A 144,179-nucleotide genomic window follows, 5' to 3' on the forward strand; every position below is an offset into this window, starting at 1 on the left:
GGAGAGGACCAAGTATTCACATGTAACATTGTAGATTTCGAACTATGGGCAATAAATATTGATTCACACTAATGGTTTGGATACTCATATGATGGTTGATTCTAATAGAGTTGTACTTATCGAAATGATAAAACTTATAGAGAATACTTTCCTAGCCATATATTGCCCGAACCACCACTTAGAAATAGCTTTGTGTGATGCCTCTTATGTGCAATAATCTGCGTGATTTTAGGCTTATAACTGACCTTATGTGATTGCATGCCTAGTAGATCAAATAATCATCTATACTTTATAATTTAAATTGAGGTACGTTAAAACAAATAAACAACCATATGAAAAATTTGTGACTTTTCTAGGGACTTGCACTATGGGGTTGTCTGTGATGTTGGTGAGAAAATTCTTCATTCCAAGAAAAAGAACCAAGTGTGATGTAAGGTTTGCTTAATTTTTCTATGCTGTTTTATTTGTATTTCTTACCAATTAGATGTGGTTGTTTGAATTCTTTATTTACTTACAGTTACTTCTTAGTATTGGTAGTTTTATTTAATGGAGTAATTTACTACTTAGCATTGGTAGTTTTATTTAGTGGAGTAATTGTAACATGCACACAAATTCACATGGGTTTTCCCATGTTGATGGTAACCTAAATTAATGTACAATTTTCAAATTAACAAGTTCAGAGATCATCATATGATGATTTACAGAACTGCAATAACATGGTATGTCTAGCAGTTGAGACATAATTTTCTTCTTGTTGCTATAATACTCTCCATCATGACTCAAGATCTCGAGGATGTGGAGGAATTGTTAGGTAAGTTGTACAAGGTGTGTGACCCATTCATTTATTCTTGCAATTTGGGGGTTTGGATCATCGATACACTAGAATAACTTAGGATTCAGAGCATACCCGTGTCAAAATTCAAGCAAACCTCCCACAGATCCTGAGAAAATCTACAGTTGAGATACTGATCGCCAAAATAAGGAAAACCCACCATAGGAACTCCCATTCTTATGCTTTCCAAAGTTGAATTCCATCCGGCGTGAGTGAGGAATAATCCAACGGATGTGTGGGCGAGGAATTTAACTTGAAGTGCCCACCTTACAAGCAGTGCACAATCTTTGGTTCGTTCTTCAAATCCATCCGGTAGAACTGCAAACTTCCCATCTTCAATATCCAACCAGAGAACCCACAAGAAAGGTTTCCCGCTACCCTCGAGCCCTAGCGCTAACTGTTGCAAATTGTCTCGAGATTTGACAGACATGCTGGCAAACGAAAAATATACAATCGATGATGGTTGTTGCATATCCAACCATGTGAGGCACCTATCATCCTCCTCCAAAATATTTCTAGTGGAATCACATTCTTGTAAAAGATTAGGAATAAATAGAGGTCCTATTGCAAGGGTGTGACATCCATTCAAAGAGAGGGTTGTTACAACGTTGCTCCCTTCGAGCTCTTCAAATGTGTGCACCAGTACATAGTCTCATTTAAACCCAATCTTTGACTCATGTAGGAAAGAATTTGAAAGAAGGTTTGTCGAATATTGAGTGTGATAAGAAAACAACAAATCAATTTTCCTCAAGGTGGGAGATTACCTAGAAGACAAGTGATCACTTTCCCTACATTGTTTTCTTCGCATATTGCACTTACAAAAAATCCCAACTATGACCAATGATATTAGTTATTGTAGATCACGAAACCAAAGCCACAGCCAAAACCAAAATTAAAATAGTCAAAAGGAAGAAAAAATGAAAATAATGTGGTAATAACTAAGTTAGGGGGGGATGGAGTGTTGTGCCAAAAATTAAAATAATCAATAGGCAGAAAAAATGAAAACAGTGTGGTAATAACCAACTTAGGGGGAGATGGAGTGTTGTGCTTACTTTTTACAGGAATATGTCCCTGAGACCTAAGGAAGTTAGTGTGGAACTGACAAATGGAGGTGGCAACACAAAAGGGCTAAACGATAACCCTCAACACTTTCATATCATATTGATGACAACTTGCTCCATGCATGACATGAACGAATCTGTCACGATGCATGCGATGGGTGGAAATGAATATTTTCCATCATCACTTGCAGTGTTGCTGCTGTGAAGGAGTTGAGTTGCTCCAATGCGGAGCTCAAATTTTTAGTGTTGCAAATTTACATGTTGGATTGTCATTGAAGGATACATAAAATGTTATTATGTACCAAGCATGAGAATTATGTTGTTTTTTCCAAGACCATTTTTTTGGGGAGAGAATGATATAAGCTTGGATTAATAAGCTTGTGTGTCTATAAATTACAAAATTGAAAAAATAACATGTATTAATGCTATCAATTAAATTCATTTGTTATTTTGGGTGAATGCAATGTCAAGTGATAGATAGTAATTGATGATGTATTAGTGAGTAGTGGAGAGATCTTATGGTCACAGATCTTTCAATTGACCAACATTCAATTGAACGATGCCCAAGAGTGTAGAGTAGCAGCCTAAGGGAGTTCTTCCCAAAAAAACACATTACTTCCTAATTATCTATTGACATTGAAACTATTTTTTATAAATGTGACATATTAAGTTATTAAATATTAAGAAAATACACATCCTAAAAAAATATAAAAAATATATATATAAATTAAAAAATATTTTCAATTACTTTTTATATAAATAATATAAAAATATTTTATTTAGAATTTCATGTGCAAAAGATATTAAACATTACACACCTTTGTATAATATGTTATATCTAAATTACCTCCCGAAATAAACATTAATGACAACATTCTACAATCCCCACATTGAGAATAGAAAAGGTGAACAATAATATCGAGATTCTACCCAAAACGCAAGCCTCGTTTAATTTATATACAATGATAGCCCATATGATGAAAGTAAAGAAACCGTCGTTGTCCTCTTAATTATAACAATTATGATTGAGGCTAAAAATATGGAATGTGCATGTGGGCACATGATATGTAGTAAGTTGCAACATTATTTTAATGTCAAAGGCCAGGCCAGGCAAGCTTACGAAGATGGACTGAACTGAAAGAAATGTCCTCTTGGGTAAATTGATTGGTAGGAGGAGGAAATTTGAAAATGATTTACAATTTTTGTAAAGGTCGTGATTGAGCATTCATTAATGCTTAATGAGATTTCAGAGGACAATAGTGTACTGTATGTTAATTAACATACCCAAGTTGAGACTTATAAGACTTATAATTTATCAGCTATTTGTAAGCAGCCATTGAGAGTTGAGACCGGTCAAAGTTTTTTTCTGTTTGATTAATGCTTTGCTATGATTGCAGAAGTTTAGAAGAATGTGTTTGTTTTAAAGTTTAATCGATTGCAGAACCAAAAGAAATGTGCGCTGCCCAAAATTAAATCGGATAAAAGGCGTTCGCATTCTAAATCGTTTTCTAAAATTATTGCACCCCAGTTATTTCCGTTATAATTGTGTTTATGAATTTCCGTTATAATTCTGTTTATAAAAATAGTTTGTAGGTCAAAGTTTATGTTAAAAGAATAAATAAAATAGAAAAAATAATTAATTAATTTTTTATTATTAAAAATAAATTAAATTTCTTGAAAAGAAAAATGAGAAGAAAGCATAAGCAGTTGACATGAATTTGTTCATTATCAATATTGGACAAAAGTTGAGGAAGATGAACAGTGCTGGTGGATTACAAAACCAAAATAAATACCAACAGCCAAAATGTAGATAAAAGGCGTTCACAATATAAACAATTTTAAGAAATAATTATGTTTGCTAATTTAATTTGTTTGAGGTTTTGAGCGACACTTCGCTCATTATAAAAAAAACATAAAAAGAGAAAAACATGAAAACTTTGAAATGATGTTGTTAAGATAATAGTTAAAATAAGAAAATAATTAATTATTCAAAAAAAACAAAATAAGAAGAAAAAATAAGTAAAGAAATATTATTGAAAAATATTTATTAGAAGTTAAGATAATATGTCCATCATCAATATTGTATGGAAGTTGTGATATATGAGAAGTATCGGTGAATTACAATAATTAATTTGGAAAGGAAAAAAAAGGGTTTACATTGAACTGCACAAAAGCTGGACAATTTGTCTCATTGCAAGTAGAAACACAAAAACTCATTGAAAACAGAGGCATTTTTTTTAAAGAAATATAAAAACATTATTTTTCCTATACGTCATGCAAGTAATCTCTAAGGTTTTGGCATAAGCCAAGCTTGTGACAAAGAAACCATGACATATTATATATATATATATATATATACTCTGAAAGAATATATATGTATATATACACTAATCGCATTGTAAGTCAGTTTAATGACTGTGTCCTTCAAAATATTAAATATTTGAAATAAATAGATGAAAGGGATGACATCACTGAGGAGTTGGTGAAGTGAATTGATTCAAATTGCAAAGAGTGTAACTTATTGAGATAGGACAAGAGAGAACATGCCATTCGTCCTTTATCAGCCAATTTAAAACAAACTGAACTGAATAGGAATTTTAAAATGATTAAATGTGTAATAAATCATGATATGATCTGATACTATGTGGTCATTTAATTTGTAAAGAGGCTTTTCACACTAGAATTTTGACTGAATAAACCAGTGAGACCCTTACCTTCGTCCTTTGTTGCATCCCCACTATTGTCACTCACTGCGTCATCAATCTTAAATTGCTTAAAATGTCAAATAGCAGTGATGTTTGCTGCTAATTTTTTGGCGACAGAAGCTATCAAAGCTTAATTGGTCTGTCTCCATTGCCTAGTCCTTAGAAAGAGCTTTCCAAAAGTATATGGAAGTCCAAAAATGGACTCCTGCAGCAGAAGTTAAAGCATTTTTAAGATTACCTTGGAAAGCTCAGAAAATCCAAAAATGCTTAAGTATGAGGGAAAATTCGCAATTGGGATCCGGGAGGCTCATCACATATCGCATATCGGCATTCAGGCGAGTAAGGCGCATTGATGGAGTGAAGAAAAATGATTCACTGATCGCCAATATCGCATATCGGCAGTCGGCGGGTTTGGGTATAACATATCGGCCATCGGGAGCCCCAGGTTCAGAGTGATTGGCATACAGAGGGATTCATGGGCTGACACTCCAAAGGCTTGCAGGGGGCTAATTTGTAACGCCGGTGTTAACATCTCGGGGGGCCGAGAAAACCAAATACAAAGAAAATGGCCGACAAAAAAAGGGTCGGGCCTCCCCTTTCTCTCTCCTCCACGTGGCATTGGTGATCGGTGATCAACGGGGGTCGTAACTCCGAAACAATGGAAACCGATGATTCTTTGATTTGATGCAAAATCGTCGGGGACACCAAAAATTCATTAACAAACACATTCATGAAAAAATCAAGGCCCGGCAAGCCACTTTCTCTCTTCTCCCAAAGGCCACATGGAGGCATGTGATTGGTCTTCAGAGCTGACAGGTTAGCTGATGTCAGTAGTGACGTGGAAGCATGGTTGATGATGTGGCAAGACAACATGTGTCACCTAGTTTCAGCGATTTTAGGGGTGACATGGAGCCATTTCCGGGTGCCATGTGTCACCACTCATTATTGTGACACGTGGCAGTGATGACATCACCCTGCGGACCGGCAATCGCAACTGTAAAGGGGAAAAAGCTAAAGAAATTGGTGCAATATGAATGCAATATGCAGGACTCCCCCCAGATGCGATAAATTATTATAGCATGGTCTATAAATATCTCGTGTCCGGAGTGTCTACCCACTCCAAAGAAAAAGGTAAAGATTCCCCCCTCTCTGTGGTTGTGATTGCGATTTCTTTGGGTGGGCCCGACCAGGCGAATCAACGATCATGAGGACAGAGGGAAGCGCCACAAGCGAAACACAGTAGAGCGTTGATATGCAATATTTGGTGTAACAAAGGGAAAGAATCCCTCAAATAGGAATCTGAAGGCCTTAGCGCCCCAGGGATAAGCCCTTGGTCCCATCCCTCGATCATATGCGGAGAACCATAAAAGGGGCCGTAATAAGGGGGCTAAGGGGGGAAATCAAAAGTTCTTCATGTTTTATCTATTTTAAATTATTAAAAGACCCGTGGTTGTGGTCTGCCAAGAGCGTTGTTACGGAGATTTTAATGGGTAGATGGGTCAACAGCTCGAGTGTTCAATGAAGGTATGGGCACATTTATGGAAAGGCTCGGCCTGCAACATGCCTCCATAAGTCAGCACTGAAAGCAGTCAAAGGAGAATTGACAGAAGTCGACTGAGTAGTAATGAACCGCCTCAGCAATAGAGAGAAGCATGATGACAGTAAGGACGTGGCTCAATCCAAGACCAACATTGAAACAACAAGGGGACACCTCCTCCTTCCTCTCTCAATCTTCTTTCTCTGTGCATTTATTTTTGTATTTTTCCAAGAAAGGGATTCAATCCCTTTAAGTAGGTGGTAGCAGAGCCTTACAGAGTCTAGACTGCTAGTCTAGCATGACAGTTGGGGACTTGGCTCAGATATTTTGATAGTAACTCAAAGTTCTCCCCCTCTTCTTATAAATATGGGGATGAAATCTATAACAAGGGTTCTAGAATTTCTCGCCCACAAGGGCTGAACTATGTGATACCATTTTTGGCTCATAACTTTGTAAGTGAATGACTATTACCTGAGATTGTACAACTTTACTAATGCAGATCCATCAGACTATCATAGAAATGGTGGAGATTCCTCCTTCTTAGCATTACAATATCTTTGTCCTCATGTTAACTCCATTATGTTTATATTATTTTCTGAATTCATGTGATTAATGCTATTAGAAATATCTCAAGACCTCTTCACAGACTCGCTGGTATCAATATGTTATGCATGTGCATGTAGTTCCTCACAGATCCATTTGTATCGACAATGTTAATGCTAGTGCCTATCTAGATTGTTGAAATCATATCTGTAAAATCTGTTCTTCATGAATCATAACACCCAACCTCTCTTCTTCCCATTATATCTTCTTCTGGCTTAGATAAGTATTGGAATTCTTAGAGTTGCAAACTTTGTGTTATGCATAGGGCTCTTGATGATGTAAGCTCCCTACAATGAGTTATTCTTCCTCATAATCCTTTATCATTTACCCGACAAATCCTATTAAGCTATAATCTCCTTTGAAGTAATCGGCCTCCGTTGTTCTATGTGATACTTCTGGAAACTGTGTGTGTGAGGGAATACCTGAAGTACATAACTCATACCTCTGGAGAAATGAACCAAGCCCCCTCATGCCTTTTTACGTGACAATTGGAGTGTTGCAACCCCCTCACATATAACCTTACAAGCACTCCTCTATTTAAGATGTCCTATGCACTGGTCTACAATCAACCCATAAGTTGTCACTAGGGAGCTTTCCTTGCCTCCTGCTGCACTTGTGCTGTAGGTGAAAGATTTAGCTACAACACCCACGTTGGAACTTCCACCCTTTTTGGAGTATGTGTTTAATTCAAAGCACCTCGGGGACCTCCAACCTATTTTCCACTGGTCTCTTATTTGAGAGAACTTTTCACATAAAAAACCTCGAGTTCATGCAACAAAAATAAAAGCACACTACTGATACCATAAGTAATAAATGCATTATATTAAATACAACTACAAGTTGTATAAGCAGAGAGTGGTCATTGAAAAATTGTGTGTGAACAATTTTGATAACATTTCTCATAATAGAAACCTACGGATTCGGTTGACAGTTATGCAGGAGTACTTTGGGATTGAGCGCATCAGACGTAGTTGGTTGACAGTTAAGTAGGCGCTGGTGGAAAGATATTACGTTCAAAGATATTTTAATCGTCTAATATTCAATCCAGTGATGTTCAATAATGTAGAGTGGCAATCTAGGGGAGTTCTTCCCAGAGGGAAATGCCTTATGGCGTAATTAAAGAATTTAATCAAAAGGACAATAAGGGAATAAATACTTTGAAGATAAATCTCATCTTTTGATTTTTGTATATTACCAATAATATTCTAAAATATTCTATGAAGGTTAAATCCCTACCATCCACATTATAACTATCCCAACCATATAAAATGGCCAGTAAATTTCTATAGACAGCAGTCCATAGTAAGCATAAAAACACTTACTTCATCATACATCTCAAGTTGTTAGATTTAAAAAAATCATAAAGATTAACTAAGTTATAATTTTATTTAAAATAATTATCATTGTTATTAATGATAAAAAAAATTGATATATAAGTTAAACATATATACGTTTTAAAAAAACATGCAACAAGATTTTTAAAATAGAGATTCACCCCACTTTATCATAGAGATTCTTAATCCATAAATAGGCTTTGTTACAATACCATGGCCAAATACCATCACCTATCAATATCGCATGCCCAAAAAATCATAACTCATTTCATATGACACATGTTCATATGGCATTTTTTTAATTAATGAATTTAATTAAAAGGAATAAAAGACATAACTGCTTTGAAAATAAATATTAGCTCTTGATTTTTGTATAGTATTAAAAATATTCTACAATATTTTATGGAGGTTAAATCCCTACAATCCACCTAATAATTATTGACTCCACCATAACCACATCTACCAACGTAAATTTATTTTTATTTTAAAAACATATTATCTTTACTAGTTATTTTTCTTTGTAAAACAAGTTATTATTATTATTATTTGATTGAACCATGATCATAACAATGAGAGGGGATGTTTTAGTTCCTCTTCTATCATTTGAAACAAGCACACCTCCTTTGAAGATATCTCTATTTTCCTTTTTATTAATTTTTTTTTAATATATATATATATGTGTGTGTGTGTGTGTGTGTTTTTCAAAAAAATTCATAGTTTCCCTCGATCTGGGTGCGAGTCGGCGAATCACCTCATTAAGGAAATGTTAATGGAATGTATTGCAAGGTACAAAACCACTGCCCCCCACATGTTCAAGGCAATGGGTGCAGTGGCCCTTTGCATGATGATGGACAATGCATTAAGGAAAGATGATAGCAAGAAGAGGGGAAGAGTTTTAGTCTGTAATCACCCTGGAAAGAAGCGTAGTGAGCACCAAAACCACTGAGTGCAAGGGGACTAGAGCGACGGGGCTAGTGTAGTGGCTCCCTGAGCAATAGAGAACCCATTGTCTGCAAGCGAAGGAAATCAAGTATGTTATTGGTAACCTCTCTCATCTCATTATACAACCCTAATTTTGGTTTCGTTTACGGGAGATTGAAAGAAAATTGGGGAAGGAGTGTAAGGATGATAGGGGTTGGGGGCGTAGGCTGGTAGTGATAGTCTACTTCTGCCTCTGTAATCCTTCGGGAATCCTAACCATCTCTCTCAGTTTCAAGATTCTCCTATCACGTATGGGAATTATGTTGGTTTTGGGTAGGGAACATAATGTAGGAGCATGCAGTCGTGACGATGGAAAATCTGGGGGTTTGAGCTATGGGGATATTATATGCTTGTACACCTGAATTATGGGAGGAAACCTCTATCTTTTTGCCATGCACAATCAGAGTGGGGATTGCACAGACCTGTGAATTGGGGAGAAGGAGGAGAAACGTCACGGACATGAAACCTAGCAGGGAATTGAGATTGACTGTGGTAGAATGGGAAGGAGGGTAGATGATAGTTGTGTTATAGGGCTCGGGGATGGTTGGCCACCCATGTTAGGCTCCCATTTTTCTTGTTAGGCTAGCAGCAAATGGAAATTTAAACGGGTTGGGTCGATGGCTGGAAGATAGTTGGGCCTCTGTAACTGGGACTCGAGGGATAATGCATGCATGAGTGATTCTCATGGTAGGCTTCAATTCGGCCTTGGACCCACATGTGTAAGGCATGGGCAGGGCCTCTCTCTGTATCTCACCTACAACCATGAGGGCATGCAACTGCAAGTGTCAGGGGGGGTGTGAAGTTGGGGGTATCGAGCGACACAATCTTACTACCCGTATACATGAATTTTACATTAAAAGAATGAAGATTAATTAGTTAATTGAAGGTTTTGTATGCAAATAAGGTTCGTTGTGTGGTAAACCCACCCCAACACAAGGAACTTCCAGAACCAACCAGGTTACAATTCATAAATTGGCTTATCCGCCTCACATTACAAAGGGCTGAGTCGCTGAGAACATGGCTCGACCAGCAAATACCCGAGGCCGAGGTAAGAGGCCACGGGAGGCAAAGCACGACACAGAACATGGCTCTTCAGGTGGTTGACGAGTTTAGAAGTATTTTGAGTGTTTAATCAGTGAAGCGACAACCACCTACCAGGAGGGAACCAATGAAGAAATTAGAAAATTGTTATGTTAGGTCCCTATACTACTAGTGTAACCCCTTATTGTATTATTGTTCCCATATAGTCCCCATGTTTTTATTATTATGCTGCATAGAAGCCCATTATTGTTATTGTTGTGCCCTTACAGTATTATTGTTATGTAGGCTCGAATTGTATGGGGACCCCTTAGACTCCTATGTATAAAAAGGATGTCTTATCATTTGTATTGTCCAATAATTGTTAATTTGTGTAATGTAAAGGAGTTTACCCCTCAAAGAGGTTGATTTTGAAGTCGTTGATCTATATTTTCTTCTATTTTGTGAGCTAGTTGCATAACATTTGGTATCAAAGCTTTGGATTCTAGGGTTTCGCTTCTCCAAACAGGCCGTCGCGGAATTCTCACTATAAATTTTTCTCTATGGCATTTAAGAAGCTAAAACAAAACCCCATTTGATTTGAAATCATTCTAAACCTTGGGTCCGAATTTCAGATCTTGTCTCGCTATATTTTTGGAGATATGATCTGAGGAATTTAGGGGTTTTGCAAGCTCTAGAATTCCATCGCAAACAGGTCATCATGGAATTTTCTCTATAATAATTCATTTATGAAGGTTCAGACTCTAAAATTAAAACCAATTTGAGTCGAATTCTTGATGAAGCTCGATCCTGAATTTTAGATCTTGTTTTTCTATATTTTCCAAGATATGATACAAGGAAGTTAGGATTTGTGCAGGCTCCTGAATTACATCCCAAACAGGTGACCTTGGTAAAATCATCATATATTTCTCTCTGAACATCAGATCGAAATTTAGTAAGAATTTGCATAAAGATGATGGACTGTAGTGTTTTTGGCATCGATTTCAAGTCCAAAGGTTGAATTAGTTACACGTGGAAGGTCATACAAGTTTGCTCTACTGACCTAGTCTATAATCAGGTCATCGTAGGAGATTTGGCATAACTCTTTATTGAAGAATCCAATATTGATCAAACTGGTGGGATTAGAAAGAGGACTTAGAAAGATACCATAGGCAGAAATTGTAGAACTTGAAGATATGAAATTACATAGTTATAGTTGTTTAAATATCAAGCTCCTAAAAGCAAGAAAAATAATGACTCGAATCAAGAAAATAGAAACACCTAGTAAGCATAACTGGATGGATGATTTGAAGAATGTGATCAAAGCTAAGATAAATAGTTTTATATGTGCCATGGAAGATAATATTGATGGTATGGAAGCATATTTGAAGATATTCAAGGAAGGTTTGAAGAAATACATGGAAGGTTTGAAGAAAGGTGGGACAACGTTGCTACAAGAAAGGCCTCCTAATGAAGAAATGGTAGTAGAGGAAACTCATGATGAGAAAAAAATAAATGTTAATCATGATTTCATAGAATATAAAATTGGATTGAAGACCCACCATATTCCAAATATCGATATGAGGAAGTTTGATGGTAAGGATCCCATAACATGGATACTACAAATGGAGAAATGTTTTGATCTACATGATGTGAAACTGTTACAAAAGGTATGTATTACATCTTTATGTTTATAACTGAATCAATTTTTATGGTATAAAGGGCTTTATTTTCGTAAACCACTTGTCACCTGGTCAATTTTCATGGAGGAAATGATATCACATTATGAGGATACTGTTAAACTCACATGGACAGCAAGACAGATATAAAGGATAAAACATGAAATACCTTTTTTTATTAACATGAGATATACATTTATAGTACAATACGTGACTCTTGGGTTTCAGATCCCAAGGTCTCTTGGACTGCTTTTGTCCATTCAACTTCCACACTAACCCATTTAGGTGTCCAACATTCCCCCCCTTAATCCGAAGGGTTATGTATGAGTCCAAGAAGAGAGCTGTAATACAAAATGTGCAAAAAACGCATGGCAGCACTAGGCTGAATGTGCTCTATGAAATGTTGGTAAAAAGGGCGGTGGTTTAAGGATGACCACCAACACTGGAACGCTTAGTGCAGTTCCCGGAACTCTTCCAATACTGGCAAGAAACTAAAGTTTTCTGCTAGAGGAAGTGATCCTATTGTTTTAAAGAGGGAAACCTTCAACCATAAAAGGGAGGTCTCACGCCGCATAAAAGGTAAAACTTCAACCTGAAAAGGGAAGTCTCAACCTGTGATGGTTTAAGGATAACCAACAACTCTGGAATGCTTAATGCAATTCCTGGAACTCTTCCAAAACTGGCAAGAAGCTGGAGTCTTCTGCTAGAGGAAGTGTTCTCAATTGTGTTCCTGGAACTCTTCCAAAACTGGCAAGAAGCTGAAGTCTTCTGCTAGAGGAAGTGTCCCAGATTGCGAACTAAAGGCATGTTCAGGCATCTTTGTCTCTGGCTACAATTCTGAAATTGGTGTGACAGGTTGTGGCTCAGGCTCGCTTGATGTGACTTTGAAGCTTGTAGATGACCATCATTTCCCCCCCTGTCAGATACAAGGTGAGAAGATGGAGAAAACTCAACTGCAAGACTGTTCAATATTCTGGAACAAGTTCTGACATGTGTTTGGAATATCTTCTTGGCTATTGATGCCCATTGCCAAGAAGCGATCCATCCAAGATGAATCTTTGTTCTTGCAGGACGTTTGTTTCTGAAGCATCTTTGTGAAGAATGACTGGTTTTGTGATAGTGCTTACATGGATGAAGATCAAAACAGTGATCTTTCAAATGGCCAACTCGATCACAGTGTTGGCATTTCACGATCTGTTGTTTTTGTTTTTGTTGTTGTTGTTGTTGTTGCTGTAGAAGAGGGACGGAATCTGGAATAGCTGGAGGTGAACTGTCATGAGGAGTAGCTGAACTATCATGAATGAATCTAGCACTCTGAAACTGTATGGGCTTGGCATAGTCTGGAATATGAAAGGACAAGTCCTTGTCATATCCAAGACCAGTTCTGTGCTTGTTGTGGACAAGTTGTTCCCAAGGTCTGATGATGGGCTTGGGAAGTGCAGAATTAGTTTCTGCATCTGCATGTACAACTGCTGCTTTATTTGAATGAACTGTAACATTATTGTCTTGCTGTTTATGGGAGTCTGTTTCAATCTTCTGAACAGAAACAGGTTCAGAATGATGACTCCACTTGTGTAATTCTTCTTGCTGTAGTTTTGTCTCAAGCTGCAAAAACTCTATCTTTTCTTGTGCATTTTGTATACATTTCTGAATTTCTGAGAGAGATCCTTTGCTGATTTGTAATGTGTCATCAACAGTAGATAATATCAGAGTTTTAAGGAACTGTAATACTTCACTGGTTCTGGCCATTTTTTCTTCAATGTCTGATTTACACCTTAAAAAATTGATCACAACTACTACTCAATGCAGAAAAGTAATATCTACTCACAGTACACAGCAATATCCTTTATAAATGTCAGCAAATGATCAGTGTTCAATATAAAAGATTACAATCAGCTCACCAAAATCTTTATGCAGCAGTGGAATCAAGGAACCAATGCACTATAATGAGTTTTAAATACAATTCCACAACTGGAGCAGCAGCAACTGCAAACTTGCTTGGATCCTTCAAATACTCCTTCACTCTTTAACGTATATCAACACTTCAGTATCAGCTAATAAGAAGAATATACAGCCACACAAATAGTCTCTAAATGGCATCCAAATTGTGACAAACTCATTCTGGTATGGTAGAAATTGTTTTTTTTTTTTTTTTTGAAATCAACAAGCCAGAATGATTGTAATGCATTCAAAATCCATTTCATATACATAACAGTTCACTCATGACCAGCATCGAACTCATGACCAGCATATAGAATGCAACATGTTATGACAATACAAACGACTAAACTTTCCTCCACAAAAGGCTACTTTTAATTGCCAAAACAATCACTGCCTTCATACAACCCACCAAAGTCTTATGCAGTAGTCGAACTAGCAAGGAATCAATGCATTACAACCAATGCACCATTACCAATCAAACATCATATATATACATTCCCAATGCCACAAAATTTCGTTGATATATGCATGCTTGCTCGAGGTCGTCAGAAGCTGTGTGGGCTTTACTTGAACCTGAAGCCGCCAGGTCAACACGCTGTTGTTCAATATTCTCATAGGCACATGAAGGTTCTCGTACGCACCATTGAAAGAAACAGAGCAATGTTTAACAAACATTCAAAACATATCAGCCTTCAAACACAACATAGGACACAACAAAGCTTTTTAATGAGTATGCCCATACCAGTGTCCTTGCTCACATATGTTGTTATGCCACACGGTTCACTGTATAGTCAATCCAATGACTAGGACCATATGCGTCACATACAATTTGCAAGAGCGACCAATTCAACTTAGCATCGTTCAGTTTAAGTGCTTTAGATGTGCCGTATGAAAAGTAGGTTTATGTAATTGGTCCAAGACAACGAACAGGGTGCTGCTTCCTTCAATGGTGCACCAACCATGGATTCATTTCAAATTTCCAATTACATCGGCCTTCAGAAACTATTCGAGAAATGAAAATACAAGAACGATTCCAAGCTACGAGCAGGTATCCTTGTGAAGATCTGCAATTCCACTGCAAATGGGCTACTTCGAACACATAAGGGAACCTGGCGAGGCACTCAACACCCAACACAGTCCATGGATGGATCTCATTTCCCGCACTACGTGTGGAAATCCTGATTCGAATTCAATGATTCTTGAGAAGCCGCAAGTGACTCACAACTTCAACATAATTTGAAGCAACTGATACCATGTTCACCCCTAAAAAGGACTTCGCCAGTTGCATACAACACATCTCTTTTGGGTCAAGCCATTATTGTTGGGAACCAAAATAACTCGAACAATGACAGACGTAATAAAGTAACCATCGATATGCTAGCACACAAGAATTCCAATTGATTCTGCAAGTGCTTCAGAGCTTGGATTAACTGCTACTGATGACCCTAAAGTACAGTAATAATCTACTCGGTAGACGATGAATCAATGGAAAGCTTCTTGGTAGGTGGAACATGCACGTTCAAAACACATTCAAAGTTCAAAATGATAATATCACTGCGCATTCAACATTCAAGTGTTAATACGACTGCGCATTCAAACGTTGTGACCTTGCCGTTAGCCCGGAGCGCCCAGATATGGATCTTTGATGTAACACACAGCAAGTGTAACCAGAATCTCGTCCCCTCAGTCAACATGAAACTCCACTGATCTATTAGCCCAGTTCTTCAATGCTTCCTTTTATAAATGCAGCCTTTATACACCAGCAATATCACCCATACTTGGTCTTGAAATGGCACATTGTCTAGAGTAAGTTTACAGCAACTTGAATATGCCCAGGGAGGATGTAACTGTCATGTAACAACTTCTTAACCAGTCCCGTAAAGGGAGCCGACCGGACGCAAGAAGAAATGCTTAACCAGTCCACCTGAATGCTTTGACCAGCATATTAGTATCATTCAACCAACGCATATGAACTAAGGAGTTGTTGCGGGAATTTGTATATGTCAATCATGGGTTGGCTGATAGACTGTTTCAAAGGTGTGAATTGTTATCTGATAGGACAGAGCAGCGCATGCATAGGGATAGCATACTAAAAATAAAGTTCTGAGGGGTGCCAAGGTTTTCAGATAGAATTCAAAGCATTAGAGTAGGTGCACATTGCAAGGAATCAAAGACATGTTTTCGGTCAAGGCAGAGAGCAGTTACAAGGAGCGTTGGGAGGCGAAGAAATCAACAGAGGCATTATAACATAGTAGTGCAGTAGCGTTGAAACGCTTCTGACACAGATCAGAAATTTCAGAACTAATTATTTATGACATAATGCATGCCGGCCCAAATAAAGCAATACAACCCCTTCAAGTTTCAGTTTTTAATGCACAGGAAACATGCACTGTATACGGTTCCACTCTCAACACAATACGTGACTTAATTATTTTTATATACCATAAAAACTTCCAAACATATACGAGTTCAACGACTTCCAACTAATTTGCAGAGATGGACCATAAAAAACTCATTAAGACATAGAAGCGTTGGTTTACACAGGCCACAAAAAACAAGTGGCTTACACAATATTGAGAAGGTTATGAACATACCAGCTCTGATACCATGTTAAACTCACATGGACAGCAAGACAGATATAAAGGATAAAACATGCAATACCTTTTTTTATTAACATGAGATATACATTTATAGTACAATACGTGACTCTTGGGTTTCAGATCCTAAGGTCTCTTGGACTGCTTTTGTCCATTCAACTTCCACACTAACCCATTTAGGATTAGGTGTCCAACAGATACAAAGAGCAACACCTTCTTTAGCCAATTAATAAATCTCAAACAAAAGGGTTCACTGGCAGAGCACATTGAGGAATTCCAAAAATTGAATATAAGGGTAAATGATATTCTAGAGAAGCAAAGGATTGATGTCTTCATAGGGACTTTAAAGGATAACATTCAACATGAGGTTCTTCAAGTTGGCAATAAAAACAAAAAGCAAAATTATGGCAACAAGGAAGCCTACCACTCACAACGATAAAGATGGAAGTGTTGTTGTTCCTAGCCTTTCACCACCTACAAGGTTCACACAACAAAAATTGGAAGAAAATAGAGCAAAAGGGATTTGTTACAATTGTGATAGAAAATACCCTAAAAGTTCATAAGTGTGCTGAGAATAAATTAATTTACATAGATAGGGAAGAGGAGCAAGAAAAGGAACAAGAAACGTCAAAAGAAGAGGATATACACCAGGAACCAATCTTAGAGAAAGAAGAAATGAATCTAACCATATCTTGTAATGCATTGACAAGAATTACCACTCCTCAAACTCTCAAGTTAGAAGGGCATATCAAGAAGAAAAAGGTAATAGTGTTGATTGATTCGGGTAGTACCCATAATTTTATTCATTGTAAGATAGGCAAGGAATTGAATTTCTTCTTATATCCAACACCAGAGTGTCAAGTGATGGTTGCAAATGGAGGAACCATAAAATTCTCTAGAAAGTTCCATAATATCAAGCTATCCATGGAAGAATATGTCTTGAATAGTCCAATGCTTTCCATTCCAATGGGTGGTGCAGATGTTGTACTAGGAGTCCAATGGCTACAATATTTGCATACGATAGCTTTTGATTTTCAAGAACTTTTCTTGAAATTTTTTGGGAAGGAAATGAAGTTGAATTAAGGGGTGTCACAGGGAAACCGAGAAAGATAATCAACTCTAAAAACATGACAAAGCTTCTAAAGAAAGAACAACAGGGCGTAATTACACAATTATGTTCACTAGAGGTTCCCACATCGAAATCATCTATTTCTCTAGATCTACAAAACATTTTGGACAATTATTCTAAGGTATTTGAGACTCCTAAAGGCTTCCCACCTATACGTGATGATGATCATGCTATTCATTTGATTCCAGGAAGTGTTGCCCCAAACATTAGGCCTTATAGATATCCATATGCTCAAAAGAGTGAAATTTAACACATGGTTGTAGAAATGCTAGAGGTTGGTCTAATTCAACCTAGTCAAAGTTATTTCTCTCCTCTAGTGGTATTGGTACACAAGAAGGATGGATTATGGCACGTGTCTGGATTATAGAGAGCCCAACAAGCTTACTATTAAAGATAAATTTCCCATTCCTATCGTTGATGAATTATTGGATGAATTACATGGAGCAATTTACTTCACCAAGTTGGATCTTCATTAGGATATCATCAAAGAAGAATGAAGACTAAAGACATTCCAAAAGCAACATTTAGAACTCATGAGGGTCATTATGAATTTTTGGTCATGCCTTTTGGCCTTACCAATGCACCTTCTACATTTCAAGGTTTAATGAATTCCATTTTCAAACCCTTCCTTAGAAAATTTGTGTTAGTATTTTTTGATGATATACTAATCTATAGTAAGTCTTGGAAGGATCATGTTGAACATGTTGACAGGGTGCTCAAACTATTGGAGGAGAAACAATTATATGAAAAAAGCTCCAAATGTTTCTTTGGAGTACAAGAGGTGGAATATTTGGGTACTCAGTTAGCTCATAGCTCATCTTATCATCCTCAATCTGATGGGAAAACTAAGATAGTGAAAAAATGTTTGGAAGTATATCTTCATTGCTTTGTATATGATAAACATACACAATGGGTCAAGAGATCGCCTTTGGTTGAATGGTGGTATAACACTTCCTTCCATATTGCAACAAAAATGAACCCATTTATGGAACTTTATGGATATCATCCACCGCCCATCACATCATATTTAAAAGAAAATTAGAAGTTTCAAGAAGTGGAATATCACATCAAACATCAATAAAAAGTTCTCAAACTCTTAAAGGATAACCTCACTTTGGCGCAGAATAGAATGAAACAACATGTGGATAAACATTACAATGAAAGAAGTTTTGATGTAGGTGTGTTGGCTTGATGGGGGCCTAACTTAGGTTCATAGTTAATTAGCCAAACAAATCCCTACACTACTGGCCCTTTCAACAACAGCCTGCAGAGTGCGGACTGAGGTTTCACCCGAAGCAGTATGGGGGGATGTTGGAACCAAGTTTCCGCACCCTCGAGATGTCTGAGGGGTTAATTTAGTCCCACTATGAATACCTTTGCGCAGGTTACTTGGCGCACTACCCTGGCCCGTGAGGCCTTCACGATCTGTTAGAATCGCCTTCGCGCAGCCCTAACCAAGGGCTAAGGTTCTTTTGCGCTACTAAGGCAGTGATCTGCGCTATTTCCCTAAGTTACCCCACAGATCTGACCTATCTCCTTATAACTGTTAGTTAACTTTTCATAAACTGATATATTATCTTATATTCTCTTAATCAACATAATGATATAAGTTCATGCATCATATAAACAACAGAAATGTAATTTATACACAATACATTCAATGCGCAAAATAGTAAATAAATATACAGGAATGGTATAAAACTTCTCTTTATTAATGCTTCAATCGATTATAGACTCAACCTTCCCTGTGCACTCAGCTGTAGGGGTCTTGTTGGGTATACGACCAAAGTCCCACATTGACTATAAGTGGGGAGGATGATGGGTATATAAGGATGGACAAATATATCCATTGGTATGAGGCCTTTTGGGGTAAAGCCCAGAAACAAATCCATGAGGGCTTTGGCCCAAAGTGGACAATATCATACCATTGTGGAGATATGTGGTGTCTGGAGTCCTTACAAGTGTTGTTAAGAAATTTACTGCATAACATAAATAATTACTGAGAGGAATAAATATAAAAAAATAACCAGCAACAACCATAAACACATAAACACAAATGTTTATTTAGGAAAAACCCAACCTAATAAGATCTTATTAGCATTGGCCAAAACTATGGCCAATCCAACCAAGTGAGCCTTCACCGCTCACCTCCAAGTCTTACATTACAATGAAGTCTTTCTAGCCTTTTATTACATATAATACCACGGGCAGAATACTATGGGTGCACAATACCATGTGCCCCAAAACCATCACTGTTTAACCTGGTCAACCTTGACTCTATCCCGAGTCAAGTTTACCTAACAATTCCCCCCTTAAACTTGACTTGGGGTTCCTTGACTAACTCTAGCCAAACTTTCTAACTGAGACATTCCCGCTCACTCTAGTTCTTACCCCCCTCAAAGTTTTTACCCGGGGTATTGTTAACCCAACATCCCCCCTATCACCTAGGTCTAACCCAGACTTTATCGGTAATCACCGAGACATACACATGCCTTACCAGGTCTTACAGTAGTATGCCCATTTACATGCAATAATTTTGACTTCATTAATTTTTTTTTTTGTTTATTGTCACTACGATTCTGATCCATCCTCTCTGAATTTGATTTGTTCAAAAGCTTCTATCAAACCACTCCAACTACGAGCCTGAAGAAAACCTTGTAGATTCCAGCACCGATGGCCTCACGTAGCAGAAAACGAACAATTTTTGAAGACGCATGAACAATTTTCTTCTACTCACCTTCTTTAAATAGCTGCATGAATCCCGAACAATTCGTCAGCATGTTCCAAACCGGTAAATATCGCAAATGCACTGTGATCCCTGGCAGTTACGGCACTATCTTCTGCACATTCTCTTCGAGATTTTTCCGCGTACGATTGTTCCACCATTATTTTCCAGACCCAAATCTGTAAAAAGGCTACATTGATCTCATCAGGCACTATAAAGCCCTAGCATCAAAAAATCTCTTTGAGGCCAATCTTTGGCTCTGATACCAGTTGTTAAGAAATTTACTGCATAACATAAATAATTACTGAGAGGAATAAATATAAAAAAATAACCAGCAACAACCATAAACACATAAACACAAATGTTTATCCGGGAAAAACCCAACCTAATAAGATCTTATTAGCATTGGCCAAAACTATGGCCAATCCAACCAAGTGAGCCTTCACCTCTCACCTCCAAGTCTTACATTACAATGAAGTCTTTCTAGCCTTTTATTACATATAATACCACGGGCAGAATACTATGGGTGCACAATACCATGTGCCTTAAAACCATCACTGTTTAACCTGGTCAAATTTGACTCTATCCCAAGTCAAGTTTACCTAACAGGTCTGTGCACTCAGCTACGAACTACTAGGTCTTTGCACACTTAGCTGCAGAGCCTCCTCCTACTCTACGACGCAAGACTCGACTCTACACTTAGATAAGACTCAATTCTTCATCCTTCATTCATCAATTGATTCCTTCCTTTACAACTTAGAGCCTCACTCTATTTATAAAATCTCGTGGTCCACGAACCATGGGTAGATATCTAAAGCCAACATTACATTTACAAAAATGAGGGCAAACAACCTTATGACTCATTTACAAGTTCGTGTTCCACACGCACAGAACGCAGAGTCTGTACATCGAATTTAGTCATAATCTAGGCTTTAAGCCCCAAAACTTCCCTTGGGGGATCTTGCACCCAACATGCCCCCATCACAAACATCGTGACTCACCCTCAAGTCACTCTATCAGTGTGGAGATCTTCACGTGGAGACCTCCCAACTTTGCCCAAATTGCTGCAAGATCGGCAGGGCACTAAATAGCTACCTATTGTACCTCCTGCATGCGTTGTTCAGAGACCGCAGTATCTAAATTGGTTCCTTGTATCTTCTCCTACGTTCCTTGCATTTGCGCAAGCTTGGCTTTGATCAAGGCTGTAATGATGAAGGCCTCATCGATCCATGGTTGAACATGCGCCTTCAACACCACTTTCTTATGTCACATCGCATCTACCTGCTCTTTGAGCACTTTTTCCTTTTGCATCCACGTGAGCCCCTGTGTAAGGGCCACCATCTACGCGGTCCCTTTTATATCATTATATCTTTGTTGCAACTCACACACCTATGTTTCTAAGCGCTGTATGTTTAGGTCCTCCTAAAGATTGGTCAAGACCTTGAACGACTCTTACAAAAGTTTGGTGCAGTCCTTCACTACACTACTGATCTCCTCTGTTACCGTTGTGATGGCACTGGCATGCTTCTCCCTCACCTCTAGTGGATTTGAAGGTTGCGCCTTCAATAGCAGCTCAACTCTCTAAAGGTTCGGCTCCACCTGAACCTTAGCCATTTCTTCTCGCGCCTCGTGCATCCCTACTGCTAACCTTCAGATGCGTGCCTCTGTTGGGATGGCCAACTTAGGGACCATCTGGCAGGCCTCTTCAACCACTTGCACTAGCTTCCTATTCTGTGTTATGACCTCGTTGCGCTACAGGCTTAGTTGTTCCATTTTAATTCTTTTTTCACTCAACACATGTAGCATGCAGCCATCCCTAGCCCATAGTTTCGCAGTTACTCCGTCTTGCAGAACATAGAGTGTCTCCTAAGGGAGCGTAGCCATGTTGATCCCCACTCCTTTTAGTGCACTGACCATAGGCCTGTCAGCCTCATTTTCTATAACTAGTGCCCCCTTCGACAACACTCTAGTATTGTTCATGCGAGTGCACAGCATTTCCTCAGTTACGGTCGTTCCTACTGCGAGGCTGGTCGATAAAGAACCAACCTGAGGAGTGTGCACCTGCAACTCCTGTATTTGTGCCCGAAGGGCCCCCAATGCCATCTAATCTTCCTCCGTGAACTACTGGAGGGCCTCCTTGGTGACGTCACGCACCGTCTCCCCTATGTCATACAGATCCCCCTCAGTGAGGTTGATTGGATCGAAAGAAGTATTGGAGGTTTTTAACTTCTTCCACGGCCCCACCTTCTCTCTCGAATGTTGGTGCTTCAAATATGTAGACGTTGTCTATGGGTCCATGCCACCTTCCTCTATCTAGGGCTCTTGCTCAGGCGACGACAACTTATGGCGCTCGCGCTCTTTCTCTACTTCCTGTTGCTGTTCTGTGGCTGCCTTCTGTTGTTTTGCTACTGCCTTCATAGAATCCCATGCCTCCTATGCCTTTTCTGTTGCTGCCTCTTTTCTTATATTTTCTACTAATTGCACCATCCGCAGTTTTGCCTCATCCTTGTTTCTTTGTGCAGCTAACTTCTCCGTTTCTAGTGCGGAGATGGATCGAGCGCACCACTCCAGCGTCCATGACTCAAGTACGGTGAATATGACATCGTCCATGGCCAGGTACAGGAGCTCATTCCACTTCTTCGCAGGGTCCTTGCACGCCTTGATATACACGTGATGGAAGTTCACCTTGAACTCTGCAAAGCTTTGTAGACTATTATAGATAGTGGGTGATAACTGCGGCTTGTGGTTAATCCCCATTCTGATGTTCATCTCCATGAACACCTAGAATATCTTACTGTCTCGAATCCTCTGCACATCTTTAGTGGCCCACAACGAAGCATACTTCGCTGCCTCCAAAAAATCCTACACAATTATGAGGAACTGGTTGTCCTCAGGAAATTCCCAAGCCACCAACACTATGGACAGCAGAAGCCATGCATAGTGGAAAGTCTTCCCCTATTCCTATGCCTCGCAGAAATTCTCCAGGAACTCCTTGCACAAGTACTCTCACCAATTAAACTAGACCCCCTCCGCGCACTGCACCGCAAGTGGTATGACCGGTGCGGGCACCTCATTCGCGTGACACTTCCGCATAACCTTGCTAGCCAGTATTTGGGTGGCAACTCTGACTACCTTACTGTTGATACTAGAGATCGTGTACCCTCTCTTCTTCTTCTCCATCTTGAATTTTTCCTTCATGGCCTTCGTGATGGCTAGGTCATTGCTCTTACCCTCCGAAATATCTAGTGGGTCCTCCCCCTGACAAGGGAGTTGGGTAGTTATATGAAATAGGTGATCCATGACGGGGATGGGCTCCTCCAACCACAAGCACCCATCATGCACTAGGCAGAGCAGTTTCCTGATGACAAAGATAGTTAATGGGGTGTGATGGTAATGTGGCACCTAGAGCATGTTTAACAACCCTACTTTCTCTACTCCCTGCAACCACTTGTGCAACTCCAACTCTATGACTACCACCAGAGTGTTTTGCTTCGACCTCATGAGCTGCACGGTTGCAAAGTGTGGGAATTTCTTGTGGTCTGCAAGATCTCAATTTTCGAACTTGAGATCCGGAACCCGTCCCAAGTGCACTCCTTCAAAAACGATATCATCGAGTAGCAGCGGAGTTTGTAGAGAGCTCTTGCTCTCATCTAGGTCCTTAGGCACCTTTGCCTTCCCCTTCCGTGGAGGAACATACGCAGGCATCTTGGTTAGAGGGTCCATGCCATCGGTTTCCACCTCCATGTCTTTATCTTCCTCCTCTTATATCAGGATGTCCACAAGGTCTTCCTCCTCCTCATCAGTTTCCAGATTAACTGCTTTCCCCTTTTCTTCCATGGTCAGTTTAGTTCGTAGCAGGTTTGTAGGGGACACACCACCAGAACCATGGGCTGCTTATCTTTCTTGGGTCTTGGTGTCCATGGTGATTTAGGGATTTCTGCAACTATGTCGATGCTTTCTAGGGCATCTCCTATCGTCATGGCCTGCGCGGCCTCTTCAGCGTTCATCTCACCAATATCCATTGCTTCCTCTGGCATGGTCATGGTACTGTTCCACAAATCTCTCAATGGTTCAGGTAGGTGCTCAAATAATTCCTTTGAGTTCAAAGAATCGAATAGATCAAAGTTAATGCATCTCAGGACGCACAATAGCTCAATTCTCAAATGGCCAAGTGTTGTTTGTTGGGTAGTCCTTTGTAATTTATAGTGCCTTTTGAATTCAATTTCGATCATTCCCCCCAAATCCGTTCCATTAATGCTCTCCTAGTGGTAGATTTTCCCAAATCTAGCCCATAAAGCCTGTCTCCCACTCCATTTGGTCTCAAACCAAGCATCACATCGTGAATAGTGACTATAACGGTCACTTTCCAGTCAACTTGTGCAGCAAAGTAGCTACCCTTGCATTGTCACGGATCTTGTGACACTTCACTCCTACTCGCAGTCCCGTCGCATAGTATTTTATAGTCCCACGCCTCCTTTCAACCGCCTGGTGCACTGAGACTGTGCTCCCTGCGGCTAGTCATATGGGAAGAGTTTGTCATTTAACTTTGCTACTGGTTTCTTTTCCTCGGAAGAGTTCGCCATTTGACTTCACCACCCACATCACACATTTTACCAACTACATTGCGCCACCATCTGCGATCCCCTTAGTAAGATATGGTCCAATCCAAGGCATCAAATTAATCAACTCACGACGGTAGTCCCCAAATTCATCAACGTAATCGTGCGCATCCTATTTTACCACCACGGTTTTTTCAATAAATTCCTTCTATATTCCTTCCTCATGCTTCTTGACTTATGCTTCTGCCATGGTGCTTTTCTCCCTCAACCGAACTCTTTCATTCATGAGTTCTTGGAGCCTAATATTACCCTGTTAGATCTCTTCATCAGGTCCCAAGCATTCTTCGAGTTCTTACAACTACGTGATCCCTTCTTCCAAGGCTTCACGATCTGTTATATCCATGGGTGCTACTATGTGCGGACTATGCATGATATACTCCATCGGCATTACAGCATTTTCTCCATAGCTCAGCCTAGAAGGCATTTGTTCTGTTAGTTTCTTGTATGTTGTCCTATAAGCCCATAAAACCGTTGGTACGTGCAGGTCCCAATCATTTCGTTGCGCACTACAAACCTTGATCAGTGCTTCACACACTTCGTTAAATGCTTCCATTTGGATAACCTTTCATGCGATTGTTCTCTCCACACTTTATCGTTGCAACTCGAGGATATGTTTACGTATTCCCCCCCCCCCCCCCAAACACATGCTTATTGTCCGTATTTCCCAACGCAAATTTCATGTGCATCCATGCAGGTTTTTTTTCACCTTCCTGTACCCACCTGGATAGATGCGAGTGCGGACCATCCCGTCCATTGTATTTATAGGCCAATCACACCGTAGGCTTTCCAAACCATGTGTGCATAATCCTCCTACATGTGCTCCAGTCTTCAAAGCTTCCTGTTGGGTGTGGAATCGCCCCAAGGCATGTTTTGGGGCTTAAAGCCCAAGTTTTGACTAATTCCATTGTAAAGAGTTCGCGAATTGTGGCACGGAGCGCGAAGTCATAATAGAGTCTTAGGGTTGTCTGCCCTTGTTTTGGTAATGTAATGTCAGCTTGAAAGATTTTCCCATGGTTCGTGGACCATGGGATTGTATAAATACAGTGAGGCTCTAAGTAAAAAGATAGAATATATTAATATGATGGATTGATGAAGAAGGAATAGAAGCATTGAGTCGAAGTCTAAGTCGTGTCTTTGGGTCGTAGAGTAGGAGAAGGCTCTGCAGCTGAGTGCGTAGAGGCCTAAAGTCCGCAACTGAGTGCACAAGGTAGGTTGATTCTGTAACCACTGGGAGAATTAATAAAAGATAAGTTTTACCATATTTCTGTGTACCTTTTCCTGTTTTATGTATTATTGGGTATGAATTGCAATTTTATTGTTTATTTACTACGTGAACTCATATGAATGGGCTAAATGAGTAAATATAATATAAGGAATCTGTTATGCGAAGATAACTAACTGTTATAAGAAGATAAATAAGATCTCGGGTGTGACTTAGGGAAATAGTACAAACTGCTGCTCCAACAACATGAAAGCCCCACAGCCCCTGGTTAGGGCTGTGCAAAGGAAAATATATCAAGGCACGAAGGGCAAGGAAGTGTGCGAAGTAACCTACAAGAAGGGATTCACATCTAGACCAAATCAACACTTTAGACATCTCAAGGGTGCGAAACCTAGATCCAACACCCCCCATACTACTTCGGGTGAGACCTCAGTCCGCACTCCGCAAACAGTTGCCGAAAGGGCCAGTAGTACATGGATTTGTTTGGCTAATTAACTCCGAACCTGGGTCAGGCCCCACCAATCCAACACTTCCTATGTACGTACCCCACCACCTTGCAGGCGTAGCACGCAATACCCAATTCAAGGCCTGGAAACGTTGCTTTTCCGGCACCTCCTTTTCAAATTTGTCCAAGAAAGCATCTACCTCGCCTAATCAATCATAAGTAGGAAAATATCTCACTTTTGTCGATACGGATCAAAGTGACCTTGTCATCATATTGCAATTAAGCATGGTTACCTCATGTAACCAGTTCTACCATCACTCTATCTCCTCATCAGAATCCGATGAACAGGAGATTTCGAGCTCCCATGAGATCTATCCGTCTGCATTGGGATTTACCCAATCTTTCTCTTGCATGTTTATTTTGTAGATGCAGTCCAAATCGTCGTCACTTTCATAGTCACACATCAACTCTATGTAGTGTAATCCCTTAGTAGGGTCTAAGGGTATAACTACACACAGAGACTTCTTCTCAAAAATCATCTTTCACTTCTTCAAATTAATCACCCCGTTCGTGTTAGTCGACCAATCAATTCCTAAGAGCACGGGGTAGGGATTGCTGTCATCAACAATATCTATCACCTCAAAGTCCGCTAGCATGCTTGCTCCCTCAATATCCACTATGATTCCCTGTAATCACTCAAAGTGTATTATCTTCTGTTGGTTCACCATTCTCAGCTGCATAGGAGACCATTATAACGTAGGCCTCCTCATGTGCTCCCTTGTCTGCTTTGGGAGAACGTTCGCATCTGATCCTGAGTCCAGAATTACTTGGTCCATCTCATATTCTCCAATCTGTACAATTAGCCTCATTTCTCTCCCTGCCATAGTCTTGTGTTTTCCAATCTTCCGGACTACGCACGGTTCTCCTAGCATGGTCCCAGCACAACTATTAATGAGTTCCTACAATCCATTTACAACCTTAATGTCATGCAATAGCTTCATGCATGTTTCCAGGAATGTCATAAGCATAGATGGGTCCATTTCCAGCTCTGGTCTATCTTTGCTTCCTGAAGTGGAGGCACCAATGAAGCTTTTCTTAGCTTCCATGAAGGTTTCCTTAGCGTGCTCCAAATCAAACTCTACTTCTTTCGTCAGAGCCTTGCAAACCCAAGTACTATCTTCGAGTTGTTTGCCTTTATCGTCTCCCATCGTGATTCCACTTCGGAGCACAATGTTCACACTTTGATCTTCCTCGTGCGGCTTAGGCCTCATCATCTATAGGTTCTAAGGTGGGGAAGGCAGTAGCGCTCCCTTGTCGTGTATCCTAGCTATCAACGTAGGACAATCCTCCGTCTCATGATCAAACAAGGTACAATATAGACATGATGGACGTGTTGGATTTGTACAATCACAGGCATAATGTCCTGGCCCTCTGCAATTGTAGCATATCAACTGTCCGTGACCTCTTCCAGGTCCTCCTCCACCTCGGCCTCGTCTGCACCCCTGAAATCTAGTTTGCGCCACTCCTACATTTAAGTGTAGGGGCTACAATTCCGCCTAAACTCTATAGGTGGGAGTTCTATCGATCATTAACTCATAGCTTCTACAAGTGTGCTCATCGTGTCCCACTGATCTACAAAATTTATAGAACAATTGCTGTGAATTTTGATTATACTTCTGTAACAAATGGCAGTTGTCTGTAGCGTGTTTCACTCCTATTTGAAAAATTGTGCACCACAAAGCAGGTTCCATGCTAGGTCATCCTTGTGCCTCCAGTCTTAACAGCATCGGTCCTCCTCCCGCGAGGTAATTTGCGAACACCAGGCAATGGTCCTTATCATGACCTTGACCCTTGCATTTTACGCACCACACCTCTTCATGCACTTCTGGTCGAGCTGTCCTATCTTGTTTTAGACTCTACGCCTCAAGGCATAAGTTTTTCAACTGTGCATGGATCTATTGAACTCCCAAGTTAGGATCCTGCATTGGGGTCTCATGCAGTCTCATCATGATCTCCAAGGCTTCTTCCTGAGTGTTTAACCTCTCCTGCGATAGCGCGTTCCTCAAATGTGGCATTAGCGACACCACAAACCATTTGTGGTGCTTGTTGGGTCTTGGAATTGTCATTCACTTCCATTACATTTTTAAGTGAATTTAAGGTTATAAATTAGAAAATAATTTGCATATGCTTATACCTAACAAGCGGTATAAGATTTTTGACATGTGTAGGTCAAAAGGAAGCTTCTAAAAGGCCCTCATGTGGCCTCCCAAAACCAAATTCGAATTTGAGTGGAGAAGATCATGGGATCATGAGGATATGTATCTTATCATTCCCTATTTCTATTGAAACTCTAAGAAGACATGTGTCTTATCATTTCTTATTTTTATTTGAACTCTATAGATAGAGGGAGAGATTCATGGACTCTCATTAATGAAATAGCTTATCATCTTTTTGTATAAATAGGGGAAGTTTTCTCCTATCATTTTAGGTGTGAAAAGTTGAGGAAATGCTCTTGTTTTGAATATAGAATTTGGATTTGGCACCATTCTCATGAGTGATGTTCACTTTGATTTGGTTATGCTTGTATTTGGACCCTCTCAAATTTCCATCCCTCATGCTTTTGGATTGGCAATCTATAATGTGTGAGATTTATTGTTTTTCATAGATTAATATTTACTGCTTTCATAGATTAAGATTTATTTCTTTCATATCTTTTCATGTGTGAGAGGTTAAGAGTGATTTTTTTTATTTGCTTTCATAGATTAAGATTTATTTATTTCATATCTTTTCCTCTGTGAGAGGTTAAGAGTGATTGTTTTTATTTGCTTTCATATCTAGAGGTTAAGAATTATTGTTTTTGCTTTCATTTCATATCATGCGGTTCTGATTATTCATTTCATAGGATCCTGATTTGATAATGCACACATGATCCCTTAGAGTAGATTTCATTTCTTGCAATTTCATTTTTGAAAGAGTGGTGTGCTTTTCAATTCCCGCAAATGTGGTAGATTAAGACTTCAATTCCTGCAAGTGTGGTAGATTAAGATTTCAATTCCTACAAGTGTGATAAATTAAGGTTTCAATTCCAAACACTGTACTATAATTTCCTTTGAATTGATTGTTGAATTAGAATAGGTGAATTTGGTTTATCATTATTTGGTTTAGTAGTTAGATTGATCTAAATTGAAAGTTAATTTCTAGCATATATGGTGCATGCATGCTTCGCAAGTTTTACAAAACCCCTGGGTTGACAATTAAATGATAGATAATTAATTTGCCTCAACATTTTAGCGTCGTTGTCGAGGAAGTGTGCATAGGAACTTGATTTCAGTTTAGAGTGTATTTTATTTGTTTTTGTTTTTACTAACCATTTATGGACAAAGGGTCTAGAATGCAGCCCAAAGCCTACATTGAGGAATGGTATCAAAAAGTGGTTATGCCACAATATTCATTAATTCTTCAAGAGATCCGTGTGGCAAATCAAAAGGTCAAGTCGATTTTGCATATCCTTACAAAAAATTAGGTACATTTTTCAAGTTTGGATATGAGCATTTCAAAAATTCTAATCCGTAAATGGCTTCATTGGAAGCATGAATATACCTTAAAAAAATAGTTTTTAGATAGATAGGAAAAATAAAAAGGAAATGATTGATAAAATCTTGACTATGCTAACAAAAAAAAAAAATCTCAAGTATCTTCTCCTTCTGCACTTCGTGTGACCTGGAGGATCAGAAAAAAGAAATTGTTTTGTTAGTATATCATAAAGTTTATTTAGCTACAGAATGCAATTCTACAGCTAATTTCTGTTTTCATGATTTGATTTAAATTAATTTGATTTTTCAATAAACTTAAAATAATAATAATAATAATTCCAAATGCATTTTCTTAATTAATAAATTATTTGTTTAAATGAAATATATATGTATATATTTTTAATTTAAAAAAAACATATATAATTTAAAAAAAAAATAAAACACATAAAATAATTAAAAACAAAATACAAAAAGACAAAACATATAAAAAAAATACAAAATCTAAAAACAAAACAATACCAACAAAAACATATAAGATAAAACAACACATACAATAAAAGGAAAAAAGGGTGTGCATTACACAATAAAATCCAATGTTATTATTGAACTGCGTAAAAACGAAGGTCAAAATTTATAAACCATTTGTCGTATGATTATTCGCTAGTTAATAAAACCCTTGGTTTATGTAGCACATTGCGGTGTCGAATTTGATGTGTTCTTAGCTCCTCAGGTTTATCCTGCAAAAAAAAATGAAAAATAAAAACCATATATCCTACACAAAACTGTTAGCGTTTGTTCAATGATAAAATGCTGGATTATATAATGAAAGGCTCGGTGGGCAGTTGTTATTTATTCGTACCTAAATTATTTTTGTTTCATATCACATTCAACACATCGATGGCAATTTTGTTTTCATCGTGCGACATTGTAATTCGGCAAACCGTTGCAGGTTTCGGGCAAATAGGATGAGGTTGAATTTAAATAAAAGACTTTGTGTGCCTTATAAAATGTAACGTATGTGTTTCAATGGTTGGGTCATGCGATTTATTAGGCGGAAATCATGGATTGAATCTTGAAGGCAAAGTTCTGGCAGAGAGGCATTTTTCTGTGCACCAAATTACTACTATCGGTGTGCTAATGTGCTCGCCTATCCATATATGTGGCAAGATGTATGATTCAATGCTACCCAATCTAATTCTAAGCTCCCTTAATGCAATCTTCAGTGCTACCGTGTTATACATGATGTTACACATATTGTCTCCACTTGTTAGCATTGCAGAACTCGATTGATGTGTTTTATGTCGCCTCTCAAGAGCACAGGAACACAAGCACACTCAAATAGTGTGGTTAATGTTCTTATTATTGCACTGAGATCACCATTGCCAAAAATCACACCAATTTAGACACACGTTTTTAAAACGAATTTTCTGAGCAAACTAGGATGAATCAGAAAAAATTGGGACATGGATGTTTTTCCAGAATGGCATGAACTTAATAACCCAGAAATCGTTTCCTTGGATTCCTAACCATTCGGGAGAAAATCATGGTTCTATAGGACCCTGTTTGGTGACTGCGTGAAGGAAAAATGGATTGCAAAGACAAAAACAAGATTTACTAGCCATGAAGGAGATCTCTACACTATCGGTACAAATGGAACAACTATCAATGCTTCAAATGCATAACGTTGCAACCGTTTTGATGTTTGAACAGGTTCTGCGTAGCAAATCAAGGAATGGGCCAAACGAATGATTGAGGAATGATTTAAAAATAAAAATCCTCCTATCCAGTTTTTTGACTTCCGCAGGAAGGCTCTTTATGGTCTTGCCAGTTCACGACTCGGTCAATAGAAATCAATATATGGCTGGCGATGATATGAGCGGAAGAGGAATAATTCAAAGGAAGATTTTACATTTAGAGGAATCATTCAAAACAATTCAATTTGACAGATTGAATAATGGCTTGTAAAATAATTGGAAGATTATTTAGATGATTTCTGAACATTTGGCATTAAAAAAATTTATTATATTGTTCCTGTATATTTTTATATGAAGTTTTAACTTGCAGGACATAGAGAATCTTTGTGATGCCAATTGTTTTACTGAGCATGGTGCATGAAGTCATCCGACAACAGGGAGTTAATTTATTTTTTCATGGTTATTTCTTAAAAATGGATTGTTATGGATATCATGAATTGTATTGAATATAACACTTTTGATTTTCCTTAGTCTGTTCATTTGACATTTTGTGTAAGAATCAGAAAGAAATTGATCATTTATTTTTTAACACACTTATGTTCTTTATGTCAAGTTTTTTTGCAAGTTTGGGATGATCGAATGATCATTGAAGAAAACTAATTGTGCGCACAATTGCTCTTCAAAGGACCGATTCCATGAGAAACATAAGAACAATTCCATGTCCATATCCATCAAAACCATTACCTTTCCTCCCTTTTGAATTATAAATCCAACCAAGTAATTCAAAGCAAGCCATAGTCATTTTTCCCAGCAAGAGTCAGCTGTTCATTTTCCTTTATTCACGTACACTTTCCGCTTGACCCACAAACAAAAGTAAGAAGCTCATTTACATGCTTATTGCCCATTGTCATTATTATTTTCCATTGTCATCTTCCATTTTCAATTTTCCTTTCGTATCCTTTTTCATTTCACAAATAAACCATGCTTCAATGCAAATTAATGAGTCCATAGCCCTTTGAGTCTAAAATCCTTGCAAAAACACCTTGAGGCTTGCATGCCTTAATGGCAAGTCCTCATGCCAATGAACAATGGGAATACATCAATGTCCCTTGTTCATCGGACCTTTTAGGTACTTGACAACAACAAAATTATTCATACTTAGCAAAATGTGTTTGGGCATCTTGACTCTCATTTTCATCAATGACGATAGTTCTTGTGTTCACTAGTGGCATCCATTAATGGCCACTAAGGCAACAATTTCCTTCCATGTTTGAAATCAGAACATTTATTCACATAGCAGGAATTGTGCCAATGAGTTTTGAAGACATGAAGACTATCATTTTCAGTATTTTGGAGAAAATGTAGAAGATATGCAGCTATAGGACTAGATGGTAGCTGCAGAATCAGATGACAGCTATAGAATCAAATGACAACAACAGACTCAACAAGTTTTCATAAAAGCAAATAAAAAGTAATCTTCACTCTTTTCTCCATGATTTGTCCAGCCACTTGAAGAAGATTATAATAGAATTTTGCAACCACCACACATGCAGCTCATCCATTTCTAAAGGGTAAGTTAAGGTATGTCATTTTCTAAATTTTTACCATAAAATTCCTTAAAAAGGTAGAATGATAATTTTTGGAAAAAAAACATTTATCTTCCTCATCTCATAAAATTTCCAATATCATTAGTTGGGGGGGAATACATTCATATTCATATTTTTCCATATTCATATCACATTCGAAATCCCACACACTTTCAAAATATATTAACTATTACATTATTGTTATTAGCATAGAAAGGCTTATCAAAAGTACTGAAAAGATAACTGGATACAAACACAATCATGGTTGTCACACAAGAACCAACTATGATGCAATCCAATAAAGATATACTTTGCAACAATAATCAAAATTATCATTATGCAAAGTTCATAGATCAAAAATGAATGCAACAACAAAATATGGTTGTAACACAAGAACCAACCATGTTGCAATTCAACTAAAAGATTTCGCAGAAGTATGAAGTTATCAAATGATATCATGCAAAGTTAAGCCAAAGCTCAAGGATAAAAAAGAATCAATGTAATAGATTGCACTAGGACATGCAATAGCTTCAGTTGGGGGGTATGTTGGGCCTTGAAATTTTCATTCACTTCCATTAGATTTTCACTTATATTTCCATATTGTCACCTTCACTCCACCTCTATTTCATTACATTTGCCTCCATTTCATTACATTTACCTTACCATTATCATTATTGGGTCGCATTTATGTTTTTCCAAACTTTATTAATTCTTATCATTTTTTTAGTGAATTTATGGTTAAAATTAGAAAATAATGTGCATATGCTTATACCTAACAAGTGGGATGAGATTGTTGACATGTGTAGGTCAAAAGGAAGCTTTTAACTGACCCTTATGTGGCTTCCCAAAACCAAATTCGAATTTGAATGGAGAAGATCATGGGATCATGAGGATATGTGTCTTATCATTTCCTATTTGTATTGAAACTCTAAGAATACACGTGTCTTACCATTTCCTATTTTGATTGTAACTCTATAAATAGAGGGAGAGATTCATGGACTCTCATTAATGATATAGCTTCTCATCTTTTTGTATAAATAGTGGAAGTTTTCTCCTATCATTTTAGGTGTGAAAAGTTGGGGAAATGCTCTTGTTTTGAATATAGAATTTGGATTTGGCACCATGCTCATGAGTGATGTTCATTTTGATTTGGTTATGGTTATATTTGGAGCCTCTCAACTTTCCATCCCTCATGCTTTTGGATTGGCCATCTATAATGTGTGAGATTTATTGTTTTTCATAGATTAAGGTTTATTATTTTCATAGATTAAGATTTATTTACTTCATATCTTTTCTTGTATGAGAGGTTAAAAGTGATTGTTTTTATTCGCTTTCATATCTAGAGGTTAAGAATTATTTTTTTTGCTTTAATTTCATATCATGTGGTTTTGATTATTCATTTCATAGGATCTTGATTTGATAATGCACACATGATCCCTTAGAGTAGATTTCATTTCATGCAATTTCATTTTTGAAAGAGTGGTGTGCTTTTCAATTCCCTCAAGTGTGGTAGATTAAGACTTCAATTCCTACAAGTGTGGTAGATTAGGATTTCAATTTCTACAAGTGTGATAGATTAAGGTTTCAATTCCAAACACTATACTATAATTTCCTTTGAATTTATTGTTGAATTAGAATAGGTGAATTTGGTTTATCTTTACTTGGTTTAATAGTTAGATTGATCTAAATTGGAAGTTAATTTCTAGCATATAGAGTGCACGCATGCTTCACAAGTTTTACGAAACCCCCAGGTTAAAAATTAAATGATAGGCAATTAATTTGCCTCAACAGTGTTGTCTATCTGTCAAAGTCATATTAGCTTCACGAATTGTACACTTCATCCTCTGATCGAGCTCCCATGAAGTCCTGCCTGGTAGCATTGTGATCTCTTTGAACCCAATGATCGACTGTGCTTCTGACTTTGGTTTGCAAAATTTCTTATTTAGCGCAGCTTGGATATCCGCGATTCCCGCATTCGGATTATCACTTGAGTCCTTAATGTACCAGGTCAGTGCGCGATCCTGTAGGGTGCTAACCAGTGTTGTTTTTGTGATATTATCATCGGTAACTCCCTGCGCTTCCCATACTGCTCTTATCACGAACCAAAACTGGTTTGGATCCTTATTTCTTACTCCCTTGAACACAGGCAACTTTATTGTGCTTGCCATATTGACTCGTGGTGGTGGCGGAGGTGGTACGGATGAAGATGGAGGTGAAGGCGGTGGAGCTGGTGGCGGTCTGGGTGGGGGTGGTATGCGCGGAACCCTTTGCCTTATCATATGGATCACACTTTGCAGAGATACCTTCGCAAGCTCTTCCTTGCCCCCTCGTGGAGGTGAAATCAAAGGGATATTCTTTGGTCCCTTACTTCCTTCGTTTTTGTAGGTTTTTCCACTTCATGTAGCTCCGAACATCAAGATAATTGCATAACCCTCTTTTCACACAATAACATTTTAATCCAAGTATTTAGAGACTTTACGTACTTACCTCGTGGTCCTTTGAGAAAGCATCGCTCTGCCTCGCTATAGCTGACTGAAGTGTCTATCGCGAATTCAATGATGAATCCTCCTATAATCCAATCGAGCCAGTGATCAACAGTGAATGTGATATTATCCTCTGATGCTTCCAATCTATGCACCAACTCTAGGGTCCACACAATAGGATTGTCGAGTTTCCACCTTCCTTGGCTATCTGCTAGCTTCGCGATCCACTCGTACAGCTTAGTAGGGAAAGATGTGAAGAAGATTTCATGGATCTCTGTGTACAGGTAGCAGTCTAACCAGTCTTCTTTTGCCAGTTTCAGATCCCTGTTCTCCCGCGAACTCGTGAATTCTCATGTCCAACCAACCTTCAATTTCCTTCTTAGTTGGATTCCAATGATATGACATTAGACATCTCTACATAGATTCCTGTCTCGGCAATGGAACCATTTGTTGCCTTGATGGGGGCATGACCCAGGTTCAGAGTTAATTAGCCAAATAAATCCCTACACTATTGGCCCTTTCGGAAATAACCCGCGGAGTGTGGATTGAGGTTCACCGGAAGCAGTATGGGGGGATGTTGGAACCAAGTTTCTGAACCCTCTAGATGTTTGAGGGGTCAATTTAGTCCCACTGTGAATACCTTCGTGCAGGTTACTTCGTGGACTGCCCTAACCTGTGAGGCCTTCACGATATATTATAATCGCCTTCACGTAGCCCTAACCAGGGGCTGAGGTGCTTTCGCGCTGCTAAGGTAGCGATCTGTGCTATTTCCCCAAGTTACCCCATGGATTTGACTTGTCTCCTTATAATTGTTAGCCAACTTCGCGTAAACAGATACATTATCTTATATTCTCTTAATCAACGTAATCATATAAGTAAATAACAGAAATGTAATTTATACCCAATAGATTCAATGCATAAAACAGTAAATAAATACATAGGAATGGTATAAAACTTTTCTTTATTAATGTTTCAATCGGTTACAGACTCAACCTGCCCTGCGCACTCAGTTACAGGGGTCCGCACACTCAGCTGTGGACTACTAGGCTTTTGTGCACTCGGCTGCAAAGCCTTCTCCTACTTTATGACTCAAGACTCAAATCTACACTTAAATAAGACTCAATTCTTCATCCTTCATTCATCAATTGATTCCTTCCTTTACAACTTAGAGCCTCGCTCTATTTATACAATCCTATCATCCGTGGACCATGGTTAGATCTCTAAAGCTGACATTACATTTACAAAAATGAGGGTGGACAACCCTATGACTCATTTACAAGTTCGCTCTTCGTGCCCACAAAATGCGAAGTCTTTACATCGTATTTAGTCAAAATCTAAGGTTTAAGCACCAAAACTTCCCTTGGGGGATCCCGTGCCCAACAAGGTGACTGGGTATTTCTACAACTACAACCATACAAAAAAATGTCCCTCAAGCAAGCTAAGAAGGGTAATAAATTATCACCAAAGTATTATGGTTTGTACAAGGTGTTACAAAAGAATGGTACTATGGCATACAAATTGGAGCTTCCTGCATCTTCCCGATTACACCCATTTTTGCATGTTGCATGCTTAAAGAGGAAGGAAAAATCATATTGGAACTGATAGCAGTCAAAAAAACAAGAAATCGATCAATTTTAGAGTATCTCATCAAGTGGAAGAACTTACCCATTGAAGATTCCACATGGGAAGATGAGAATTTTATATAGAAGCATCCAAAACTACTCAAGCATTGAGGACAACACTTTTTGAAGGAGAGGGGCATGTTAGGTCCCTATACTACTAGTGTAACCCCATGTTGTTATTAGTGCAACCCACTTATTGTATTATTGTGCCCATATAGTCTCCATGTTGTTATTATTATGCCCCATAGAAGCCCACCATTGTTATTGTTGTTCCCTTATAATATTATTGTTATGTAGGCTCAGATTGTATTAGGACCCCTTAGACTCCTATATATATAAAGGAGGTCTTGTCATATGTATCATCCAATAATTGTTCATTTGTGTAATGTAAAGGAGGTTTCCTCCTCGAAGAGGCTGATTTTGAATTTGTTGATCTATATTTTCTTCTATTTTGTGAGTTGGTTGCATTACATGTTAGAAGAATGGGAGGCAGAAGTGAAGCAAGAGAGTAAGATGGATATGGAGTTGGAGGACTGGAGAGTCCTCATCTTGGATCCTGGGAACACAAGAGGGAGAATCACCCAGTTCAAACAGACCCTCTACTTCTATTGGTTGTTGAAAACCCTATTGGGAAAGGCGATGGAGAAGATCTCAGTGGGCATGGCAATTATGGTTAAGGGAATGCCAAACTACAAGAAGGAATTTCAGAAGGTGCAATTTCAACTGCAAAAACGAGTCATACACCTTGGTCAAATTGAGTAGCACCTACCACGCATTTTGGTTCAGATAGAGCTGCCCAGATCGAATTCCAAAGATCGAACACTGGTTGAATCAATGTTAGCGGAACAACATGATTAGCATGCCTACTTATTGATAATTTTGTTTATATATGCAGCTATATTTTAAATTTTTCTTTACATTTACATATGTATGTATAACTCTAGAGTATGGAAGTGGACAGGAAACTGAAACTTATATTTCTTGGATAGAGAGACTTAAGATTTTTCGCTACTGGATGGCTATAATGTGGATAGGTGGCCAACAGACTTGGTTTCCTACTGGGAAATTTGAGACCACCTAGCTAGTTCGATGTGGTGTTAATTTTCTTTATATTAATGGAAAAGGAGGATCTACCAAGCTTAACAAAAAAGAAAAAATTATTAAAAATATAAATAATAATAATAAAATATTTCATTTGAAGATTTTATAAATATGATAATTTAGCAATAAATTGATTTCTTAAAATTAGTTTAGTATGGCAACTTCATTGTTAGAGATGATCATTGATTCCCAACCAATTTTCAATGTTCTTTATTTATTACGATCAAATAGACTCACTCTTCACCTTTCAATTCATTACCTTGATTTAAAGTGGTTACATATTTTTAAAATAAATATATAATTTTTTAATATTTAATCAAATTAAATCTTTCTTCACTGTGGATCTACCAAGTGCCAAGAGTGATCAAATATCTTTTCCCTTTGAAAGTGAAAGAGGTTTGCTCCCCAAAAGATTTGATCCCTCTCGATGCTTGATAGATACAATGTTAAGGTGGAATTAAGTTGGTTTAATTATTAATAATAAATAATTATAAATTTTATTTTATTTTTATTTTTATGTAATTTGATCGAGCCAAAATATTTTAATTAATAATAATTACTAATTTTTTTATTTTTTATTTTTTTAATTGTGTTGTTCCTTGAAGACAGTTCTAGGCTGAGGAAAAATGCCAAAGCATCTAAAGTAAGATTTTGATTTTAAATGGATGACCAATGCTTTAAATTTTAAAACATATGTAAATCATAAGTAATTATGAAAAAATAGAAGGATTGATTCTTCATTCCTAACATAATTAATCTTTAAAATGATTTGGAAATCATAATTTAAGAAGATATATAATTCCTTAAACATTTTGTAACAACCATCGAGAAAATTCCATGTAATAAAAGTTAAAAACAATCACCACAATCAATGGGACACTTATTCGACAATGATTGTTGGGGAAGACATCCTGGGGGGTGTTCATTTGGTTGTTTATGACTAAGGAAATTGGCAAAGGAAATGGCTAAGGCTTTGGAAAGACAAAATGGCATTTTTTGCACATTTAGTTATGAAAATAATGGAAATTAGGAGAAAAAGGAGGTGAAAGGTCACAGGTTGCATGTGAGGAGGAAAATGAAGAAAAATAATGGAAAATGAAGAAAATATAGGCCTCATTCATAAAAAGGCTTATGATGATTAGTTAGTAACCTTTTGTTAATTCAGTGTTGGACCTCTTTCTCATTATTCTCTCTCTCTCTCTAATACTCTTGGATTCTTAGATTTTTCTTGGAGAACTCTTGGAGGGTGTGGAATACTTAGATTATTTGAGAAGGAAGAGTAGGAAAGTGCAATAGGGCATCGAGATCAGCAGCTACAACAAATTTTCTTGCAGGTACAGAGTTGCATGTATGATTTCTTCACTAGTTTTTGCATGCATGGCATATGCATTTGGTTTCTTGGTTGTGATTTGTCATTGGCATGGAGGATTGCCTGGATCAACAGCGGATTGCCTAGCCTTTCCATTTCCTAGATAGCCATGGTGATTGTGGGTTTACTTTCATTTTCTGTTATTGTTTGGTTCTCACATTTCCTTAGCTTGGGTTGAGTTATTAGTTCCTGGAAGCCTTGGTTGGAAAAATGCTCTGGAAGCCCTGTAACAACTTGGGTTGAGTTACTAGTCATAGAAGCCTTGGTTGGAAAAACACTCTAGAAGCCCTTGGTGGGTTGAGTTACTAGTCCTAGAATCCTTGGTTGGACAAACGCTCTAGAACCCCGACAACAGCTATGGGTTGAGTTACTAGTCCCCTTTATTTCCGCACTAGCATAGCGTTGATGCAAATTTGTGAGATCATAAATGTTAGTAGTTTCTTCATTCTCTCGCTTGTACCCTTCAGTAGCCATACACTGAGTGGTCCAAGCTCCTTCATCATACCTGTTTAACTAATAACAAGGATGGTAGTTATCAAGTGGAAGCCAAATCAAAGGAAATTTGAACTTAAGCCATATCCAAAAAATCCCCCATTGATTTAACAATCTATGCATACTCGGTAACTCGTGAAATAGCTATCACAAAGTTGTGAAAGCCAAAGGGATCCCTCATTTGTAAGGTTTCACTATTGGCCTTCGATCATGTTAAGCTCCTCACTAATGCTCAGCTCTTCAACTTAAGAAAAAGCCTAATGATCCTTCTCTTATACTAGGCTAATTGCTCTACCCTGTTAGGAGCACTAAGGAATCTTCTGAATTCTCGCCTCAGGATCAGAGTCGTACATGGCTCTGACCTTATTTTCAACATTGTTATTTCTTCATTCCTGTCGAATAACATCTTGGAAAGATTCCAATCAATTTGGTTCCTCATAAAGTATATGAAAGACCACGGTTGTAAGTCTCCAACATAAGAGAAAAAGTTAACAAACATTTGTAAACTAGCATGTTCATCAAAATATTGTGCAAAAAGAATTCGCACAACAACTATGGTCATCAAAATCACAAGAACGGAATGCATCTAAAAGAGTTCTAGTAGAAACACCCTTATAGGGTCTATTATCGCAAATGACCTTCAATTGGAAAGATAAAACTTTTCCCACAGAAAAACCACATACGATGGAGATGGTGTTCTACAGCTTAAGAGATTCAGGGCTAAATCACATATCTCTCTTTTATCTTCACTTGGGTTCATAATTTCTTATTGCAGCCATTGACTTTGTTCTTCCCTTTTCTTCTCAGTTTCATTTGTCTCCCATCATATGAGTTCATATGTCAGCAACTCCTCAACCCGTTGATCCTTAAGGGAGTGGATAACCTTTCGATGTTCTTCTAAATAAATTACTCCCTCTTCAGGGATAGTGCCAACTATTTCCAATTCTGTAATTCAGAAACCAATAAAAAATTTTCTAAGTTCCAATCTGCCTTAGGGTCTATTGCAATGGGGAAGGTAAAAACATGTTGAAATTGGAGTTTCTCTGCCTCGACTGTTGGTTCTTGTGTAACAACAGTGTCTTCAGCAGGTTCTTGTGAGTTGATGCTCCTTTTTTCTTCCTGAAAGTGATGTGAAATGATCATATATGAAATTGAAGTAGAATTTATTAATGCCATCAGTGAACTGAATGTTAAATTATGGTGCTTTAACTATTAGAATTGAATGAAGGAATGAATTTAAGACGGAATCGAAACATAAGAAATATGCAAATAGAAGTGAAAAGCAGCAAAAACACAGCGATTCCAGATAGAAAGATTCTTTACAGAGTTTGTCCCTAATGGACTACGTCTCTAGGTCTGCTTTCAAGATGGACATCTACTTTATTAGGGTTGAATCCAAGGAGGTCGATTACACAGAAAATTGACTGACTGATCATGCATGCAGGTACTTCTGGTCACTGTCATGGGAAATCTCTCTTAACCATCTTTCCAACGCCTATCATGGTTCCCAATTCTGATTATGGATGCTCCCGTAGCACTGAAAACAAAACTGCCTATGTCCTCTAGAATCTGTATACAAAACTCTGAAACCACTCTATTTTCTCTTCAATGAGAAAAAATTTCTTTATAACCCTTCAGATGCATTTGAACTCCTTATTATGAGTTTAGGAATGCACAAGCTAACTTTTAGGGTTAATTTAGGGTTTTAGTTAATGAATTAATGCCATTAGGTCTTAGGTGTAATTAATTAACAACATTTGAACCAAAATAACATACAAAACCCACTTTGAAACCTTATTATAGCCTGAGGATTGTTAGTGGTTAGCTAACTGGGGGGAGGCACTGAAAGCACATGTGAATAGGTTGATAACTCGTTCTTATGACTCCAACGGTTCTACTGATTGCCCCGCTAACTGCATGGTCAGTTGTACTGTGTTCACATGCCAAGGTTCTGATGACTGTTTCGACGATGCATTTATCCCAGCGGTTCCGATGTCCACGTCACTGCTGCCCCGCCTGCTTACATGAACAAGGTTTCCCTGATGGTTTATGCCTATCTGCTCGCATGGCCTGCTGCAGTTACCCTTCCGCTCATGTGAACATAACTACAGTTTTGACATGGTTAGGATGTTGCAGTTAGGGACTATGAAATACATTGTAATGTTTTTTTTATATGTGTTATGTGTAATTTTATGTATTTTCATGGCCCGAGAGGGTTTGTAGCATGGTTTTAATGTATTTAGATACATGGTGTAGTTTATAGGTTAGATTTTTAGGTATTAGGGCTAGGACTTAGGTTATGCATTAGGGTTTTAATATGATGTATTTAGAGTTTAACCTTTTGGATTTTGTCAAATGAACAAAAGAACACCTTTTACAACAATTGTCACAATGTGACATAAAAACCCCACAAGACGTCATGTTCCATCCCTGACAACCAAACCCCAGTGGAATTGTCACAACCATATGTCTATAACCAGGTATATATCCTTCGAACACCATGAAAACCATTGACTTCACTGGACAACCTGAACCATAAGCATCATTGCCAAATCTGAAGATACTAGACACTGGATGTTGATGATGAATACTGGCGAAGTTGATAAAGTTCAAGACCTCATCAACAATGATCATTTGAAGATCACTTCATCTTTGAACCACTAAAGACTCCACTTATGCTAGACTGACAAGATCCTCCTAGATCAATCCTCTCCACTTGAAAGCTTTTGGACCACAAAAGTTTGACTAGACAGATAGTAGATGAGGGTAGAGCTCCCTCACTCTCCACCTTACCTTGATGATGTACCAATACATTCGATCAACAATATGAAAGTGATGACCCTGATGATGCTAATAATGGTGCATTTTGAATTTGTGAACTGTTCCATCCATCTGCAGTATGTAAAACTTTCGAATATGGTTAAACAACATGTTATGAACATGGCAATTGAATTATTTCCACGAAGTACCATGAACTAGTGATTCATAAACATATTTGAAAACAGTCTCTACATAATATTGTTCAATACTATTGACATTTACTAACAATCTATTTTGCGGAATAACAGAAACATTCAAAGGCATTCTTGACATCATATCAGCTACTTGACCTGATGTACTTTCTCGATTCCTAATTACTAAGTGAACTTGCTGCAATAAACCCATCAAACTGAAACGTGAAGACTACTACAACTTAGTTTGATTTTGAAAGTATTGAAATGGTTGTTGATTTGTTTGAATCACTATTTCCTCACCCATTAAATTATATCTACATTGATTATCACTTTCCATTAATGCATAAGTTTCCATTTTATGTATTGGATACTTTGATGCTGCTTTAGAAAAGGATTTTACATGAAAACAAATGGGCTTCCTGTCCACTTGAAAAGAGGCTTCAAAATTGTTTGAAACATGAAATGGTGATACAATACAAGAGAAATGTAATACTAAATTTCCCCAATACTGACCTGCATTCTTGTAACTTATAACTTCCAAACTTGGACTAAAATGATACATTCTAACATTAGGAAGAGGAGCTTTGGACATCAATTGTCACTCATGTTGTATTCCCTGTTTATGAGTAAGATTTTTGGGTTCTTTAAATAGAACTGGAAAATTTTCTACCTTCTTGACCAAACTATCTTTAAACTGAGACTCACAACCTGAACAAGTATCCTTTAGATCCTTATGTTGTTCTTTTACACACATGAGTAAAAATCTCTTACTTGAATTTATTAATCGCTTCATCTGATTAGCAACAACTAAATTCAAGTGAGTTTTACTTTTATGTGCCTTGACAATAAATTCAACCCCATATTTCTTAAGGTGATATTTATGCTCTCTCCTATAAAACACTGCATCACGATCATAAAGATAAGGACTTCATAAGACAACTCCACATATGTCTACTGGAACCACATCTAATTCCACTTCATCAATGTAATTAGTTGTAATGGAAAATTTTAATCGACACTGCTTTGTGACATTTATCTGGGTTGACTTATTCAACCAACCTAATGGGTGTGGTCTTGGATGATTCCATGTCTCCAAACCCAATTTTTAAACTAAATATTCAGATAATAAATTTGCTTGTGATCCACTGTCAAACATTGTATCTATCTTTGTGTTTTTAGAAGTTATCCTTATGTGAAATAGTTCAAATCTTTTATCCTCATTTGAAGGATTTATGTTTGATGAAGATGCAGTAGTATTAGAACTTGAACCAACGTCGTAAGTTTTACCTGTAAAAACTATGGAAGTTGTCCTCCTTTCATCACCTGAATCAGAGCCTAGTTCTTGTTGGATTGCTACATTTGCTTTCTTTTCATCCTTCTCCTTCAAGAACTTCTTTGGCTTAATTTCAAGATGAAGTTTCCAACACCTATATTCATCATATGATCGATTCTCTGGCAATGAGAACAAGTAGGTCTTTCCTTCTGAGTTGTCGCTGATTTATTTCCCTTCGAATTGTTCTTCCTCTTGCCATCATTGGAAACCTTGATTTCCAACTCTTTGGATGATTGTGGTGAAAACTTGAATGGTCTGCAACCTGATTCAATATGTATGGCTTGAAAACACACTTCATCAAAGTCATCAAGATTAAACATCAATAATGTATGTTGCAAATATGAATGTAAATTGCCGATGTATTTTAATAAAGTTTCACGCGTATCCAATGAAATACCAAACGCCAATGCTTTCTTTCTGAACTCCTGAGTAAACTCTTACACACTCTGCCCTTTACCTTGCCTCAAGTGTTGCTAATCAATAACATCTTGTTGCATGTACCCTAAAGGATAGAATTGTTTCCTAAGAGCTTTTAAAAACTTAGACCATGAAGAGACGGCTTTACCTTTTTGCTTTACATCTATTTGAGTTTTACTTTCCCACCAGATTAAATTTGTTCCCTCGATTCTAAGTGTAGCTAACTGAATTTTCGCTTTATCATCATAAATGTTCTGAATACGAAAATACACTTCTAATTGCTTAATCGAGTTATCTAACTTTTCAGGATTCATTTCGCCATCATAAATAAGCAGCTCAAATTTTACATCAAGTTTCAAGAGAGATGTTTTCTTAGGTTTATTTTATGTTTCAGGATTTGAACTAGAAAAAGAAGAGGAATAAGATGATGATAGAGATGATGGAGGTGTACAAGGTTTATCATCCTTGCCTTTAACATTGTCCTTCTTCGATGTCTTTGAAGAATAATCTGCATCTCCTGCCTTCTTACCTTCGTAGAGTTCTCACAACATTTGCTGCATACTCAAGAATGCCTGCTGAAATTGTTCCTCGCTCATCTTAGTGTCAGGGGTTTCACCTGTATCAGATCCTGTCATGGTCGACTTATGAGCAACTCTTCGCTTTCCAATCTCTGGATCAATCTCCTCAAGGATTCCTTCTCCACATTGCGACTTCAACCTGGTTAACATTCATTGAAAAAATTATACAAATGTAATCATCTCTGATACCAAATTATATGATCTGAAATGATCATATATTAAACTGAAGTAGAATTGATTAATGCCACCAGTGAACTGAATGTTAAATTAAGGTGCTTTAACCGTGAGAACTTAACGAAGGAATGAATTTAAAATGGAATTGAAACATAAGAAATATGAAAATAGAAGTGAAAAGAAGAAAAAACACAACGATACTAGACAACAAGATTGATTACGGAGTTCGTCCCTGATGGACTACATCTCTAGGTCTGCTTTCAAGATGGGCATCCACTTTATTAGGATTGAATCTTAGGAGGTTGATTACAAAAAAAATTGACCAAATTGATCATGCACCCAGACACTTTTGGTCACTATCACAAGAAATCTCTCTGAACCAGCTTTCCAATGCCTATCATAGTTCCCAATTCTGACTCTGGATGCTCCTGTAGCACTGAAAACAAATATGTCTATGTCCTCCAGAATCTGCATACAAAACTATAAAACCACTCTCTTTTCTCTTCAACGAGCAAAGCTATCTTTATAACCCCCCATATGCATTCGAACTCCTTATTTTGAGTTTAGGAATGCACAAGCTAACTTTTAGGGTTAATTTAGGGTTTTAGTTAATGAATTACTGCCATTAGGTCTTAGGTGTAACTAATTAATAACATTCGAACCAAAATAATATACAAAACCCACTTTGTAACATTATTATAGCCTGAGGACTATTAGCAGTTAGCTAACCAGGCAGAGGAGCTGACAATGAATGTGAATCAGTTAATAACCTGCGGTTATGGCTCCGTCGGTTCTGCTGACTGCGTGGTCAGTTGTACTGCATTCACATGCCAAGGTTCCAATGACTATTTCAGCATTGCATTTATCTCGGCAGTTCTGATACCCATGTCATTGCTACCCCTCCTGCTCACATGAACACAGTTTCCCTAACGGTTTATCCCTGTCCACTCATATGACCCGCTACGGTTACCCTTCCGCTCATGTGAACATAGCTACAGTTCCAACGTGGTTAAGACGCTACGATTTGGGACTATGAAATACATTGTAATGTTTCTTTTATATGTGTTATGTGTAATGCTATGTATTTTCATGGATCGAGAGGGTTTGTAGCATAGTTTTAATGTATTTAGATACATGGCGTAGTTTATAGGTTAGGTTTTTAGGTGTTAGGGCTAGGAATTAGGTTATGAATTAGGGTTTTAATATGATTTCTTTAGAGTTTAGCCTTTTGGATTTTGTCAAATGAACAAAAGAACTCCTTTTACAACAATTGTCACAATGTGACATAAAAACCCTGCAAGACGACCTGTTCCATCCCTGACAACCAAACCCCGGCGGAACTGATTGTTGAAAATGCAACAAGATGATGGAGCTTAGTGAAAAGAAGTCACCTTCACTAAGTGGTCCCACAGGCTATTTTTGGCGCAAAGTCTATTTTTAGACATATGCATCATGGTCTATGAGTTGCAGGATGCTATTTGTGGATGATTGGTCATGTTGGTAAAAATAGATGGGCCTCTATTTTTAGACATATGGGCGGAGTCTATTTTTAGACTGCCAGTCTAAAAATAGAACAATCGAATATTATTAGCTCTTAATAATATTTGGACTATAAACATTATATTATCCTCTTGGAGCACTTCAATTCGAGCTACGGATGTGGCACATGCAACTGCCAGAAGGAAATACGCTTTTCTTATGGGTTAGTTGAGCTATTGCATGAAGGACTTCAGTTAGAACTCAAGTGATTGAGTTTGGTGGAGTTGAATGAGAAGTTGATGGAGTTATGTTCAGTTTGACTTAGTTGAACTAGTTGTATTTAGTCTAACTAAGAAATACACTAGTGATGAGTGGTGTGAATTAGTTATTAATTAATTCACTAATTATTAACTCATAAATCAACTAAGGAATACATCAATTAATTCAGTGCATGGACAGTTCTGTGGAGACAAGTGTTAGAGGTAAGTGAAAGGGCAAGACAGTTTTCAGTTGTGACAATAGTTGTGCATGAGATTTGCACATGCATGGATTGAGATTGCCAATGAGGATTTCGTAGTGCTACGCAAGGTAAATACGAGTTTGGTTCAGCCATTCTCATCTATTCTCATGCAGGATTGAGCAGTGGAGGCAGGCAAGGAGCGGAGGAGATTTGAGCCAGTGATTGATTCAAATCTGAGCTAGTTTCTGTGTAACAGGTGGAGATAGTATTGAGTACTTGCGAGGAGTATTGTACTATGTATTGTTACATGTTCTCAATCAATATAATATTCAAATAGTTGGGGGTTTTAGCTTTATGCTTTCCCCAGGTACATATTGTGTTGATATGTGTGATTGATGCTTCTATGTGCGCATGCGATTGTTTCTGATTCCGCAAAATTGATGATTAATAGTAGAGGAGGTTATTTATTATGCATGCATTCCACAATAGTGTATAATCAGGATAATATCTGTGAATAAGTGTTATATTATTCATGAAATTTCTTCACGCTATCGAAGCAAGCTGATTTGTAGAAGAGATTTCTACATGATATCAGTGCGAAGTTGATCATCGGATCTATTATTCAGAAAGTGTTTACATTTTATTTCTTCAGGCAAAGTCTGTAATCAGGCCAGGTAGCCTCTGGATTCACCCTTCTTTTGGAAGGCGAGATATCCGGTGAATTCCCATACAATCGATCTCTGTACAAGAAATACTTTGTTCTCACGAATTTTAGATCAGAAGCGGTTGAGTTTTGAGCTGGTGGAATTCGAATTTGCAACAGTGTTTTCTTGGTGTCGAAGTTGAAATGTCTTTCAACGGATTGCGATTGGAGTATGCCCTTGAGGGCATCTCGAATTATATTGCATGGAAAGACAGGATGGAGGCGGTGTTAGATGACAATGGGTTGAAGGAGTTCATAGATATTGATGTCCCAAAACCTACTGATGTTGCTGAAGTTGCGGCTTGGCAAAAGAAGACAGCAAAGTGTCGAAGGATTCTGTTGGAGGGTGTGAAGGATCACATTGTTTCCAGCCTCCATGGAAAGGCTTCTCCATACTTGATGTGGAAAGCGTTGATAGATCTATTCCAAAGCAAGAGTGGCCAGAGGAAGTTGGCGCTCAAGCATAAACTTAGAAACATCAAGTGTGAGAATGGAGATAGTATGCCCAAGTATCTTAGGAAGTTCACCCAATGTCGAGACGATATGGGAAGTGTGGGGGTGACTGTCGATGATGAGGACTTGGTGAGCTTGGCTCTCCTTGGTCTTCCGAAGAGTTGCCATTCCTATCAGGACTCTGTCAATGGTTAGGAGAAATTGCCAGGATGGGAGAGACTTTGGTCAGATCTTGTGCAAGAGGAGATCAGGCGGAATACTAGGGACGGATCTTCATCAAAGGTATCTGATGAAGAAGATTGCGCTTTGGATGCCAAAGCAAAGAAGGGAAAGGTTTCTCTTTCTGAATCCATTTCTTCCAATGATGAGAAGAAGGTTGACAAATCGAAAATGCGATGCTTTCATTGTCATGAGGTGGGCCATTATGCCTCAAATTGCCCACAGAGGAAATCCAAGAAGGGATCCGGGGAAGGATCTAAAGGTGAGGCACTTGCTTCACAGTTTGAGTTGGATTTCACACTCTTCACATGCATGGTTTCATCCATGGTGGGGAGTGGTTGGTTTTTTGATAGTGGAGCTTCTTTCCACATGTCGGCTACAAGAGTTTGTTTAGTAGTTTGGAGGAGAAAGATCTCCAGATACTCATAGTGTTGGGTAATGATGAGAAGTATAGTGTCTCAAGTGTAGGCACAATTATTTTTCAGAGGGAGCATGGATCTCGCCTTACCTTGACCGATGTCAAGTATGTACCAGGACTTAAGAGAAACTTGGTGTCGATCGCGATGATGGAAGACAGAGGCTATGATGTAGTCTTCAGTAAGGGAAAGGTTTTCCTTAGACACATGATCACTAGACAGGTGAAGCAAATTGGTTCACGGGTCAAGAACCTGTATGCTCTTGAGGTTCAAGATGCATGCAAAGCCTTGAGTAGCAAGGCAACTGATGGAGACTTGGTGGTTGATAGGGAGGGTATATTACCTCTCAACATACAGAGCCAGAAGAAGTCTCAGATAATTGTGGAGGAGCCACGATTGGTGCAGCAGCATCAGGAGGTTGTGGAGCAGCCACAACAGGGGGAGCTGAGTGGGGATTGAGTAGAGACATCCACTCATGCAGAGACCTCTAATAGGGGGAAACTTCGATCCAGGTGGGCTGAGGGATCACATGCAGCAATACCTTGATCTAGGTGGATCTTGGTGGCCACCTGCCAAGTCCACCTGGACCCCCACCATTGTTTTTCTCAGCATTTGCAGTTTCCTTAATTGTAGCACAACTTACTATTTTTAGCAGTTTTTCGGGTCCTGAACTTCTGGAGCCGTTTTGAGGCCCTAAATGACGTTTTTTGGGGAATCTAGGGGCAACATGGGTCCATTCCAAAGTGGTAGTGCTCGGATAGATCTTTCTAACGAGCTATTGTATGCGTCAAACGGAGATCGTATGCCAAAGTTACGACCCCGGGAAGTTGATGTACCAATTTACCCCAAACGGGGCCCATAGTTTGGCGTTTCATCTTCTAGGGTTAGGTTTTGGAGCGTTAAGGGTTTTCCACTATTTCTCAACAATAAATAGGCCTTCGAGCCTCATTTTAAGACAGTTCAGAGGCATGTAGCCACCACATCTCTTCTCAGAGATAAGCTACCATCGCCCTAGCTAGTTTATTTTCCACTACTGTTTGTAAGCATATTTCAGTATTTTACATTAATGAAGTGAAGTATTATTTCCACTGCATATCTATGTTTATGGTTATCTCTGCGTTTTATTGCGTTCCTATTTAAATCCGGATCAGTGGTATCAGAGCGGTCTGCTTTTTCTCTGTTTTTCTTTGCATGTCCCCAACGAGGTCGGGATATAAGGAGTTAGGGCTTGAACTGGTTGAACCTTTGCAAGACCAGCCTCGCAAATCCCGACGGCCTCCTATGGCGGATGAGAAGAAAGACGAGGGGGTAGGAGATCCTATCAAAATCTTGCTCGAAGAAGCCCTCGAGCGACAACGGAACGCGATGATGGACAGTTTTGCCCAAATCCTTCAGCGACTACCCAGAAGCGACGCATCGGCTTCCAGCAGTTACTCTGGAAACACCACGCCCTTTAAGGTACAATTTAATTTTGATATCCCCATATTTGAGGGTCAAATAGACGCAGATGCCGTAGATAAATGGTTAAATCTACTGGAGGGTTATTTTTCTGTTCATGAATTGTCAAGTCGGGAAAAGATTTTTTTTGCTCTTCTCAAAGCAGCCCCCCACGTCAAGGACTGGTGGGAAACCTACTGCGAGCAGAAGGATGAAAATATCGGCTCACTATTTTCAGCCGCACCCACCTGGAATTCATTCCGTGATGCCATCAAGGAGCAGTACTACCCTGTCGGAAGCTATGAGGATGAATACATAAAATGGACCACGCTGCGGCAGGGAAGGGACCAAGACGTGCCGGAGTTCACCAATCTTTTCCATACCCTTCGCACAAAGTTGGGTATCAAGGATACGGAGCAGCATTTGATACTCAAATACCGCGGCTACCTGCACAAGTACATCCAGGAAGAAATACAATTCCTGAACATCTCCTCGCTCAGCACAGCATACCAATATGCCATCAAGGTCGAGCAGAAGTTTAAACAAAAGAAGCGAGACTTTGGATCTGCGAATCTGAAGCAAGGGAAAGGTGCCCCTAAAACACAGAACAAAGGACAAAGCCAAGGCGGGGCAGCCCAAGACAACCCGCCAAAGCTGCAGGCAAAGAACAGCGCCGCGAAGATGAAAAAGGACACGGGAAAATGGTGTGAGTTCCATAAGAGCTCCACTCACAACACCAGTGAGTGTCGGGCCAAGCAGTCACTGGTGGCCGAGCTAAAGGTTCTAGAATCAGATGCGTGTTCTGACTCTGAGTCAAAACCCAACAAGGGGAATGAAAAAGGGAAGCAGATCATTGATGCGGATCCAGAAAAATGAACCCGAAGATCCAGAGGAGGAGGAGCGTCTCTTCCACTCCTAGATGTGGGTAAAGGGCTCCCCGCTACAGTTCATTGTCGATAGCGGGAGCCAAAAGAACCTCATCTCGACAGAGGTCGTGAAGCAGTTGGGCTTACCGACCACAGCACATCCACAACCATACACCATCAGGTGGCTTCACCAAGGACGGGATCTTCGCGTGAGCCAGCAATGTTGCCTTCCGTACAACATCAAGCCCTTCACGGATGAGGTATTGTGTGACATTTCTCCCCTTGAAGTTTGTGATGTATTATTAGGACAACCATACTTGTGGAAGCGACATGCTGTGTATGAATCAAGGCCCCGAGCTGTTATTGTTACATTGGGGAATAAGTTGTAAAGGATACCAGAGGTAGCACCGCCTACTGCCATCTCTTTGATTACTGCATTTCAATGTAGTAAGCTCATTTCCAAGACTGGGGAATTTGTTTTCCTAATGATACGCCCTCAAGGAAAGAAGAAAATGGTGGCCACGACCTCCAGACAGGACCCCTCCGCACGACAACTACAGATGGATAAGGTCGTGAAGGAGTACGAGGACATCTTCACCTCCCCTGCAGGGGTTCCTTTGCACTGTCAGGTCAAGCACTCCATCGATCTAACCCCAGGCGCGCCACTACCCAATGGACCAATTTATCGGCTTTATGTTCTAGAGAACGATGAAATCAAGAGGCAGATTCAGGAGCTGCTGCAGAAAGGTCACATTCGTCCGAGTTCATCGCCTTGTGGAAGCTCGATCGTGTTGGTACAGAAGAAGGATGGGACTTGGAGACTCTGTATTGACTATCGGGCGCTGAACAAGATCACTGTCCGTAATAGGTACCCAATCCCATGGATTGATGACCTCTTGGACCAACTAAAGGGGGAAAATTATTTCAGCAAGATCGATCTGAAATCAGGATATCACCAGGTACCAATCGAACCCTCTGATGTGTGGAAGACTACCTTCAAAGCCAAGGAGGGCCTCTTTGAATGGTTGGTCATGCCTTTCGGATTGATGAATGCTCCTGCAACATTCATGAGGCTAATGGATGACATCTTGTGGCCATTCACCAACTCATTTGTAGTGGTATACTTGGATGACATTCTGATCTTCAGCCAGAGTTGGGAAGAGCACCTCCACCACATCCGACAGGTTCTTCGAACACTGCGGCAACACAAGCTGTGTGCCAATTTGGAGAAATGCACTTTTGGCATGACCCAGGTTCAGTATCTGGGATACATTATTGATGAACAAGGGGTGCATGTGGATCTGGCCAAGATCCAAGTCATTCGGGATTGGCCATCTCCGACCACTCTGACAGAGCTCCGCAGCTTTCTAGGCCTTGCCAACTTCTATCGCAGGTTCGTGTTGGGGTTTTCTCATATCACTTGGCCCTTGAGTCAAGTCACCAAGGGAGGAGCGAAAGCGAAATTCTTTTGGTCTGAATCTCAACAGAAGGCATTCATAGAGTTGAAATATCGCCTCTGCATGGCACCAGTGCTCGCGTTACCAGATTTACAACAACCATTTGAGGTCGAGACAGATGCCTCTGACTATGCTATTGGGGCAGTCCTTACTCAACACGAGAATCCAGTGGCATATCACAGTGAAACACTTTCAGACACAGTCCGGAAGTATCCCACTTATGATAAAGAGATGTATTCCATTGTGCAGGCCTACCGACAATGGAAGCATTACATTTTGGGGAAGGAAACAGTCATCCACATAGACCACCGACCCCTGCAGTTCATACAGACCCAAGCGAAATTGCAGAATGATCGCCATCAGAAGTGGTCTACATATCTGCAACAGCTCCATCTGAATATCAAGTATAAGAAGGGTAGCACCACTAATGTTGCAGATTGCCTCAGTCGACCACAAATCATGGCATTAACCACTGTACTCAACTCTTGTGGGCACGAGACTTCTAATTGGCCACTTCTCTACAAAAGTGACCTAGAATTTGGCCACACATACCAGACACTCTTGGGGGGCCAGCATGTTCCAGATTTTCACCTCCAAGGTGTACTATTATGCCACCTAGGTCACCTTTGTGTTCCTTCAAGCGAGCGTGCCAAGATGATTTGGGAAGCACACTACAGTCGGGCTGCTGGGCATTTCAGGGTTGAGAAAACAGTGGCAGTACTACAAAATTATTTCTATTGGCCAAATCTTCGACAGGACATCGGGAAGTACATCAGATCATGTACTGCCTGTGTCATTGCCAAACCAACCATCAAGAAGCAAGGCCTCTATACCCCGTTGCCTACCCCTAGTCGACCTTGGGAATCCATCTCCATGGATTACATGTCAGGGCTTCCTTCCACTAAGCATGGAAATGATTGTGTTTTTGTGGTCGTCGATAGGTTCTCGAAGATGGCCATTATGGCGTTCTACAAGAAGAATATCACAGCAGGAGCCACTGCTAAACTCTTCTTTGAACGAGTGTGGGTGCACTTTGGGATCCCACAGTCTATCATCTCAGATCGAGACAGTCGGTTCCTCAGTACATTTTGGTCCAGTCTCTGGTCAATGCTGGACACCAAACTCACTAAGTCCACAGCCTTCCATCCTCAAACTGATGGCCAGACCGAGGTTGTCAATCGGATGATTGTACACATTCTGCGCATGTACAACTCAAAGCATCCACGCACATGGGATGAGAACCTCCCCTATGTTCAGCAGAGCTACAACCGAGCTCTTCACAGCTCGACTGGCCACAGCCCTTTTCTGGTGGGCTTGGGATTCCAGCCACTACGCCCCATTGATGTGGCCCTGCCACTTGCCGCAACTCACACAACTTCAGCTCATGTCCAGTCCGAAACAGATAAGGCAACCAGCTTCATTGAGCACATCCAACATATTCGCCAGTAGGTCCATGAAATTCTAGAGAAATCAAATGCCAAGTACAAGCAGCGACATGATCAACATCGGGTGCCACACAAGTTTCAGGTGGGCGACAAAGTCTGGTTGCATCTGCAAAAGGAACGCCTTACTAGAGCCTATCGGAAACTGAGACCACTCCCATATGGTCCTTACACCATTACTAAGGCTGTGGGGGACAATTCATTTGAGGTCAGCATTCCCCCATTCCTTGGCCTACACCCAGTGTTCAATGTGGACTGCCTTCGGCCATACTTTCCACCATTGCTAGACACATCCGACATTGCAGAACAGCTCACACCCACAGAATTAAACCCAGACTGCATGGAACAGGCTGCAACTGATCGAATCATGGACACACAGATCAAGAACACTCGCCAACAGAATATTCAACTATATCGAGTTGTCAAAGCAGGCCAATTCCTTCACCAGGGCAAGTGGCTCACCAGGGACCAAGTTCAGCAAAAGTTTCTTCATCTCATGAAGGAACTCAACGCAATGGGGACCATTGCTTCCTAAGGGGGGAGGAATGATCCAGGTGGATCTTGGTGGCCACCTACCAAGTCCACCTGGACCCCCACCATTGTTTTTCTCAACATTTGCAGTTTCCTTAATTGTAGCACAACTTACTATTTTTAGCAGTTTTTCGGGTCCTGAACTTCTAGAGCCGTTTTGAGGCCCTAAACGACGTTTTTTGGGGAATCTGGGGGCAACATGGGGCCATGGAATGGAACGATGTTGCTCGTCTCAAAAGTGGTAGTGCTCGGATAGATCTTTCTAACGAGCTATTGTATGCATCAAACGAAGATCGTATGCCAAAGTTACGACCCCGGGAAGTTGATGTACCAATTTACCCCAAACGGGGCCCATAGTTTGGCGTTTCATCTTCTAGGGTTAGGTTTTGGAATGTTAAGGGTTTTCCACTATTTCTCAACAATAAATAGGCCTTCGAGCCTCATTGTAAGACAGTTCAGAGGCATGTAGCTACCACATCTCTTCTCAGAGATAAGCTACCATCACCCTAGCTGGTTTATTTTCCACTACTGTTTGTAAGCATATTTCAGTATTTTACATTAATGAAGTGAAGTATTATTTCCACTGCATATCTATGTTTATGGTTATCTCTGCGTTTTATTGCGTTCCTGTTTAAATCCGAATCATACCTCCAAGTAGGAGGTGGGGTGATGTAGAGTGATTGTCCCAAGGAGGAGAGGCAGGATCCTTGAGGTACCCAACCTCTTGGATGAGACCTTTCTACGGGAGCCCCAATGTGGAGTAGCAGGAACTGACTGATTGGGTAGAGACAGATGCGGATGGAGCGACAAAGAGAGCTACAGTGCAGGGAATCCCAGGACAGCGCATAGCTAGCAGGCTGCAGCAATGCAAGAAGCACAAGTGTTTTGCACAGTGCTAGGTGGCACAGAGAGGTGTGCAATGGTTCAAGATGCATGGAGATGTTACAGTAGCATAGATGTCATAGAGGGAGAACTTTTCAGAAGCAGATAGAGCTTCAGCATCAGAGTATGTTCCTAGCCCAATAGAGTGGTCAGTTGGGAGTGTTTTTGTTCCAAGTGTTGTTGGACTAAGTGGACCAGGTAGATGTGTTGCATGCAGAACATTCTAGAGTTACAGGATAGGGGTTGTAGATAATCCATATCTTGTTGAGAGGGAGTGTTGAAAATGCAACAAGATGATGGAGCTTAGTGAAAAGAAGTCGCCTTCACTAAGTGGTCCCGCAAGCTATTTTTGGCGCAAAGTCTATTTTTAGAGTATGTCTATTTTTAGACATATGGATCATGGTCTATGAGTTGCAGGATGCTATTTGTGGATGATTGGTCATGTTGGTAAAAATAGATGAGCCTCTATTTTTATACATATGGGCGGAGTCTATTCTACCAGTGTAAAAATAGAACAATCGAATATTATTAGCTCTTAATAATATTTGGACTATAAACATTATATTATCCTCTTGGAGCACTTCAATTCGAGCTACGGATGTGGCACATGCAACTGCCAGAAGGAAATACGCTTTTCTTATGGTTTAGTTGAGTTATTGCACGAAGGACTTCAGTTAGAACTCAAGTGATTGAGTTTGGTGGAGTTGAATGAGGAGTTGATGGAGTTCAGTTTGACTTAGTTGAACTAGTTGTATTTAGTCTAACTAACAAATACACTAGTGATGAGTGGTGTGAATTAGTTATTAATTAATTCACTAATTATTAACTCATAAATCAACTGAGGAATACATCAGTTAACTCAGTGCATGGACAGTTTAGTGGAGACAAGTGTTAGAGGTAAGTGAAAGGGCAAGACAGCTGTCAGTTGTGACTTTAGTTGTGCATGAGATTTGCACATGCATGGATTGAGATTTCCAATGAGGATTGCGTAGTGCTACACAAGGTAAATACGAGTTCGGTTCAGCCATTCTCATCTATTCTCATGCAAGATTTTGCAGTGGAGGCAGGCAAGCAACAGAGGAGATTTGAGCTAGTGATTGATTCAGATCTAAGCTAGTTTGTGTGTAACAGGTGGAGATAGTACTGAGTACTTGCGAGGAGTATTGTACTATGTATTGTTACATGTTCTCAATTAATATAATATACAAATAGTTGGGCGTTTTCAGCTTTATGCTTTCCCCGAGCACATACTGTGTTGATATGTGTGATTGATGCTTCTATGTGCACATGCGATTGTTTTTTATTCCACAAAATTGATGATCAATAGTAGAGTAGGTTATGTATTATGCATGCATTCTGCAATAGTGTATAATTAGGATAATCTATGTGAATAAGTGTTACACTATTCATGAAATTTCTACACTGACAACAACCATATGTCGACAACCAGGTACATATCCTTTGAACACCATGAAAAATATTGACATCACAGGACAACCTGAACCATAAACATCACTGTCGAACCTGAAGATATAGACACTGGATGTTGATGACAAATATTGGCGAAGTTGATAAATTTCAAGACCTCATCGACCATGATCATTTGAAGATCACTTTGTCTTTGAACCACTAAAGACTTCGCTTATGCTGGACTGACAATATCCTCTTAGATCTGCAAGACTTTTGCCTCGACTGCTGGTTCTTGTGTAACAACAGTGTCATCGGCATGTTCTTTTGTTTCAGTTTCTAGGTAAAATTCCATAGGGTTCTCCATTTCGGTTGTTAGTTCTTATGTAACAGAAACGTCATCAACGGGTTCTTGTGTAGCAACTCCCCATGGCTCAGTTTGAGTTTCTTTCAATATGGTGTCTACATCATAAATTTTATGCCCTGTTGTTGTCAGTTCTTTAGCACATGTTGCACAGACAGGCCCCTATGTAGTTTTCACTCCCAATTTACCAGAAGCCTCTGCCAATTTGTCAAGACTCGGAACCCTTGTTTCACCTTCGCTATCCTCTAATTGCTACTTTAATTGTTTTTTTTCTACTTCCAACTCTTTAATTTTGAGCGACAAGGCTTGGGTTTCGTTCTTACTTAGCGAGGGAGTATCCTGCGGCTTTGCTTGTTCTTCTTTCTTTTGTTCCTCCGCGCCTTCAATCTTGTTGAGCTTCTTTGTAGTTGATGATGAGGGTTCTGGTTGAATGCTAACCTTGACCCTTTTCTTTGGTGTTCTGCCACTGAGAGGTCTTTCTAGTGATTCCTTCCCAATTCTAATTCTGGAGGACTGCTCCCACTTCTCAGCTGCATCAGTTTTTCGTGGAGGTTTTGTGGAGGTTCCAACTTGTTTTCTTTGTGAATTTCTTAGTCTTTTTCTCATGAAATCCTTCCAATTTCACCCTTACTTATCCAAGGCCTCCAATATGATCAGCTTGATCAGTCCATGATTAGTGATACAACTTTCGGGGTGTGAGGCGACCTTCATCGCAGCTGTCATATGCTTCAAATTACCCATCAAGAAATAATGAAGGTTGATAAATTTCTTGTGCCGAAGATGATTCAGCAACGGGAAATGATAATTGAAAACTATCGTTGCATGCCCTTCACATGTAATGTACTTTATAATAAACAAAGCGACATCATCCCATATGGAAGGGAAAGGCGATCAGTTCCCCTATTAGATGATCCAAAATACAAAATTCATAGTTCACAAAGTTAGGATAGAATATTTATTTATTTAGAATATTTAATTAAATATTGGAGACACTTAGAAATAGAATATTGTTGTAAAAGATATGACATCTAGAATAATGTCATATCTTAGGCTCCAATTTAGGAATAGAGTTAGTAGATTGGTTAGAATTGCATTTATTGTAAATGGACACTTGTTAATTTAATAAATAGTCCATAACTAGAATAGGTTAGGAAATCAAGCTTATATATAGTTCATTCTCCTTATTGCAAGAGTGTTGGTGTCTGTGTGTAAACTCTTGCAAAATTATTATGTAATTTCTTTTCTAATTAATAAAATTGTGTGTCTAAGGACACTTCTGCCATTATTGTGGCATCAGAGCTTCAATAATGCAGCTGATGTGAGGAGGAGATTCTAGCTCTACAAGTTTTTGGAAAACTCCATTGAATTGATCAGCAAATGATTGGTATGAAAATTGTCCAATTTTTTTTCAAAAGGAAAAGAAATTTTATTATTTTATTGATTTTAGATTTTTAAATTTGAAAATCAATTTTTTATTATTATCAAAAAAAAATTTGTGTCTTGAATTTATGTTATCTGCTCCGCTTCAACACGCTACTTGCTGATACGAGAAAAATAATCTTCTCACTGCGGCCTCAATGGCCTAGAAAGACTGCAACACATGAATGACCATTGAAGGCACACAAGGGAATTCAGTGGCACCACCAGTAGTCTCCAACGCTGCTGAAGAGGATCTATGGGAATGGAATAGACTCATAACCACTTCTTGAAGACGTGGCCTGCCCTTCGGATTGGCTTCCACCCGGACAACTCTTGGCACCAAGTTGCTCAGGTTCTTGAACGCCCTTGTCAAGTCCCTCAGCATCCTAGAGTGGAGGCAATAGGCCCCTGTCGAGCTATCCATAGCCAGTTGTTGCTTCAACTGCAGGAAATCATCTGAATCCATCAATAACAACAAATTAGCTGTCTCCGCCAACAACTTCCATGTCCTTTCCATAACCCAGCTATCTTTAGTGATGTCTTCCTGAAGCTAAGATCGATTCTCTAGGTGCCCCTTGCGGAACTAGAAGTCAATCCCCTGCACCTCACATAGCTTCCCGATCTCTCCCTCGATCCAGCCAGTGCACCCGTATATCAAGAACTTCAAATAACCATCTGTCTCGTTCTCAACAGAAGCCACCATTTTGATTAAGGAAAATGAGGTGGGCGGATCGAGCTTGTGATTCTCAGGTGGGTTCTGTCTCACCGAGAAGATGGGTATGTCCCAAATGAACACTCGTGTAGTGGTGCCTTCCAAATCTCCAGAGTTCACTTTCTCCTCTATTTTGTTCACCACCATTTCCGTCGAGAACAGTTAGCACTCCAGTATCTAGTGCGCAGTATACAGTGTGTTGTCCTCTTCGTTGCCCTGTGCGAGTGTTTTCTTGAGAGAACAAACATAGCTTGAGAGAGCCAGCTAGCAGCTAGCGTGGAGGACAATGTTAGCAAGTGTAAGGAAAAATTTGAGCTTCTTAAAGAGTTTTGTTTTCAAGTAAGTTTAAAGTTGAATCAAAGAGTGAAGAAGCATTTGCTGGAGAGATAAGGAATTTTTTTTTCTTTTGTAATTTTTTATTGGAGAGATAAGGAATATTGTATTTTGGAGAGATATGGTGAGTTTTTAAATTTTGGGAATTTATTGTTTGTAAATTTGTGGAGTAATAAGATGTACATCTAAATTATAATATTTTTTTTGGAGTAGTAAGGTGTGAGGGGTTATTTGTAAATGTTTGGGGCATTAAATTTTGTAATTTTTGGAGTAATAAGGAGATTTTATTTGTAATTTTTTATTTGGAGAGATAAGTGCGACATTGTAACTCAAAGTAATTTATTACTTTGAGGGGGAGTTAGAGTACATTTTTTATAAAACTTTGCAAGGGATTGTAAATCAGTCAAAATTTGAAAGATTTCATTGTAAAATTCTTAAGAGAAATTGACTAGAGTCAAGTGCAAAGCTCAGTCATTTTTCTCCTTCAACGACTATACGAGGGTCAAGGCCAAGCCCTGATAGATAATTTTTGCGTGGTGTTTTTCATGTGACATGTTGCTCATCTTTCCATTGCTTGATTCTTTTTGGTGCAAAGCTTCAAACCTACAATGTCCAAATTAATTAATTTGTTCTCTGATTCTGATAAGATTGAAGGAGTAAAAGAATACATGACATGGAAACGTCTCATTGAAAGCACTCTAATATATAATTAATTGTGGCAAGACATATGTGATGGAGACATTAAGCCTAATAATCCTACAGATGTAAGTTCACTTGCAAAATGGGAAGTTAAAAATGTCAATGCACTGGCTCTTATAAAGTCTTCAGTTAATGATGAGATGTATATTCATATTGAAAATGCCTCAAATGCATGGTCCACTTTGCATACTTTCAAAGATCTATTTGATACACAACCAAAATAAAAAAAGGTTGATCTACAAATTAAGTTGCTTCAACAAAAACTAACTGAAGAAGGAGATGTCCTTGAGTATATCTCCATGCTTAAAAATATTAAGCAATAAATAGTAAAAGCCAGATTTCCAATAGTAGATGACCCTTTCATGACCACAATTCTAGTTGTTGGATTACCTTCTTCTTACACACATTTTTTGGAAACTCTACAAGTGACCGGAAAGTTAGATAAATTAAAGTTTGATGAGCTAAGTGAGATGTTGGCTCAACACGATAAAACTTTTGGGAAGAAGAAACAAGTGGAAGATGTCTTCTTCATAGAGGCCAGCACAACTAAATCATCAACTGACAATTCTAGAGGAAGAGGACAGTTCAATCAACATCCAGCAGCACATAGTGGACAAGGTCGTGGAAGAAGCCAAAATAGAGGAAAATTTCAAGGAAGAGGAAACAGTCAAGGCAGAGGAAACTTTCAAAATAGAGGCAACTTTCAAGGCAGAGGAAACTGTCAAGGAAGAGGTCAAAGTCAAGGCAGAGGGAAAACTCAAAGCAGAGGTCAAAGCAAAGGCAGAGGACAGTATCAAGGAATAGGCAGAGACTTGAATCAAATTGTCTACAGAAGATGTAACAAAGTGGGCTATTTTGCAGAATATTGTAGAACTTAAATTGATAAAATTCCAAGTTCCATCAAAACATTTCTCAATCTGCCATTGATCAAGATAATGATGGTTTCGAATATCTCTTCACATCAAGTCAAAGTTCAGAATCAGCAGCATTAGTTTCCACTTTTTTTCAAAGTTATTATGAATATGCATGGATTTTATATACAGAAGAAACTTAACACATGACTTTTCGACAAGACTTCTTTTGGAACTTCCAACCATGCCACCTTATTTCAATCTTTCTTGCTGATGATACAAAACATACTCCTTATGGAAAAGGTGTCATTAAAGTTTATCTTCCTAAAATTGGAGAAAGATTGATTTCAAATGTATGGTATGTACCCACCTTTAAAAATAATTTGTTATCTTTAGTCTCAATCCGACAAGTTAGACATTGGGTGGTTTTGGAGGATAGACTAGTTAAAATTAATTCAATCAAACAAAACATGAAAACAGTGATGACAGGATATGAAGATGGAAAATTGTTATGAATGAAAGGAACAGTTATTCCAAGGAATTCTGACTTTGTAAGGGCAGCCAGCACAAACATTTCACCTATCAGATTATGGCATGTGAGATATGGACATCTAAACTTTGGCAGTCTCTCTCAACTGCAAAAACAAGGAATGGTTAAGGGAATTCCTACCTTCAAGAAAGAAAATGCAAGATGTGAAGCTTGCATTTATGGAAAACAAAGTCGATAAACTTTCCCGACAAGTTCATGGCAAGAAAACAGGCGTTTGCAATTAGTACACAGTGACATTTGTGGACCCTTGCAAGCTTCTCTAAGAGGTTGCAAATATTTCTTACTCTTTATTGATGATTTCAATATAATGACATGGGTTTACCTCTTGAAGCATAAGTGAGAGGTATTTGAAAATTTTAAAACTTTTCGTCAGCATGTTGAAAATGAATTCAAAGAAAAGATTGGTACTCTTAGAATTGACAATGGAGGAGAATTCACTTCAAATGAATTTCAAAATTATTGTAGAGACAATGGGATCAAACAACATCTTACAAATGTCTACACTCCACAACAAAATGGAGTAGTAGAAAGAATGAATCGTACTTTGTTAGGAATGTTGAGATCTATGTTAACTTTTAAAAAGTTAAGTCCTATTTATTGGGCAAAAGCAATCCATATAGCTATTTGCTTAAGGAACATGTCTCCCACTACTTCTTTGAATGGAATCACACCTTATGAAGCATGGTTTGGTTTCACGCCTAAAATTAAACACCTTAGAGTTTTTGGTTCCGTGTGTTATGCCTTAGTTCCAAAAGAAAAATGAACAAAGCTTGATTCACGAAGTTTGAAATGCACAATGGTTGGATATTCATATGAGAAGAAAGGGTACAGGCTTCTATCGAATGGGAAATTTATTATCAGTAGAGATGTAAATTTTGATGAAACTGAGAGTAAGAGTGCTAAAGAAATATAACATATTCTTCAAAAATTTGAAACCAAAGGAGATAAAAGGAAAGGAAACATTCAAAGTCAACCAAATTCAAAAAATTGGTATGAACTTGATTTTCCTTCCTCTAAAGATGATTCATCTAGTCCATCTACTTCACCAACATAGTATGGGTCTTCTGGCAGTTCATCAGAATCTCCTAGTAGCGGTAGCTCTTCTGACAATGATTCTCCACCCCCGGAATCTGTAGTTGATCAACGTACCTCTGTTTACATTAATCCTCTTTATAATGATGGTGACTTTTCAGAATCTCAAACAAGTGAACATCAATTGCCAAAATAGGTCATTCAACTTTTGAAAGATGTAAGGCTCGATGAGAAAAATACAATAGGAACAAGGGGGTCCACCAGGAATGAAGAAAATTTTGCCTTGATCATGAATGATGTTACTGAACCCTCCACGTACAAAGAGGTAGTAAAATATAAAGAATGGAAATAAGCTATGATTGAAGAATATAAGGCAGTTCAAGACAACAACAATTGGAAACTTGTTGATTGTCCTCAAAATGTTAAACTCATCAGATGCAAATGGGTTTATAAAATTAAGTACAAAAAAAATGGATAAATCGACAAGTACAAAGCTAGAGTTGTGGCTAAGGGTCTTGCGCAGCACGTAGGCATTGATTATGAGGAGACATTTTCTCCTATATCAAAATGGAGCACCATCCGCTTAACACTTGTATTAGCAGCACAAAAAGGATGGAAAGTGCATCAGATGGATGTAAAGAGTGCTTTCCTCAATGAAGATTTACAAGAAGATGTATATATGACACAACCGCTATGTTTTGAAATTGAAGGGAAAGAACATAAAGTCTGTAAACTGATTAAGGCTTTATATGGGTTAAAATAAGCTCCACGAGCTTGGTATTCCGAAATGGATGAATACCTTCGGAAAGTTGGCTTTCAATGAAGTGAATCCGATGATACTTTATATGTATGTCAACATGGTCAAAATCTGGTGATTCTTGTTATGTATGTAGATGATTTGATCATAACTGGAAACAATGATGATCATATTGTACAGGTGAAAAAGGAGTTACATGCAAGTTTTAAGATGACAGACTTGGGACTACTTCACTACTATCTTGGAGTTGAAGTATTCCAACGTCCACATCATATTTTCATTTCTCAGAGTAAGTATGCAACAAAAGTTCTTTAGCGCTTCAGAATGCAGGATTGCAAGCCCGTTCTTACCCCCATGGAACAAAACTTGAAACTTTCAAAATTTGAAGAGGGGGGAAGGTGGACAACACTACTTATAGACAGTTCATTAGCAACCTGATTTATTTGACAATAACTTGACCATATCTATCTTATGTAGTTAGTATTCTTTCATGCTTTATGTAGGAACCACGAGATAACCACTGGAATGTAGCCAAAAGTTTTCTACGATATATCCAAGGAACAAAAGATTTTGGTCTTCTTTACAAAAAGACTAAAAACTTTGTACCTGGTGGATTTTCAGATACCAACTTTATTGGCAGTATTGATGATCGAGTATCAACCTCCAATTATTTAATGAACATGGGGTCAACTGCAGTATCTTGGAGTTGCAAGAAACAAGCTACAGTGGCCACTTCCTCAGCCAAAGCAGAATACATATCAGCATGGGCATTCCTCAAGCAAAAGCTACATCATTATTCATCGACAACCAGTCAGCCATAAAGCATGCCAAGAATCTAGTTTTTCATTCCAAAAAAAAACATGTGGACACCAAGTATCATCACATTAGATCACTCATTGCCAAGGACGTCATCAAGTTAGTTTATTGTCCTTCAGAAGATCAAGTCTATGGTATTTTCACAAAACCACTTGCCAGGATCAAATTCACTAAGTTCAGAGATGAACTTGGTATATGTTGTGAGGTATCTTTGGATCATAGGGGGGAATGTTAGATGATCCAAAATACAAAATTCATGGTTCACAAAGTTAGGATATAATATTTATTTATTTAGAATATTTAATTAAATATTGGAGACACTTAGAAATAAAATATTGTTGTAAAAGATATGACATCTAGAATAATGTCATATCTTAGGCTCTAATTTAGGAGTAGAGTTAGTAGATTGGTTGGAATTGCATTTAAAGGACACTTGTTAATTTAATAAGTGGTCCATAACTAGAATAGGTTAGGAAATTAAGCTTATATATAGTTCATTCTCCTGATTGCAAGAGTGTTGGAGTGTGTGTGTAAAATCTTACAAAAATATTATGTAATTTCTTTTCTGATTAATAAAATTGTGTGTCTAAGGACACTTCTGCCATTATCCCATTCCCTTTTTAACCAATTTATCCTCTCCCTGCAAAAAATTAGTCTAGAGGGATGGTCATTGACTTTCCAATTGAACCATCGCTTGCCTTCAATTTGAAGTGTTGTCACTCGGGCGACTACTTCCTCTATAACTTCCAGCTTCAAACCTCTAACATATGTTAGATTTCTTTCCAGATTCTGAGCAAATTCTAGTGCAACGCTTTCCTCTGACCCTTTTAGTCACTCAAAAAATTAGAAACACCTAGCTTCTCTAAAAAATTGACAAGCCTTAGGGAAATTCTCTATAGCCTCTATGGAGTTCAGCTCATGCCTAACCACTACTCCACCCATCTTGCACTATTACAACTAATCCTGTTCGCACTTCTTGTCTTCTCACTGTCGCAATCCTTAAGAAATTCATGCAATGCAGGTGCAGAGCCTCATTGGGGTGGATTGATATCAGGGAAGTAGACATGGGTGTCATGAACAAGGGTTTCAAATCAGGAGATCATGCAATGTGAGTTATTGATTCATTATTTAACCCAAAGGTATGGAGATCTAGCTCAGGTATGATTTACACTTAATGTAAGTGATTTATCATAAAAAAGGTAATAATAATTTCAAGGTTTTTCACTTCAAATCAGATTAAATTACGGATCACCAAATGATTCAAATTAAATTACATATCATCAAACGATTCACACCCTCGGGACATAAATGCAAAGTTCGTCCCCAACTACCAAGATATAATGACATATTAATCACCATAATTGCTAAGTAAAGGAAAAGAAATATTCTTTTTTAACGACTTACTCGTGGGTAATGTGATCGGACTAACGATGACCACTAATGACGAGGATGTTTAGGCAACAAGTTGTAAATGATTCCTATTGCAATTATCTCTGACTCGATTGGTTGTAACATATGTAAGAACAAATAGATCTTCTTTTAATAACTAAATATCAAGCGTAACTTTTTATTACAATAAAATATGCCTTGGAGAGTACTATGCTTTCAAAGGGGTTGTTAAAAATAATACAATAAAATGAATAGAACTCATGTTGTAACAAAAAAATATATGTGTGTAGCAGTGTGGTGCTCCAAGACTTATTTAAAAAGAAAAATATCTACCAGCTACCACAAATTGGTTTTCAACTGCTACAATCATCTACATGCACCTCACAGGAGGTTTTCGCAAACATATTTTTTTGTTATTATTATTATTATTATATTATGTATTGTGTGGTGTATCAGCTGTGAACAGAAGTTGGTTTTTAGTTGCTACACTTATTGAATTTTAAAAATTTGATAGCACAAGAGAATTTTCCCCTGCTTCCAAAACTTGGAGATCAGATCCTATGAAAATGTTAACAAATGAATCCCTTGAGGTAGGTTTATGATACAACAAATACGATGCCCATTGGAAAACAATGGCACCTTGGCATTCTGTATGGTAACTAATTTTACAGTCCCATTGTCAAAGACTGTATCTACCTCGTACAGACCTAGCCACCTAGTGCAGAGCTTTCCTTTGAAAAATTTGAATCGTGACTCATACAATAAAGCCCAACCACCTTTATGAAACACCTTCTTTTTATGAATTTGTCATGCCACTTAGCCCTCTGTTGTTGGATGATATATGTTTGCTAAATGGCAACCAAACTCTTCTGATCAAGTTCATTTTGCTGATTTAACTGATGTTTCTGAGCTGTAATTAAATATAGTTCACTTGCAATGTTGTTCTGATTGTTTTTACTTTGAACTCAATGGGAAATAATGGGTTTTTACCATATACCAATTCATATGGTGAAAATATAGTAGTATTTCTCCATGTAGTCCTATATGCCCATAGAGCTTTTAGAAGTTTGTCAGCCCATTTTCTTTGGCGGTTGGCTTCAATTTTGGTGAGAATTCCTTCAATAACTTTATTTTTTCTTTCCACTTGACCATTTTCATGTGGATGATATGGCGAAGTAATCCTGTGATAGATCTCATTTTTCTCAACTAACTTCAGGATCAAGTGGGATGTGAATTGTGCTCCACTATCTATCACTATTTCCTGAGGCACCCCAAAGTGAACAAAAATGTCTTCAAACAAAAAGTTTGAAACAACCTGCTTGGTTGCCCTAGTTAATGCCTTTGCTTCAACCCAGTTTGTGACATAGTCTATGCAGACTAGAATGTAGGAATTTTGCTGACAACTGCCACATCCTTTTACAAATTTCTTCGCATCCTGAAATATAGTAGGTCAATAATATCCAGTTGAAAGCCTTTTATACCCTATCATTTTGTCAGCAAAGTGTCCTCCACATGGTTCCTCATGGCAGGCATTGAGGATATCAAATATCTCATCTTCTCTCACACATCGCCTGATCTATTGATCTGGCCCTATGTAGTAAAGGTATCCCTCTACCCAGAAATACTTTCCACTCTGCTGAACAATCCTCTTCCTTTCCCTTGAGGACAGATATTGTGGAAATCTCCCTGTAGCAACATTATTAGCTATGTCTGCATACCATGGTGAGTAGGTTGAAATAGAAAAAAGATACTCATCTAGAAAATAATCCTCAACGGGTATGCAATCATCATCAACAGTCAACCTAGAATGAAAATCAACCACTACATTATCCTTCCCAAGTTTATCTAAAATTGTTACATCAAACTCCTGTAACATCAACAACCAATGTGTAACAAGCCGAGAGTGAGGAGTGGCTGGGAATAATCTGATTCAGGTTCAAATTCATCCCATAAGGGGTTTTCCAAACCCTCACTTGGTTTTTCTAGGGGGTAAAGGCTGAGGTTCTTCATGGTCTATCCATCTGAAATTGTCATATACCTAGGCCTGCATCCTATAAATTCATCTGCAGTAGCCAACCAAGGCCTTCCTAGAATCAAGGGATGCCCCCCCAGGTTTGATTTGGTTTGTAAAATAAGAAAGTTTGTTGGATATCTCCAGGAATCCACCATGATCACTATGCCTTCTAACATTTCTTCAAGTTTAACATGTGACACATTTGCCAATTCTAGCACTGTAGGTGTTTGTCTTAGTCTGTGTAATCCTAAAGTAGTGAAGACCTCCTTGGTCATTACATTGATTTCTACCCCTAAATCAATTAGTGTATTAAGAATGGGCTTGTCATTAATGTAAATAGTGACTGTAGGATTCCCTCGATCATTATATTTAGTCAAAAGAGGTTGACCAATCATCAGTTTTGACAATTTCCCATCACATGGATGGTATCAGGGTCTTTGGGATTCCTTCTAGGTTTCTTAACATATAGGTCTCTGACTGTCTTCATATAGATAGGGACATCTTTAATGGCTTGCATTAAAGGAATCCATATGTGCAAGTTTTTTAACTCCTTGAGAAAACCAGATTCAGGTTGTGGAATCATCCTAGTTTCAGCTAGTCTTTGTGGATACGGGGATCCTTAGTTACCACAACAGCTGGATTGGTTGTTATAGGTGTATTAGCTTTATTCTAATTGGTTTTTACAGGTGTAACAACCTCTTCAAGGTCCATAGTATCTTCTCTGGGTGATTGGAATTCCTCTTTAGTAATAACGGGGGAGGTTTTTGGATTTACTACTTTCCCTCATCGAAGATGAATTTCATTACATTCAATAGGAGTAATGTAGTAAGTCTGGAAAGAAGTGGGGGGCTCTATGTTTTTGTTGGGTGTGGAGCCTGATTTTCATCCTAATTTAGAGGTATTTGTTTCAACTAGATGTATACCCTAAGAAGATTGTACACCCCTCCATGCGAGAGGGGGGGGGGGGAGACTTGTCCCCCCCACGAGAGTTTCGAGGGCAGTGCCCTTGAAGCTAAAAACAGATGTAAAATTGCCTTGTAAAAGTATAGTAATTTCTAGTCAATCTGGGCTGTTCATTAGGCAGATGATCTGACAATAGAATTTATGTTTAGTTTAGGGTTTTTTTTCCCTAGAAGGCAACCCCTCTCTTTGTATGAGGGTATTGTATTGAGGTTGTGGAATATATGCGTATTCTCATAGCGAGAAATGGAGAGGTGAGACTGTGAGAGAAAACAGAGGATATTACAGCGGATCTGTTGTAGGTTGTGTCTCTTCATTTTGTTGGATAAAAGAAAGGAAGGATTGGTTGTTCGGGGTGGACGTAGTCCAAACTGGGTGAACCACGTATATCTGTGTCTCTCTAGTTTTATGTGTTTGTGTTTTTCCGCATATTATATGTCTTGCATTTCTCTGTCATATATAATATTTTTCCTAACAGTTTTGGGTTGACTTATTATTTGGGTTAGGGTTAGACTATAAAGGTAATTGGGGTCGTATGGGAGGAGTAGCAGTAGGTGTTGAGAGAGGTGGCAGTTGCAATTGTTGTTGCATCGGTAGTGTAGGAGGGGTTGGACCTAAGGAATTTCCTCTCCAATTTTGAGGCCAAGAATATGGCTGAGATGGAGGGTATTGCAAAGGTGGAGAGGGAGACCATTGGTTCCATAGTGAAGGAAATTGTTGAGCATTATATACAATATTCCATGGATTAAAATAAAAATCTTGAGACATACCTGATGGTCATGGCTGCCAAGGCTTCCTAGACCCAATAAAGTAGGAGGATTGAACTTCCTCACTTGATTCCTTGAGCACTAATTTCAGTCTGAGAAGCTCTGGATAGTAGCCTATAGAATTCTCCAGATCATAAATACTACACAAGATGATGTTGTTGACTCTACATTCCTTCAATGAATGTTTCTCTTTACATTTCAGGCAGAACATAGCCAAAGATTTATCGGCTTCATCCTGTGCCTTTTTCACTTTTGTTGTTGTTAGTTCGACATATAAGGTACTGAGGAGACCAGTCTTAAGATTTTCCAACAGGTTTTTGATATTAGCTCTGGTCACACCTCCATTTTCATATTTTTGTATTCTAAGGGAGGCATCCTATGCCATACTTTGTTGGCATTTTGGCACAGGTGTGGCACTACGATACAGGTGTTGTCCTTGATGGCAACTCTCTTTGATTACAGATCTCAGTCCAGACTACAAGTATGAAGAGAAACTTCATATACGCAGGTTCATTAAGCCCAAATTGCGTATACACGCTGGTACGCTATATACTAAGTCGCGGATACGCTGTTTAGCTATATACGAAGTCGCGTATACACGCAGTGTCATGAACAGAAAAGGGCGTACATGTCGAGAAGCTTCCCTTTGGTCCGTGGTAGTTAGACCTCGGTACTTGAGCCGGACCAAAGTATCTCGACAGACGTGTTGATCCCTAGTTTTGAAGTTGATGGTATTGGATTTCTATGGTTTTGGCCCTTGGTATTGAGCAAGGCCTAAGGCTATATAAGGAGAAGAATATCATTAGGCATTGTGTATCGAAAAAGTCTTGAATATCTGAAAAAGAAAGAGATCTGGTATGCAGGTTCTAGGTTGCTTGATCTAAGCTAAGGAGAGATCACACCGGTTGATGGAAGACTAGATCTAAGGACAGATCAGGATCAAATGGTTTGAAATGCACTCTTGTGATATGGTTGATTATGCGTATTTCTAGATCTGCATACTGACGCAATGTTATGTTCTGGGTATGACTAATGTCTGGTACAGCTGCAAGTTATGAGAAATTATTTTTAGATCTGTACGCAGGTTGTCTTCGGTAAAAGCGCGTGTATACGCGGGTTTCTTTCATTGAAGTAGCGTATATCTTTTGAAGCTTGATTTTTGGGTTTACAGTTGGGTCTGACTGTTATTGCAGAATTCTGTAGTCTGCTCCGTGTTCTGGTGACTGGTATTGACAGGGTTTCAGTGGTTCAGTGATTCAAAGATTGATGATGCTAGTATTGGTTGTTTTGTGCTTCAATGATCTGTTAGGAAATTTGAATGAATTGTGGTCTTCAGATTGTAATGTTGTACTTCAAGAATATCCAGTCTGAAAATGTATGAAAAGTGGTACCTGAAGGAAAGAAGCTTGTAGGCCAGCACCTACGTACTAGAGCAAAGGGGGTTGGAGCTCCCTTCCAGGAGAGTCTGGTAAACGAGAGAAGGTTGTAGCTTTCTGCAGGTTGTAGCCTGCGTACTGGTATAAGGCTGCACCAGTACAAAAGATTGTAAACTGAAGTTTCATATTAAAGAAAGATAGAGACGACTTGCAGCAGGTGGTTTTCACCCACATTGGGTTTCCACCTTATATCATGGTGTTCATGTGTGTGGCTTTTGTGTGATGATCTGTTCCGTTATACTGCATCTGTTTACTATTAATATGGTTAATAATGTTCTGGTGTATTTACTGAAGATAAGCTAATTGAATCATAAGTTTTCTGGTTATACGCTAGTTGCTTTAGACACAGCAGCGTGTACACGCTGGTTCACTTAACTGAAGTAGCGTATATGTTTCTGAGTATGAAAAAGTTTTATTGATCTGATAATACTGATTCACCCCCCCTCTCAGTATTATTTCCAACAATTGGTATTAGAGCAAGTCCTTCAGAGAAGCTTGATCGCTTGAAGGTAGATCGTTCATCATGAGCAACTACGAGAAAGAAGCATCAATCAGGCCACCGGTTTTTGATGGGACAAATTTCAATTATTGGAAAGTAAGAGTTACTGCCTATCTGCAATCCCTTGGTACAGAAGTTTGGGACATCGTAGAGACCGGCTACACTTTTCCTTCAACTACTCCTACAGATGCAGACGAGAAAAAGAAATATGAAACAAATGCGAAAGCAGTTAGTACTCTATTGGGGTGTATATCCCAATCGGAATTCATGAAGGTAATGCACTATAAATCTGCAAAGGAAATATGGGACAAAATTGTCACGAGCTATGAAGGAGACGAACAGGTAAAGCGTGCTAAACTTCAAACTCTCGGGATTAAGTATGAGACTCTCAGGATGTATAATGATGAAAGTGTGGCTAACTATTTTCTTAGAGTAGATGAGATTGTTAATTGCATGAAAAACCTGGGTGAAGAAATAAAAGAGGCTATTGTGGTTGAAAAGGTTCTAAGATCATTGTCCCCCAAATTTGAATCTAAAGTGTCTGCAATAGAAGAAAAGGAAAATCTACGAATTCTTACTATGTCTCAGCTTCACGGAATTCTAATTGCTTATGAAATGAGAAAGGGAGGTCCATCAGACAGAAGAGAAGTTGCTTTCAAGGCTTCAGGCAAAGAACATTATTATGAAGCAAGTTACGTGCCAGAAGATGAAGAAGAGGAATCAAATTTTGTCAGAAATCTTCAAAGGGGTTCTGGAAGGTTCAGAGGTAAGTTACCTTTTAAATGCTTTGCTTGTGGAAGAGTAGGTCATTATGCTACCAAATGTCCTCACAAAGATAAGAATGACAAGGGAAAGGAACCTGTTAAATGGAACAAGAAACAGAATGAAAAGAAGAAAAGCTATTACACTCATGAAGATAGTGATGGTCTTTCAAATAGTGACGAAGATGAACAAGGTAATAGATATAAACTTTTAATGGCTTTTGAAGATGATGACTACATGGATGCTATAGATGTAGATGGCTTTTATGAAGAAATGAATAATCTCAAAGTTTGCTTAGAAGAGAAAAGTGCTATTATTGATTCTCTACAATGTCAACTGACTGAAAAGGAAAAACATCTTGAAAAATTGGAATGTGAGATTGTTTGTCTTAGAAAGGAGATTGAGAAAACAAAAGTGATTAATCTCAAATTTGTTAAAGGATCTGAAATCTTGGATGAGATTATCAATGTGCAGCGATCTCCTCTGATCAAGACAGGTCTGGGATATAATGGAGAAACATCTCAAGCCTCTACCTCTAAAAGTTATCTTGATGCAGCAAGGAGAAGCAAGCAAAGGCCAAATAAAAGTCATCAGGTGAATCAGGGACAGTTTACCTCAATAAAAAATAAATACCATCAAGAAATTCGAGGACAAACTGCCTTAAGGACAAACAGAAGCTATAATCAGCCACAGGTAAAATCTTCCCAATTTGCCCCAAGAATGAATGTGAATAGAAGCTACAATCGGTTGGATGATAGATCTGATTATCGCAGAAGTTTCTTTAATGGCCAATGTTTTTCTTGCCATAACTCCGGTCACAAAGCAGCTCAATGTGTTGCCTACAAGACAATCATGACTAGAGAAGCTTAAAAGCAAAGGAGTATGACTGGAACCATGAAAAGGACTTATAACAACTTTTCGGTTCTTGAAAATGAAGTTGAATGCTCTATTTGTAATAACTTTGGCCATGAAGACTCTGAATGCAGGAGCAGGTTCTGGAAGACAACTCAGAAGGAACAAAACTCAAATGTTAGAACATGGAGAATAAAGGAACCGCAACCAGAAAGATGTGGGATAGCCTTTTATGCAGAAGGTCAAGAAAGTCTATGGTACATTGACAGCGGATGTTCGAAGCATATGACAGGGGACAAAGAAAAACTTGAATCATATACCGCATTAGAAAAGGGAAAGAAAATTTCTTTTGGAAACGATATCTCTGCAGCCATAAAAGGAAAAGGCGTTGCTCCGTTGAAAGAGAAGGTCAAAGCAGGAAATGTTTTGTATGTTGATGGATTGAAGCATAATCTTCTGAGTGTCAGTCAGATGTGCGATCAAGGAACAGAGGTAATATTTAGATCAAATGGATGTTGTGTTCGTGATCTTGATACAGGTAAAACAGTGATCAAGGGAAGAAGGACTCCAAATAATCTATACATATTTGAAGAAAGACAACAACAATGCTATTTGAGCAAGGATGATGAACATTGGCTATGGCATTGGAGGTTAGGGAATCTAAGCTTTCCACAAATAAGGAAAGCATGCAAATATCAGGCAGTTCGTGATCTTCCAGATATCAAAATTCCAGACAACACCATATGCAAATCATGTCAGTTTGGAAAACAAACCAGAACTAATTTTCCTGAGAAGGAAGGATCAGCTAGCATGCCTCTTGAGCTAGTACATACAGATACATGTGGTCCATTCAGAAAAAGAACACCTCGAGGAGAAGAATATTTGATATTATTCATTGACGATTTCTCCAAGTTTGTCTGGTTAGGACTTATGAAGCACAAAGATGAAGCATTCGAAAAATTCAAATCCTTCAAAGCATTGGCTGAAAATGAATCAGGACACAAAATTAAGTGCCTCAGATCTGACAGAGGTGGGGAGTTTACCTCGAATGAATTTTTCGATTTTTGTGAAGAACATGAGATAAGAAGAGAATTCTCTACAGCTAGAACTCCTCAGCAAAATGGAGTTGTGGAAAGAATGAACAGAACAGTCCAACAAATGGCTCGTGCTATGCTTGATGAATCTGGTACTCCCGCAACTTTCTGGGGTGAAGCTGCACATGCTGCGGTCATTATTCTCAACAAAACAAATGTTCGAGTAAATAGCACTCAAACCCCTCATGAGCTCTGGTGTGGTAAGACTCCTTCGGTGAAGCACTTCAAAATCTTTGGGAGCAAACGTTATATTAAGAATACTGATGAGAAACTTGGAAAACTTGAACCAAGAGCAGATGAAGGCATTCTTCTTGGTTATTCTCCACATAGCAAAGCAAACAAGTGCTACAATAAAAGACTTGGCAGAATTGTTGACAGCATTGATGTAGTGGTTGATGAGAAGGGATACATTCCTAGGCAAGTTCATCATGAAGACATTGAAGAAGATGAAGGCTACCCTCAAAGGCAGAATGATGAAGAAGAAGAACCTCAAGAAGAAGAAGAACCTCAAGAAGAACCAGAGGAGCAGACAAGAATAGAAGAGAAGACTCCATCCAGATATGTTCAAAAGAATCATCCAGAATCTCAGATTGTGGGGCAGAAAGAAGCAGGAGTACAAACAAGAAGAAGAATTGCAGAAGCTTCAAGCTATTTGGCATTACTCTCTTCCACTGAACCACAAAATGTGAAAGAGGCATGCAAAGATGAATGCTAGCTCAAAGCAATGGATGAAGAACTTGAATAGATCGAAAAGAACAACACTTGGGAATTGGTTCCTAGACCAAAAGATAAATGTCATAGGGACAAAATGGGTCTTCAAAAATAAATTGAATGAAAATGGAGAAGTAATTAGAAACAAGGCCAGACTTGTTTGTAAAGGGTATGCGCAGCAAGAAGGAATAGATTTTGAAGAGACCTTTGCTCCTGTTGCAAGACTTGAGGCCATCCGAATGTTCCTTGCTCTCTCAAGCTTTCAAAACTTCAAGGTATTTCAAATGGATGTGAAATCAGCCTTTCTGAATGGAGACTTAGAAGAAGAAGTATATATTGAGCAGCCAGATGGTTTCATTCTTGGGAATGATGCAAACCTTGTATGCCGACTGAAAAAGGCTCTCTATGGTCTCAAACAAGCTCCAAGGGCTTGGTACTATCGGTTGGACAAATATCTTCACCAACAAGGCTTTTCAAAAGGATCAACAGATAGCAATCTCTATATAAAAGTTGAAAATAACAAATTGCTAATACTTGTTGTTTATGTAGATGATATTATCTTTGGCAGCAATGAAGAGACTATGAGTCAAACCTTTGCCTTGGTTATGCAGAAAGAATTCGAAATGTCACTACTTGGAGAATTGACATACTTTCTTGGATTGCAAATCCAACAAAATGAAGGAGGTATCTTCTTGTCTCAAACCAAGTACCTCAAGCAGATCTTGAAGAAGTATGGCATGGAAGATTCAAAGCCAGTATGTACACCCATGGTTACAGGATGCAGCCTCAGTGAAAATGATGAATCAGCAGCAGTTCATCAACCAACTTATAGATCCATGATTGGGAGTTTGCTTTATTTGACAGGAACCCGACCAGACATCATGCATGCAGTCGGAATAGTTGGAAGATTTTAGGCAAATCCAAAGGAGACTCATCTTTAGGCAATGAAGAGAATTTTTAAATATCTTCAAGGGACACAAAATTATGGCTTATGGTATCCTAGAGATACAGATCTCACACTTCATGCTTATACAGATGCAGATTGGGCCGGAAGCGTGGACGACAGGAAAAGCACAAGTGGTGGTGCATTCTTTATGGGCTCCAGATTAGTATCTTGGTTCAGCAAGAAACAGAGCTTGATTGCCTTATCTACAGCTGAAGCAGAATATGTGGCTGTGGCATCTTGTTGCACACAACTTCTTTGGATGATGCAGACCTTGCAGGATTTTCAAATCACTTGCACTCCACCAGTCTCTATCTTATGTGATAATACAAGTGCAATCAGCATTTCAAAGAATCCAGTCATGCACTGAAAGACCAAGCACATACCAATCAAGTACCATTTTCTTTGGGAACAAGTGCTTGAGCAGAAGGTCAAGTTGGAGTATGTTCCTTCTAAGGAACAAGTTGCTGATATTCTCACAAAACCATTGCCCAGGGAAACTTTTGAATATCTCAAACAAAAGCTAGGAGTAGTTGATGCTTCATCCTACTGTTGAAGCTTGTTTGTTCTACAGAAAAGTTGGTATACGCGAGTTGCGTAAAGGATATCCACGTATATACGCCGATTTATGAAGGGAAAGTCGCGTGTATGGTGTACGCGTGTGGTAGAAAGTATATCCACGTACATACGCTGTTTTATGCAGGAGAAGTCGCGTATATGGAGTTCTGAACAGCAAGGGCAGACTCTGGTTGGAGAAGGTCTGAGATGGGTATGCCAGAATTCTTCAGGCACAGTTTCAGGGGGTGCAACAGGCACAGGTTCAGGGGGAGCAGCTTAAAGTCTCATAAAGCATTGTTGGCATTTAGATGCTTTTGGTCCTAATTGACAACTGTTGTTGGTTTCAGGAGAAGGATCTCAGAAGGAAATCTTGGTTGCTGATATAAAAGATGTTTATCAGATGCTGCTGGTGACTTTCATAAGTCTTGGTCTAGATTTGTTGTCTCTATGTCATGTATCTCTTTTGTGATATCTCTTTTATGGTGTCAAGGTCATGTAATGGCCTATGTTGGTTTCCCCACTATGCCTGGGATGAATGATGTAATATAATTGGTTGTTTCTGATGTGTCCCCTCTTGGTTGGGAGTATGGATGTATGTATTGAGTCTTTTGGTGATAGGAAGGTCCCTTATGGTGTATAAGTCTTGGTTCTTTTTGAAGAACATCTTTTGAAGATCTTTCCTACAGTCAGGGGGAGCATGATTCAGCACAGCCAAGCAGAGATATCAGCATGTACTCAGGGGGAGCACAGCCCTTTGCCCTTGATGACAAAGGGGGAGAATGATTCTAAGGATCTTGGGGTTGCCATCAAGTCCAAAGGGGGAGATTGTTGGCATTTTGGCACAGGTGTGGCGCTATGATACAGGTGTTTTCCTTGATGGCAACTCTCTTTGATGACAGACCTCAGTCCAGACTACAAGTATGAAGAGAAACTTCATATACGCAGGTTCATTAAGCCCAAGTTGCGTATACACGCTAGTACGCTATATACTAAGTCGCAGATACGCTGTTTAGCTATATACGAAGTCGCGTATACACGCAGTGTCATGAATAGAAAAGGGTGTACATGTCGAGAAGCTTCCCTTTGGTCCGTGGTAGTTAGTCCTTGGTACTTGAGCCAGACCAAAGTATCTCGACAGACGTGTTGATCCCTAGTTTTGAAGTTGATGGTATTGGATTTCTATGGTTTTGGCCCTTGGTATTGAGCAAGGCCTAAGGCTATATAAGGAGAAGAAGATCATTAGGCATTGTGTATCGAAAAAGTCTTGAATATCTGAAAAAGAAAGAGATCTGGTATGCAGGTTCTGGGTTGCTTGATCTAAGCTAAGGAGAGATCACACCGATTGATGGAAGACTAGATCTAAGGACAGATCGGGATCAAATGGTTTGAAATGCACTCTTGTGATATGGTTGATTATGCGTATTTCTAGATCTGCATACTGACGCAATGTTATGTTCTGGGTATGACTAATGTCTGGTACAGCTGCAAGTTATGAGAAATTATTTTTAGATCTGTACGCAGGTTGTCTTCGGTAAAAGCGCGTGTATACGCGGGTTTCTTTCATTGAAGTAGCGTATATCTTTTGAAGCTTGATTTTTGGGTTTGCAGTTGGGTCTGACTGTTATTGCAGAGTTCTGTAGTCTGCTCTGTGTTCTGGTGACTGGTATTGACAGGGTTTCAGTGGTTCAGTGATTCAAAGATTGATGATGCTAGTATTGGTTGTTTTGTGCTTCAATGATCTGTTATGAAAGTTGAATGAATTGTGGTCTTCAGATTGTAATGTTGTGCTTCAGGAATATCCAGTCTGAAAATGTATGAAAAGTGGTACCTGAAGGAAAGAAGCTTGTAGGCCAGCACCTACGTACTAGAGCAAAGGGGGTTGGAGCTCCCTTCCAGGAGAGTCTGGTAAACGAGAGAAGGTTGTAGCTTCTGCAGGTTGTAGCCTGCGTACTGGTATAAGGCTACACCAGTACAAAAGATTGTAAACTGAAGTTTCATATTAAAGAAAGATAGAGACGACTTGCAGCAGGTGGTTTTCACCCACATTGGGTTTCCACCTTATATCATGGTGTTCATGTGTGTGGCTTTTGTGTGATGATCTGTTATGTTATACTGCATCTGTTTACTATTAATATGGTTAATAATGTTCTGGTGTATTTACTGAAGATAAGCTAACTGAATCATAAGTTTTCTGGTTATACGCTGGTTGCTTTAGACACAGCAGCGTGTACACGCTGGTTCACTTAACTGAAGTAGCGTATATGTTTCTGAGTATGAAAAAGTTTTATTGATCTGATAATACTGATTCACCCCCCCTCTCAGCATTATTTCCAACATACTTCTCCCTCGTGACGATCCTCTTGAGCATCTTAAGCATATTTTTATTATCTATTCAAATGATTCCTGAGATATATCTCATTTTCCTAATAGGTTCAACATATCGAGGCAATCATCTCTTGTTCCCAATATGAATATAATTTTCAATATTTCTGGATCTAGATCACTATGTTTAGATCTCGGTAGATTATAGTGGAATCGTTCCACATAATCTTCCAATTTTTCTTCTTCCTTCTGCGTCATTCTAAATATTTCTTCCCACAAGTCCCTGGTCTAACAATAGCCCTAATATTTTGACAAAAATGTGGTTTTCATATCTCCCCATGTCCGAATAGTAGCAGAACCTAGTCCCACGAACCATATTAATGATGCTCCTTTCAGATTAGCAGGGAACAACTTCAGCTTCTGAGCATCTGAATATAATGATAGCTCCTTCACAAAACATCAAATTCAAACAAAAAAAGTATCCTTGAAAATATGGAAGGGCTGATAGAGGGATGTTTTTCATGGGATCTTCGCCCTTTATATCACTTATTGGAAATTCAAAAGTGGTAATAGTGGCATTTTTCATGTCATTGTTATTATTGTCTCCCATTGTGGATTCTCTTGATTCTTGTTTTGGTGAGTCTCTTCCCAAAGATTATTGGGTGAATGTTCTATGGATGAAGATTCCTATGATGTTTGTTCATGGTGCTCTGGGACTAGCTATTTTACTGCACTGCTTAAATTTGGGTATTGACAAGTAAAAGAATGTTCTTCTGATTTTGGCTCTTGGTGCTTCCCACTAGTTTCCCCTTGGCCTTCTAATCCAAAATCCTGGCCACTAGTCTCTCCCTATTGTTCTTGAATTGAATCTACAATTTTGGGAGTATGTAGGCTAGTTTGAGGAAGGTGGGGTCCTAAGACAAAGGAACCATATTCTTCTGATCTTGATATGGGAGTAACAGCTTTCTACAGGCCTATTTTTCTTGTGTCCTTCTACGAAGTTGACTGCTCTCTCTCTACTTTTGATATTAATTCCTGAATAAATGTTTTCTTCCCTAAATCTATATTTTTTCTTGTTCCTTTTATGACCCATTTTACCTGTAGATTTATTAGAGTTTCTATTTTTCATGTCTTCTTATTCATACACCCTACACATGGACCCTATGTGTAATTATTTCACACTCTAAGTGTCTCAATTACTACAGTGGTGAGCTCGCTGAGTTATGTTAGAGTGATGTGCATGTTCTTACCTCTCGTCTTACTACCTAGTGTCTGTAAAATTGAGGACACTTCTAAAAGGAAATTTCAAAAAAAATTACACACCCTAAGTGTTCTAATGATCACAGTGGTGAGCCCACTCAGGTAAGTTAGAGCGATGCGTAGGTTCTTACCTCTCGTCTTACCACCCAGCACCTGTGCACTTAGAAACGCTATCCTAACAAGAAACACACTGGTTGACTGTATCGTCAACTACCTTCCTTGGAAACGATGCCAAAATGTTTGGTCTATTTTATCATGCTAAAAAAACATTTGAATCACAAACATTAATTTTCGACTAGGGTAGGTCTTTTATTTCAAAGGAGTCAACATTGTCTATGTGGATACATGTTCAACCAGGTAACAAAAATATGTTGTTGAACACATATGCAGAATTCTGAAAACACTCTTGCAAAAATGAAATTCACACTTGCAGAAATCGAAAAACACAACGCGTAATTGAAATTCATTTAGCAAGGAAGAAGTTCACACTTCATAAGTTCCAGAAAATAAATAGGCGCACCATATATTTATTGATTGACTCAAAGCAATAATATAAAACAACATACCATAAATCCGAACACATAAATGCGTTTGTTCCACAATATATGCAACGACAATATAAAATTCACATAAACATCTAAGAAAATATATACACTACTAATATTGTGATCCTTGCTAAAGAGGAGGGCCCTTCCCCCTTAGCAGGGTGTAGGAATGGAATTGGACTACTTATCAACACAATAATAGTAAAACCAGCACCAAGTACTTATTGTATTAAAATGGCTGAAGGTTACAAGATCAAAATATCAGTGTTGTTTCAAAAATTGTTGTCCCCTTCTCAGAGGGCTAGATCTCCTTATAAATTCTTATAGAACCCAAATTAAGGAATGAATCAATCATGAGAATCTCACGATTCTCATGTTTACCGTTTTAACAGAAATGAAATAAAATAGAAATTGTTACAACCAGTTTCCAATTAAGGATCCATTATAGTTACACCACCTTTAATATCTATAACTTCTCAAATCTTCTCAACGTTGCGCATAAATTTATAGCTCACAGTCTTCACAAATATCTCGAGAATAACTGCCTCGGTATTTGACAGTTTGCAGCAACATCACGGTGTAGAAGCCATCTTTGAGGTGTAACAACATCAATTGTTTGACCAAAATCCTTGATAATTACAGCATCACCTAAAAGAAAAACATCCAGAAAACATCTTCTACAATTTCCCTAGTTAGTCATTTCAAAAAGACATTATTTCTTTTGATGCTCAACAAAAATGGCATAATAATATGTCATAGAAAAATATTTATTTTCAACCAGGGAGAGTGTCATTGTGTCAAGGACTGATGGATTCAGTGGAGCAAAATAGCCAAAAGTAGGGAAAAAGGTGCCTGAAATACCCCTAAATACTGCACCCAACACAAATATTTCAAATCATGCCCGGTGGCAACTCTATGTGAGTGAAGTAGCTCAATCATGAATTTATTGAGGTTCTATGCACATCATATATATACAGATGGTTGTTCAAAAATAGAATCAATAATACTTCAATCAATTGTCAGGTGCCATGCCGAGTTCAAAACATCTTTGAACTTCAAATCAGAGTATCAAGGATTTACAAAAACATTTTCCAATAGCTTTTCAATATGAAATTTCTTCCCCAAACTCCAGAAATCAATTCATCATGCCATGATACATCATTTTGGTCTTTAGAAACCATCTCCCTCTGATTTAGATCATCAGAGACTCATCACCTGTCACAAGTAGATCATCAAGATATAAAATCATAACCATAATCAATATCAAAGCCATATCTTGTAACTCATCATCATGACTTCATCAGAAAACTATCAAATATAGACATATCTAGATTGAAATGCTCTAAGCATAATGCCTTGCTAAGCCATCATAATCATCCTTACATAAATCATTTTTGTATCATCGTATCCGCAAAATCATCTCATCAGAGTTTAGAATCCAGTTCACGACCATTATCAAAGTCATCATTATCATAGTATCAATACTTTCAACCAGGAGACGGGTAGAGCTCATATCAAGACTGAATTCGATTATTATCATGTCAAAAAGTTGTAATCAACGATGCAATATAAGTCTAAGGCTTCATCAAGTCATTCTCATAATCATAACATAATCCATTCTCATAATCACAACTATCATTATTTCAACCATTGTGCTAAGAACAAGGAGGCCAATTTCTGAATACCCACATGAGCCATAGTGTCCACATATCATTGACATCAAGGTAAATCAACAATCATCAGATTGAATTCTTAGACATCAAGTCAAGTCGAAATTTTCTATCGTAGTGAGATCTATATTCAAAGCATATCTCAATCATCAAATTTAATGTCAAGCATCATGACAAAACATTGTTCATCTGTATCAATCAGTCAAATTGTTCCAATATCTCATAGAACAAACATAGTGACATATCTATTTGTATGTTCTGATCAATTGCAAACACAATTTCAATTTGCATGTTCATGTTATGGAAAATATTCAAGCTATTTTTGCTATCAGATCTTGTTGTTATTTGCAATACATTTATCATACTAACATCTTCTAGGTGACCACCTAATTTCATGCACAATACTTCATTATATGATTAGAAATTCAACTCGTCAATTTTAGAAATTAGTTACCAGTGGCAGAATATGTCAAGGACATCATGATTCAAAGTTCAAACAGTCTTAGAAAGATTCAACTGATGGTCAACTATAGTCAAACCTCTGCCTGCTCCCTTCAAGTTAGCATGAGAGCAACTTTAGCTACCTAGATGATGTCTAGGCCTTAACATGCATGCGTCCAGGGATGAGATCTCCTAGACCTATGACTGCATCCAGAGAAGAAACCCTAATTTATATATGGGCTTCAGATCTAAGACTTTGTTGCAGATCAATATTGTCAGATGCACATAAATCATACTTTAGTAGCATAGAATACAAATAGTAATAAGGGTAAGAATCTTGAGAAAAGATTCTCCCTCTGACTGGGGATTTGCATCACTCATCTTCGTTCATGTAAGCAACCTGTCTCTACTTGATTCATGCAAAAGTAGATATGTTAGATCATAAACATATGCCTATCAACGTCATGATATCAATATTTCATCAAAGGTTTAGAATCAAAGCAACATATAGATCTCAAAGATTATGAAAACAATAGCACTTTCTATCAAGTCACTCTATTAAGTTAGGACATTTGGTTTAACCATATGTCATCAAGACAAGACCACAGGTAATAAGAGATCTGGAATATCAATCTTACACTTATACCTCTCACATCAAGTTTACCATGCACTTCATGACCAACAAGATCATATTAGTTCATTCAATAAAGCTTTATCAAAACAACAAGAGTGTCAATCACTCTTTCCACATGCTTTCATCATGTTTATTGCAAGCATTACTAGCAGACTCATATATATGAGTCAATGAACTATCCTTCTATATGAAATCCATCATGACAAGCATCAAGAGTATCATTTTCTAGAGCCAAGGTTCTATCCTTCTTTATAGGATCAAGATATCCAACAGATAGATCATAGTTGTTAGCCAAACATCAAGTGTACCAATGTATCAACATTAGATAGCCTCATAGAATTCAGATCAAAATGTTCAACACCAAGTGCATTATTTCATCACAGGAAACATAGATCCAAGTCACTTTCATGTGTGTGTATGAGACATTAAAGAAAGAGACATTCTCATCATACCTTAGGACTTACCGATCCAATAGTTGAAACATACCATGCATACCTTGTGGTATTACTTGTGCACCTTTTCATTAGACATAGGCCACTTGAAGCACTTTGTCATCTTTTCATCAAGTACCTCTTTATCTATTTCCAAATCTACATCTCAAAATGATCCTCAAGAAGGATCTACTCAACACATCTCATTAAGGAGGTTAGAAACATCCATATACTCAAATACATATACAAGAATTACAAGCAATAAACATAATCATCATATCTATAAGTTTAACAAGTAGGAAGCATCATAAGTCAAGAAATATTTATCTTCAATGAGAGGTGATCCTCTCCCTCTTGAACCAATCTTCAAGAGCCATCAATGTCCATGGTCCATATACCAATGTTGCTTTCAAGTATCCAACCAGGTCTGCTAGGGATTATCCCATCTAGGGGTTCATCGAATCTCCCACAAGTGCTTGACATAGACCATGCTAGAGTTTCATACATCAAATCTCAAGTCTTTGCCATAAAACATGGTTTTCTCTCCACCCTAACCTCATATAATCCATCAAACCCTAATCATCAAGATGCCTAGCGTTTTCTTCAAACCCTAGAATTATTTTAGGTCTCCACTGTCCTATTCATACTTCCATCCAAGGTGTCCTTATCAGGGTGATCTCCATTACTTCTCTTCAACCCAGCTATGATACCATGTTAATTTTGCATAGGGAAACATTGTTCTTTGCTTTGATAATTGCATTTCATCATTAATACATTAAGTTCGCCCCATATCATCATTACATTATTCAAATCTACTCCATTATACATTAGCATATGCAATTGCATAGAAAGAAACAACATCACCATCATCATCAATGCAGCAAAACATAAAAGGAAAAGTAGAAGAAGGAATGCACACATATGGAGACACCAGGATTGGTCTGAGACCAGGGAAAAACCCACTATGGGGAAAACCCTTACAAATCTTCTTCTTCTTAGTTTGTCATCAAATGATGCAACAAAAGAGAGTACAATGATCCATAACTTTATCTATGCAGCAAAAAAATAACGATATCTATGAAACAGATATAATCATGCTAGGAATCAAAACCCTCATACTGATGGTTGTAATGTGATGTCACAAACTGATGTCAATTGTTGTATATTGTTGTCACTGTTTCGAACACTCCTGAGCATTGTTGTCATTGTCAATGAGCCCAATACAATCTGTATAACAACAGAGAGAAAACCAAATCTACCAGATCCCTGAAGTCAACTGAAGCCAAGATGTCAAACCCTCGATCTGAACTTTGGTTGCTTTCATCAGAATTGTCTGTGTGCGACCAAAACTCCCCGGTCGCTCTTTCAGATACTGTGTGAGGGCGAGTGTGACTTCTCGGTCACTCTTTGGAATACTTTGTGCGTGTGACTAGGGTGAAACACACCTAAAACCCTTGGTCGCTCCCTTGAAGTTACTATGCATGTGTCTGGGACAACCTGGTCGCTCTCAGGACCACTATGGGCGAGCGACCGAGGACCGATACCTCTAGATCTTCCTCTGAAGTGATAGTCGCTCCCATAAGCATTTGTGCTAGCATCCAAGGGTCTCTGGTCACTCTCATAGGCTTATGTTCCAGTGTCCAGGGACCAGAATGCCCTATTCTATGCCAGTGTCAGATATCCATAAAACCCTAGCCCAGATCGAACCTTTCGCCTGTGATTTTGGACCGTTGTGCAAACTCCTTCGATCGAACGTGTGCGAACCAAGGCAAAAGAGAAGAGAAGATGTGTCCAAATGATCTTGAGGTCTCCTCTATCTATACAATTTCTTGAGGGTTCACTTGGGGTTAAGATTGACCCAAGCATTTACTCATGTGGTTAGGGCTGACCCATTCCATAATACATGTATGAATAAAATAATTCATAACTTAACTTCCGCTTGACCAAATTGGGTGATCTTTAGGTTGATTTTGGTCTTCTTAAAAAGTCTAGGAATATAATGTAATCATTATCTCATTCATTTCAGTTGTCCAAGGTGGAATTTTACCGCAGTTGCAAAAATTAACACGAGTCATGCACAGGAAGGAACTCGAATTTGACTCCTTGAATTAAGGTACAAATCAAGGAATCAATTTCTCATTATTATTTTTAACATGCGCTTTGCGCTCTTGGAGGGCGCATGGCGCACTTTCAAAAAAGGAAGGATTTTTGCTTGAGGCTTGAGAGTGTGCTTTTGTGCTCCCAACCTCGACGGATTCATTTTACAATCGATATTTGTCTATGTCCAAAACATAAAGCAAGGAACGAACAAGATGAGGTCAGACATAAAACTATTTGTGACACATGTCAACTCATCGAGAAAACTTAGACAAGCTTGAACAAGGATAAGTATGCATCAAAACGCCACCTCACTTACATTCCCCAAGTACAATAGATGAAGTGTGTGTGCGTGCGACCAAAAGTGTCGTTTGACAACAACAAAGATGTACGACCATGAAATGCACTAAAAATGTTCTAATCAATGCGACAACACTTGAAAAAACTCAAGAAAACTTGAATCATATAGGATGACATGAAATAGCATTTGACGACTAAGGCGACACAAGATACGATGGTAAAGTAGGATCCCAAGTTTGAATGTAGTGAAATTTTTGGAGGGTGTTATAGCAATGACAACAAGATCCAACTTTATCAGGTTTTCAAAGCCAACGAGCTCTTGCACCAACACAAGTGGCTCATCAAGGACTAAGTTTAGCAAAAGTTTCCCCATCGCATTAAGGCACTCAATGCAATGGGGACCATTGCTTCCTAAATGGGGAGGACTGATCCAGGTGGATATTAGTGGCCAGCTGCCTCTTTGACTTGGACTCCCAACATTGTTTCTTTTTAGTTTCCTTAATTCTAGCACAACTTTCGATCAGATTGTCGGACATGATCATATGGATTTTGGCGATCGCTCTGCTAGGGTTCTGAGCGACCCATCAACGACGCCGACAGCATACCAGGCAAGAACATTTCAGCAGTGAGAAGGCTGCTGCAGAGTACCAGAACCGCAGCGCATCAGGGCCTCAATATGGCGCAACCTCTGGGGGGGGGCGTCAGAGCCCTCCCCGACGCAGCAAGATCCTGCGCAAAACGTCATTTTTGGTTCAGTGGACAGAGAGATCTTAAACAGGGGGAAAAAACCCCAGAACGACAGCAAAGGAAATGGCGGACGTAAGGAAGGAGACAGCAGTCCCCAAGAGGGTACAGAAAGGCCTGAAGAAGGTCCGAAGATAACTTCAACCACCTGCAGACCAGTAGCCAAGGAAAGGCCACGAATCGAGCTGCCAGGAGACAAGATTGACAGAAGGATAGAGTTCATGCGAGATCATGCCCTTATTGGGAAGTTCATAGGGTTCTGGCCTACTGAAAAAGCCCTAAATGGTTGGATAGCGGCGAAATGGAAACCAAAAGGGGATGTCACGCTGCAGCTAGGGCCGAAAGGTTTCTTCACAGCAATCTTTTATTGCTTGGAGGACAAATACAGAATACTAGTAGGAGGGCCTTACTTTTTTAATTCGGCTGGATTATATCTGCGAGATTGGATCCCCAGATTTAACCCAGACAAGGAAGATTTAACATGGGCGCCAGTCTGGATCAGGCTATACTCTCTCCCGGATGAATACTGGGAGGAGGACATTCTTAAACGGATCGGAAATGGGGTGGGAGAATACATCAGAACGGCTGAAGAAACCAAATCCCGTAAGTATATTTCCTATGCCCGAATATGTGTATTCATTCGCCTCAATGAAGCTCTTCCAGAGTCAGTAACTCTTGCCCACCGAGATGAGGAATGGATCCAGCCTCTTGACTATGAACATGTCCCTTTTCGTTGCAGAAAGTGCCATGCCCTAGGTCATCTCTTTAGGGACTGTCCTCAAAATGTCCAAACCAGCTTACCTGACCCTTCTGATACCCCTGCTCAGGACGGCTTCACTAAAGTTCCTAGCAGGAAGCGTTCTCACAAAAAACCCCAAAATGGGTTTAAACCCCAGCCCAACAAGTCTCATGGCCCAGTAACCAAGAACAGCTTTGATATTCTTGGCCAAGCCTCTGAGGATCTCCCACCCCATGCTGAAGCCAACCCTGATCACCCATCTTCCTCTTCTCCTCCCCCTGCATCTAACCCTCCTCCCAAATCTCCGTCCCCCATCATCATCCCCACCATTCTTAAAAGGGATCAGAAAGATGCTGCAGAGACCCTCAAAGACATGGAAGTTGAGGGTAAATCAGACCTCCCCCAGAATCCAGAGACCGGCACTGAAGACAGCGATCAAGTGCAAATCATGGAAGAAGAGCCAGAGAGTATTAATCTGACTGGCTTAGACATCTTGGAATTGGAGCTGGCATGTAAAAAGAAAGCATATGATACTATTCCAGAGCTCCAACTCGATAAGCTCGAAGAGATCATTTCGCGAGCTTATCATCAGAACCAACTTGGGATACAACCAAGTAGCCAATGGGATGGAAGTCTGCGCCCAAAAGACACAAAAAAAAGAGGAAGAAAGACAGATCTGCAAAGAACAATAGAGATTGGGAAAATCCTGGTAGATTCAGGCAGATATGCTAAGTTGACAAAGTACTACAAGCCCTCTGTCAACGGTTAATCATGAAGCTGGTATCTTGGAATATAAGAGGGCTAAACAGCCCCGGAAAACTCAGGATGTTAAAAAACATGATAAAAAAGGAAAAGCCACAAATGTGCTTTCTCCAAGAAACTAAGTGTAATAGCACTACGCTAGGCAGCATTCTCTCAAAAGCCTGGCCCGGATGTAGTTCGGTTGCAGTAGACGCTTCCGGAGCTTCAGGAGGGTTGGCAATAGCATGGAATACCCAAGCGGTATCCCTTTCAGATTTTCATGCAGCGCACCACCTTATACAGGCGACCTTTCACATCCTGGGCACCAATATTTACGGCAACCTTTCAAATGTTTACTTTCCACAAGACACTGGAAGTAAGGTAGCGCTCCTTGACACGATTGAAGCTCTTAGCAACAGCAGAAGGTACCCTCTCTGGATCGTTGCTGGGGATTTCAACATGATAACTAAAACTGAAGAGAAGCTAGGAGGCAGAAGTAGAATGGAGCCTGAAGTCAGTCGCTTCAAGGATTTCATCCAAGCAACATCTCTTATAGACATGCCGTTCTGTAATGGCACCTTTACATGGAGTAATCGCAGAGCTGGCAAACACCAAATCGCCTCCAAATTGGATCGCTTCCTCATCTCTGACAACGCGATCCACTTAGGAGGAGACATCTCAGCAGCCATTCTTGCTCACACTGGCTCGGATCATTGGCCAATAGCTCTACAATGGCAAAGACCAGGTAACTTAATCAAAAGACCCTTCAGATTTGAAGGATTTTGGCTCACGCATCCCACTTTCAAGGAGTTTGTCAAGACTACCTGGGCCTCGTTCATTCCCCCAGAAGGAGCAAAAATGTATCAATTCCAGCAAAAGCTAAGATTTCTCAAAAGTCACCTAAAAAGGTGGAACAGGGAAACTTTTGGAAATATCTTCAAGGAGCAGCAAAAGCTAACTCAGGACCTGGAGATTCTTCACCAAAAGATCATCTCGGAGGGGCACACGGAAGCCACCCTGGAGCAGGAGCGTCTCATCCACAGTCAGCTGGAGAATAGGAGGAAGCAGGAGGAAATCTACTGGAGGCAAAAGTCTAGGGTCAGATGGCTGAAGGAGGGTGAGCGTAATACAAAATTCTTCCACAGAACTACAGTTCAGCGAAGAATGCACAACAATATACCCTTCATCCAAAACCAAACAGGGGCAAAGGTGGAGACTCATGAGGAAATTGAAGAGGAACTCCTCAACCATTTCCAACAGATTCATCAAGAGCAGAGAGAAGATCGACGACAGGCCATCCGCAAAATCACCAGCAATATTCCAAAAATCATAACGGAGGAACAAAATGATCTCTTAATGCGCCCTATTCGTCCCCAGGAAGTGGATGAAGCAATGACGCAGCTCAAAGAAGGTAAAGCCCCGGGGCCAGATGGATTTACCACCACTTTCTTTCACTCTTTCTGGGACATGCTAAAGGAGGAAGTCTGGCAGATAGTTGAAGAATCCAGGGCAATGCACTGGCTTCTTCCCTCTCTCAACGCCACCTTTATTACTCTCATCCCCAAAGAGGAGGACTCCATCACCCCTGACAAGTTCAGGCCTATTGCATTATGCAATGTCATCTATAAAGTTATATCAAAAGTCATAGCTAATCGTCTCAAACCTCTCCTGCCTGGGCTCATCTCTCCGGAACAGTCAGGGTACGTGGAAGGTCGACATATAATGGATGGCATCCTACTCTCTCACGAAATCATTCACTCCCTCAAGCACTCAAAGCAGGCAGGTATGCTTCTCAAATTAGACCTTTCCAAGGCATTTGACAAACTAAGCTGGAATTACATTCATCATATGCTAACAGCTTTTGGTTTCTGCTCTTCTTGGATCCGTTGGATCATGAGCCTGATTACTTCCACTCATTTCTCAATTCTTGTTAATGGCATTCCCTCCCGTCCCTTCAATCCCTCCAGGGGTATCCGGCAAGGGGATCCCCTCTCCCCCTTTCTCTTCGTCCTTATGGCTGAAGGGTTGGGGCGGCTCATCAAACAAGCCCTCCATTCGCATCAGATCAAAGGCATCTCCGTTCACAACTCCCCTGCCACCTCCCACCAGCAGTTCGTAGATGATACTATGCTTTTTGGTTATCCCTCAGCTCAAGAAGCCCGCTGTCTGAAATCCCTCCTCCAGGACTTTTCGGAAGCCTCAGGCATGCACATCAATTGCTCTAAATCTCAGGTCTTCTTTTTCCATACTCCGCCCTCAGTTAAATCCGTTGTCTCTCGTATCTTGGGCTTCCCCGCGGCTTCCCTACCTTCCAAATACCTGGGCGCTCCCCTCACAGCCTCAGGCATCAAGCAACCCGCGTGGCGCTCCCTTCTTGAGAAACTTGAAAACCGTCTCAATCTCTGGACCTACAGATCTCTTAACTTAGCCAGTCGAATCGTCCTCATCAAATCGGTTTTGCAGGCAATGCCTTTGTACTTATTTTCTATTCTAGCTGCGCCAAAGTGGGTCTTAAAGAGTATAAGAAACCTTCAGCGCAATTTTCTGTGGAGCAGCTCTGCCACCAATCGCAAATGGGCCCTGGTGAAGTGGACCAATGTATGCATGCCCAAAGACAAGGGAGGCATTGGGTTAAGGGATCCTGAATACAGCAATTCCATCATGAACGCCAAGATCTGGTGGCAATGGATCACTAACCCGGATAAGCCATGGGGAAAAATCTGGACAGCCAAGTATGCGGGAAATCGACCTCAAGAAGAACTCATCAGATTCATTCCTACTGAAAAAGGATCCACAATATGGAACGCAGCCAAGCAACACTATCAGATAATTCAAAAGCATAGCTTCTGGGAAATAAGGAATGGATGCACTGCAAGATTTTGGACTGATGCCTGGAATCAAATGCCTAAACTCAAAAATATTCTTCACCCTTCCCTAATTCCAGATAGGCAGGACCAGCAGCAGGAAAAAGTTCACCAATTCTGGATGCCGGAGACGGAGTATGGCTTCAGGAAATGGAAACAGAGCAACCAAATACTCAATAGTACAGATGCTCGGAAGGAAGAAGAGCTAGGGATCGAGCTAAGGAAAAGAAGTATTAGGCAGGACAATGGTGGGGACATTCTCAGATGGGGATACCTACCCAAGGGATCCTACACTACCTCAGAAGCTTACAAGTTGATATGCAACTTCCCTTCTCCTCCAGACCCTGTTTGGAGCAAGATATGGGAGCTTGGACCCTGGCCAAAAATCTCCTATTTCCTCTGGTTGGTCGGTCACAAAAAAATCCTCACTTGGGATAAGCTTAGAAAGCGGAACTTTCATGGTCCCTCGATTTGTCTTAATTGCTCTCAAAATGAAGAAACTCTACATCATCTTCTGGATACCTGTCCTCTGGCCAATCAACTCTGGGATAAGGTCAGTTTCAGATGCCAAAAAAGATGTAGAGGGGAGGGCGATATCATCAATTCCTTAAGACAATGGCCAAAGCATCCCTACAAAAGCAAGGTCCTCAACCATTTATGGAGTATCATTCCGGGGATCGTCCTCTGGAATGTCTGGAAGGAACGAAATCAGCGCATTTTCAAAAACAAGCGATCTCCTTTAGAAGAAACCTGGAGCAGGATTCATAGGAATATTCAAGAGACGATGGCGCTTCAGGTATGGACCAAGGAAGATCTCCCATCTACTGATAATGAGCATAACATTCTAGTTAATTGGCAGCTGCAGTTACCTCAAGATTCTCTCAAGATCAGTACTTCTAATAACAACTGCAAGAACATCTGCTATTGGAAAGCCCCTCCCAAAAATTCATACAAGCTGAATTTCGATGGGGCTTCCAAAGGCAATCCAGGAGCTGCCGGATACGGAGGCATTCTGAGGGACTATGAAGGCACTCCTATACGGATTTATTTTGGGAACATAGGGTGGGATACCAACAACTCAGCAGAGTTGGAAGGGCTGTGGCAGGGCCTTTTGCAAGCTTGGAATCTCAACCTTCAACCCCTGATAGTAGAAGGTGACTCCCAGATTCTCATCAACATGGCCACCCGCATTCAGAATGGATCGCATGCTAGGAAAGTGGCTCCCAGTTGGAGGCTAGAAGCAAGGTTAAGTGACATAGCACAAAAGCTCAGCAATTTTAGAGCCATCTCCTTCATACACACTAAAAGGGAAGGCAACAAAATTGCGGACCTCCTAGCCAACATTGGAGCAGAGACTGAACATCCCCTTCTATTTGGAGGCACAGATATCATTCCTAACAGGCAACAGTTCCAGGAATGTCAAAGCCTGATCCAAGAAGAGGTTGTCGCCCCGGATGCGGGTGTCATTAAGTTAGTTATTGGTGAGCCACATGCCCAGCACGGGCTGCCACGTGAGGATCAGGGGCCTTCAATGCCTCTCGCCGCCGAGACTGCAGGCCGGGTGAAGCATAAGGGCAGTCTTAATGAGGGAGCTGGTGGCGATGGCAAACCTGCAGAGCGCATTCAATGCGGGCAAGTTCCGAGGGAATGATAATGGGTTTAAGTATGATGGAATGTTGGGGAGCGGAGTTCAGTATGACGAGAAGGATACTCAGAACTCTGAGCGTAGATGCTGTGATTTGGTTGATGAGAGCTCGGACGCGGTCCGCTCCATGCTTGTTTTTACTGGTCTTTGTCTATGCTCAATTGAGCTCAGCTTCGACTCAATTTGGGGACAACAAGCTTCAGGAAGGGAACGCAACAACAGCACGCCCTCCTCTGCTCTGGAACAGGATAAGGAATTTGAGGATTCCATGGTGCGGCTGCGAGAAAGGATGCCTTGCAGAAGAGGCTCGGGGCGTGGAGAATCCTCTCGTCCCCCTGCAGCGGATGTCCACCATCACTGCTGCTGCTGCTACTGTTACAGAAGGGCAGGAGCCACCCCAATTCCAACTAGTCAGTTTCTGGAAGCTGGTAGCTCTAATGATGGAGCACCCATGCTCCCAGCGTTTGGCTCAGTCATTTTTACACTGGGTAGCTCCAGGGACAATGCAGGAATCAATGCACACATCTCAGTGCTTTTCACCAAAATTCCTGAGGAGAATGAGGACGGACCGCCACGGGTACCTGCTGAGGATCGTTCCGAGAGCATCAAGGGGAAGCGCCCAATGGGGGAGCCATCGAATGCAGAGGATAATTCAGAGAGGGAGCCTCAGCAAGCCCCCTTCCGAGCTCGAGAACAAGAGAGGCCAGCCCCCATGCAGGATCCCATGGCTGTGTGGGATGACATCCCAGAGGGACAAGGATGGAGTAGAATTCTGGAAGAAAAGCCAGAGGACTAACGCACAGTGGCACTCCCTCGCATTGGCTTCCTTCGCTCAGGCCGGGTACGGGGTCTTGGTTGATTTCAGGTTTTCGTCTTATGTTTTGGTTTGTTTCCTTCCTGTTCTGAGTCATGGTAACGGCTACTACAGTCTTGCTGGGTTTGGCGTCTTATGTCTATGCTTGTTTCTTGTCTGTTCTGTGTTATGTTCTCAGCGTCTACAGTCTTTTTGGGTTGTGTGTCTTTTGTGGGAAGCCCCTGCGTGGGCTGTTTTGTTGCAACATTGAAATATCACCGAGTCATGAATAATGATCTAGTCTGGATATATCGCCCTGCGAGGCAGAAGTTTGAGAATGATAGAGTCACCCAAGGAGCCACAGTTGGCCCTGAGCAGACAGTCTTTTTGGATGTAAAGTTCACCTGTATATAATAATATAAATTAGTTAGTGTTGCAGAGAAAAAAAAAAAATCTAGCACAACTTTCTATTTTTGGTAGTTTTTCGAGTCCTAAATTTCTGAAGTTGTTTTAAGGTCCTAAAATACTTTCTTTCTTTTTTTTTGGGAAAACAAATAGAACCCAAAAGTGCTAAAAACTAATTCATAGTTTCTTTTTTTGCCTCCTCATGGAGATCTTCAATACGAGGTATTATGATAGTCAAACAAAATTTGTATGCCAAAGTTACGACCCCGATAAGTTGGCAGTCCAACTTACCCCAACAAGGCCCAAAACCGTTGGTGCTTCATCTCCTCGGGTTAGTGTTTCACACTTCTTTATGATAAAAAGGCCTTAGAACCTCAGTGTAACACAATTTAGAAGGCATGTAGATGTCACATCTCTTCTCATAAATATGCTACTATCACCCGAGCTAGTTTGTTCCATTCTACATGTAAACAATTTTCAGTACTTCTAATTAATTAATTGAAGTTTTGTTCTTCTTTTGTATCTTTGTGTTTTGTTTAAATTTGTATCTCATTTCGTTCCTTCATAAATCGAGATCATTTTGACTATCACCCTTGTGTTATGAGATCTGTTAATACAATATGAGAATTATTCATAGTTCATGCTTCAAGAAATGACATGCATCAAGAAAATTAATTAGGAAGGTAAGAAGAGGTTCAAAGTAGCATTTGGTAGCAATGGTCATAGTGGATAGTTCCACTATGATTTCGTAGCAAGCATAATGACACTGTAGAATTTATTGGTCTTGTATCACAAGCAAACATGTGCTAGCAATAAGTGTTTCTTGCATCAACCACTAGTTATATTTGTAATTCGGAAATTGTTTTATGAAGAATTGATGGGTCCAATTTTCTATCTTCTCCACGTTCTCTCCACCCTTTGGGGTGAATTGAGTTTATGTGGTAAAATTGGGGGCCTAGGTTTGAAAATAATGTCTCTCTCGTACATATTCAGAGTGTGTGGGAGCCAACTAACATTCGAAAGTATGAGCAACAAATTATCTTTAGAATGGCTAGTCAAGCTGAGGCAATTCAATGACATATTAAACAATAGCTACATCAAAAACAAATTGAGATTTTTGATCTTCAACTAAGACATAATCAGCTAGCCTCTAGTCTTATGACAACTATGGGCATGCTCATTGCCCACAAATCCATCATCTAAAGGACTAAGGATGAATTAGCAAGCTTTTTCCAGCAATAATTATGTTAATCTTTGTTTCATTGAAATTCCAAATCTCAATGTAGTAAATCTTATTTGGTAAAGGGACATTGTTTGTGATGATTGCAATCCTCTTACTCTTGTGAGTTAGTATGCACATATAATATTGTAAAATTTTAGGTGTTAGTATGCACATATAATATTGTAAAATTTTAGGTGTTTTCTAGTAAGAGTTTTACTTCTACTTATTATAGGACATAAGAATCGATTGTAATAGCCTATCATTTTTATCTTTACCCAATTTGAATGTAAAATTTCATCCCAAATATGAATTTTATATGAATACAAATTCTCATTTATAATTAAAAATTAATAAAATCATAATTATAATAAAATACACCATCGTATATCACATTTAAAATAAAATTTATTTAAATTTCAATTTAAACATAAAGAGATGAAAACTAAAATATAAATTTATTAAATATAAAAAATAAATAAAATAAAATAAAATAAAATTACTTATTAATATATATTATTAAAAATTAAAACAAAAGCTTATTAAAAATTAAAATGCAAACTTATTAAAAATTGTGAATTCCGTATTTATGAAAACTACTCGTTAAAATTCAATTTCCAAAATTAAAATTCAATATTAATACAAACTTATGATTATTAAAATCTTGATTAATAATCTTGAAAATTGGAACACAAACTTTTAACAACTTGACACAAGCTTATTAAACTAAGCATTTTGTGACCAAACAGATGTCTATGACGGAGAGACTTTTTTGTCAAGTATAGAGAGATGAGCAAACTTATTACCCTAAACTTTTCGTAGTTGGTCAAATGTCTAAGATAGGCAGACGAACATGTAGAAATAGAAGACGCTTAAGCATTCGCTTTCACCTTTCTAATTACACTAATAAGTTTAATGGAAAGTAACCTATTCATTTTTAATCTTCACAAGCACCGTTGATTAATAACTGGACATATTAATCTTTTGAAACCAAATTCATTGATTTTGTATGTATCTGAAAATATGTAATAATAAAAATGAATATATAAAATTAATGTATTTATATAAATGAAATGATAACTAAATTTTGATTACTATCCATTTATGATAAACATTAAAAAGAACTTAACTTATATTAATTCTTACACTATCAAAATTAATAAAAAGTATTAATTAATAATAATATAAAATAAAATTATAATTTTTATATATATTTCAAATTTGATAATATAAAATTAATATAAAAAAATTAAATATTTTTTTAATTACAAAAAAAATAAAAGAATTTGATGATGATGATGGTTAACGTCTACTAAGACTAAACTTTGGTCTATCGAACCTAAAGAAACAAATTATTTAGTTTGATTTAAGATTTTATTCCTATGCTCAAAAGGCTTGGAGAGAAGGCTTCCAAACTCACTATAATTTTGACATTGTAAAAGGCTAAGAAAGTTAGTATTGCGAGAAAAATTATAACACTGAGTTCTAATGTGGTTGTACGGGGGGCATTCTAAGAGGAAGTGGTTTTCATCCTCGATGTTCCTATTCTCACAAAGATGGAAGATCCTTTCCATCCATGGTGTTTTAGGAACTGCCCACCGACCTGTTTCACTATGGAGCTCATGAGAGTTCGTTTTAATCTTCGCTATATTAAATTTTTTCTTTGAGCTAGTTAAAACAGAGAGATACTTTTGGTCTTCTAGGGTGGGGTTGATGACTTTCTTATAATAACTTAATTTTCTTTTCGCTGCTAAATCTTTCTCACACCACATTTTTTCTTTGAACTTAGAAGTAACAATATTTTTAATGTTATTAATGTTTTGCAAAGCATCATTTTCGTTGATCTCCCAAAGGTTTAACCAGGCCTTCATGTCTTTATACCACCCCCGCTTGAGCTTTAGATGGTTTTCGCTGGAATTTAAAGCTAGCTAGGCTTATGGATCAATAAAGAATAAGACCATGGAATACGACCTCCACGGTATAAAACAATGTTGTTTAAGTAAGATGATATGTCTAATATAATACATATGACAAATTTTACATGTTAGTATGACATTTTTTTTCTTTTAATTAGTCAATTTAAATTAAATTTAAATTAATCTAAATTTTTTATATGTGATTGTTATTAAGATATTTTGTAAAATATTATGTTTTGAGTGGGTCTAATGGTTAATAACATGCCTTTCCTCCTAAAAAATAAGAGGTTCAAAACGAGAGGGGATAGAGTATGCATGCCTTGGTAAGTTATGGCCTTAAAATTAGATAATAATAAAATAATATGTATCTCTACTATAAAATTAATAAACATGCCTATAGACATTATTATCTTAAAAATAAAATGAATTAACAAGAAAATAAATGTGTTAAATAAAATAATGCACTACATGGCTAAGCATCCATCAATGAATGGCCCACCCTACCCTAATGAGCAGAGATTTATAATTTGCACGATTTGCACCACATGTTGCAAAGTAAATGCAATGGCATAAGAAACAATAGCATATAAGAAAGAAGTAAATTTTATGCAATTTTATTTTTTTACCGAAAAGCATATAAGAAACAAGTAAATTTTATGCAATTTTATTTTTTTATTGGAAATTCCAACCAGAATATGTTCAAAGTGAAGGTAATGTTCAAAGGGAAAGATTTATGAAAATGCTCTTTATTAATATTATGGAACCTTTATAAGTAAATGATTTAAATAAAACATTTCATAACAAAGTAATCTAATATCACCTTAATTCACAATGTATCACCTCCGGCATGGGGAGCTAAAGGTTTTGATCATTTTGTTCCAGGAGGAATAGCTTCTCATCATATAGCGGGGAGCTGAAGGTTTTGATCTTTTTGTTCCAGGAGGAATAGCTTCTCATCATATAGCAGCGGGTTTTTTGGTATATTAGCAAGTCTATTCCATCTTAGTGCAACGGGTATTTTGGGTATATTAGCAGGTCTATTCCATCTTAGTGCAATAGAAAAACAACCAGCAATAAAGCCAAAAGCAGAGATGGAGGCAGTGGTTTCACCTGCAACAAAACAAGAAGCAGCACAAGCAAAGCAATAAAGCCAGAAGCAGAGATGGAGGCAGTGGTTTCACCCGCAACAAAACAAGAAGTAGCACAAGCAAAGGTTGCAGTCCCACCCGTTCCATCTGCACAAGCAAATGTTGCAGTCCCACCCGTTCCATCTTAGTGGAGCAGAAAAGCAAGCAACAATAAAGCCAGAAGCAGAGATGGACACAGTGGTTTCACCCGCAACAAAACAAGAAGCAGCACAGGGAAAGGTTGCAGTCCACCCGTTGGAGAGTCAGCTTTACCTGAAGAGGCGAGAACAGAGGTAAAGGCGGTAACGAATAATGCAAAAATGGATTAAGAAAATGAGAAGATAATTATCTTAAATTTTAAGTGTAGAAAAAGTCTATCAATTCAATGTTCAAATGAAGAAAAAGTCTGTCAATTCAATGTTCAAATGAGTGGATACTTTATTTAAATATAATGCAAAAATGGATTAAGAAAATGAAAAGATAATTATCTTAAATTATAAGTGTAGAAAAACTCTGTCAATTCAATGTTCAAATGAAGAAAAAGTCTGTCAATTCAATGTTCAAATGAGTGGATACTTTATTTAAATATAAGTAGATGATTTCCTATATGTTGCTATAATAATATGCTATAGCAATGAATTTAACTCCGAATCAGAGTGGATACTTTATCCAAATAAGTAGATGATTTCCTATATGTTGCTATAATAATATGCTATAGCAATGAATTTAACTCCGGATCAGATATTCCAGAACAGTATTGAAGTAGTGAAGCGCACTGTAATAACTTAGGCTTCCAAGGAAACTTGGAAAGATCAAAGTTATTTTCTTTAAAATAGTTGTGTTGTATTACATAAAAACCCTAAACCCTATCCTCCACCTGTATCCACACAATTTTTAACTATAAACACTCAAATATAATATAATGAAGTATTGTACTACTTTAAATCTTTTTAAGTACAGACACTCAAATATAATGAAGTATTGTATTACTTTAAATGGTTGAAGTAAAGGGATCTAAATAATGGACAAAACTCATTACAACTACTTTCATACATACATTGTTTATTTGTTGATAAAAAGGAAGCTTACATAAAAGCAAAGTGATTTAGAGCCCACTTGGTTCTACTCCAGTTTAGTACCACGAAACTTCAATTACATGTTGTTTCTATACATTTCTTCCCCACATTATCACCAAACTAAAATTACATGTTGTTTCTAAACATCTCTTCCCCACATTGACACCAAACTTTTCTAAACATTAATTTCCCACATTGCTATACATGCATTACATTCACTTGGCTTCAAAACATACATTACCCCCAAGACAACAAATATAAATTTCATTTCTATGTTGTTTCTAAACATTAATTCCCCACATTGCTATACATGCATTACATTCACTTGGCTTCAAAACATATATTACCCCAAGACAGCAAATATATTTAAATATATGGAGGAGAGCAATGCTTTATCAAAGCAAACACAATCTTTTCCAACACGTCTACAAGAAAATAAACATAATTTTTTAACTAGTTATTTCAGATCATAGCATGCCACCAACTTACATTCAAATAAAAACAAAACTGCTCAGAGTGTACATTGGTTGGAAAACTCCACTGATAACATATATGATAACGAATTTCTTTTTCCTGCAACAGAATTTTAGAAAATTGAACTCAAACAATGTGTAACTTCACATTCATCAAAAGTCGCAACAACCCAGTGGACATTTAAAATAGTGAGTAGACTGCTATCAAGTGGACTCCAGTAGTATTGCTTCACAGTCCAGTTAAATTGTTAATGCATGTAGAATCCCAAACTAACTGCCATTTTTTTTATGAACATATTTCTCAATAATAAAAAAATTGGTCGATTAAAAGCCAGTTCCAGTCGAACCATAGTATGGGTAGCCTGGACCAGGACCTGCTCCACCACCTGTTGTGTGCAATCCTGATGGAACCAATCGTGGATCTTGGAGGGATGTTGCATATTTTGCATACTGGTTTAAGCTGTATGGTGTTGTGGAGCTTAGAACACCATATTGAGAAGCAGATGAAATTCCGTTGCATATGGAGGCTGAGATGCATATGCTGAAAAACCAATTGGTGGTGGTGGTGGTGCAGAGGTTGGTACCTGTGGACTTGGCGTATGATATGAGTTCAGGCTTGAATAGCCTGTTCCATAAGCTGTCTGCATTTGTGGAGATATTGCAGGTTGTGATGATAGCTTCTCCTTCTGACCATCAGCTGCAAGTTTCATAGTAACAGTCCTTCCCTGCATGCCAAGCACAGAACATAAGTGTCAAGATCAACAACTGCCCTTCAACTAATATGACCAACATTATCCAGTACTAGCTATTACTTACATCAATGGTTTTTTTTGGTTCCTTAAGAGCCTGCGTTGTAGCCTCCACAGTCTTAAAAGTCACAAATGCAAATCCCCTGTTAGTGACAAATACATAGCATTAACCAAAAAAAATACAGGAAAACGAGCTAGGCCTTGGAAAAACATGCATAAATCTCTAACAGAAGCATGTTAAACTGCCCATCATAAAGCAAACGGATTTATATTAGATTTGTAATCTCTAACAACAGAAGCATGTTAAACTGCCCATCATAAAGCAAACCAATTTATATTAGATTTGTAACCTGGATTTGTTGGTATTCTTATCATATGCAACTGAACCTTCTTCTATCTCTCCATATTTGGAAAAAACTTCTAGAAGCTTATCATTGGCCGTGTCATATGAAAGACCACCAATGTAAAGTTTTCTTTGAGCCTGATCTGCACTTTGACCAGGACCTGTGCTCGCCACTGCCAGATTGCTTACAGTAATCCTCCCCTGTACAATAAACAACAATGGATATAAAAATTACCAAAAATAGGTGTTAAATAATGAATCAGAGTTGTTTGATGATCGATCTTCCACCCTATGTAACAATGGAGTACCATAGAATTTGAGAAGTCTCAAGACTCAGACAAAACAACAATATATAAATGGAATACCACTTTTAGCAACAATAGTTGGATTGCTTTCATTTTTCTTCAAACAAGTTTGGGGTTTTGTGGTAAGTTAAATTTTGTTGTCTCCCCAACATCAGTTAAATATTTTTCAAAATAACAGTGATATTACCTGATACATATTCAATTAAAACTATAAAGATATATTCAATTAAAACTATAAAGATATTATTAGTGGAACAATAAATACAATTTAAAATTGTAAGGAGGTATCAATGTCCTAGGGGAAGATGCCTGCAAACAAAACAATGATTGCTCTATTTGAAATAAATCATAGACATCAAGGTACTGAAGGGCGACATTCAGATTTAAATATATGCATGTCTATAATGTTGGTGAAAACAACGGTCAAGATGCCTGGAAAGTCTTCATGGGATATAATATTGATAAAGTAGAAGCAACTGGGAAAATAAACATGCTTAATCCTTTAATGACAGTATCCTTCAAATTCAATAAGATATCGGTGGACAAATACAAAGAATCAAAAAAAACAAAATTTACAAGACTGACAAAGGAAATACATACATCAATAGTCTTGCTAGGCTCCTTCAATGCCCTTTGGGCAGAATCCATATGCTTAAATGTGACAAAGCCAAATCCTCGTGACTTTCCTGATGTCTTATCCATAATAAGAACGCCTTCTTCAATCTCCCCATACTGTTCAAATGCCTGAGAGGAAATATACATGCATTACATTCACTTGTCTTCAAAACATATATTACCCCCAAGACAAAAAATATATTTAAATATATGGAGGAGAGCAATGCTTTATCAAAGCAAATAGCAAGTCTTCTTGAATCAATGCAGTCAGGCTCCTGGCTAACGGGTCCGGGCGTAGCAGGACACTCATGACTTTAAAGAAAGTGAGAGAGCAGCTATCAAGGGAGGTTTTTGTTTGGGTGAGAGAGGAGCATGGATGGGTTCTGCAGGAGTATGGATGGGTTCGGCTTGGGCCTCGCCATTGATAGTATCTTGTAGACCCTTTTTTAGTTACTGGTTCTGTAACAAAGAAGATCTAGCTCTTATGATTTAAGAGCAAGAAACAGGGTAAGACCCTGGAGACAGAGTAAGACCCTAGAGACAAGCTGTAAAGCTGTATTAAGCAACCTAGAAACATTTGTGTGGTATATGTGAACTAAGCTAGATACAGTGTTGATTACTGTCTTCTTGCAGGGGAAAAAATATCTTACAGCTTTATAACTATCTTCTTGCAAGGGATAATATATCTACAACTAGAAACAGATTTTAAACAGTCTTCTTGAAGGGGAAAAAATTTCTAATACAGCTGTTTGGTATATGTGTATTAAACAACCTAGACAAAGAGTGAGACCCTAGAAACCGTAGTTTGGTATATGTGTATTAAGCCTTGAAACATATTCTTTAAGAGCTAGAAACAACATAAAGTGCTATAGGTGGACTAGCCTAAAAATATGAAAAGCAAGAAATAGTGGCTTGGGGCATCTGGCTGGCTAGGAATGCAGATCTCCTCGAGGAGAGATATATCCCCCACTTTTCAATGTGCATCTCAAGTAAGAACAGTCTTTGGAAGCAGCCATTCCAAAGATGCAGATTCAGAGACAGCTAATTCATGAATCAATTGACAAATCAGGAGCATGGGGGTACTTTGACGGTGCCAGTCAAGGCACTCCAACTATGTGTGGGGCAGGAGGCATCATCTTCCTTAGCGAAGTACACCTAATAAAATTAAAGGCTGGGTTGGGAGGAGGCTCACACAATTATGCAGCACTACTGGCATTGAAGTTACTAATGAAATTAGCTGCAAAGAAAGGTGTGACAAGGTCCCACGTGTTTGGAGACTCCTTGGTAGTTCTTAATTGGATGAATGGGAAATTCAAGATGGGAAATCTGGTGTTGAGCCCTATCTTTGAACAGATGAAAATAATAAGGCAGTGTTTCATACCATTTCCTTCCTCCATGTCTACAGGGAGCTTAACACAGAGGCAAACACACTTTCCAAAGAAGGCATTTTGTTAGTTGTTAACAATTGGGCGATTTCAGAAGGTAAGGATGGATCAGTATTTAATGAAAGCACACTGGTTGTGCATGAATCCTGAGTCTGGCTTTTCAGCAGTTTAGTTTCTCTTTGACACGCTGATAGGAGTTCTAATTGAGCTTCTATTCGCATAGCCTCTCTCTGATCCGATCACTTACACTCACGCACTAGTCAAATCATCTAGCTATTGGGTGAGATAGCATCAAGCCCTGTACTTCTGGCCTAGCTTGTTGCATTTCCTTAAAGTGCTTAGAGCTGCTACGCGACCTTGTGCATGTGTGTGATTAACTGGGGACTAGGCTTTGGGCAGTAGGTGGCCCTCTGCAGTGAGTCTCTCAAAAGGATAGGATGCTACAATACTACATTTTAGGACACGACCCCACCGGTGATGTAGGTGAAAGCTTAATTGGGGAGTAATAGTTACAAATGAAACCTTACCACTGCGACTTGAACCATGGGTGGATTTTGGGCTGGGAGACTAAGCCGCATCTTGAGCATGATTGAATGAGTGGACAGGCTTATGAGGGTCGGGGTGGAACATTCCCTAAGGACGAATTGACTAAGTCCGAATAGCTAAGACAGGCAACCCCACACAGAACACCATGGAGAAACACTCCGATGCAAGGCGAGGAACTGTGCATTCCTGCGGCATAGTCAGAGTGGAACCAGGAGTGACTGAATCGAGAAGCTCGAATTATCAAACAAAATTGGAGGATTTATCTAGTTATTCAATCACGGTAGCATGACATTTTCTCTCGATGCTCTATACTGATTGATCAGTCAAATTCTCAAATTCTCAATGATTTAGCTATCTTCGGCGATCAATTCACTAGCAGAACCTCGTCGAATTCATACGCTCTCACCAAGTGCAAAGGGAGCATCGTATATAGAGAGATCTGTACATTTAGTCTCAGATCCCAAGCAGGGTGGAACCAACAAAGACAGGGACAAAGACTACAGGCAAGGACAGGCTAGGAAAACCACAGAGCAATTAAGGCCAGTAGAGACAAGGAACAATAGCAGAGATAGTAGCTAGTACGACAGGCAGAAAACACACAGAGGCAGGGACAAAGGCATGGAATCTCTATCTTGAAAAGGTGAGGCACTTATTAAGGGATACATGATTTCTTTCATTATATATATTATCACATTATCTCATCGGTATAGGGAACCAGTCGTGGATACCTGTGGCCCTGGCCTATGATATGAGTTCAGGCTTGGATAGTCTTTTCCATAAGCTGTCTGCATTTGTGGAGAGACTGCAGGTTGAGATGATAACTTCACAGTAACAGTGCTTCCCTGCATGCCAAGCATAGAACATAGGTGTCAAGATCAACAACTGCGTTTCAACTAATATGACCAACATTATCCAGTACTAGCTATTGCTTACATCAATGGTTTTGTTTTGTTTGGTTCCTTAAGAGCCCGCTTTGTAGCCTCCACAGTCTTGAAAGTCACAAATGCAAATCCCCTGTTGGGGACAAATACATACAACATTAACCAAGATAAATACAGCCAAACGAGCTAGGCCTTGGAAAAACATGCAAAAATTGCTAACAGAAGCATGTTAAACTGCCCATCATAAAGCAAATCATAACCATCACAAGGTATGGGAGGGCAGCATTCAGATTTAAATGCATGCATGTCTTTAATGTTGGTGAAAACAAGGTTAAGATGCCTGGGAAGTGTTCATGAGATATAATATTGATAAAGCAGAAGCAACTAGGAAAATAAACATGCTTAATCCTTTAATGACAGTATCCTTCAAATTCAATAAGATATTTGAGGACAAATACAAAGCGTAAAAAGCCACAAAATTTACAAGACTAACAAACAAAATACATACATCAATAGTCTTGCTAGGCTCCTTCAATGCCCTTTGGGCAGAATCCATATGCTTAAATGTAACAAAGCCAAATCCTTGTGACAGAGCCTCTTCAATCTCCCCATGCTGTTCAAATGCCTGATAGGAAATATACATGCATTACATTCACTTGGCCTCAAAACATATATCACCCCCAAGGCAACAAATATATTTAAATATATGAAGGAGAGCAATGCTTTATCAAAGCAAGCACAATCTTTTCCAACACGTCTACAACAAAATAAACATAATTTTTTAACTAGCTGTTTCAGATCATAGCATGCCACCAACTTACATTCAAATAAAAACAAAACTGCTCAGTGAGTGTACATTGGTTGGAAAACTCCACTGATGACATATATGATAACGAATTTCTTCTTCCTGCAACAGAATTTCAGAAAATTGAACTCAAACAATGTATAACTTCACATTCATAAAAAAATCGCAACAACCCAGTGGACATTTAAAATAGTGAGTAGACTGCTATCAAGTGGACTCCAGTAGTATTACATCACAGTCTAGTTAAATTGTTAATGCATGTAGAATCCCAAACTAACTGCCATTGATTTGATGAACATATTTCTCAATAAAAAAAAATGATTGATTAAAAGCCAGTTCCAGTCGAACCATAGTATGGGTAGCCTGGACGAGGACCTGCTCCACCACCTGTTGTGTGCAAGCTTGAAATTCGTTAGTCCGCACACAATCCTGAAAAACGATGTTGAACACAAAGCCGCAGTCTATCTTGCTTTCAAATTTGTTTGGAAAATTATGAAAATTTCTCAAGATTTTGATAAGATATGGCAGATTTTTTTTTAAATTTTTCTGAAAAACGATGTTGAACACAAAGCCACAGTCTATCTTGCTTTCAAATTTGTTTGGAAAATTATGAAAATTTCTCTTGATCAAATATGGCAGAATTTTTTTTTAAATTTTGTAAATCTAAATTACAAGATGCTCAAGGTTTTGATAGTACTAAAACCATTTCCATTATACAACTATTTCCACTCTCAAAAGCTAGATTTATTTAAACATAAAACTATTTCCACCCTCAAAAACTGGATTTATTTAAAGCTTCTTATTGCAATTTTTTTTTTAATTTTTAGCCAGATTCCGGCCACCATTTTCAACCGCTGGGTAGACGACGCCGGAAACAAATACTGAAATTGATGCAAACTGTACCCCGGAAACAAATACTGAAATTCATGCAAACTGTACCTTCTTGTGATAACCATGGTCAGTAGGGGAAGGACAAATGGGTTTTAAAAGAATAAAATAAAAAGTATCATCAGATTCTAGGAACATACTCTCGGCATTCCTAGCCCCTGGAATCGAGCCCAAACAGCACTCAGCGGCAGACCTGTAACTTCAAGCATTCTAAGGTTTGTCAGCCAACCCCCATAAGATCTTCATCTTCACACATTTAGACGCCCGCAACACATCCAACATCTTCAAATGCCAGACACTGAGCAGCTCTTCAGAAACGTCTAATTCTGTCCAGCAGCGGCGGCCCCTTGTAAGCTCTTCAGCTTCTTGCAGCTAAATGTCTGCAACTTCATCAAGGACTTCAAATGCTCAAGCCTGGAAGCTCTTTTAACTCATAGCATTCAGAAACGTCTAGTTTTCTGAGCTTGGTCAGTTGATCAAAACCCAGTATACTCTTCAGCTTTGCACATCCAGATGCCTGCAACACCTCCAAGGACTTCAGATGTCCAACGCCCAGCAGCTCTTTAAACGTCTAGTTCTCGGAGCTGTGTCAGCTGTTTCAAACCCGTTATGCTTTTCAGCTTCATACATCCAGATACCTGCATCACCTCCAAGGACTTCAAATATCCAACGCCTAGCAGCTCTTCTAACCCATTGCACAGATGAACGCGTATTTCTCGCAGCTGCATCACCTGCGCCAAATCCGCTATGCTTATCAGCTTCAATTTAGGACAGTTGTACAATTTCAGTTTTATGAATGCATTTGGCAATGTCCGAACCTCAATCAGATCTTCAAAGTCCTTGATGTCGAGATGCTGAAGGTTGGGGCATACACCCGTAGGAAATGATACCTCTGATATTGATGTGTTGTATCTTTGATAAATCCCTAAACGAGTCGGGAAGCCTCTCCAAGACATAGTTGTAAGACAGTTGGATGTGTTCCAGCCTCGATAAATTCCCGAAGGAATCTGGCAGAGATCTCAATTTTCCAATGCTCAGAACCAAGTGTTTCAAGGAACGCAGATCACAGAATTCCTTCGGAATTTCGACAGTAGGCTCTGCCCTTATATCCACCACCATCAGTTCCAGGTGCTTCAACTGTCCTATGGAGTTGGGAATTTTCTCGAGGATATAAGCACTAATCCGCAACTCCCGCAACCGCAAAGGTGTCTGCAGTATATTCAGGTTTTCCAATTAGTCTAAATATAATAGATAATTGTCCTCTACAGAGCGCTTTTGTTTCGTTTTTGTTCCGTGGTGTCCTATTTATAATAGCAAATAAACATTTTAATTCTTGACAAAATTATATTTACCTGCACATCCTCTTGCCACAATGTTTCCAATATAAAAGCGTGCACATTAACACCCTTAACTTCTCCATTGGAATATAAGGAGGGAGGGAATAGCAGAGACAGGCGCGCCAGCGAAACCATAATAGATTTGGTGAGTCCACCCCCTCCAAAAGGCATATCAAGTGATCTTCTTTCATGTCAACATCAAGAAGTTGCAAGTTCTTCATTTTGTAGCACTTAAGTCTTTCAGAAGTTTTCTCTGCAACGAAGGTATAGAGATTGTTGCCGCTGTGTTGGAGGTCTCTAAGTTTAGTGCGCGTTGAATAGTTTGTGTTGAGGAAGAGAATTGTTGGTCGTTTCTGTTCAAGTCATTTTGAATAGTTTGTGTTGACAAAGAGCATTGTGCGTCGTTTCTGTTCAAGTCATTCTGTGCTGAGGAAGAGCATCATATCATGTTGAAGTGATTGGCCAGCAACGAATCACCACTTCAGGATGACTACCGTCTTCACGATTATCGGCACCTGCCTGACTGGTTCGTGGACGATTTTTAATACTTCCAGATTTCTGAATAAGTTTAGTGTATTGATGTTTAAAAATTATGCCATGAATATTGCAATTTTATTTGTAAATTAAGATAAAATTATCAAATATCCACAGAGCATTGTAAATTGTAATAAGACCTTTTAATTAAATTTTTAAAGGCTTGAAATTAATTGAAAATATTTTTTTAAAATTAAACCTTATAAACTGAATTGATCATGATCAATATTAAACTATTGATGTTCAACTATCAATGTTAAACTAATACTGATCCACATACAAATCAGGGACTTACAATAACAAACACTACGAAGTTCCAACCAAAAAAAGCATCAAATAAAAACTATTCAACTAAACTACACCATATAAAAATTATTCAAGATTTTTGTTTCGATAGGATTAATGGCAGAAGTGTCCTCAGACACGTAATTTTATTAATAAAAAAAAAAAAATTACATAATTGATTTTGCAAGAGTTTACACCCGAACAACCAAACACTCTTGCAATGAGCTATTTATAGCCCCCATGTTCTAACTACCTCTAATTATGGATCACTTATTTTCTAACTACCTCTAATTATGGATCACTTATTAAATAACAAGTGTCCATTTACAATAAATGCTATTCAAACCAACTAACTAACTAATCCCCTAAAATAGAGCCTAAGATACCACACATTTAGAAAGTCATATCTAATTACAACAATATGCTAATTCTAAAAGTCTCCATTAAATAATTAAACATTCTAGAATAATAATTATTAATTTAATATCTTAAATTAATAATTATTTTATTCTAATTTTATAACCTGTTATAAAATTGTATATTTGGATCATCTAACAAAAGTCTCCATTAAATAATTAAACATTCTAGAATAATAATTATTAATTTAATATCTTAAATTAATAATCATTTTATTCTAATTTTATAACCTGTTATAAAATTGTATATTTGGATCATCTAACAAAAATGCTTTTGGAAACATAGTCTTGGCATCTACCTTCCACTTTCTAGTCTGACGGACGGACTTGTGAATCGAGACAACTCCCAAAAGCTCCCAAAAGCTCTTCCACTTTCAGGTCTGACGGACTTGTGAATCGAGACAACTCCCAAAAGCTCTTCCACTTTCAGGTCTGACGGACTTGTGAATCGAGACAACTCCCAAAAGCTCTTCAACTTCATGCAAGGCCTTCAACACCACAAGTTACTGCAGAAATTCAACATCTGGCCTCTCTTCTAACTCAGGGCATAAAGAAACATCTAGTTCTCGAAGTTGTGCCAGCTGTGCCAACCCCTTTATTCTCTTCAGCTTCGTACAGCACCGTGCCCGCAACTTCATCAAGGACGTCAAACGTTCAAAGCCTGGCAACTCTTCTAACTCTAAGCAGTAAGAAACGTCTAGTTCTCGAAGCTGTGTCATCTGCTCCAAGCCCTGAATGCTCTTCAGCTTCACACATTCAGATGCCCGCAACACCACCAGTGACTCCAAACATCCAACATCTGGCATCTTCTCTAACTCATAGCAGCCAGAAACATCTAGATATTTAAGCTGTGTTACCTGTTCCAACCCCTGTATGCTCTTCAGCTTCTTACAGTTAGTTGCCAGCAACTCCTTCAAAGACTTCAAATGTTCAATGCCTAGCAGCTCTTCCAACTCAAAGCAGTTACAAACGTGTAGTTCTAGGAGCTGTGTCAGCTGCTCCAAAACTTGGATGCTTTTCAGCTTCACACATCCAGATGTCCGCAACACATTCAATGAAATCAAATGTCCAACACCTCTTAGCTCTTCTAACTCAGAGCATCCAGAAACATCCAGCTTTAGCAGTTGTGTCAGCTGCTCCAAGCCCTGTATGCTCTTCAACTTCACACATTCACATGCCCGTAACACCATCAAAGATGACAAATATCCAACACCCTGCATTTCTTCTAACTCACAGCATCCAGACACATCTAGTTCTAGAAGGTGTGTTAGCCGTGGCAATCCCCATAAGCTCTTCAGCTTCACACATTCAGATCCCCGCAACACCACCAATGACTGCAAATATCCAACACCTGGCATCTCTTTTAACTCAGAGCAAAAAGAAACATCTAATTCTCGAAGTTGCGTCAACTGTGCCAACCCTTGTATGTTCTTCAGCTTTCTACAGCTACGTGCCTGCAACTTCAGCAAGGACTTCAAATGTTCAACGCCTAGCAGCTCTTTTAACTCAAAGCAATAAGAAACCTCTAGTTCTCGAAGCTGTGCCATCTGCTCCAAACCCTGTATGCTCTGGAGCTTCACACATTCAGATGCCCGCAACCACACCAACGACTGTAAATATCCAACACCTGGCATCTCTTCTAACCTGGAGCAGCCAGAAACATCTAGTTCTCGAAGCTGTGTCAGCTGTGCCAACCCCTGTAAGTGCTTCAATCTCGCACAATTACATGCCCGCAACTTATCCAACGACCTCAAATGTTCAATATCAAGTAGCTCCTCTAACTCAGAGCATTCAGAAACGTCCAGTTCTCGAAGCTGTGTCAGCTGGGCCGACCCCCTTATGCTCTTCAGCTTCTTACAGCCGCATGCCCATAACTTCTCCAACGACCTCAAATGTTCAACCCCGGGCAGATCTTCCAACTCAGAGCAATTAGAAACGTCTAATTCTCGAAGTTTAGTCAGCTTCGCCAATACCCGTATGCTCTTCAACTTCGAACACCGAACCACCTGCAAGTTTTCCAAAGATCCCAATGTTTCTATACTTGATAGCTCCTCCACTCCTTCGCACCAGGCAATGCTCAGCACTTGAAGTTTTGCAAGACCAGAAAGCTCTTCTATTTTCCTCAATTTAGAACAATTCCACAAGTCTAGTTTTCTCAATTCGGGACAACCAGTCAACCGCAGTTTTCTGAGTGCAAAACCAGATAGCCGTTCTATTTTCCTCAATTTAGGACAATCGATCAATTGCAGTTTTATGAGTGCATTTGGCAATGTTCCAACCTCCACCAGATCTTGACAATCCTTGATGTCGAGATATTGAAGGTTGGGGCAAACACCGGTAGGATATAATACCTCTGATATTGCTGTGTTGTGCAGTTCCAAGTGTTGGAGATGAAGCAGACAATTGTCAAAAGAAAAATCCGAATTATTCAATTCTCTTGGCCCCGTCGACTCTGCTAATGCTACACTTTTGTCTTTGATACTTGGCAGCTCCTCCACTTCTTTGCACCGGCTTACTCCCAGCGTCTTAAGTTTTGCAAAACCAGATAGCCGTTCTATTTTCCTCAATTTAGGACAATCGATCAATTGCAGTTTTATGAGTGCATTTGGCAATGTTCCAACCTCCACCAGATCTTGACAATCCCTGATGTCGAGATATTGAAGGTTGTTGCAAACACCGGTAGGAAATGATATCTCCGATATTTGTGTTTTGTGCAGTTCCAAGTGTTGAAGCCGAAGCTGGCCCCTCTCCAAATTACTCAATGTTCCTTGTCCTCCTGAGTCTGTCATTGTTTCACTTCCGCCTTCAACCGTTTCAAAATGCAGTTCTTGTAAGGGACAGTCCTCCACTATCAACTTTATCAACTGATCCATGAGGAGAAAGGAATCCGGCAAACGTTTCAAACTCCGGCAGCTTAGCAGCTCCAAATGCTTCAAGTTCCTTAGGTCACGTCCAAAACAAGGCGGCAGCGCTTCTAAGAAAGGCGTTTCTAATACCAACTTTTCCAAATGGCTTGACTCTCCAGTGGCACTTGGCCATTCTTCCATGTTTATAAGGCACAACAGTAATTTTTCCCGGGACCACTGATGAGCAATTTCCGGGGGGGACACTTCGATGCGCCAGTGAGGGAAAAAACCCGGAATCTTTCGAAAAGTTCCACTATGGATGGTTAACTTACGGCACCCCAATAAATTAATATATCTAAGCTTAATTAAATTCCCGAAGGAGTGGGGAAGCCTCTCCAAGGCATAGCAGTGAGACAGGTTGATGTGTTCTAGCTTTGATAAATTCAGGAAGGAGTCGGGAAGCCTCTCCAAGGCAACGCAGCTTTTCAGTGTGATGTGTTGTAGGCTCGATAAATCCCCGAAGGAGTCGGGAAGCCTCTTCAAGGCACCACAGCTTTCCAGGTTGATGCGTTCTAGCTTTGATAAATGCCCGAAGGATTCGGGAAGCCTCTCCAAGGCAACGCAGCTTTCCAGTGTAATGTGTTGTAGGCTCGATAAATCCCCGAAGGAGTCGGGAAGCCTCTCCAAGGCACGGCAGCTTGTCAGGTTGATGTGTTCTAGCTTTGATAAATGCCCGAAGGATTCGGGAAGCCTCTCCAAGGCAACGCAGCTTTCCAGTGTAATGTGTTGTAGGCTCGATAAATCCCCGAAGGAGTCGGGAAGCCTCTCCAAGGCACGGCAGCTTGTCAGGTTGATGTGTTCTAGCTTTGATAAATGCCCGAAGGAGTCGGGAAGCAATTCCAAGGCATAGCAGTAAGACAGGTCGATGTGTGGTAGGCTCGATAAATCCCCGAAGGAGTCGGGAAGCCTCTCCAAGGCAACGCAGCATTCCAGTCTGATGTGTTGTAGGCTCGATAAATCCCCCAAGGAGTCGGGAAGCCTCTCCAAGGCATAGCAGTGAGACAGGTTGATGTGTTCTAGCTTTGATAAATTCCGGAAGGAGTCGGGAAGCCTCTCCAAGGCAACGCAGCTTTTCAGTGTGATGTGTTGTAGGCTCGATAAATCCCCGAAGGAGTCGGGAAGCCTCTTCAAGGCACCACAGCTTTCCAGGTTGATGCGTTCTAGCTTTGATAAATGCCCGAAGGATTCGGGAAGCCTCTTCAAGGCACCGCAGCTTTCCAGGTTGATGCGTTCTAGCTTTGATAAATGCCCGAAGGATTCGGGAAGCCTCTCCAAGGCAAAGCAGTAAGGCAGGTCGATGTGTTGTAGGTTCGATAAATTCCCGAAGGAGTCGGGAAGCCTCTCCAAGGCAACGCAGCTTTCCAGTGTGATGTGTTGTAGGCTCGATAAATCCCCGAAGGAGTCGGGAAGCCTCTTCAAGGTACCGCAGCTTTTCAGGTTGATGCGTTCTAGCTTTGATAAATGCCCGAAGGATTCGGGAAGCCTCTCCAAGGCAAAGCAGTAAGGCAGGTCGATGTGTTGTAGGCTCGATAAATTCCCGAAGGAGTCGGGAAGCCTCTCCAAGGCAACGCAGCTTTCCAGTGTGATGTGTTGTAGGCTCGATAAATCCCCGAAGGAGTCGGGAAGCCTCTTCAAGGCACCGCAGCTTTTCAGGTTGATGCGTTCTAGCTTTGATAAATGCCCGAAGGATTCGGGAAGCCTCTCCAAGGCAAAGCAGCAAGGCAGGTCGATGTGTTGTAGGCTCGATAAATTCCCGAAGGAGTCGGGAAGCCTCTCCAAGGCCACGCAGCTTTCCAGTTTGATGTGTTGTAGGCTCGATAAATCCCCGAAGGAGTTGGGAAGCCTCTCCAAGGCAACGCAGTCAGACAGGTTGATGTGTTCTAGCTTTGATAAATTCCCGAAGGAGTCGGGAAGCCTCTCCAAGGCACAGCAGCTTCTCAGGTTGATGTGTTCTAGCTTTGATAAATGCCCGAAGGAGTCGGGAAGCCTCTCCAAGGCAACGCAGCTTGGCAGTGTGATGTGTTGTAGGCTCGATAAATCCCCGAAGGAGTTGGGAAGCCTCTCCAAGGCAACGCAGCTTCCCAGTGTGATGTATTGTAGGCTCGATAAACCCCTGAAGGAGTTGGGAAGCCTCTCCAAGGCATCGCAGTCAGACAGGTTGATGCGTTCTAGCTTTGATAAATTCCCGAAGGAGTCGGGAAGCCTCTCCAAGGCACGGCAGCTTCTCAGGTTGATGTATTCTAGCTTTGATAAATGCCCGAAAGAGTTGGGAAGCCTCTCCAAGGCATCGCAATCAGACAGGTTGATGTGTTCTAGCTTTGATAAATTCCCGAAGGAGTCGGGAAGCCTCTCCAAGGCACGGCAGCTTCTCATGTTGATGTATTCTAGCTTTGATAAATGCCCGAAGGAGTCGGGAAGCCTTTCCAAGGCACCGCAGTAAGACAGTTCGATGTCTTGTAGGCTCGATAAATCCCCGAAGGAGTTGGGAAGCCTCTCCAAGGCAACGCAACCTCCCAGTGTGATTTGTTGTAGGCTCGATAAATCCCCGAAGGAGTCGGGAAGCCTCTCCAAGGCACGGCAGCTTTTCAGGTTGATGTGTTCTAGCTTTGATAAATGCCCGAAGGAGTCGGGAAGCCTCTCCAAGGCACCGCAGTAAGACAGGTCGATGTGTTGTAGGCTCGATAAATCCCCGAAGGAGTCGGGAAGCCTCTCCAAGGCACCGCAGCGTTTCAGGTTGATGTGTTCTAGCTTTGATAAATTCCCAAAGGAGTCGGGAAGCCTCTCCAAGGCACCGCAGTAAGACAGGTTGATGTGTTCCAGCCTCGACAAATTCCCGAAGGAATCTGGCAGAGATCTCAATTGTCGAATTCCCAGAACCAGGTGCTTCAAGGAACGCAGATCACAGAATTCCTTTGGAATTTCGACAGTATCGCCTGCCCGTATATCCACCACCATCAGTTCCAGGTGCTTCAACTGTCCTATGGACTTAGGAATTTTATGGAGCACATGAACTCTAATCCGCAACTCCCGCAACCGGAAAGGTGTCTGCAGTATATTCAGGTTTTCTAATTAGTCTAAATATAATAGATAATTGTCCTCTACAGAGCGCTTTTGTTTCGTTTTTGTTCCGTGCTGTTCTATTAATAATAGCAAATAAACATTTTAATTCTTGACAAATTGTATATTTACCTGCGAATCCTCTTGCCACAATGTTTCCAATTTACCCCCCTCCACTTCTAACACCCTTAACTTCTCCATTGGAATATAAGGAGGGAGGGAAGAGCAGGGACAGTTGCGCCAGCGAAACCATAATAGATTTGGTGAGTTCATCCCATCCAAAAGGCATTTCAAGTGATCTTCCATGTCAATATCAAGAAGTTGTAAGTTCTTCATTTTGTAGCGTGAAAAGGATGCAAGCTCATTATCGTAATCTGAGCCTGCACTCTCTTCATCTGAGTCTGCACGCTCATCACAATAATGTTCCGAACGTAACATTCTAATCCCCCGCACTTTGGTTGCTTCCTGTACATTTTTCAAAATCAAAGACGAAGTAAGAAATTGTACCCGTATTTTTATTGAAAGGTCTATAGAAGATTGAAAGATTGACTACTTACAGAAGATTGTTGCAACAAATCCTTTATATGCTTTGTCCCACGCCAAAGCCTACGCGGGAATCCCGGAGTATTATTAGCAAGATATCTCCCCATATCTCTGAGGTGATCGTGCATTCTTATACGATACATGTCGATTGGATTCTCAACAATAATGTCCAATTCGACAAGGCATTTACTCAATAAAATTTCAAAGCCGCGCGATCCATTCCAACCTGACGCTTTCCATACTGTGATGGCGGTATCCCTGCTTTGTCCTATGAAAAAGCAGGCGATATCTAAGAACATCTGTTTTTCGTCAGGCTGAAGTGCGTCGTAACTAATCTGAAGGCTCTTTTGTATGTCATGGGGAAGTGCTTTTCTAAGTTCCTCCAATTCATTTTTCCAGTAAGATTTATTGGTGTTTCCATAGAGAAGCCCCCCAAAGACTTTTAAGGATAAAGGCAATCCATTGCAAGCCTTTAAAAATTGATTAACGAGATCTTCAAATCCCTGCATTGGATGGGGCTGGCTAAAAGCATGCGAACAGAAGAGCTCTCTGGAGCGTTCTGTATTAAGGCCTGTCAACTTATAAATTGATGGCTCTTGTACTCCTGACCTTATGAGGACATTCTTGTCACGGGCTGTGATTAAAATTAAGCTACTAGGGGTTAGAGGAAAGATACCTTTAGCTGCAACCGGCAAAAGTGCATGTACTTGTTCATGATGATCTACATCATCTAGAACTAGCAGGACTGGATCAGATAATTCTGAGAAATGCTTCCTGAGAATCGCTAATCCTTTATGCTCGCTGTCTATTGCTTCCTCAGATGCACCTAAGTCTTTCAGAAGTTTTCTCTGCAACGAAGGTATAGAGGTTTTAGCCCTTTCTCGTACATCACTTAAAAAGCAGGATTGACTGTATCCTGAACTCTTCTTGTTGAAGAGTTCTTTCGCCAGAGTTGTCTTCCCAACACCACCCAAGCCGGTGATGCCGACAAACCCCTGCAATGATAATTTCTTTTCAAAATCTTCCACCACCTCTTTCAAACCCGTGGGATATCTGGCAACATCCAACTCTTTTATTCCTTTTTTAACTACATCCAGCTTGTTTTTTCCTTTTTCCAATACAACTTTCACGAGCCGATCCAGTAGTTCCCCTTCATCGCTAGTTATTTACAAGAAAAATAAATATAACTATTAATAAGATTATCAAATAAATAAAACTATAGCTAAAGTATCATTTTCATAGTGCATTTTGTATTGAAACTAAAATAGGAAGAGGGAGAAGAGTCGAGGTCCTTACCCGTTAAACCCCTCATCCAGATCAAACCCACTTATGTCTGCAACCCGTGAAAGAGCGTTTCTCCAGTTCTCGATAGTTTTGGAGTCATAACGCGGTTGATCGGAATCATACTTTCTCTTCTTTTCGAGATTGCGTAGAGATGTAACATAGACTCCTTCACCCTTTGTCCTCCGAAGTTCAGTTGGCTTTACATGGTGAAACACTGGAATAATATGAGCCCTCGTCTCCAACATGAGCACTAGCTCGTCCAGGCACCATTGTGAATCGGCATATCTGGGTGAAAAAACTGCAATCTGGACGGACGCGGTCTTGATAGCGTCTTTTATTTGACAAGGAAACTCTTCTCCTTCTTGCAGTTCCTTGTAGTCGAGAAAAACTCGCAGTCCATAGGATATGAGCCGGTGGTACAGATGACTGGCGAAGGTCTTCTTAACGTCTGGCCCTCTGTGGCTGATGAACACGTCGTAGGAGCTATTGTTGTTGGAATGAGCAGCGGTGGAGGTGGAAGCAGCCATTGTCGAATGAAAAATAGAAACAGAGATTGGAAATTGTCGGATGATCGATGAGATAGGATACAAACTGGTAAGGAGGGCCTGAGTTAGCAGATGAGATGGATACAAAGCGCAAAGGAGGGACCTTAGTTAAGAGTGTGGCGGATAAATTCGAGGGAGGGTTGCAATGTAAAGACTCTTTTTGTGCAGAAATGTATCTCAACATCACTCGCCCTCATTTATACTCAGTTGAATACCAACGACGGGGCTCTAAAAGAAAATGTTACCGTTACCAATCCGCGTATTTCGACGCGTTTTTACTTGCCGTTACCAATCCGCGTATTTCGACGCGTTTTTACTTGACAATGCGTAAGGACACAGATACATATAAAGTGAGATGGTACAGCCCACCAACCGATACATATATAAAAGTGAGGTGGTCCAACCCACCAACCGCCGTTCGCCCTCTCAAAATCAAAAGAATATTGACTCTTTAATGTTACTTTTTTATATATTCCACCCGTTCACACTAATCTATTTTCCCGTCCTCTACTTTATAAATTCTTTTTAATATAAAATTAAAATTTCCTATCATTTTCTGCCACTTTCCATTGAATATTCAAATAATAATGATGTCTACGAATTTCACATGGGAGAAGATCGTTGATTGGAGAAGATCCAAGAATTGTTCAAACATAAAGAAATCAAAAGATGAAAATGCTTTGCTAACAGATCAAATCCTTTTATTTTCTGTGTATTGGTTCTAAGTTAAATTTATCGTACATTTCGATATATATATATAGTGGTAAAATTGATAAAATTTGAATATTTAAATATATTTTAGTAAATTAAATTTATTTATATATTCAAAAACATATTTTAAATAATAAAAATTTATAATTTTATTTCAAATTATATCAAATTATTATAAAAATAATGAAAATATATATTAGTTAGAATAGACCTAACTACTTTATATTGAAGAAATGGAAAAGTAGAATGAAGTATATGGAATTTAATGGAGAGATTATTTTGATTTGGATAAAATAAATGATGCAATTTGTAATCACTTTGAGGCTTAATATAAAGAAGATGGAGGCTCTCTTGCAGATTTAGTGAAAGAATTTTTAGGCCATATTCCCCAGCGAGTTCTAGAATCGAACCAAGCTTTCACTCCTTATCATGAAAGAAGAAATCTGAAAGGTGCTTTGGTCCTTCAATTTAGATAAAGCTCCTAGTCCTATGGATTCATGGGACACTTTTATCATAAATTTTGGAACACAATTAAATATGATCTGATCAGAATTGCAAACTTCATCCAAAAATCCGAACGAATGGGGGCTCTCTTAATTTGTCCAAAAATCTTAACAAATGGGGGCTCTCTTAATTTGTCTTTCCTTGGTTTGGTTGCTAAAGATGTAAGACCCTCTTCTTTTTCTCTCTTGTAATTTCACATATGATATTATTACGAAGATTATTGCTCATAGACTTGTTCTTCTTCTTCTTCCCATTATGGTCTTTGAAAATCAAGGAGGGTTCATTAGTAAGAGGCATTTAATGGACAACTTTGTTTTGGTACAGGAATCCATACACTTCAACAAGTCCAGAGGAGACAAAGGGATTGTCATAAAGTTAGAGAGAGCCAAAGTCTTTGATTGTGTGTGTCATTCTTTCCTCTTTGATATTTAAAAAAAAATTATCTTCTATTTTTATATTTCAAATTAGCGCTTGCATTTCTAGGCTCTAGATTGTCCCCCCTTATTAATGGATCTACGATTCATTCCTTTAAAGCTTCCAAGGGCCTCGGGCAACAAGGTTGGCTTGTCTCCCCCATTCTTTACATTATCATGGTTGAATCCTTGAGTAGGAAGCTAGAATTTCAATGAAGATGCCACTCCCTTCCTCGAATTTGATTCTCAAAAGGTATACAAAGTATAATCATACCTAGTTCACTGATGACGTGATCCTTTTTAGTAGTGTCTCTTTCATTATAGTGTGGTCCTTCAAATTTGTTTTGGATGATTTTGTTCGAGTCTCACGAGGATTGATAAATGAGTGTGAAGGTCATTTGTATTCTTGGAATGTCAACAAACTATTCCATTGTAAAAGCCATCATACAGATATACAGAAAACAGTAAGGAATTTACGTACAGTTGAAGTACCTACTTGAACTGTTGCAGTTGAAGATGCCTACGGCTACGCTGCTCCAGTTACCGAGAGACCGATTCCACCCAGCCAGACTGAGCAGAGCCTAGATGCTTAATCTAGTAAGCTTCTCAACAGAAGTTGACTGTCCCCCGTGCCTAGAACCTCAGAATGCTCAAGCTCTTCCAATAGTTGATTCCCTTGCCTTCTGAGTTCTTCCTCCTAGTTTTTCCTCCTCCCTGCTCAAAGCCCTATCCCGGTCTTTTATCCTCTGGTTTGGCAGTGGCCGCCCTCCCACCTGCAGCCACCACTCACCCTGCTAACGCCACGCCTTTGCCTACGTATCCTGGTCTCGATTCAGGTTGTGAAATGAAATACGTTTTTTTGAATCCATAAGATATTTATAATTCGATCTTTTAATATGTCATTACATTTGGATATGCACGTACCATTAAACCTTATAATGTTTATATGTATTTTTATCATATTACCAAGTTTTATATAAAGTTTTATTTATATTTTTAATATAAAATTATATTTTAATATAAAGTTTTATTTATAATTGTTTTAATATAAAGTTTGGAACTTTATACTTGGATTTTAATTATTTATATTAATACTTAACCTTTATTTTATTTTATTAATATGGTTTTTATCAATATTCTGGAGCATAATATATATATATATATATATATATATATATAGTCCTTTTTTATTTAACCATTCATTACGCAATATTGATGAATGAGTAGAACTTATTTTCCCATAAGGGTCATGGTATTTAGCACTTATAATCAATTTAGTATAAAATACTAGTGCGGTGTATGCGACACATGCATATGTAGCTATCATATGCATGTACCATATACCTGCTATTCATGTAAACATAGCCTAAGTAATGATCGCACTTTTCATGGACACCCATAGTGGATGGTCACGGTTAGCCATAGTCAAATAATGGTTAAGCATTAACAACCACTATTTCAATCGTAACCATAATGAAATCATGGTCAACTATAGAGACACCATAGTCAAAATATGTTCGAAATCAACCATGGTTAATTGTGGTCAACCATGGTCCAACATAGCATTGTGACAAAGATTATCTCATTATGAAAATCAATCATGGTCAACCATGATACAACGTCATAATGTGACAAAGATTGTGTCAATAAGAAAATCAACCATGGTCGACCATCATCAACCATCATCAATCATGGTCAACCATGGTCCAATATCACATTGTGATCAAGATTGTCTCAATATGAAAATCAACCATGGTCAACTTTGGTTAATCATGGTCGAACCTTGTTAACCATAATCCAAGGTCGCATTGTGACAAAGATTGTCTTAATATGAAAATCAATCATGGTCAACCATCGTGAACCATTGTCCAACATTTTATTGTGGTAAAGATTGTCTCAATATGTAAATCAACCATGGTCAACCATGTTTATTTTAGCATTTATAATATTTATCATAGGGTTTATATACCTTGGTTTATAATATTTATCTTAGTGTTTAACATAGGATATTCTTGATATGAAAATCAATCATGGTCAACCATGGTCCAACATCGCAATCTAACAAAAATTGTCTCAATATGATAATTAGCCATGGTCTATAATATTAATGCCTTGGGTATATAATATTAATGCCTTGGGTTTAATATTATTCCATTGGGTTATAATCCCTTGGGGTTTTAGTATTAATCTCTTGGATTTATTATTCTCTTCGGTTTATAATATCAATCCCTTAGGTTTGTTAACATAAGGGTTCATATTTCTAGGGTATAATATTATTCATAGGGTTTATAATATTAATCCTAGGGTTTAATATAAATACCTTGGGTTTATAATCATGGTTAACCATGGTCCAACGTCACATTATCACAAAGATTGGCTCAATGAGAAAATAAATCATGATTAATCATTGTCAACCATCGTCAATCATTGTCAACCATCATCAACCATGGTCAATCGTGGTCAACCATAGTCAAATGTCACATTGTGAAAAAGATTGTCTCAATATGAAAATCAATCATGATCAAGCATGGTCAACTACGGTCCCAGGTTTCATTGTGAAAAAGATTGTCTCAATATGAAAGTCAATCATGGCCAACCATGGTCCAACGTCACATTGTGACAAAGATTGTCTTAATATGAAAATCAACCATGATCATCCATGTTTATTTTACCATTTATAATATTTATCATAGGGTTTATATACCTTGGTTTATATTATTTATCTTATGGTTTATCATAGGATTTTCTCAATATGAATATCAATCATTATCAACCATGGTCAATCATGGCCAACATTGGTCAAACATGGTTGACCATGGTCAATTATGGTAATTCATTCTTAACCATTGTCAATCATCGTCATCCATGGTCAATCATGGTCAACCATGGTCCAATGTCGCATTGTGAGAAAGATTGTCTCAATATGAAAATCAACGATGGTCAACCATGGTCCAACGTTGCATTGTGACAAAGATTATCTCAAAATGAAAATCAATCATGGGCTACCACCTTTTAACGTTGTATCTTGACAAAGATTATGTCGATATGAAAATCAACCATGCTAAACCATGTTAATTTTAGGGTTTATAGTATTTACATTAGGGTTTATATACCTTAGATTTATAATATTAATCCCTTAAGATACTATTCCCTTGGGTTTATTAATCTAAGGGTTCATATTCCTAGGGTATAATATTATTCACATGGTTTATAACAATAATCCTAAGGTTTCATATAAGTCCCTTGGGTTTGTAATCATGCTTCACCATGGTCAACCATGGTCGTCATAAAGATTGCATCTCAATATGCAAATCAACCATGTTTAACCATCGTCAACTGTCATCAACCATGGTCAATCATGGTCATCCATGGTCCAACATCACATTCTGACAAAGATTGTCTCAATATGAAAATCAACCGTGGTCAAACATCATCGACCGTGGTCAATCATGGTCAACCATGGCCAACCATGGTCCAACGTCACATTGTGACAAATATTGTCTCAATATGAATATCAACCATGGCCATCCATGGTCAACAATTGTCAATCATGGTCCAATGTTACATTATGACAAATATTGTCTCAGTATGAAAATCAACCATGCTCAGTCATTGTTAATCATGGTCAACCGTGGTCCAACATCACATTCTGACAAAGATTCTCTCAATATGAAAATCAATCATGGTCAACCATGGTTCAACGTCACTTTATGACAAATGTTGTCTCAATATGAAAATCAACCATGGTCAACCAGTTAGGGTTTATAATATTTATCTTAGGGTTTATATAACTTGGCTTTACAATATTAATCCCTTGGGTTTAATATTATTCCCTTGGGTTTTTAGTATTAATCCCTTGGGTTAATTAATTGTTTGGGTTTATAATATCAACCATTGTCCAATGTCATATTGTGATAAATATTGTCTTAATATGAAAATCAACCATAGTCCAACGTCACATTATGACAAATATTGTCTCAATATGAAGATCAATCATCGTCAACCATTGTTCAGCGTCGTATTGTGACAAAGATTGTGTCAAAATGAAAATCAACCATGTTAATTTTAAGGTTTATAGTATTTATCTTAGGGTTTATATAACTTGGGTTTATAATGTTAATCCCTTAGGTTTAATATTATTCTCTTGGGTTTATAATCCCTTTGGTTTTTACTATTAATCCCTTAGTTTTATTAGTCCCTTGGATTTATTAATCTAAGTGTTCATATTCCTAGGGTATAATATTATTGATATGATTTATAATATTAATATTAGGGTTTAATATAAATCTCTTTGGTTTATAATCCATTGGGTTTATAATATAAATTCCTCAAGTTAATTAATTATTAATTACTTGGGTTTATAATATTAATAATCGCTTAGATTTATAATATTAATCCCAAAGGTTCTCAATATTAATCCCTTGGGTTTTTAATATTAGTCTCATAGGTTTATAATAGTAATCTCTTGGGTTTATAATATTAATCGTTTATAATTAATACTATTTCTTGGGGTTTATAATGTCTTGGGTTTATAATATTAATAATCCCTTTCGTTAATAATATAGTGATAGTATCAATAATATTATCATATTATTATAATATAATAATCCCTTTATTATAAATTTCCATTTTATTTGTTATAATTTTTTTCAAGGTAGTTCACAAATGTTGAGTGGTCGCTACATCCACGGGAAAATCTAAGTAGATCAACCCGAAGGGATCTACCCATCGGCCAAACTAGCAAGGCCTAAACCCAAGGGCGTCGAGGAGATTTGACCCTGTGACCTCTCGATAGGCGAGGCACTTAACAACAAAAACTCAACCAACTAAGTTATCCCTAGGGGCGTTTTAGTTGTTATAATAATTATTATATCTATAATATAATAATAATGATGATATTTTATAATATAATTATTATTGTTGCATTATTAGTATATTTATAGATTTATTAATATCAATATTAATATTAATATTAAAAATACATCCATTCACGCTCATCAGCGTATATCAACCACATTAATTAATGTGGTTGTGTTTGTTAATCTATTGTTAATTCAATTAATAATTGATATATGTTATTGACTTTGAATTAAATAAATAAAATTCATATAAGATTATTTTAAATATATTTATATTGATAAGTGTGTTTATTTTAGAATAGAGTTTCTACCATTTTAATCTAATTACCAATAATAATAATAATTTTAAATATCCCTGATGAGGTGAATATCGACGGAACAAATGGAAGGGAAGGGTCCTAGCCACCCTCATCTACTTGCCACAAGAGTTAAGGATGTGTGTAAATCATGCTTCATGTGCCAAGTCTGGGACGAGCCTTCTGGAGAAGGACATAGATATAGGTGGTAGAAACAACTTCATAGATCAATGTTGGATTAGTGAGGGTATGGGAGTTAAGGTGGTGAGATAATTTGGATGTTTGGACGTGCAAGGTGGCATTATGCCTATGCCTATCCCTGCTCCTCAAGTTGCAGCTAATAAGGAAAGAGCTCAAGCTGAATTTGGTTGCATTACAAACTTCTCTTTTGAGGTTCAAAGCACTCAGATTTGGGATTTGGGCTTTAGGGGTTGTCCTCGGTCCACATTCAGTATCTTCGATGTTCTGTCAAGGTTTTCGAGGCAAGGCTCAAGCGAAGGGGCGGATGTTAATTTGACAACTCAAGGACCAATTCCCTCCTTTAGATATCCTTCATCATCAAGAAAGATCCCTTTCTAGCCCTTAGAATAATTTAATTTGGTTAAGGAAAAATATATTTTTAATATGGAAACCCACATGTGCACGAAAATTCAGGACAACCCTAAGAGGAAATTGGACACCCTTGGAAGCCTATAAATACAATTTAAGTGACCCACATTTGGATATCATCATCAAGCATCTTATTCTTCTCTCTTCTATGATTTGGCTCACATAGGTCTGAAGTTGGTTCATGAATATTGGTTTGTACAAGTTTGAAATTGCAGGGTCCAAAGCCCGCATGTGCAGAGTAGGGTTTTGGTCTATAGCCATAGGTTTTCCACAAGAATTTTTTTGGCTATAGAAGCACAAATACAAGCCTCTGCGTTTAGCTGAAACATTTGATCCACACACATGATATATCTCTCTAAGTGCAATCCGAACCTAGTGTTTCAATTGACAGGTGATCGCAATTGATCGTAATTGACCGCGGGTTGGGAAAGTTATCTCTTATCAATATTATTGTTGGGCTCATATTTTTGGATATTGTTTGGTAGTTTTGTGATTGAAGAACTGAATCATTATGCTCTCTCTTTGGTGAAAATTTTATGACAATCTAATAAGAAGAAGAACTTTAAAGGGTTTTCCCCCTTGTGGGGTTTTTCCATGGTCTTTGACCAAACCTAGTGTCTCTTATTTGTCTCTTATTGTTCAATGCATTTATTTTTCTATCTATAATTTATATTGATCATTGGAAGATTAATTTTTTTGAAAGAACGTTAACTAAAAGATAAGAGTTGGGCTAAACTGATTGTAACAAGATAGAACAATGGTAAAATTAACAGCAAAAGTGTTGGAGAACCTTTTGGCTTTCATTTCTTTTGTAAAGTTTTTAGAATTTGTATCAAGGTTGGTTTACGGAATTTTAAGGAGTGCCACAAAGTGATGTAATCTCTTAATTAAAAAAACTTGATCTATAAAATAATTAAATAAAGTCATAATTTAATTAATTTTTATGAATTTTTAAATTTTGGAATGTATTTGTTTTGATGCTTATCATGGGGTGATCTATATCAACGTTTACAACAATTTATTCTATATAGATGCCCTAATTTTAATAGTAGTCAGGGATAAAGGGTTGAGATTTATCTCAAAAATAATTATGACTATTGTACTTTTCAATTTAATTACAATATATTTTTATTTTATTTATTAAGGTAGTTATACTTTATTGAGTTTTCTTGTTACATATTTTTTTAAATGGTTACGTAGGTCTGTATTTAACTCATACATTAATTCTTTTTATAATAGTAATAAAATAATAATAATAAAATTACAATTTAGTTAAACTTGCGATTTTTTTTTGACAATATAAGATGTATTATGAGATAAACGTCTTGATATATATTATCAATTGATCTTGTTGATATTTATTGACCATTTTATTTATTTCACTGTACTAATTTGAATTAAATTTAAAACTACTTTACACAATTAAATAATTATTAAAAAAACAAAAATTACTATTTCAATGTTATTTCAATTACTTTAATGATTTTATACAATAAAAAACTTTCCCAAATATTTTTAACAGTTGTACTACTATTTTTGGTTTTTTCCAATTAAAATGTTCATTGGTAAGATATCTCATATCAAATGAGTAATTTCGCACTGATAGAATTAATATTTCATAAATGCCACAACGGTCAACCTGTCTCCAGAAACTTAAACCCAAAAATACTTAAAACACAAATCATAAACCATAGCACCTAAACTAAATTCCATCAACAAATAAAAAATAAGTAAGACATGTTTTATTTGTGAAACATTTTGAGTACACTACACCAACACAACACGGTAAGGAACATTAGTTTATCTGACACAACACGGTAAGGAATATTAGTTTATCTGCAATTTAGTCACACAATTTTTTGCTATGGAATATTAGCTTATCTGCAATTTAGTCACACAATTTTTTGCTAAGGTTAACTTTTTTACCATTTAAAAACAAAAAAAAACCTCGTATTTTTTTTATTGTTTCACTATTCAAGGAATTGTTTTAGTGAAGTGTTTCATGACACTGCTCCTCACACTGAATTATCTCATTGTTTTATATTTATAATATTAACATGGTCTGACAAAGTAAGGCTTTTGACCCTTCTCTGCAATGAATCTCCCAATGCCCTTCTCATTTCCAATTAATAATCCACCCATCATGTTTTTTTCAAATCTAATAGAGCTTGACTCTTTGAATGCCCTGCTTTACATGAATATAAAATTGTTGTTGGGTTTCAGAGGAACATTAGACCCAATAAAATCTTTTCAGGACATAAGGAACATCACATGCAATTACACATTATTTAAGAAAAATAAAATTAAATGGCAGAATATTCAATTCCAAAAGAAATGCCAATGCATCTCTACTTCAATTCTCGTGATTTAAATTGTCATAACGTAGATACGGCGTATTGTATACATATAATGTCGGTGCAATCGTATACGAGTATTTTTTGGGAGCGGATAACGAGAGGCTGTCGAATTGACGGCGGAGGACAGGTTGTCTTCACGGCCATTGACGGCCTGGCAGTCCATCTGACGCGCGCGCACGCGATGTCTCAAACCTTCGAAATTTAAAAACGTTGAAATAACGCCACCCAAAAGTTTTCAAATAGATAACAATATTTTGGTCAAATAAATAATAATTTGGAAAATAGTACGTGCCACCCACTAGTAAGGCTTTAGTGTTGTGAAATTAAGGTCTTGGGATTGTGAGTGCCATGTGGGGGTGATTAGGAGTGAGTGCATAAAGAGAGACCTAGCAAAGGCCAAGGAGTTTTCAATAAGATTTTAAAATTCGTTGGGGGCATGTTTATGCTCAATTTTATTAGGGAATAATTCGGTTAAGGTGGGTGCCTTTGCTTGCTTATAGGAGTCCATTGGCTAATACTTTGCTTTTCAAGCTCTGTGTAGTGCCTATTTCTTAAATGCACAAGTTCTAGTCAGTTCCTCTCACTTTGTGCATTTCTCTACTTCAATGGATTGGCTTTGAACATTGTTTATTTGCTCAATTTACATGTTCTGGTTAGTGTATTTGTATATGAGCAATGTCCTGTTATAGGGAAAGGTGTGGAGTGACTTGAGATTTGATTAAGTGTTTCGATGCAGGGAGATGCAATCTAAATTTTAGATAGAAATGATAATTTATTTGAATATTAACATGAATGAGAATGCAACAAATGATAATCCATCTTTATTTCTTTATTATATATATATATATATATATATAGTTCTGGATTATTCATTAAAACTATATGGTTTTTTTTTTCATAATTTTCAACGAATAGAGTGTGTCTTTAAAGATTTGAATCCACTATGGCCAGAAACATAATATGTGTTTCTACTATTTAAGCTCAACTTCTTCAACAAAATGAGAATTGATATTGAAATTTATTTTCTACTAAAATTATTTATGTTGATAATATTGAAAATTTTCATTTAAACTATATAAGCTATTTCAGTTAATAAGGAAATATTATATGTTAATTTGGTATTTAACTAAATTATAAATTTAAATTATATTATTCTGATTATTATTATTCATTTATCATTACACTAAGAGATATATTTTTTAAGTAACATAAATCTATATCTTGAACAAAGTTTTAAGGTGTTCAATTTTGCATCAAAACAAGTAGACTTATTTTAGAGTTTAGTATCAGGGAAATGTGTCATATCGATTCTTATAGATGCCCTTACATGTAGAATAAACTAGCCCAATGTCATAATTACAAAAGCATTAAATATAACAATTTAACATAGATGAGATGTGTACCATCCATTCTTATTAACCAAATGTAAGACTACATAAAATTTCTATTTTAAAAAGGAAAAAATGAAATGAATGCCAAGCATCAATTCACACACAATAATGTAAATATATATTAACTCAATAGTTTTAAGAGTCTTATATTTCAATTTGTTTTTGTCCTTCTCAATTTTTAATACCCCAAGAGTTAAAATGAACTTACACTATTGTACATGAGAAAGTTATGATTGGACTTGTTTGAGAGTCTAAATAATAAATAATGTATTCCAAAATATACCCAAAAAACTCAATATTTTATTAAATCCAAAAACCTTAATATAAGTAAACACCATAAAAGAATCCTTTTGTGGAAGGGTAAACTATTGTCTACTTATCTATTTGAGGAGATAACCTGGAAATGAACATTGCTCCAATAAAATAATAATTATTTGAGTATTCCATAGGGACTATTCTATCCTTACTCATAGTTACTTAGGAAACCCTAATCCTACCCATTAGTGACCCTTACATTGATGAATATGCATATTACATTTAATTAATTATAACTAACTAAATTTCCACCATACATATTATAATATCAACTCTAATTGGCTATTAAGCCTACATTACATTAATAGTGGGTATCGCACATTTTTGCCCTATTTTGAAGAATGTTTCCCTAAACATGTGTACTTATAATGTAAATCCATAAGCCAAAATCCCATGTATGGGCTTGCCATCTACATTAAGATTTTTTTTCCAAAATCTTGGGTCCCAAGTGTTTGTGCAACTCTCAATGCTAAGAAAAAATAATCAAGAAGTGTGTTCATAAGCCTCATTGCCATGTATGGGTGCACACACTAGCTCTTCCACTAATAACCCATGAAACCAACAAATGGAAGAACACTTTGATTAAGAAGCTCACTAAGGTCATATGGATCCAAAAACATGTTCACCCAAATATTAGGACCATCGTAGATAAATAAATCGTCCATAAAAATAGAAAAGGGTGGTTGTGGACCAATATGTATAACTACTGTTGAAAATAGCAACAAGAAATGCTAAAAATAGAAGTGCTGAAAATATCACTGTTATAAATAGTAGTTCAGGTACTAGTGTTGGACATAGCAACAAGGAATGAAAAATGGAAGTGCTAAAAATAACATTGCTATAAATAGCCTTTCAGGATAATTCCAATTTTAGTTAGTCCCTGAACTAAAATTGAGAAGTAAAATTTGAATTTGATCTTAGCAGTTGTTTGTAAAATAATTAATTCATCTTGAGTTAATTAGTTGGAGAAAATCAAACATAAAGTCTATGTGAAGACATGCAACAGTTTCTCCATTGATTGAAGAATTTATCTCTTAGTTAAGGAGATGAGGATGAGTTGTACTTTGAGTTGTAATCAATTAACTCAGTTATCTGAGTTAAGTCCAATTAGATTAGTTCTAACAATTTGTAGAATTAATTGTGAGTTTAGTTAGTTAATGCTTGCATGCATGTCACTGCTGCTCTCCAGATAACTGAATATTCTCTCATAAATAACTCATGCATGTGAGTTCAGTCAGAGACCCAGTTGAGATAAGAGGAAGGGACAATGTAGTATTAGTTGGAGGATTTTTCCTATATAGGAAACTCATCCATGCAAAAGGAATTATCTCCTTCAGGACTGCACAATTACTTTTGATTTTAATGTGTTGTGTGAGACGTAAATTCACATAGGTGGTAGCATTGGACCCCAGGAGAAACTACGCAAGGAAATAGGAGGCTTGGAGGGCAGAGGAGAAGGTTTGTGAGAAGCCTTTGACTGTCTATGAGTAGTAGAGAGATTGTACTAAGAGCAGGATAGCTTGTAAGCTAATGCTTTATGTAATCTGGACATAGTTCCACTTGTATGATATTATAGAGATCGGGGTTTTAGGTTGAGGCTTTCCCCAGAGTATTCTTTTGTGTTCATGTGTGATTGCTTTCTCATTCTCACTTATATGTGTTCTATTTGATCTTGCTCATATTTGATTAGGCTTCTGCAAGTTTGTTGTAGAAGTAGATCTTGTATTTTGCTTTAGTATATTGCATAATCTGTTGATCTACAATGGGAAATTCTACAACTACTAGTGGAGAATAATCAAACTAAACTCCAACAATCGTACCCTATTGTAACACTTCCCACCCCTTTAAACCATCTTGAGTGTGGCAGTGTTACTCTTTGGACCTGATTCCCAGGTTTTATTAGGAAGATGGGGTTATGACAACCTCTTTTCTCAAATTATTTGAATCCAAAAATTAACGCCGCCATTATTTTGAACTTGTCAAGAGCTTTCTAGTGACATAAATTTTACCACAATCTAAATCCTAGGGAGAAAGTTATGTCCCTTAGAAATTTAACTCATTAAAAGAGCACATGTCATCAAGAAAAATCTTTGTGGCACCAATGTGTGCTTGCCTAGTCCATGTGATGCCACACCACCACCAGGTGGGGTCCACAAGGTACCCATACCACCCCAAATTGGGTTACCTGACATATCATGGTGTAATGAAGTTTGACCAAAGGTCAATGGCCGAAGGATGGTATCAGCCCATCAACATTAGGGCCATTATCACTAGGCTTATCAGTGCCAAGCCTATAATAGATTTTTTTAACTCTTTCAAGTCCCAATGGTTGACAACCAACATCCCAATGGAGTCCACCTGAAACACGTCATCTCAACATTGGGGTCCTTCCCTCATATTAACACATACTATGAAATTATCTATTAGCAAATCTCCTAATACATGTGTCAGGCTAATCAATTGAGGTTAGCACGAATCACATTCATTAATTTAATTAATTATAAGTAATGATCGAGATTAATAAAGAGATTTTCCAAGAAATTCCTTTGTTTCTTATTTTAGGAATTCTTCCCAATATGATTCCATACCAATACAGACACATATTTTAGCTTTCTTAGTACTACATTTCTAGTTCTACCTTCCCTAGGCTAGTAATCCATAGGACCACTTCCCCTAGTATTGTGTTCCTTGGGATCACCGCCCTAGTACCATGTTCTTGGTGATCACTTCCTTAGTATCATCCTCCCTAGTACTATACTTACCCAGGATCACTTTCCATAGGTGTTATTCCCCCAACCAGTATTGTGTATTACAATCCATAGGTTGGTAGGCTTAAAATAGTGTTTGAAAATTGATTAAAACATGATTAGATGTCTTAAATAAAAGGATTATTAACTAATCCCAAGAATACCATTTAACAAATTCTATGAATAAAAACACATTATTTCAAAGATGTTGTTCATTTCACCAGTTCAACAAAATATTATTAAATTATCATTGATTCCTTGCACATCTTGTGATATCGGTAAACTTGTTCAAATATATGTGAATAACGATTAACAAAACATGAATACACAAATTTGCATAATTATATAATAAGAGTTGTAGTCCATCTATCAGACATTGCCAATCTTATGAACAAACTATATTAATATATACATAATACCTTGCTATCAACTGAAAGAGCATAAACACACCATTTCTCATATCAATCATGAAAATAACATTGAACAGCACAATTTGGAAGTTCATCAAATCATAGGCATACCATATCTCATACAAGTCATAAATAAAGCATTGGACATCATCGTTCATGATTTAAATGTATAAATGTAATATACTTATCTATATGTCTCAAACTAATTGACAATTGAAGAAGGACATAATGGATACCCATCATCAATAAGAGAAGGAAAAGGAAATGTTCACTAAATATGACTCAAAACTAATCTCAATAACTAATATTATTATATTATACATTCTTATTCCTTCCTTACCATTGTTACCATTGTTATAGATACCTTAAAAGTAAATTTAAAAATTATTTAACATTATTAATTTAATAATAGTTATCATGAATATGTTAAGAAACTTCTCAAATCATTTATCTTCACTTTATGAATATTACAAGTGTAATTGTTTCATGTTTCTACTAAATTAAAAAAATACAATGATGATTGATATACCATTTTTCCAAATCACCATCACAAATGAATAACTCACATTTAAGTGCTCGTATTGCGCCAAGAGGTGCATTCTACAGCCCAATATTACCCCGATGTGTAAGTATGTCTGTGCTCAAAGCTAAATTGTAGCTGATGTTGGCCACAAAAAAAATGTTATAGATAAAAAAAAAAGGGTTAAAGGTTAATACAATTATATCATGTATTTAATAGTTCTTTTATCATATACGTTGAATTTGAATGGATCATAAATTTACCTTCAACAAAAAAATATACCACATTAAAATTCCAAATTAGGTAAAATTTTAAGCATCTTTACTCTTTACTAAAGCCGCTACCATTTCTTAAATCGAAGTAAAAAGGTTAATTCAACACAATGAATCCAAAATATTGCTCTAAATTTTTTTAATATTTCTTTGAATTAATTATTTGTAAAATGAATCTTTAAAAGGAAAACCATATTCTATGGATATATTAAAATCTCTATACACAAATATTTCCACGTCAAAATGTAGTTTTATTATAAATTTCGTTATCATGTCATGTAAAAAACATTATTAAATCTAATATTATTCAACTTAATACCTTTTAATTAATACAATATTAAATTAAATATAATATTAATTTTTTTTATTACACTGATATATATTAACTCTAGATATATATGGGAGAGAAGAACAAACACATAGAGTGATAGAGGTGGAGAGATAGAGGGAGTGATAGAAAGGAGGAGAGAGGGAGGGATAGAAAGATGGAGTTGGAAGGAGAGAAAGGGAGGGAGGAAGAAAGACATAGAGAGAGAAAAGAGGAGAGAGAGAGGAAGTGACAAGGAAGAGATGGGGATGTTTATGCTTGTGGGTGAGATAGAGAGACAAAGAAGGAGAGATGGAGAGAAGGGGGGAGAGAAGGAGAGAGGGAGAGAAGACAAAGAGAGAGAGTGATAGAGAGGAAGACAGAAGTAGAGATAGATAGATATGGAAAAAGAGTGTGTGTGTTTTTGGGTGGATATAGAAAGACAAAAGAGATACAGAGGGAGATAGAGATACAGATGGAAGGTGAAGAGAGGGAAGAAGAGAGAGATATAGAGAAGGAGAGATAGATAAATATGGAGAGAGATAGCGCATGTGTGCTTTGGGGGGGGGGGTGAGATAGAAAGACAAAGAAGGAGAGATGTAGGGAGGTATAGATATAGATAGAGGGGGGAGAGAGAGAAGAATATTTCTTGCACTAGATGCATTGATATCAGTGTAGATGGTGATTTCTAATCCTATTTGATTGCTTTCATTGAAGAAGATAAACTAAATTAGAGGGGAGAGGAGGAATGGAGAGAGAGAGAGAGAAGGAGAGGAGTGAGAGAGGGAAAGAAGGCTAAGAGAGAGATAGGGAGACACAAATATGGAGGGGGAGAGAGGAGGAAAGAGATAAGAAGAGAGGAAGGGAGAAGGTAGCAGGGTTGGAGGCAAAGAGAGAGAGAGATAGAGAGAGAGATGGGGGGAGAGAAAGGGATAAAGGGGAAGGACAAGAGAGAGGAGGAGAGAGGGAGGGACAAAGAGATCGAGTTGGAAGGGGAAGAAGAAGGACATGGAGAGAGAGAAGTGGAGAGAGAGAGAGGGAGGGAGTGACAAGGGAGTGTTGAAGCCTCGAAAATCATTGCGACATGGGGGAAACCACCCAGTCCAGACCTTGAAAGTAGCTCCTTTTCCATTCGGTATAGTGGCTCTGACTGGGGATAATGGGACCAGTTTCCCAGAAAAGATTTGATAGTGTTGGTGGGATGATATATGATCTAACAGGAAATGATTAAGCTAAGTGTAATCTAATATAACTACTAAACACATGCATGTATCCTAATTAACACTAATTAACTATAAATATACCCGGGTATCAAATACAATATGCGATCTACAATGATGTCTTACATCAATTGGTAATAAAGATCATTCAACTGCAACAAGAAATTAAATCCTTTAACAATAATCATTTTGGATATAGTTAGACAAAACGATTGAGAAAAATATATCGCATATAAAATCGTTCATGCATTCAAACAAAATCAGAGCTAACATCATACAAAAGTGCAATAATGCTAAACTATAATTCAGACTTTCATACATAAAACAATTGAAAGAAGAAGTATTTCTTAATACATAAATAAAACATGATCATACGATAAAAGCACCATATATGATAAGTCATGCTCATGTGGTTCAACAATATTGACACAATTTCAATCAATCCACACATTCTAAGAGTACAGAAGTGCATTTTAGTAAAGCATGCTAGATATTTAAAATAAAATAGATATTGTTCCATTCATTTCATCAAAACCTCCTCAAAAGTACAGAAGTGCAATGTTTTGAAAAGTGTTTTTGATAAAATTTATGGACCCCTCTCTATATGCATGAGAGGGGTTTAAATACTAAACTATATGTATTAAAGTAGATTATTACAAAAATAGCCGAGGAGGTTTCAAACAACCTTGCTCAGAATATGCAAAAATAAAACTAAAAGAAAAATAAATTAATGACTAACTCCTTTGAACTTGATCTCTAAGGTTTCAAATATCAGTCATTGGATTGTGCTAAGGCGGTTGGTTGATTGGAGATTTTAACTACCCAGCAAATATGGCATTTGCCAGTGCTCAAACCATCTTTTGTGTAGAGGTTGGTAAACATCTTAGAGTCATCCACTGGTTGTGTGGTTTTACTAGGAAATGCCAGTGTGCTTCCCAATTTAGCCTGTCTAACTGTTTGATTGCCTCCTCCCTTTCTTGTGCTGCCTGTTTCCACTGTGCCTCTAGCTGTTTAACATTTGGAAGAAACCTTGGTACACACTCCTTGAGAAGATTGGTGCCATGAAGATTTTTGTTAATGGATTCTATTATGTTGCTTGTTGCTGTCGCTGCTATTTTTGTTGCCCTTTTTGCCTATTTCAACCGAGAATCCCAATCTGTGAACAGAATATCTTTATGAGACTCTTCCAACTTTGGTAGGTCAGCCTTTCTTCCATCTTCTGATTCTTTCCAGGTGATAAATTCAGAAACCCTTTTGTGGATTTCGTCGTACTCAAACCTCATATCAATAACTTGGTTTGTTAATTTATCACTGGTCTCACAATAATTATTTATTTGCGAGATTTTCTGGAAAAATACTTCCTTTTGCTGCATTAGTAGGGAATTAAGGCTAAGTGCTTCCTTGATGAATTCATCGATTTGCAGATTATCTTTAAATTTATCTATCATGGCTTGTATCCGCGAATCCTTTTCTACTAAGCTGGCTTGGTGTTGTATTCTCATCTATTCAAATTCTCTTTAGGGCTACACTACTTGTAATTCTGCTTTCTAATTAGATTTTTCTTGGGCTAATTGTTGTTTTAGCAGCATAATTCTTTGTCACTTTTCCTTGAGCAACATTTGGACCTCTGTCGCCTTGTCAATGGTTGTTGTCGCATAGGCTCCTGCGAATTGCGACAGCTTTGTGAGATTCTCAGATGGGTCGATAGGCGAGTCCTTCCATACGATATCCATTGGTTCATTTTTCGGAGTTGTAACAGCCACAACATCCAATTTTCTTTTCTTCCTTTGTCTCTTGACTACAACTTTGTGAGTAGGACTATAGAATACATCTAACAGAGGTATTTCCTCAATTCTTAAAACAATTTTTGAAGTAGGAATAACTTGAATGATCTCAATGTCCTAAGTGCTTGTATCTCCTTCCTCTGTTGTTTCTGGATTTGACTTATGTTGGGTTTGTTTAGGAGTTTGCATTCTATATGTTTGCTCAGGGTTTGTATCTGTGTGGAGCTTTTTGTTGAGCTATTCCCATTCTTGTTCCAGGTCAATAATTGGAGGTTTACCTGACTAAGTTGAAGTAGAGATAACCTCTGCTTGTTTCTTTGCTAAGTCTTGCTTGGTCATCTCCTTTGTAGTTCCAGCTGTGTTTTTCAAACTCTTTATTTTTGTTTCCCGCCCCATTTTGAGATTGTCGCTTTGAGTGCTCTGACTCATGCATAGATCTCTCTTGGGTTTCTTCTTCAGAGTTTTCTTTGGAGCTGCCCTCCAAGCTTATGCTGGGAGTTCACTCCCTTATTAGTTCAATCTGCAGTAGGTCTAATGGGACCTTTAATAATCTCTTTTTCTTGTACACATGGAAAGCCTTAACATCTTCCGGGGTCAAAAGTAGTGATTCCATATGCAAAACTTGTGAAATTTTTTCTACTTGTAGGAATAGTTCATCAAAGGCGTCCTCTTCGTGGGTGAATTGTTTTACTTTTACCATAGTAGTAAATTCCTTAACAGTGCCATTTGGGTCGTATTGCCTTCCCGAAACTGTAGCTAATTTCAGAGACATAATAATCTTTGCTTCTTTTAATGCATGTCCATAATCGTGTAGTGAAAAAGAACCACACTATATTGGGAATGTACGCCAAATGGTCTTCTTCTGCTCTTTCAATCCTCTGCTTAATCCGCCTTCCCCTGCTGTTTGGTAGGCTATTTCTCTGGCCATTAGTTTGTTGGGGACATAATATGGGAGGACATGCGGTGAAGAAATGCTCCCAAAAACTTTGATGTAGGTGAATGTCTCTTCCCCAAACCATCTGGTTACTGGCAAGATATCTACTTCGGTCTCTTTAGAAAACCTAGGGGTGATTTTTTCGTACACTACTCTATGAATGGGTAGCATAACCCCTTGACAAATTTTATAAAAATTGGGGTGGAAATGAGATTCCCACAAAATTTTGTGGTATATATGGATTGGACAGGTTTTGTACAGTCCACTTCCATCCCATATTGGGAAATTGAGAACAAAAACAGATTGCATCCATAACAAAAGCACTCATGAAGAAAGGGGGAGAAATCCTTAAAGAAGAACTTATTTTCCTTCTATATTCTATAATGGCCTTTGCCAAATTGTCTGATAAAATTTGAGCACAGTTAAAAATTGTTGTATTCATTACTGCGTCTATTAATGGGAGCCATTCCATGGAAAACTTGGTGCTATTGGGTCTACTGAATAACTTACATATCATTGATGCTGCAAAACTATGAGGGGGAGAAATGGATGTCGTTGAGTACATACCAGTTTTATCTCGTTTGAGCTTTCCTTCACTTGATTTCCAACCTCTAACGGGTCCTCATTTTCTTTGGCAAATTTCTCAAGGAACTGTTTGTTGTAGAGCTTTTGCGGTTCTAGTAACTGGTACATTAGTCATAGGCTATCTGCTGAGAAAGACCCCATGAACTCTTGCCTATGATTCTTGAATTTTCTGTCTATGATGTCTACCTCGTCAATTACCCATTTTACCATATCTGTGGATGGTATTATCTTTAGTCTTGCAGCTATTCGGTGCAAGAATGAACATGCTATTTTGAAATAGGAGGCGTCAGATGACTCTTGAGCATCCATTGTGGCCTTTGTTACTAGTGGCCTAGGCTTCTCTTCTACTAACAAGTTATACATGGCCTCCCGTGTCGAAGTTCCTCTGTCCTTGCTGCATGTGGTATCATAGAAAAGCGACATCGTTTCTGATTTCTCAGACGCAGTCGCCTTTCCCTTCTTCACCATTGTTTCTAACAATGTCCTATGGGGAGTTTTCTTGAAAAAGAGAAAAATGGAAGTTATCCGATAAACACAAGTGAGAATGACAATGAGAATAAATGATACAGTTAACTTGAAAAAGGTGATAAGAAAGGAGATTTTAATCAAAACACAGATGAAAAGATATTGTATCACGTCGAGCCGCTCTTTAACATAAATGCCATTAAATTTATTAAATAGCCACTAATGTCTCTTATCATTGCCTTTATTACTCATTCAACTACCACATCACAAATGGGAAGAAAAACTTTAAGGTGGGGAGTTTAAACTACGAGAACACCGATTTTTCGATTGCGATGAGATTATCGCACTATCGTATTTTTGGTTGGACACTTTCCTAGAGTTTTTTAATACTTTGCAGGATGCGAGATGAGTAGCATGTTATTTATGATTTAGAGCATAGTTTGCCCAAATGAATAATTATTTCATAAAGTGCTTTTCACTTCATGCCGAACTTAACTTACAATTTATAACATTTGCTTCTATTGGGTTCGGGTTTTATCGCACTTTGCAAGCTTGCATGGTTCATAAGATTGGGCTTTTAAGTAAATTGGTGTGATGCCATAAGGTTGACTCGTTTTATCGCAATATCACATCTCGCATGTTATGACATGCTTTGCGAGTTGCGTCCTTTGTGAACGCCGATATGCGATTGCGATAAGCGCTTCATTTTATAGGAAATGTCTCAAATCTTAGTTTTGAATGAAAATTCTAATGATGTCTAAGTTAAGTGCAGTGATTCATTCTATCACAATTCCTGGATTTTGTTTGTTGATTAACCTTTCAATGCACTTGGTCCAGTGATATGCGAAAATGCGAGAATTACTAGTCTTAGAGGGTTTTGACTTGATACCTTGATTTATTTCTAAAAGTTCAAAAGAAAGTGCTTAAGTGCTAAATTTTTCTTGGAGGTTTTTTTACTAAAGGGTCACCATTTTCTAATAGAATATTAGTTATTAAATCAATAAAATGGGGAGGTCGCTGAATAACACAATAGGGAGATATGGAGAGAGTGTGTGTATGTTTAGGGGTGAGATAGATATACAAAGAAGGAGAGATGGAGGGATATATATATATATATGTATATATATATATATATATATATATACATATGTATATATGTATATATACATATGTATATATGTATGTATATATACATATGTATATATGTATGTATATATACATATATATGTATGTATATATACATATATATATATATATATATATATATATATATATATATGGAGAGGGGAGAGAGGGAAGAATATTTCTTACAATATATGCATTGATTTTAACATACATGGTGATTTCTAATACTATTTTATTGCTTGCACTAGATGCATTTATTTTAGTGTAGATGTTGATTTTTAATGATATTTTATTGCTTACACTAGATTAATTTATTTCAATGTACATGTTTGTTTCTAATCCTATTTGATTGCTTTCACTATATGCATTGACTTAAGTGTAGATGTTTTCTAATTCTATTTGATTGCTTACACAAGATGCATTCATTTCGGTGTAGATGGTTATTTATAATCCTATTTGATTGCTTGCACTAGATGCATTGATTTCATTGTAGATGGTGATTTATAATCTTATTTGATTGCTTGCACTAGATGCACTGATTTCAATGTAGATGTTGATTTCTAATGATATTTGATTGCTTGCACTAGATGCATTGATTTCAATGTAAATGTGATTTCTAATCCTATTTGATTGCTTGCACTAGATGCATTGATTTTAGTGTAGATGTTTTCTAATTTTATTTGATTGTTTGCACTAGATGCATTGATTTCAATGTAGATGTTGATTTCTAATTATATTTGATTGCTTGCACTAGATGTATTGATTTTAGTGTAGATGTTGATTTTTTATTATATTTGATTGCTTGCACTAGATGCATTGATTTTCGTGTAGATGTTGATTTCTAATCCTATTTGATTGCTTGCATTAGATGCATTGATTTCAGTGTAGATGTTGATTTTTGATTTGATATAATTGGATGTATGATGGTACATTAATTTTAAATTGATGGATTAACAATGTGATTGATTTTAGTGTAAGCACACAAAATTATTGACAATGTACATTGATTTTTGTGTTATATTAATTCAACCTATGAATATTGGAGAGCAAGAGAGAAAAGGTAAGATATTTACTACAGTAGCTCGAGTTAAAGATTTGAATGGCTTACGATTTGAACTGCATTGTTCATATAACCGATATGAAAATATGGCAAAACTAAGAGGGATGACAATATGAATAGTAGAAGAAAATAGTTGAGATTGATCACAATGAAGACTATTTGTATTCGAATACATTTTTATTATTCACATTTTTTGCCATTCAACACTATTACATTGTCACTTTGCATTCAAAAATTTTATTTCATCATTTTTCATAATTAAAGTTATTAACAATATCTATCATCTCAATAGATTGAGGTAACACAGCAAATTTAAAATTTAAACTACTCTTCAAGATATATTTAGTAATACATGGAGGGACACTATTAAGAATTAATTAGTTGTCAAAAATTGTGATGCTTAAAATTAAATGAAATAGAGGTGAAATATGAATCCTCTTGTAAGCTATTGACAAGATTGTTTTCCTTCTTCATCACCAACTAAATACTAATAAATAAATTACATACACATATAGAAATATAGCACAAAAACTCTAACATTCACAAACATTACCATCTAAGTCCAAACACAAAAAAAACAAACCACTCAAAGCATCCAAACACAGACACACAAAGCACTCAAAACATCCAAACAAATATGTACAAGCCATTCAAGGAAAACAACATAGACTAAATTAAAGAACATAATTATATGGTCATGTGAGGCAAAGAAAACATAATGCAAAATTTCAAAGTATGAATTTTATCTCAAACATAGACATAATAATGATAATAAAAAAATATGGCATTGTTGCCCTCAGTTGGAACTAGCCTAGATCCATCTAACTCCTGATCTATCATGCACAGAGAGAGATCGAATCCCTCAAAATGCAAACCTTTCTTCAAATTCTACACTTCAAAAAAAAAGTTTACACCTTGAAAGATTTGATCCCTCTCAACACATGATAAATCCGAAATTAAATGAATTTAAATTAATTATATAACAAACTCGAATGCAATTATTATCATGCTTATTTGACAATCTAAACACAGAGGAAATATTAGCCTTCCACTTTAATCTATAAAAGTGTTCACATGAACATACCACATAAGCATGTATAACTCACAATCTATAAAAGTGTTCACATGGACACACCACATAAGCATATATAAATCACATTGCATGCCCCTTTAAAATTTGCATTAAGTGCTTATAAATAGTTGAGTCATATATCTTCATGCATTTTACCATTATCTTCCTTTGTTGGTTGTTCTTTACCTATAAACGTGGCCTTTATAGATAGTTGAGGCATATATCTTCATGCATTTTACCATTATCTTCCTTTGTTGGTTGTTCCTTACCTATAAACGTGGTCTTTTCGGGTGTCACTCCGTTTTATTATTCATATCCATCTACAATAAGATTTAGCCAAGTATAAATTAAATCCAAGAAATTGTATCTCTATATAAATAAATATTTTGCTATATTATATAATAATTTTATGTTCAAATTATTCAATATATTAATTATAGATATATAGATATCATATTTTCTTAATATTCATTGTATAGTTACATTTCCTGAAATAGGAAAAATATATTTTCTTGTTTGTTTTGTTTGAATATTTATTTTAATCACAAATTTATTTTTACAAATAAAATTATAATGAATATTACATATTTGCATTTCCGGAAACAAATGCTACGAAGGTTTTTGTTTCTCCGTTTGTTTTTTAATAGGAAAAATCTATTTTCTTATTGTTTTTGTTTGAATATTAATTTTTATCTTAATCACAATTAATTTTTTTACGAATAAAATTATATTTTTATTAGTATTTTAATTTACTATAGTTGTGTTAGTCTAGTGGTTAGATTTTGCAGTTTTTTTTGGTTTACATGAATTGTGTGTTCTATTTTTCATTAAATTAGTATTAATTTAATAAATAATTTAGCTACATTATATTAATTTAAGTATATTTAACTTAAATTAAATAAGTATAATTTATATAAAATTATTTTTAAATATATTTATGTTGATAAGTGTGTTTATTTTAGAGTAGGGTTTTTACAATTTAATATAATTACGAATAATTATAAATAGATAATAAAAATTCAACTTTTATAGAATATTTATATTAATAGATATATTTATTTTGGAATAGAGTTTGTTGGTATTATGGTGTGCATGGATTTAGCTAGCTGATATTGGCATGAGTTCATGATGGTAGCTAGCTCATGTTGGCATTGATATTAACCCTTGTAGCCTAACTTATGCGTTGATGACATTCATTATAGTATGGTTGCAACTAGGGAAGTTGACATTGAGTTGATTGTGTTGGCATTGGTGTCAACCTATGATGATGTAGATTGTATGGAGTAGTTGGTTTATGTTGACATGTGCTGGAATTGATATTGATCCTATGATCATGGCACACTTAACGACTTGTTGCAGTGTGTTGGCCTTATGTTGATGATGGAGATGTGCTATTGTGTATTGTAAGGATGTCAGAGGTGTTGTAGCTTGTGCAAATGCTTGTTGGAGAGTGGAGGACTTGTTGGCAATCTTATCAACCTATGTTTGTTGGCCTTTTAAGTCAAATTGGCAATGACACCGGAGATACTTTTGTCATGGTTATTAGAGGCTTGCCATGGGTTTTCAGAGGTTCTACAACGTTAGGAGATGCCCCCCCAAGTAGATAAACAAGTCGTGGAAGTTTGGTGATCCGAACTTAAAGAGGAACGCAACAAATCACAGATAAAACCATAAATACAGAGATGCAGCAGAAATAACACTTCATTTAATCAATATCAAATACTGAAATATGCTTACAAACATAAATGGAAATAAACTAGCTCGGGCAATGGTAGCTTATCTCTAAGAAGAGATGTGGCGACTACATGCCATTGAACTGTGTTACAATGAGGCTCAACGACTTATTTATTATTGAAAAATAAGGGAAAACCCTAAACAACCAAAACCCTAACCCCAAGAGATGGAACACCAAGAGTTTGTGGACCCCGTTGGGGTTAGTTAGGCAGTCAACTTCTCGGGGTCATAACTTGGTCATATTATCTTTGTTTGGTGCATACAATACCTATTTGGAAAGATCTCTCTGAGTTCTACAAGATTTGTGGCACGCCCTTACTTGCTACTATGGACCTGTTGCGGACCTCAAAAAAACGTTGTTTAGGGGGTCAAAACTGCTCTGGAAGTTCAAGACTTGAAAAACTACTAAAAATGGTAAATGTTGCAATAAATAAGGAAACAGATGAAACTGACTGGAGGTCTGGGTGGAATAGGTGGGTGGCCACTAACATCCACCTGGATCAGTCTTCCCTCCTTAGGAAGTAATGGTCCCCATTGCGTGTAGAGCCTCCATGAGGTGAGTAAGTTTATGTTGAACTTGGTCCCTAGTG

The 144,179-nt window shown here is 38.1% G+C and overlaps 2 protein-coding genes and 1 pseudogene across 4 annotated transcripts; 1 reads left to right on the forward strand and 2 right to left on the reverse strand.

Moving 5' to 3' along the window:
- The first annotated feature begins 24,119 nt into the window (after positions 1–24,119).
- On the forward strand, positions 24,120–93,472 carry LOC149211490 (uncharacterized). The gene is made up of 3 exons (XM_089388404.1): positions 24,120–24,216; positions 87,490–88,848; positions 89,166–93,472. Exons 1-3 carry the CDS (start codon positions 24,120–24,122, stop codon positions 93,470–93,472), a joined length of 5,763 nt encoding a protein of 1,920 aa, XP_089244530.1.
- A 7,222-nt stretch (positions 93,473–100,694) lies between these two features.
- On the reverse strand, positions 100,695–107,534 carry LOC149211491 (uncharacterized; annotated as a pseudogene). Its single transcript, XR_016250713.1, has 7 exons — positions 106,453–107,534; positions 106,121–106,206; positions 105,808–105,924; positions 102,473–102,616; positions 101,575–101,768; positions 101,292–101,367; positions 100,695–101,200 (listed from the first exon to the last, which is right to left on the reverse strand). The product of XR_016250713.1 is annotated as an uncharacterized LOC149211491 (transcript).
- LOC149211492 (disease resistance protein Roq1-like) lies at positions 107,366–118,141 on the reverse strand. Of its 2 annotated transcripts, none has more exons than XM_089391510.1 (5): positions 117,367–118,141; positions 116,085–117,228; positions 115,660–115,992; positions 107,883–108,201; positions 107,366–107,723 (listed from the first exon to the last, which is right to left on the reverse strand). In XM_089391510.1, the coding sequence occupies exons 1-5, from the start codon at positions 117,879–117,881 to the stop codon at positions 107,530–107,532; spliced, it is 2,505 nt and encodes an 834-aa protein (XP_089247636.1). In that variant the 5' UTR covers positions 117,882–118,141; the 3' UTR covers positions 107,366–107,529. The 2 variants fall into 2 exon arrangements, with proteins under 2 accessions (XP_089247636.1, XP_089247637.1); XM_089391511.1 differs by having other exon boundaries at positions 107,585–107,723; positions 107,811–108,201; positions 117,367–118,139.
- Between the last annotated feature and the right edge of the window lie 26,038 nt (positions 118,142–144,179).

This window comes from Pinus tabuliformis, chromosome 1_1, assembly GCF_031772625.1.
Source record: "Pinus tabuliformis cultivar Carrire ecotype Pingquan chromosome 1_1, CPIR1, whole genome shotgun sequence".
NCBI lineage: Eukaryota > Viridiplantae > Streptophyta > Pinopsida > Pinales > Pinaceae > Pinus > Pinus tabuliformis.

Excerpts from the sequence above, each read along its gene's own strand:
- LOC149211490 (XM_089388404.1), top strand. The coding sequence starts at position 24,120 with ATGGCCTGCGCGGCCTCTTCAGCGTTCATCTCACCAATATCCATTGCT. Across the intron at positions 24,217-87,489 it reads CAAATCTCTCAATGGTTCAG|TGGACAGAGAGATCTTAAAC; the intron begins GTAGGTGCTCAA and ends TTTTTGGTTCAG. Across the intron at positions 88,849-89,165 it reads AAGTAGCCAATGGGATGGAA|TAGACGCTTCCGGAGCTTCA; the intron begins GTCTGCGCCCAA and ends GTTCGGTTGCAG.
- LOC149211492 (XM_089391510.1), bottom strand. The coding sequence starts at position 117,881 with ATGGCTGCTTCCACCTCCACCGCTGCTCATTCCAACAACAATAGCTCC. Across the intron at positions 117,229-117,366 it reads CTGGATGAGGGGTTTAACGG|CGATGAAGGGGAACTACTGG; the intron begins GTAAGGACCTCG and ends GTAAATAACTAG. Across the intron at positions 115,993-116,084 it reads ATTTGTTGCAACAATCTTCT|GAAGCAACCAAAGTGCGGGG; the intron begins GTAAGTAGTCAA and ends AAAAATGTACAG.